Source organism: Lonchura striata, chromosome 1 (assembly GCF_046129695.1).
Source record: "Lonchura striata isolate bLonStr1 chromosome 1, bLonStr1.mat, whole genome shotgun sequence".
Lineage (NCBI taxonomy): Eukaryota > Metazoa > Chordata > Aves > Passeriformes > Estrildidae > Lonchura > Lonchura striata.
Window position 1 is genome coordinate 131,992,526 of NC_134603.1, and position 121,896 is coordinate 132,114,421.

Genomic DNA, 121,896 nt, shown 5'->3' on the forward strand with positions numbered 1-121,896 from the left:
AAGAAATGGAAATGCTGTCTTAGTACATTCAAGACTGAACTCCTTTGAGAGAAAAACAAAATATTTTTTGCCTCCATTTATTAAGAGTTTTCTCCAATGTGTGTGACAAGCTCTTTATTTTGTAGAAATATGAAAATGAAAAGGTCTGTGGTCCATAGCTCTACTGATGTGGAGTCCTCATACCTTCTGGCTGGCTCAGCGCAGAAGGAGTGAAATTTGGTAGTCTTCCCCAAGAATGGAAATTTCTGCATCTGCACTATATTTAAATCACTTTCAATGGGATGAGTGAGAATTCAGGTAAAGGATTCAGGTTCAGCTATTGGAAGTACAAGAGATGAGAGAAAATAGGGAAGAGAATTATGTCCATTGAGGGATGAGAGGGCTGGGCAGGAGAAGTTTAGGCTGACCAGGTATCAGATCAGAACTGCAAAATGTAGGGCTCAGACTGAAGCTCATTTCAAGACAAGAGTTACTAAAAATGTAAAATGTAACAGGGAATGAGTGGGAGCTTAAGAAACTCGGCATTTGTCTGTTTGAAAGGTCTCCACACTTTGGGATAGCCAAGGCCTGGCTGGCATGATAAAGCTACTTATGGACTCTTGCAGAGCTTTTGCTTCCTCATGCTGAATTTCAGCAGTAATGCCTTAGCAATATATATGTTGGAATTAAAAGAATATATTCATTAATTTGCTCAAACACTGGTAACTCTAGTTCAAAATATGATATCCTTCTTTTCTTGGGGTATAGGAGTGACAGGAAACAATAAGGGCACAGAAATATGCATCATCGTTCTACTATTTTCCTTTTGCATCTCATTTTAATATTTTTCATTTTTTCTTGCATGGATTTCCTGCACTCATTTCCTCTCTTCCTTGTTTCTGAAAAGTGACATTGGGGTACAATTCCCTTTGCTTCACAGCAAGCATTAGTGCTGTAAAAAAGGGTAGACTGGGTAGGGATGCTGCTAATACCTCAGCTGGTGTGACTGCCCTACACACAATGCACGGACCTCTGCTGCCCTTCCATATCTCTGCTGCTCTTCCATATCTCTGTTGCACCAGCTACAGATGCTTCTCTTTGTTTTGGAGATGTCCCTTTTCTCCAAGCACTGATGTCCTGTCATTTACATGGGGTGAATAGAAACACTGATTTTTTGTTGACTGAGCTCCCAGCTGCTCAGGTTTGGGAGTCAGACATGGCTGGAGGTCTTGATGAGTAAGAACTGGGCTGAGGAAAACTTGTTTGCATATTGCGATTGTAAAGGCTTACATGAAAATGTGAGTGATTGTACACCCTTGCAATTACTAATTTGTCCTAGTAGGTAAACAGAGATGTCCGTGGTCAGGGAACAAACAGGTTTACAAATCCTGTGTGGAAACCTGGGGCTGCACCCTTCTTCCATTGTTTGCTATTTACATTATGAAAATCTAATTGACAGTTAAGATGCCAGAGGTTAAAAATATTCTGCAAACTTAACTGCAAAAACTCAACAGTCAAGAGTTCAGGTAGTTTTTATTTTTTTTTTAATGTGCTGTCAGTAGTACATTCACACTTCAAGAGGCTCTCATATAAATATTTGCTTGCAAATGCCACCAGAACAGAAAACTACATAGTGAGTCCTGATGCTTTGAATGAGGCTCTCAGCCTAAATTGGCCAACTGTTTTATATAGCCTGCTTTGGTAAATCTGCTGCCTCATTTCCAGACGATCTCATTTACTCTTTATTGTCCAAATATTTGTGGAAAAATTGTTTACATCTAATTTTGAATAAGCCCCTATATTTTCAAATATCTTCTGCAATATTGTGTACTTAGAGGACTATGTCACAAGTGTTGCAAAGCAGAAGAACTATAGTGAACTTAAATGAGAGAGCTTAGTATAAATGAGCTGAAGATCTGGCCAGCCTCACCTATATGAAGAATTAACTCTTTTATTTTTAAACTGTTGGTAAATTAAGTTAAACTGAGATGTAATGGTAATAATGCAGTTGGCAATTGGCTTCTAAGTTTTGCCAGATTCTTATTTTAATAGCTGTTAGAAGGCAAATCAATGGTCTTCACTGATGACTTAAAAATATACTCGCTAATATCTTCCTCCCTTATTCATAGATGTTCTGAGGTTCAAGGTCTGAAAAGTTAACTTTATCTTCCTGGTGGACTCCTCTCTGAAACCTCAATTGTCTTGAGATCAAAGAAGATCCCTTGTCTGTGTTGTCATTTTGAGTGACAGATCAGCATTGTGTAATTCAGTAGATCAACCCCTACTATGAAAATAATAATACATCTTCCTTAGTTAGATCGGTAAAATCAAAGTGATGGTCTAACACAACTTAATTTCATCCTTCAGAAAGAAGTCATTCTTGAGCTCACAGTAACCTCAGAGATGTTTTTTTTTTTGTAACTGTTTCTGAATTAACCATTTCACTGCCCAAGCCCATGCTTCGTCTTTTGTCACTATACCATAATATTTATTTTTTGCTTCTTTTCCTCCCCTTTGGCTGCTTCCCCCCCTTTTTTGAAAGTTGGGAATTATTTTAATGAAATAGCTCAGAGGAAAATCTACATGTGGAGGCTACAAGGAAGCAGTGAATATTTGTGGTAGCAGTGTCATGAAACACAAATTTCTGTAAAATCTGCCAACCATGTCAGTCAAATTCCCTCTGAATGTCTGTGTGTGTCCTATGGAGTTCTTCTTGGGATCATAAAAATACATTTCTACCTGCTGCAATAGAAATCCGCTAAAGCTCAAAACTGATGAAGGTGAGAAGCAAAAATGAGCTTATGGGATGTAACTGGGAGGTGAGTTGACAAGGCATTTGTGGAGAACCACGTTTCTGTTTACAGGGAGAAAAAGGACACAATCTCTTTGGCAGCTGCTTTTCTTGCCAATTTGCAGTTCAGTTTCTCCTAATGTCTTAATTCCAACAGTACCAGAGATGTGACTATATGAATGTACACTTGGAACATTTCTAGCACATGGGCCCATGTTGTAGCACATGTTGTATAACATTGCAATCCCAACATAGTAGTACAGTAGCTGGTAACTGCAGAACGGCCACATGGGATCAGCCGGTTTGCTCTGCAGCAGTGATGAGTAACAGCTGCTCAAAGGAGGATGCACAAACCCTTACAATAAGCTTTTACAGCATAGTTAGTATCTAAGGTAGTTTCCCTCTCATTCTGGCTTTTTGAGGACGGCTTGTGAGATGGTACATAAACAGTCAGCAATTCTGAGCTTCTTGCAACTCTAGCACTGCCCTCTAGTACTGCCAAGGAAGTATGGGAAGGTAGGTGCAGAGCATCGCTGAATTTTGGCATGAAAAATTTGTACATTTTCTCCCCTCAAACTAAAAGGCTGGCAAAGACTGAAGCAGAGGCACCTCTGCTGCATTGCTAGTTCTTACATTGCTAGTTCTGATTATGTTCTCTGACCCCTTTCCACTGCAACCTGGCCATAAGAACCCCAGCTTTCACCATCTTTCAAGCTTTCAACTAGCCAGGCCTGCAGTGGCCGGGAGGAGGAGTGGGGGAGTGGTGGATGCAGAGCTTTTCCTGCGGCGTTTCTCAGTCCCTGGGGACAGACTCTGCACAGTGCTCAGTGACACCAGGTACATGCTGTATCGTGGCAATTTGTAATGTCAGCTGGTTAATAAAGCACCACAACCAAGCCTGAGACAGGGCAACGGGATACTCTCTGTCATTCCTACCTGCCTTGTCTGATGTTGCAGGTAGAAATGTGTGTTGTTTGCGATGTGCATTGCATGAACTATTGGGCATCTAAAACCAAGGTGGGGTGATAAAACCAAATATATCACAAAATTAATCCACTGGTTTTCTTTATTGATGATATTTCCTCATTGGATATCTATCCACAGGCATAAACTGCTCTGACATTTTCAGACTGCTAGACCTAAAATAGCAGGATATTCACTTCCATCTGATGAGAACAAGAGACTGTTTCATGTCAAAACATGGGATTTACTCAATTTGCCCCATTGAATTATTGTCAGGATTTTATGTTAAAAGTTCAGGATGCTTATTAGCTTTTGGGAGAAAACACAAAAGCTCTATTATATACCTTTACTGTATTAAAAAACCCCAACCAATCTTTGATGTGTTCAGCATGCAACTTTTTGAAGTTTCAAATAGTGTAGCAGGCGAAGCGTGGAACAAATGCCTTTGCTTTGGTCCCTGAGTCTATTGACCTGTGATCTCAAGCAATAAGCAATTAATAAAAGCAAAATTAAGATACTGGAACAGATTTTCTTATAAAATTACACTTTTGTTTTTTTGTTGTTGTTGTTTTAGCAGTGTCAGTCTCAGCAGCATCTGCATGCTAACAGAAATTAAACTGCTTTCAAAGGGAATAGCAAGCTGTACAGTCAGAGACAGAGTTTAAAACTCTTCACATTAATTAAAATGTATTTGAAGAAAGATGAGTCTTCTTTGCACGTCAGACAGACATCTTTTCTGCTTTACTTTAAAAGCTGCTTTCCAGAGGTCTGGGAGTAAACAAGCATTCAAAGACCTCTTTAACTGCACAATTTTTTACTTTTTTCCCCTCTCTAATAGAAGTGTTTATGACCCCATACACAGAAATGGAAAGAAAAGGATGTGGCTAACAAAGATTAAAGGTATAAAATCAACAGGCAACATTTAAAAGTAACTTTGAGAAGCTTTATTTAATGCTGTATATGAAAATAAATTATTTCCCCTGTCAGTTTAAACCAAACCATTGCAATCTCCATTTTTTTCTTCTATTTTTGCATTTAGATAATTTTATTACTTGCTATCAGCTTTTATCTGAACCTAATGAAGGTTTGACAAAGCCTAAATACAGTAGCAACATACCCTGCATTAACTGAACATACAGCATCATATGATAAGCTTTAGAAATTATTTCAACTAGAATATTAACCAGCTTTATGCAGAGAACATTGCAATCAACTGATTCTAATTTTCTGGTGTTAAATGGGATGGCAAACCACACTGATGGTGTGACTATTTTCATAAACACAGATTATTTAGAAAGAAAAGGGAAATCCTCAAGCATTGTAATTGTCACTTTTCATTGGTCTTACTAAGGCAAGAACAACTTACATAAGAAGAGTCACAAGTTCACCTTGCTTACCCACAAAATGTGCCATCTCTATACTCTCCACAGTGAAGGAAGGACATCATAATTGATGTATTCATAACATATATATTAAGAATGCTGCATTAGTTTAATTGAAAGGAGACACAAACCCCATTTTATATTTTTTGCTCATTATCTATGTTCAACCATGCTTCCTGGTCAGGAGCAATGATGCTCTATACTCCTTTTGCTATGTGTGCCATGGAAGTCACCACCTATTTTAATACTGCTGTCAGCTCCAGATAGCCCTCTCACCTCCCCTTTCATTCATAGTTGCCACAGTTGTGAGTATCTCATGCTGAGACATCCTAATTCCACTCCTGATGCCCCCTGACCTTCTAACCATGGTTTTCATGCAAAGCAAATACGGCCTATATGATCAGGAATTATGCATTTTCCTGGCTCAACTACAGAAGCTAAAAAGCCTTTGGATGTAAATATCTACCCCTTTTTGAAAGACATCTTTCATTTGCTGTGAAAACAGGTAGTTTCCTAATGATTTTCTGATATATTTTAGAGCAGCAAAAATCACCATTAGCTTATTAAAACATAAATCAAAATTTTGGAGAGGGTATTCTGAGAACATTACCTGAGGATATCACCTAATTTCAATTCCTTCTCTTACAGGCTTTCTACATGACCCTAGGACATTCTCTTAGGATAAAATTTCTGGGACGGATTTGTACATTAAGTCTCGATCTAGAAAAGGGCTTATGTGATTAAAATGGAATTTAGGGAGGTTTTAAGTACCTGTGACCAAGACTGAAATCCTGCCAATTCCTTCTCAACTACAGCTTAACCTCAGAGGCACTGAAGGAACAGATGGGCCTGAATTTTTCTGTTTTGTTGAAATGCTTTAGAGGAATAAGGCACTGCAAAACACATGAAGCCAATCTGAAGAACAATTGTCCTTTAGCAACATATATGGAAAATAAATGCTAATGAAAGGCCCAGTGGTTTGACTACAGGATTGGGAACCCATTTTCCTTCTCCCTCTGGGTTTGTAAGTGATAATATTAGTGACATGCAATTAACAAGGCTATGGTATTCAGGTATTCCCAGGCATAACTTCTGATTATTTTACTAGGAGCTGACAGTCCATAAAATTCTGAGGTTTGTTCTTTGGATGCATAACCTGCTTTTGAAGATATGACTTACATATTTTGGCAATGTTGCTTGTGGTATCTCTGGATCTCAGTTTTTCATTAGTGAAAGGGGCTCAGAGGTGCTTCCCTGCTAACCGAGCTGATATTCTAGGTGAGTGAATTTAAAACCATGTAGCTCCTAGGTACTATGGAAATCTATACTAGATAAGTTGAGCTTGAATTGTATTCAGTTAAATTTATGTTATATTAGAAACAATTTTAAATGCAGAACAGCCCCAGAATGTGTTAGGAATCAAAACTACACAATGCTGGAATTGCCATAAAATGCATACCTTAATATCCTGGTCTTTCTCTGAAATTCTAAAGGAATTTGGGCATTATTATTGCCTTTTTCCTTAAGCTATTAAAACAAACTTGTCAAAAAAAGTACAGGAAACATGCTATATGTCAAAAAAGGCTCCTCAAAAGTCTTCCAGCATCTGACAATATAGTGCATTTTTTGTGCTATGTGACAGTTATTTGTGCAAAGTTATGTGCTGGTCACAAGGAATGATGCATAACATAGTTTTACAGAAACGACTATATTTTGCAAAATGTCTTATTGATGCAGAATCTGCAGGAAGAATAGGAAGCTAATTATTGCACATCTTCTTATGTAAAGAGACAGTGAACTCTGACACAAAAAAGTTCTTAAAACTGGAATATTCCTTTCTACTCCTACATAAAGTTTGTTTTGTTTAGTTTTCTAGGTAGTTTTTTTACTAAGTAAGAAACGACTTTTATTATTTTATGCATAATTTCCTCCCTATTTACTTGTCCAATTTAGTTCAAAATAACTCTTAACAAGGAAATTTTGGGAACCATTTTTCTTTGGAAATTGTTTTATGGTCTCATAGATATTTCTGCTTGAATCTTACTACTGTTATTTTCAAAAATGTAATTTGTTAAAATAATCATGCTAGCTTTAAATCCTTGCAACCATTCCCTTCAAAGGCTTTTCAAGGTAACAGGCAGTGATTAAAGCAGCTCTCTCCCCTCCTCCCTCTGAAGCCACTCACATATCTCATGCTTCATTTGCTCCCAAGGATATCCAGCCCCAGGTGACCATCAGTACCAGAAAACACTGTGAGATGATCTTGGAGCTCAGCTTCAGACCAGGCAGGTGAGGACACTGGTAAACTTAATTTGTCCCTGTGAGTTGTTAATGTTGCAGCCAAGAGAAGCTCTTTGTGAGCACACTGTCATGTGCCTGGGGATGTCCCTACCTGAGACTTCTTGCTGTCCCCAACCCAACTTCTTTGCACACCTTCTGCAGAACTCCTGCTCCATGATCACAGAGGGAAAATAAAGATTGTCCTGACAATATGCAATCCTTTGGCGAACCAGTCATTCAGATTACATCACTGCTGTGCTAAACCCTGCTTCAGTTTAAATATTCTTGCCTAATTTTTGCTCACTTAAGCAACTCCTGCCTGTATGTTCTCCTGTTTAGCCATAGCCACTTTTAGCTGGCAGTCCTGGCTCTGTCTCTGGGAGACTTTTTGGCTTGCTGTGTATACCGAGTTGGATGTTTGGTTTGCAGGGTTTTCCATATCTGAGCTCAGCTGTGTGGTTTGTTTAGTTCTTGGAGACTGGGGTTGGCCATCTGAATTCCTAGGTCTTGTGTGTTGGGAGTGAACCAGTTTGGTTTTACAAAAATATTCTCTGGTATGACAGGCTCTTGAATAGCAATCAGTGTTCAGCAGCAATGACAGGCAGCAGTATCCACAGGAACTGTGTAATCTATGGAGACTCAAGTAATTGGCATGCTAATGGTAATAAAAAATTAACTCGTTGTAGGAAAATGAATGGCATGGACTCATGAATGGTACTTTTTTCAAAAAGGTTGTGATGTAAATATCAATAATTGGTCCTTAGAATATTAGCATAATGGAAATATTAGCAATGGCTGTGTTCCACAGGGAAGAAAACAATCTGTCACAAGGAAATATAATGGTAAACTAGTTACAGTATAATAAAAACAACATCTACTTAAAGCCTAAAGGCTTATTTGTATGTTACAATTGCTACTAAACCTCTTACTCTATAATTGCTAATGACTTAATCAAGTGTTTGAATTTCAAGTCCTCTCCATGACAGCAAATTAAGACCATTTGTAACTGGAAGTTCTTTGGGGCAGGCACCTATATCTGACAAAGGTCATGTATACCACACTGCACTAGTCCTCCCAAAATTCTGGTCTGAGGGTATTTCAGTGATGTAAGCAGCCATTAGGACCAGGATTAGACCTCTCAGGCACTTGAGATGAAGAAAAATGTCTCATCTTATAAGGGGCCACATGGTGTGTAACGTCTTTCTGTAACATATATGGCAAGACATGACATTTATACCACATCATCTTTCCTTCATTGGCCATAGCATAACTTTTTCTTTTTTTTTTATTTTTTTTATTTATCATAATATATTAGTATTTTCTAACTGTCTGAAATGACCTAGTTCTGAAATGACAGGATTTTCCACACCTTGCCAGCAGGAAGACATCAATATAAACAAGCAGTTGGATTAAGTTTTATGTTGTTTTCTATAAACTAACACTGATAAAAAAGGTCTCTACTAGCTCCTGTTTCCAGCTTGCTATAGGAAAGGACATGCTGGTTTATTCAGAAGCTGTACTTCCTTTAGCAGAAGAATCCTCTGTTACACATAAATTAGTCTGTATAAATACAAACCACGTTTGAGAAAGTTACTCCCAAAATGCTGGTGTCTGACAGCCACGCAGCCAGTGGGAGCAAAGATGTACAGCACTGCTGTTTTTCACAGAGGGAACAAAGGGACACGTTTCTTCTTTGTTGATATTGGACACTTATTCTGGACAAAGTGATCCAGAGGAAGATAAATAAAAGGACTTTGATTTTTCAAAATAGTGACTTTGAATGGGCTGGAAAAGAAAAATAAAGAAAGCCAGTACCATGTTACCACATGCCAGGAGACAGTGGTAAGTTTTTATTTTTATAGCACATTCTGGAAAACATCAGGGAAAGAAAAAAATATCACAGCATCACATAATTATAATTCTCTATATTAGGAATTAAAATGTACTTTCATATCACTTCTCTTATACTACCCTTTAGGAGCTTTTGCACATTTCAAGTAATTAACAATATTAACAATTAAAGAGATTAATAAAAAAGAAATATACAATATTCAATGGGAGGAAAATATCTAAGTACATCTGTCTCAGTTTCTGAGCTTACAACTTCAAAAGTGATCTTTGATGTTTCTGTTGGCTGATAGTGGGCCTCTGGATGCATGGGAAGCTCTCTCTGTGTCTTATTGCAGGACTGGGACTTCATGTGGTAGGTCTCTGAATGCTCACCACTTTACACAGAAAAGGCTCTGGTCTACTGGTTACCACAGTGTAATCAATACAAGTCTAGAAAATGGGAAAATGGAAGAACTGCATAATTTTCATCCTCATGTCCAAAATAGTACACCCCTTAAAATGACAGCTATATAATACAACTTTTGTTAGTTTCCAGTGGAAGTGGCTTCTGTGCTTTTGTGGAAACCTTCATTCTTTCTTTTGAAGTTTATAAAAAGGTCTGTCATTTCTATACAGAGCTCTGATCCTGAATGACCTCTGTGACCTCTGTGCACTACATACACGAATTCTTCTGGCCACAGTGGAGATAATTTTGTCATTGCCTTCAAGATTTGAGGTTGTAAGAAAAGAATTTTTTGGGCCTGGCTAGCTGCACCAGGCTGTAAAATCATTCCAACTGAGCTGAGCACCTTTGAAAACGGAGTGCTGCTCATAAATAGCAAAAAGCAGAATCTGAGGCTTCTTGAGGCCAAGGAGGCAATGAGCCAAACTGGGGCTGCACAGATGTATGTCTACAGGCAATCATCTGGTGTGATGATAGAAGGGCCAAAAGTATGCCTGAAAAAGGCATATCACAACAGTTCCTCATTACTGAAAACAGCTATTAGCCACGTATTTCTAATTTCATGGAATTAAACTTCTTTTCTATCGCTGTGAAGGTTATTCTTAGACAGCAGAGAGTTCCTTTCTTGTTTCAAACAAGCCAGCTCTGACATCAGAAGAAATACAACCATATTCTTCAGTGCTGAGGATGTAGCAGTACAATATTCCAGTCTTATCAGCATGGTCAAACACAACATGGATTGAATAAAAACTGTGACCAAAGGGCCAGATGCTCCACTAGAATTATATTGGAATTATTTTAAAAGAGAAAGAAAACAACAAGCAGGTATCTACTATTTTTTGCAAGGTCAAAATTTTAATTTGTAAATTAAATTTATATTTTTGCCTTCTACAGAAACAAATAAATACATGTTTTAAATCCTATTGATGGATCATAACTCATTTAACACAGCCAATCTTTGCTGGAGTCACTGATTCTATAAAATGAATAAATGGTAGCACCAATACAAAGAATGGCTGGAGTACCCAAATGCTAGAAAACCTATGGGCTTTAGGAAAATGTGGAACCAACAAGAATAGAAAGTTAAAAGCTCTTTTGAAGTAATACAAATGTTTGTAATCAAACTCAAAACTAAAGAGGTAAGTATCCGATGAACAAAGTGTTCAAAAGAAGGGGAAAATGATGAAGCAGTATAAAAAGGGAGCTTTTTATTTCAGGATGTATGCACAACAATAGAGTCTTTCCATCTCAGGCAATATAGCATTCTTATTACTCAAAAGTAGTCATTCTTTCAATGCATAATAAAAATTACCCAAGGAACACAATTCTAAGTTACAAAAACCCCAAAACTTAAAAAAAAAAAAAAAGTTATCTTTTCTTGGCTCCAGCAGCATTTTCTAAAATTCAAACACAATTTGTTGACTCAATATAGTTTTATTCTAGTAAACGTAATAGAATGGGATTCTTAGTATTCATAACAAAAAATAATAATCTGTTGGGTCTTGAGTACCTTAATGCAGCAGCATTTTGCAGTGGTGTCTTCAAAATGTAATTATGTGCAGTGAAAAAGGGAATCTCTTTTTGTAGTTTTAGATGTATTACCTTTCAATTTCTTTGAAAGTCAGTCTGCTTTTGAATTTTTGAGAGCCAAGACTACTAAGCTCATTTTTTTTTTCTGGTGCAATCCTTTTCTTCCAACACAAATACCATCCTCTTCAGGAAGTAAATAGCTTCAGTTGTTTTCAGTGTCCCCTCAGATTCCTCTGCTTTCTGCCCTTCAGCCCTTTAACTTTTGTTTGCTTTTTCTTGACCAATGTTTTGAGATTAAATTGATGGAAATCAAATAGGATATCCACTATCAGATACCTGCAACTGTGTCAGAAATGCCATCGTCGTTTACTGCTATAATCCCATTACATAATAAAGACTATTAGCTGCTTTTATTCTCAATAGCATACCATGCTGTTTGCTCCTGCTTTCTATTTTCCTCCTGGTGACCGATGTATATCATAGGATACCAAAAGCAGTTTAAAGACTGTGTGAGTGATACAGGCTAAAAGGAGCAGGTACCCTTTCACAACAATTTTGTGCTTTTCTTTTAAGTTGACAAAGTGTGAGGCTTAGTATGGAGAGAGTGGAAGTATCAGCACTTTGAAATACATTCCATCTGCTTACGCTCAGTACTTTGTCCCACAGACACTAAGAGTCAAGTACATAAACTTCTGAAGGGATTTTCTCACCATTCCCTGTATGCACAAATTAGTATCAGTTTCCAAGGCAAAATGTTGACATTTGTATCATCTGAATACATTCTAGCTGGACTAGAGAAAACAGTGAGAAACTGAGCAGGGTAGAAACAGCTTAAATACCCTTTCTTATGTTCACATTTTAGGATTTACAGAAGACAGTTTTTGGACAAGCAGACATGATCCTATGCATGAATGTGGATTTGTCTAAGCAAAGCTTACAGCAAATAATCAGAGAGATGCTAGAGTTCATGGTTATTCAGTTGAGGAGACAACTTTTGCAAATTGCTTTCTAATCAGCCATGACTATGGGAGGATCACTAAAGGCATAAATGTAAAAGAGGACCACCCCCATGACTGCATTCCATGGACAGTGGTCAACTAGTACAACTTCCAGAATATACAGTGTGGGCAAATATCAGCTTTACCTAAAGCTATAGACTATATACGGTTTGGATCAATGGATAATTTTTCCTTCTCCACTCCAGTCTTCTCCACTCCAGCAAATAATGCTGTTGATCTCAGAAGGATTTTCACCCATGTGATTCAAGGCCATTAGATCTACTCTGGAGAATGTGATTAGTTTCTTTAACTAAGTCTTGCTCTGGGTTTCCTTAGTTGAAATCTGAATTCTAAGCCATGGCTTACGCTCTCATACACCCTTGGCAGAAACTGCCTGCCTGGGCCTTAAGGAAAATACACATCACAAAACTGTCCCAGTGAGTAAACATGTTTGTGACCTGAATATACTTTTGCTTTCTAAAGGCTAGTTTGAGAGAGCTGCAAAACCTCAGACTCCCCCGGTTCATTCATTGCAATTGCTGCTCATAGTTGTGGTTGTTTTCCTTCAGACACTCATTCTCCTTTTCCTGCTTTGTGGCCTGTTTTGCACAGTTCACTTGCTCAGGCAATGGAAATAACTTCCCTTAGAAAACAACACTGAAGCTTAAAAATGTCATAGCAGTGCAGAATTGCAAAAAACATTAATAAGAAAATGACAAGTTTTCAGGAATACTCTTCATCTTGAAAAGTGGTCCTTTACAAAATGGGATACACTGAAGATAAAATTAATATCTCAGAACTACCAATATATCTCTGTAATGGAAGGTTATTTTTTGCATTTGCTTTGCTTCAATGAGAAATAGGATTTACGGTTAATGACGACTTTAGAATAAAAGCAGAGCATTGTTATGGTTTGTTTCTTGAGAAGTAGAGAACATTAAGAATTTAGAATTACTTAATCTGCAATTAAAAAAAATCAAACCTTTCCATTCACTCTTTGGTTTATTCTTAGCCTAACTTTGTTCTTCCACAGCAGTAGCCTTTAACCAGTTTTTTATTGTGCATCTATTAAAAGCCTTTTCCCTCAACTTCCAGCTAACCCAGCATGACTACTGCAGCCTGAAGTCAGAATTTCTTCCAGGCATCGGATGAAAGCAATCATATGTATGTAACTTCCACTATGAAGAAATTTAAGAATACACTTCAGCACATAAAAACTCCACTTTTCACTAGAAATGGATGTTGCACATAATCAATGCAATCTATTATTTTTACTTATTCAGCAAAAGAACTGTGCAAACCTAAAGGTGGGATCTGTGATCTTTATTACCACTGACTTCCAAATTCAGGAGTGCACCACACTCTTCCATAAAACATTATGTTTAAGGGTACTGATCATCATGAGGCATGAAATCCCTTATGATCAGATAATTATAAAGAAACAATGTATTTCTACAGAACACTGCCAAAACATGAGTGTTGAAATAATATCTGCAATTTGTAAGATTTTCTTTTTAAAGCTGGGAATCCTAACTTTAACATCAAAAGTTGTATTTAAGTGAATGTCTTTATTTTCTTCAGTAGTGTAGAACTGATATTTCTTTTGCATTTGCAAATATAAATTTGTAACCCATTTTTACCCTACATCTGCAATTAGTTCCAAATTAAAGAATAGTTACATGAATAAAATTGGGTACTAGCTGAAGCAAAAGACAACAAAGAAATCAGTGGTTTTTGTAAATCCCATTTCTAGTTGGAATTCCTTCTACTGTTACACTATTATTTCTACAACAGTGTCAAAAAGCATTTTCCTCCAGAAACTTTAGTTCTGTCTTGCCAAAGTAAATATTCTTAATCTGTTGTAATTTTCTGTCATTCTCTAAGGACCTACATACCTCTGTTTGAGGCTTTACAGTGTCTGATCAATGATTGTTTCAACAATGTCAAGACTTTCTATATATATTCTGTACAGTCATTTACCTTTCTATAAGACTGAACAAAAAATGCATTTTAATTCTGACAAAAATAGTTCATTTAATCTGAGCTATTTTTTTATAACCTGACATTTTCTTCAAAGCAAGTGGAATCTCTCATCTAGTACTTCAATACAACAAGCAATCACAGTTATTTTTCTACTGTTCTTCTAACTGTACCAACAGTTTTGAGACATGTTTTATGTCTCAAAAAAGAAAAGAATGTGATAAAGAAAAAAATGAGATTACACAAATAACTTATTCATCATACAAAAATCATTTGGAGGAAAAATATAAAGATTTTTCAGCATTTTATTTTATAAGGTTTTTCATTTGCCTACCGATAACCCATTACACTGGGCTATAATATTCCATGGAGCTGGTTAGCTCACAGTAACTTTTTTGAAAGTCTGAGCAAAACTGATGCAGTCATTCTGAAGAGCAAGATGCAAAGAATATATTTTTAATGCTGAATGTCTTTTCAGTTAGTTAGCTGTGGCATTCACTCTATTCTGGAACAGATGGATGAAAACTAATAGAGAGATAACACTTGTATTAGGAATGTACCTTTTTATTACTGCATGCCAGTAAAATTATCTAATTTGGCCAAAATAAAAACTTTGGAAAATTTGGAAAAGTCTGCAGATTTGCAGTAATGGTTTGCTAAGGGGCTGGTATTGAAATTCTTTAAATATTTGTTTTACATTGAGTCAGCAGCTGAAGGATGTTGGCTCCCCACATTTCCATAGAAGGGCTACCCTTTGATGTTGGATAACGCAAAACTTTAGATCCAAACTACAATTAAGGAATTTCTTTTCTGCTTCACTGCACAAGAGAGGATAAAATGGCTCAATTAGGCACAAGAAAAACAAGTCAGAAATTATGTGCTGGGTTACAGAAGAAGAATTTGAGGTAAGAAAACTCAGGCAGAGGAAGAGGAGCACTGGGCTAGGAAAGGAAAACTGGTGAACTGAAGAAGAATGAGGTTGCAAGTACCCAGATTAGAAAAAGGCTGCTTGGTGGCAGAAAGAATGAAAGGGGGACCATGAAGAGAAAGGCAATTAGCCAGCTAAAGAAGTTCATGAGGAGTAACTGCTGGGGAAAGCCCAGGGTATTTTCTGCACCACAGCATAATGAGTTAGGAATAAATAAAAAGCAACTGAGAGGCACCAGCAATTCTGCAGGTATTTCTGATGCTTTCACTGTCTGTCATGTACCCAAGTGCAAGCCACACTGTGTGGGAATTTGTACAAAGTTCCTGCTGGATCAAGTCATCTAAGGAATGCCAATTCCTGCCCCTGAAACTTGCATAACCACACATGGTGGCTTCTCTAGGGTTGTAGTACCTCCTGACGACTCTATTGAGGGAAAAAAACAAAAAAACAGCTTTGGAATAACATTCCAACTGTTTAACCATTTTTCATGTATCTGACAGAGAGAAGTTAGGATTTCTCTTCAGGTGTCACAGGTTACAAAAAAAAAAACCAAAAAACTGACTAGGCATTTCAGGATCACTTACAAAAGCTGAATTCAGGTTAGTTAAGCAAAGAGAACCCAAGGTACTGACCTCTGAAAAGTTGGCAGGAGGTTTTGGAATCACCTTCTGATATGCAGCAAGTAGTTGACGAGTAATGATTAACAGATTCCATATATCAACTTTAGACCATGTAGCTGTGGTCAGAATAAATGGTTCATGTTAATGATTTACACAAGCATTTCGAACTCCCTGGCACCAAAGTGAGTATCTTTGATTTTAGTAACAAGAATATAGAAGATCTGCCTGAAAGGAATCTGAAAGCTCAGCTACAGTGATACTTGACCTAAGCACCTAAAGTTCTTCCCTGAAACAGAACGTGCTCAGGCTGAGTTTGTTTCTACATAATCACTCATGGAATATTTTTTTCCTCCAGAGAAAAAGCTCTGACTGGGACTAAAAAGACTCTCGAAAGGTATGATTCGCTAGGTTTCACTCAAAAAGTGTCAGTGCAAAGTTAGGTAGATGCTTCCATGACAACTGATCAGAATCTTGTGACCTCAGCTCCTGCCTAAAAATGCATTAACAACAGGCTCTGAAACAAGCACTGCAGGTCAGCAAACTCAGGCCTTCCAGAATTAAAAGGACACGTGCTCTAGAGTTGAAAGTAATTTCTACTCATGCCCAGTTTTGCAGGATATGGATCTCCTACATGATACCAAGTACAACAAGAAAATACAGAGAAGGTTTTAGTTAATTTGCTTAGCTTTTAAGAGCAAATGAGCCAAGACCAAACTCTCCACTATATACCTAGGGACATATTTGGGAATCAATACAAGATTGGCAGAGTGGGAGATATGTATTGCATTTTGTAATCACCCAGAGTCAAGAAGTCTGACAGATGTGTCTCATCCACTATAAAAGTTGCTGCTGCAAAATGCTATTCTGTATCAATTTCCAAACAGTATAACAATACTAATGGGCTCCTTTAGGCATCTCTTAAAGACACAATTCCTCCAACAAGCTGTAATATTAAGTAGTCACCAAAACTCTTCTGATGTTCCAAATGCTTTTTAGATTGAACTTTTGTGTGGATCTCATAAAGCCCAGTTTCAAACAGGCAAGAGGAAAGTAACTGGATTTTCAATAAAAAAGGTGCCAGTCCCAAATGGAAGAACAACTAACCTGTGCATCTTCAGTGCTGGTTATCACCTTAGCATCTGATTTGTGGCTGAGGATTCAAGAAGGGTAATCAAATCTTGGGAGTAAAAGGTGCACATATTCTCTCAATAAATACACCCTACTTATTTGACTTATCTGACTGAATCTAGTAATGAATCTCACAGTGATTGCATATGCTCTGCACTGACAGGGATATACTAGAAAAAGAGGAAAATACACAGGCCTTGAGTGCATTTTATGACTATTTCTCTGATGCTCCTGCAGAAGGCTATGGTAATGGATTCCCTCACCAGGTGATGAACATTTCAATGATGTGTACTTTAAGTCACTTTATATTAATATAAACAAAAAAGCAGTTCATGAGAAAGTGTTTCTCCTCACCACAGCAGAGATGAACATTTTTTCCCCCTTTTCAAGTTTTCCTTTCCCTAGAAAAGGACACTTTGCTGACTCACATGTGATTAGCTCTGCTGCTGTAGTAGAAGCAGTGGAAAAAGAAAGATGAATCCTTTTCTGCCTCATATACCTCTATCCACCCACAAAATCTAACAGAGGATAAATCATAACCCCAGATGGGAATTTTCCGACTAATTTCAGCAAGCATAACAGGGGATTTTCTGTATCTGTTGTTTAAATCTTGCTAACTACAGAAATAGTGATCTAAACAACTAAAACATCTGTTTTCATTAAACTTTTAGGAACTTACTTGAAAGCCCTGAAAAATGTCTTGATATCTAAAGTGTCTATCTGGCTAGAAAAGCTCTGAGATACAAAACCACAAAAGCTGCACAACTCATTTTTACTGAGTCACCACTGATCATACAACTCAGTCTGAAAATACCTGGCCTACTTCATGAAACCACAGATCCAGGTGGTTTCCACCTCACCAAGGCTGGCTCCAACCAAACTGAAAACAACAGCAAACAAAATTAACAGATAAAAGAGGAGAGAAACAATCTACCAAGAAAGCAGCTATGTGAGCAGAGCAACCTAGAGAGTCTGATCTCCTGTGGATTCTTCTGGAAGAAGAATCTTAAACACCTAAGTAGCTGAGCTGATGTCTTCCCCTGCAGTTAGGCTTTCCTAGTGCGTCTTGGGGTAGGGATTCTTTGAAATTAAGAGATGAACCTACAGTGCAGTCAGTTCTTCAGTGGAAGCAATAAGAAATTTTTATTCTTTACCAGGCTGCTGTGGAGGAATATAATTCCTCTGATAGTGCTACTTTTTTCTCAGGCCTGGTTGAATCTGGATGCCAGCTGACTTTTGACCAGATGCATACAAAAGCAGTATGACCTGCATTTCTTGGTAATGAAATTAAAAACAAGCACTCCAAATAATTAGAAGTTGCCATCTTCCCTAGGTAAACACACTTGCTATCAGTGGCTCCAATCTTGTAAGAAATTAAAAACTTTTTGAACTTTTGCCTCAATCCATCTCATTTTGACAAAACAAATACCAAAAGCTGGCATACACTGATAACAGAGAGCTGTAAATACCAAGGTAGGTGATAGTCTTCAAGCAAAGCACTGAAACTAATAAAAAAGCTACACTTGGCTTTAAAGGACTTTGAGCCAGACCATCTTTCTTCAGCTTGTGGAAAAAGACTAGCTCACAGTGGATCCTTTGGAAATGTGTATTAATACTTATTAAATGTTTTATCTCCATGGAAAATAAAAAAATATGGGCTTTGGCTGGAGAATGAAAGAAAACATTGAGTTTCAAGATGACCAAACGTTTATATTTTCAAACATGTAAATTTGTTGAAGCTAAGAGAAACTCAGTGCTTCATACTAAACTCTGCAGTGGTTCTACTACTTTCTGCAAAGTCTTGGCTGATGAAAATCCAGCTGGCCTCTTGCACACAATGCAAGTTCAGCATATGCAGACATTTGTATGTACACTTGAAAGATCCACAAACGTGGATGCCTAGTCCATTCTGTGAGTAGAGTCTGATTGAAGTAGTATGTCTATTCAATAGATTTAGTAACAGATTTCCATCTATCTTGTTAGGGATAATACTTTATATTTAGGTATTTTGGTGACTAAGGTTAGCTTCATAAATAGCAAATTATTATAATGTATTAAAAATCTGATCTACTTTTGCTTTTTATTTTGCAGTGATTGACAGATTTATTATAATTTTCCCCTCTTCATAAATGCTTCAGTATTCAGATGATCTAATCCTTCTTTTGGTATTTTAACTTGGAGTTGCAATTTAGTTTAGGTAATAAATAAAGTTGTAGAAAAAAAGAAGGCAATTTACCTCTTGATAAACCTCCATCTTGTTAGCTTCCATCTGTGAATAATGGCTAGTGAGTGTGCAGTGTGCCTGGTACTGGATGGATTTGGTGTATGGTGAAACAATTCTGATGGTATTGTTAGGAACTGCCATCTGCACTTATGCAAATTTTTACTGGTCTAGAATAACAATGATGTAATGCAGCAGAACAGTTCAGCACTTGACATGCAAACACAACTGTTACTGGGCTTTATTTTTTTTATATCTCTCTTTAAAAAAACCAAGAAAATATAGATAACTGCTATATCTGTAATATAATTTACATTCAGCACTTAGCCTATAAAATGTGATAATATTAGTACACGGTATGATAAATATTCTAAGCATACACAACTTGCACTGGGTGATAAAATATTCTGAGCATGTCCTAAAATGATTCTCTCATCAGAGATGGCTTGTTACCTCCACCATCAGCAGATACTGATAATTAATCAACTGAAATGAATCTTTACAGAATAAACAAATCTGTTATACATGAAGGATGATTATGTTCTTTTGGCTGTGAAGATTTTTCATAACTTATTCATGCCAATGATGTGCCTGAGTTATGGAGTATTTTTCACTTATGAAATAAATATAGCATCTTTCATTTGTCCTGTATCCCCTCTATCTTTTGGGCTTTACCAATGTAAATCAGCACAAATCTACCACCTATGCTGATTTACACCAACAGAATTAACCCCTTACTCATCATCAGCAGCAATGTTTCTTTAGTAATTTCAGATGCATTTCTCAACCATAGCTTTGGTATAGTGTTTTCAGCCATTTCATTTTTACAGCAATGTGTGTATAAATGCCATTATCTCAGCTGTAAGACAGACTCATACCTTCTCCTTCCAACTTTGTGAATGTCACTCTCCTGGTAGATGTGAAACGCGCACTGGGAGATAGTATTTCATTTTGAGATGGGAAATCTGTGAAAATACAGTACCATTTGTATGGATTTTAAAATTAATTTTTCATACTTCAACATGCTGCTTTTCCTTGAACTATTTAAATGACCAGTTTGTTTTTTTTTGTTAGCAGAAACACTGATAGACAATGAATTTTAGACATGCAGGTAAAAGTACTTGAAAATCTTGTTTTAAGAAAGGGAATAAGATCATATTTAACTGACCTTCTCAAAAATCACAAATAAACAACAGGGTTTAAATTAAGAATATGTGTGACTTAAAAGTACAACGGCAAAAAAAGAAACATTGACAATCATTAAACAATTTTATAAAATAACCAGAAAAACAGCAAATACATTTGAGGAAATCGTGATCTGCAGTGAATATCCTTCAAACAGAAGAATTGTGAATGATTCATTCAGAGTGAGTCATATTTTATTAGAGAAATTCTCAGGGTTAGGCCTACTGTGCAAGCAAAAATTCTTGGCAAAGAGTCACTAAAACTGATGTGCTAACTTACATCAGCCAAACATCCTTTACTAAGAACAAAACAAAATAAAAAACCCATAGAAAGAACAAAAAATCCACACTAAACCTTTTACCTAAGGAAGGTAATACTGCTTTGTGCCTTTCTTAAGACTTCATTGATGAAGAGAGGTCAATAAAGAGCTTTAGAAAACAAGATGTGCTCAGGAAAACCTTGTGTTCATTTCCTTTTAACATCCAACTCTTTCCCACTAGGATTGAGGCCCCTTGTTTTTTTTTTGACTATCAGCTGTACTTGTAGGGAAGATGTATTTGGTGCAGTTTTGTGCTAAGTTAACAGACAGGAAAATATCCATGTTGCTGAACATACAATATAACACAGAAGGAGCCTTTTGGAAGACAGTTTCTCAGTTGTGAGGCAGAGAAAAGGTATACTGAAGATAATAGCTCAGTAATTTGGATAGCAGCACAGATCTTGAAGGCCTTGGGTCAGTCTTTGCTTTATCTCAGCTATTCACCAAGATAGTTAGTAATCTAGGTCTGTACAGTCTGATTTTTCCAATTCCAGTCCTCTCCAGACTTTCCCAGACCTTTCTAGATCCAAGAAGATATTTATTGTCTTTTAAGCTACGTACTGCAATGCCTACATTTTAGGGCATCTTGCCCATACAAAATCCAGAACATTGCAAGAGAAATCATAGAAACAGTTTGCTGAACTTGCAAAGTAGTAATAGAAAGAGTAATGAATAAGATCCAAAATAGCCAGCACACTGAGCTCTGCCTTACACTGTCAATAGGTAAATGCTAGTCCTTCATCAGTCGTTTAGCAAGTCTAAAAAACCATGAGCCCCAGGCTGTTGGTCTCTTCGGGGTAACTGTTAGTAAGGTCAGCAAAGATCCTATGTGTGTACAGAGATATGTTGCCCTGCTATACAATACCCTCATAGTTAAAACACCAAGTAGTGAATCAGCTCTCATTCTGTCTTCTACATGAAAACCATCAAAGCCTAATTTTTCAGCTCAAGGACAGTGTCCCGATACTTAGCTGTGACTTCTCTTAGGAACAAGCTGCAGCTCTTCCTGCAAAATCCATCCCCATGTGTACAAACAAGTTCAAGATGCCCTATTAGAAGAGAGCACAAAGAGCTAACTCCAGGCTGTTTCTCATTGTAGAAGGAAGCCTTGAAATCACTGTGCGCTCTGTTTTGTATTACATGTGAAATACAGGAAAAAAAAAACATTGGCTGGAGCCACACAATGTCCTGACTTCTCTAAATAATCCTTGTATGCTTTGCAATGAAAACTGACTCACAACTTCACCCTCATCTTATTGCATTCTACCGTATAAAAGAGTCATGTTTCTCTCCAGTCCAGCTGATCTTGGATCCTTCTCTCACAAAGACATGTCTTCACTAGAAAGAATGACAAATGTTCCTCCTCTCTTCCCCAGAGCAGTTTAAGGCTTTGTGGTTAAAACATACTGAAATGAGTATGACACATGGGCTTGAATCTAACCTCAATCAACAGCGGACTTTGAAAACAAGTTGCTTGTGTGGCTAAGGAGAGTGCTGTAGTCCACTACAGTCATATTGCTTGCCATCTAAAATGTGAACATTATTAGCCTTCACTGCCTTTTCTCTGAAGATAAGGAACTTGGGCCGTATTTGCCTTTTGGTCATCATCAGAGACCTGTGAGGCCAAACTCAGGTTTGAGGTGCCTGGAGCTCTTGAAGGATGGGAAATGAAGCATATTTAGACTAGATAAAGGGCATTTTTTGAAACACTGGAACAAGTTGCCCAGAGAGGTGGTATTTCCCCATCCCTGGAAATATTCAAACCAGTAGAAGAGTAGATGGGCAGAGCTCCTATCCAAGCTGATCTTGAATAAACTGAGTAAGCTAATCTGATTGAAGATATCCCTATTCATTGCAGAGGACTGGGACTAGAGAACCTTCAGAGATCCCTTCCAAAGCAAACAATTCCATGATTCTATGATTCTAAGTGTTAAAAGAGGTCAAGTGCTATTGCATTTAGGGAGCAGGTGAAAAAAGCTTTCCAGGATCATCCTTTTTCACTCACCTCTCTGAATTTCACCACCAGTCTACTTGAAACATAGGCACTTTTTTGGGTTGTGTTTTTACTTGGCAATTAGCTCAAGACCATGTGTCAGTATAATATCAGAATTCTAGTAATTTTCTTAGCAGTATTAAATTGAAAAAAATGCTATTGAAGCCTGTTTTCACAATAGGACTGAATTTCAAGCTCACATTTAAATATCCTGACTTATGAACATACACAGAATGTAGTATTTGTATCATAAGACAATTGTTATGCTATTTTCTCGACATAATTTTTCTCTTCTTAGTGGTATTAAAATAATCGAAGATTGTTTTCTATTGTTTATAAATGGACTGCTATTACCTATTCATTTATGACAAGGTGACAGTATTTACTTATCTAGTTTGCAGATAAGCACTACATAGTCTGTATTTATTTGAAAAAGTGGGGTTGGAGGAAGGGCTTTGAGTCTGCTTTGATCTAATTACTATTTTCTAGGTCAGAGAGATGCAGCAAGACGAGAAAAGTTGTGCTGTCTCACAGAACAGCTGAGCACATGCAATGAGCACACATACGTGGAGCAAGCGGAAAAGGAAGAGAATGCAGCAAGTGGGAGGTTTTTACAGGAAACTGAGACTGGGAGACTGCTGAGAAGGGGGTATATCTGCTGCTGGGCCTCACTGGTGATGGAAGAAACTTCCAAGGGTCACAGGGGAGATTATAATTTGCCCAAACACTGGAAGTAGTTCACTCGTTGGACTGAAAACATAAATAGAGATATTCTTCACAGATTTAGTGGGCAAGTATAGATATGTTTATGAATCCTTACAATTTCTCTAAGATGATGAGAAATCACCTTCACCTTCTCTAAGGTGAAGATGCATTTAGGAATCCTTATCATTCCTCTACTGTCTCTCTCTAGGACAACTAATAGCAATCAAAGAGTTAATTGTTTTTGGTTTATAATGCAATAGATATCTCTGAGATCCTTTGTCTTTTTAGCATCTTTACAGTTGAAGGGAAAGTGCTGAAATATCTACCTCAAAGCTATGACTAACTCGATACATCATTATTAACTTGAAAACTTGCCCTGGAGCTGTTCTTGCAACCTTTTAGCTACATGCACGTGGCAAGCTCCCTGCCTCCACTGCCATTCCCAGTCTGCCCTAAAATCCCCCAGAAGCCGCGGACGAGCCAGAGCGGGCACGGGCAGCCTGACGATTGCGCCGGCGGCAGCCACGGGCCCGCATCCCCAGCGGGGCACTGAACGTGCCCGGGCAGCCTGTCCTAGGCAGTCTGCGAGCCGCCCGTGGGGCTCAGCGTGCCACGCCTGTGGCGGTCCCGGGTACAGCCCTGGACTGCGGCGGGGCTGCTTGTGTGTCACATTCATGGTGATTTAGAAACGAGCACAGCATTGACAAAATTCGGCTTGAAGGCACACCTCCTTCCTGGGACATCCCAGAATGATGGCTGGGGATGCTGCAACTGGATGAAACATCCCTCGAACAGCAGATTGTCTTGAGGGGAAGAAAACAGCGCTGAGTTTGATGTGAAGGTGTTGGCACCCTTCCGCTGCTCGCCCCCGGGGTCAGCAGCGCGAGTCACCAGCTGCTGACATGGTCCCCGTCCCCAGCGGGCGGACAGGCTGCGGGGCCCCCAGGAGCTCGGAGCGCCCGTGCTGGGCCGCCAGCCGTAACCGTGGTGCAACCGGGAGGGCAACTGGGCCCTTTACAGGGATGAGGCGGTGCTCGCCCCGCAGCGCCCGCGTTCCGCCGGTGCCCGAGGCCGCACCTCCCGCCGCCTCGCCCGGCGCCCAGCGCGGAGCCCGCAGGGACGCTCCGGGCCGCGCCGGGCGATCACGGGGCCGCGGCGGGGCCGGGCGGGGGCGGCGCCCCATCCCTGCCTGCGAGAGCGAGCGGTGACGGCCGGCGCCGGCGGGCTGGTGCGCAGGCGGGGAAGCTGCGTGCCGCGGTCGGAAGGGAGGGGAGCGGAGGAAGGGAAGGGACGGGAAGGGGTGGCCGCGCCGGGCACAGCATGGCTGCCAAGGTAAGGCACCGCCGCCGGCGGGCGGGCGGCGGGGAAGGGGCCGCGGCGGGGCGGCTGCCGGGTTTGACCTCGGGCCTGTCCTTGACGAAAGCCGAGGTGGCGCCTCCTCTTCCTCCTCGCGGCTCGGCGGCCGCTCGCCGCCGGCCTCGGCGAGCGGGGGGTGGGCAGCGGGCGGCCCCGCGGCGAGGATCCGCGGCTGCCCGCGCCGGGAGCAGGGGCCTGAGCTCCCGTTGCAGTGCATCATCGGCATGAATGACACTGCACGGCGCCTCCCGCGGCCGGTGCCGGTGCCGGTGTCGGTGCCGGTGTCGCTCTCGTCGGCGAGGCCCCGCACTGCCCCTCCGGGCACCCGTGCCCTGGCCCGGCCGCGGCTCCGCCAGGTGCCTTTGGGCCCAGCAGTGCCTCGGCGAGAGCCCCGCCGCGCACTCGCTGCAGTGTACAGATGCACGCAGGTACACGGACACACGTGTCGTACATGCGGACACGCTCGCCGCTGTTTGGGCGAGAGGATGCAGCCCTTTCTCGGGCTGGCGGCTGGCAGGGCCCGGAGCGGGCACGGATGTTGGCCCTGCCCTGCTTGCAGGCCTTAGCGCGATAGTCCCTTTCTGCTTTTTCTCCCATTTTTCCATGTACCTTTTTACCTTCTGCTTTCGCATCTGGTTATAAGTTCCAACGATTTTTGCTTTTTGGTGCTGTCCTGTCAGGCATAAACCTGCTGTTTAGGCTTTTTTGCTGATCAGAAGAATAAACAAATTGAAATACGTTATTTGATCACCTGGTAATATACTCCCATCCCAGAGAAAAAAAATAGTCGTTTGCTGGATCAAGGCCATATCTAAAGGGAGATAAAATTAGACGAAGTGTTGGTGTTTCAAAACTTACTACTTTCAGTAGGTTTCATGTTTGGATACTGACACTTCAAAAATAAATTACTCTGTGTCCTTTAATTGAAGTCAGCGGTGAAACTTACATGGAGGAAAAATCAGGAAACAAATCTTCCCCAAACAACTCAAAGCATGGCTTAGTGTAGCCAGAGTTGTGTGCTCCTTTATTTCAGCTAGGATATGATAGAGCTGCTTTGGTCAGCACCTTTCTCAGTAAGAATGTAGGTTATCTGAACTGCAGGCTCTTTTAGTGGATTGAGCAATATTTGATTCCTCATTGCTAGTGTATATAAAGCAGTCATCCCCAAATCTTGTGTTCACTATTTGTGAATCTCAGCTGACCTGTCTAGCCTTTTTAAAAATTTTTGATTGGCCACTGTTCATACACACATGGCGGTTATACATGACCAAACTATTGGTGTTTAAAGACTTAAAAGTCTTCTATTCTCTGACGTTTTGAACCTTTTACTTATTTTCTCTTCTCCAAGCAGTGGTTTGTAATCTGCAATCCATTTTAACCTATGCTAGTCACTTATACTTAAAAATACTTTTTGTGTAATTAGTATTTGTCTAGTTGGGTAGACATGTGTGCTTCATGCTACACATTCGTGTGGTGTCCTTCTTTAGGCTGGATTTCTTACACAGTTCAGATCCCTAAAATCTACACAAGCATATGTTGGAAAGATTCAGCACTTTATGAGACACTTAATTGAATATTGTATATGTCAGGTTACATCCGGCTTGGCAGAGAGATACCAAATAAAAAGAATAATGGCTTAATTGTCATGTCATAAGCATTCTTGGTATATTGCAAGGCAGATTGTACCCCAGGGTGTACAGTCCTCACATAGCTTCCGAGGAAGGCTTCTGGTTTGTAAGCCTAAACACATTCTGAGAGACTTATGTTAAAAACAAACAAACAAACCAGAACTGTGAGCAGCTAGCATGGATTAATTGCATTACCCTGTGGAACTTCAAAGGGATTTTTGTCTTCTTCAGTTGAAACAGTTAAATACAGGTAAATTTCTATTTATACTGAGGTCAGTAGCAAAATGTAAGTAGCATTTTGTACTTTGAGGCTAACATCTGAGCTTAGGTTCTGCAAGCACACGTGAATACCTTTGCCAGGGAAAGAGCTTCTGGGCCTCAAGTTATTCACATGTGCTTGCAGGCACGGGCCTTGATTTGTGTTCTAACTTCCTCACTGATGCATCTCAGTAATGTTTGCCTTTTTCACCTCAGCCAAACAATGGACTGGTGAGTTAAATGCTTTTTCTAAAATTTCTTTTGTACTTTTTCCTTGCCAGTGTCCTGCATGACCGCTTCCTTTAATTTTTTTAATGATACCCTTTTTAGGCATATGAGTCTTTGGGATTGATTGTAATTGGTCTTTGCTTGCAAGATTTCAAATGTTGACATATTAAGCAAACTCTAGGAATTCAGTCTCTCAAAAGGAAAACCCAAATAGGGTACTGTTAAGACTGCATAGTTAAGCACTCAGGTATCAAGAAATGGGCACTACAGCCCAGTTTAATTTCCTTCATTGTATACAGCTCAATGTTTGCACCTTACACAGCATTTTACACAATGTATGTTACACATCGGTGTCTTTTCTTAAACTTTGAAAACATTTTCTGAAACTGTTCTGGGAAAACTCCACTATAAATTATATTCACACAAATTTCCAGTAAAAAACAGAGGTGAGATTTTCCAGTAGATTTTTACCCCATTGGTAATTAAATTACCATCCTAGGTACTGGCTTCTTTTTCTGCTTTGTGCTATGTAGAACATCTTTATGCAGATACAAAGCACTAATACTTTATGTAGTGTGTTTTGCTTATTTCTTCATTTTGAGTGTTTAACAATGCAATCACAATGTTGTTTTTCTGCCCTTTAGCCAGATAGTTCTAAAGAGAATTTACATAGTCTAGCTAATGCCCCTTGCTGTTCACCTGGTGTGTATTTTACAGCAAAATTAAATGTTTGTGTTGAGTGAATGTCAGTTACGTTACCCTTGATCTCTATTCTGCTACAAGTTCTGGGCATAGCTGCTGTCTCATGCATGTGCAAAGTGTGACTTGCTGTCTTTTTCAAGTTCTACTGCTTGGTAAAATATAAATATATTTTCAGCAGAAGGTTCTAAGGTATGTCTCAATGAGACTTCTTTCTGTATTTGATTTTGCCTTTGCTACTATGTTAGTTTGTCTGTTCAACTTAAAGTCAGAAATTGATATTTATAATGGGGGTTAGTATATATAATATTTTTAATCTTTATATTTCATAGTCACTAAGCTACATTCAAAACTGTTAAAAATTGCATTAATGAAAATTCCAAACTCAAATAATTTTGATAGATAAATCAAAGCCTAGAAAACTGTAAAAATAGTGGCTTAGTATGGAAGCACTTGAACACCATTACACTTTATCTCTGCTGTAGATAGCATGTGATAAACTTCTGTAATTGTATGGAATGTGTAATAACGATACAAGAGTTGATTTTTAAATACTGTGGAATATCTCTGTTTCTAATATAATTGGTTTTTTGTGTGTTGTGTGTGAACTTTTATCCATTGGTCATGTACTGGTTGCCTGTACTACCCAGAATATATAAGTTATTTTAAAATTACTGTCTTATGAACAAAGTGAACACAAACATCGCATGCTAGAAAAGCTAGTTGTAAAATGACTGTTCAAGTGAAGGCATGAACCTTACATCAGTATCTGATGGGACTTGCTTGCATGCTTAATTTTAAGTGCATGTATAAATCTTTCTAAGACTGTTCGAACCACATCAAGAATGTAACAAAAATAGATTTGTTGCTGACTTATGTGACAATATTTGGGATAGCTCTAATGCAAGGTAAAGAAAATTTGTTATGCAATTTTCATGTGTTTAACTTTTTTTTTTATTCTCTTTTCTCTTGTGTTTTCCTGGAACTGTTTATTATGGAAGCTGTATCAGTGGAGTTAAATGTTGTTTCTGGTTACCTTTAAAATCCTAAACCTTGTCACACCAAAAATAGTTAGTCCCCAGGCATAGGCTCCTTGTATTTCTTGGTGTTACTACAGTCAGACATCTCGCACTGAACACCAGTCCCGCAAGATACATCACCTCAGCTGTATTAACTGGAGTTCTGTGAGGGATCGATACCACTGGCCTTGCCTCTACAAATCTTTTTGTCTGCAGAAGCGATCCAGTGCCTGACCTGGATTATATAAATTAGTGAGGTTTGGGTAAGCAGCGATTGACTGCAGACACAATGGCAATGCAGTTCTAAATAAACATGATTGCAAACAACACCAAAACTATTAGATGCTGACACAACCATGCCACTTTATTTTGCTGCCATGCACACCCAGTGTGTCCTTTTGTGCATCATGCAGCTCTGTTTTACCTCTTTGTTCAGCTCCTTCTTCCGTGCTTGTTTTCCTGTGCTAGCAGTAGTGTGGAGTGTGCCTGGGAACAGATTAAACTTGCTCTTCTTGCCCTCAATCGTGCCATTCTTCCCTTCCTCCAGCAAAATGGAAGAGAAGAATTGCATTGTATTGGACATGGATTTGTTGGGCCCTCAGAAAAGAAGAGTGAGGGATTCTGGCATCATGATGGGCTCCTGTGTCCCTGAAAGGAGTGGAGTCCATTGTAGACAGGCTCCAGCCACTCAATGAGATCAGTTGTGGAGAGGAAAGTGGTTGGGGAGTAAGGAGAGAGCAGTCCATTCTCCTGAAACACCACAGAGATTATGTACTGTAGATTTAATAGTGTTATGGCATTTAATGATGCCATGGTAATTTTTTGGATGTGATAGCACTATGTAATATCCACATGGGAAGTCCTGTTGCTAGTCTGTACAGGTCCAGCAGTGCTTGCTCATGCTTAGTTGTATTTTGGATCTGTGCAGAAATATGTAAATTCTTTTATGTATCATAAGACTCTTCTTTCCACTTTCCCCTCAGAAAAAAACCATGTATTTATGCTGCTTATGACTTATTACTGCATCCTGATTTCTTAAGAGACCAGAATTTGCTTGATAGAGGGACGTTGAATTTGTATGAGTGCTGATAACTTCAGACCTTTTCTAAGTACAAAGTAGCATGAATGATGACTGCAGCTGAAACAGAGGAGAAGCCAAGTCATTTACTCCACTCTCCTGCCTGTCATAGTTTATGTATTTAGTTCAATTTGGTTTCTTCTATACATAAATTTTTGCTTATGATGCGTACCTTCAGGAGAACTGGTTGAGTCCCATCTCACAAGACTCATGTCATGCTACAGTGCCCACTGGCAAGAATAATCCCAGGAAAGACACTCATGGAGCAATTCTGATGTGGAAAAATTCCATACAGCTCTCTGCCGCAGTGGACACTGAGTTACCCCAAAAAGAAGCTTTATTGCAGTGGGGGTTTTGTCTCATTTGAGTTTACCTGTGTCTTGGTACTACTGTTTCCTCTCTGACCCCACCCATCCTTATCAAAGCAATGTGGGGCAAGAGGAGGTGGTGGAAGAGGTTGCTTTATGTCTTCAATATGTTAGGTACTGATGGCATCACATGTTGCAACTGCCAGTGGTTTTGGCAAGTTTTTGGAACTTGCTCCTTTCTGTTATGGTATTCCTGTAAGAGGAATTGCAGGATGACTTTGCATCATGTATAGCCTAGGAGAGAGCTACTGGATCCAGCAGTTGTATGTATACCTTGTCTTTTGTGATGCCTGCTGAAAAGTATTTAAAGTTATCTGTTTTTTATCACATTGGGAAATAATCTGGTCTTTCTGTGCAGCTTTGTGTCACAGGAGGTTAGAGGAGCTCTTCGGAGTGTGCCTCAATTCACATGTTAAAGGCACTCCTCCTGGAGCTGTAATGTAGACAAGTTTACAGCCCTGAATGATAACAATGTGTCTTCTGACCAGCGTGTTTAGGCCAATATCTATTTTATTTGTCTATGTTGTCCAAGGAGTATGACAAGGAGGTATGTGATACTGTATTTCCTGGAAGATGGAATGAATGTGCTGCTGAATTTTAGCTTCATTTTTGCTTTTTATCTATGGAATTGCCTCTGCTTTGGCTGTAGAATGGCTTTACCATACTGAATAGGGCCTGTGTGTTTGTATGGTGCCAGACCTAAAGTTGCATAAGGCCTCTAGGCACTACTTGACTCTGCTAATCATGCTGTTTTGCTTTAGCTACAACATAATCTTCAGGAACTGATGTTTTATGGTGCTAGATAACTGTGGCTAATAGAATGTAAGGTTGCATGTTTTCTGATGCATTCTGTTTCTCAGTCATTTGCAGAGAGACAAAGAAGTCCTTATAAAAATACTCTATATTCAATTGCTTTGGAATAAAGCAATTTCAGCTGAAGCTGTGTTAAAATACTTAAAGGAATACTGTAAATGCAGTTTTTAAAATAATGTCATGCTATTTACAAGATCTTAGAAACAGGCAATTTCAATTATATTCTTTACCAAAAATGTTACTTGACCTGAACAAAATCCAGTGTGTAAAGGATGAAATTGCTCACAAGCAATGGGTTGTTGGCATTTTTCTTTTCCTCTGAAGAGGAAAAAAATAAACATTTGAGAGAGAGAGTGGCAAAGTGACTGCGTGTACACCAACAATGTGCATTTAGAGAAGAAACAGAAGAAATACGGCTTGTTGCAGGACTAATCACATTCCTCTTGTTGGATACATGAGATCCCTAAACATCAGCTGCTGGATTCATATATTTATGATGTCTTGCATGCCTAGGCAGCCTGAAAGAAGTGTTTTTGTGCTGACCGATATGGTCACTCTTTGAGTCTTCTTGGAGACTTACACTTTGGCCATATGAAAACCAATTTTGGGACAAGATTATTTTTTACTGTTCTTTAGACTAACATCTCCATGCCTAACTTTTTTACCCACTTGACTTTGGAATTAAGAAATGTGACCACCGTGCTACCAGAGCTGTCTGGAATTGGTACGAAAACAGCCAGTGTGCTCACTAGGGAGCATCTAAGGCAACCAGTGGGAAATGAAAGAATTGGGATGAAGAAAAGGAAAGTCCCTGGAGGATCTTTAAACAGGCAGGGCCATTGCATTGTATTGTTACAATTCAACGCAAGGACTGGGGACATGAGGTGTGGGCCAGAACCTGATTCAGTTTCTAGCCATTAGGGTACCCAGCTGCGGGGTGGGAGGAAGATTTGGATTCTCTGTTGCCAGCACTGTTGATGCATTTTGCATGAACTATGCCTCCAGCTGCCACAGCTTTGAAGGGTTGCTGCCTGGTGCTCACTGCCAATGTGCATTAGACATGTTGCATGTGTGGTTGCTGGGTGCCTGGTCAGCATGTCTGAAATGTCTGTACATGCTCAAATCAGGGCTGCGGCAGTTCTGGATGTGCACCTTGGTGAAACTTCTGGAATCTTAAAATCTTAAATTGCATGTGACTTTCTGCTTGTACAAATGGAATGGTTTTTTGCATCATGCTGTGACTAGAGGTAGTGGAGTGTGCTAATGGATCAGACGCTCAGAGGCTGAGCAAAGTGGAGTTTGCAAATACACAAAACACGTGTTATATTTGTAGAGGGTGCACTGAGATGGGCAGACTTGTGCCCACACAGCCAGACCTTTTAAAAATACTTTTAAAATCATAGTATCATCACTACTTTCATAGCTTTAGGATCTTACTGGTTCTTCTTTGAAAGCCAAGGCAAGGCTAGACCAGATCTCTAGGATTGGATCTTTTCCTTCCTGTTGCTGGGCTGATTGTTTCTCTGCTCTGATGCCAGTGCTGAACTTGCTCTTCTGTTGATTGTGTTGGTGTGCAGAGGTACCTGTTTGTTTCCTGAATACCAGGTCACTGCAGTTTTTGAAAGCTAATGGTAGCCATGAAGTTGTGATTTCACTAAAAGACGATTCAGTGGCAATAGTAGGGTAATGTAATGGTTCAGGGGTGAATTGGAATGGATAACTGGGCAAAAAGTGACACAGTTTTTTTATTTAGCATGTTTATATTGGTTTTGTTTGCATCAGATCAGATCAGTTCTCTAGCACGATTCACAGGAAAGCAGTTTAAAGAGTTATGTGGATGGCACTGAGCACAGAAATACCTTAAGCTATAGGACTATTTACTGGTGTGCATTTATAGATACTTTTACATTTTCCACTGCTCAGCAGAGAAATGAGAAGGTAGGGTTTTTTACTTTTGGTAAGTGTTTTGTCTATTATCAGCCATGCTTCATGCTAGGATAGCCATAGAGGTTGTAGGGATTTTTCCCTAAAGGTAGGAGATGTGGTGCAAGAATGTAGCCATGCGCATGTAACTTTATTATTGCATAGGCAAACTTGTGAGATTGTCTAGAATTAATTGGTCAACTAATTACCCACTAGTTATTTACATGCCAGTGGGCTAAAATTTAAATTGAAAGAGGGAAAGTAAAAAATGGAACTGAAACACCAAGAAAGCTTTGTCATAATTTTTCTGTTAAATGTTTGTACTCTTTTAAAGTATTTTGTCCCATTTTCTCTGTATAGCCTAATACCTAGACTGATAGGAATGTTTTTAAAAGGAGTTTTCTGAGTAAGCAGGAGTTAAAAATCAGTCTTCCCTTGCAAATGGTCTCTACTGTTGTGTTGCTTTTGTTTTTTTTTTAAAAGATGTGTCTCTGATTGTCTTTTTATGTATTCAAAAGTGACCTGACTTTGCTGTAGAAGGAGTAACTGCCACATGCTTTAGGCAAGTTTGTGGTTGGTTTTGCCTTGATTAGCCTAGCTGGTCCCTACAAGTTTTTTAACAGTGCTGATCAGCCTTAGCGCAGCACCACACACAGATGACTGCAGCCTTAGTCTGTAGGAGTCACACAGCTGGTGAAATTCTGTTCTGAGAAATGAAATCTTAACTGTCCAGAAATTTGAGAAATTAAAGGAGGATGACTTTGATGACAAATACTGAAGATGAAGGAACCTTGAGAGCCATGCGATAATCTGTGTTTTATTTTCCTTTGATTGGTAGTTTTTGAATGATTGATACAGGTGTGAATTTTAAGGACTATGTCATCTTATGAATTATCCATGTTAAATTTATAAAGGTCAAAACAAAAAACAAAGCTACAGAGGGGTTTAATGCATTTGTGGTTTATGATACTGTTGCCTTTATGACTTATGACCTCGACGTGCCCTTGGTCTTGCTCCCTACCAGCCAGTCCATGTTAGCATCAATAATATTAGTTTATCCCTTCAGTGGAAGACCTGATCTCAAAGGCTCTGGACCATAGCTGGAGGCAGGGTACTCTGTGAACAGACACCTGAGACCTTTCTTGGGATTTGTACTTGTGTTGGTTTTTTTTTATTTTATGTTTTTTGTTTGTTTTAGTTTGATTTGGAATTTTTTTAACCCAGATAAGATATTTGGAAAACTTAGGCAATCTAAGTTTATTGTAATAAATAGTACTACCACAATTGGTGATTGTGTCAGTGTTTCCATTCTTAAATGACAAATTTTCTTTACTCTGCACATGTCTGTAGTCTTTTCACATTTTTGGCATTCATACTGTTAATATTTTAGGTGACTGTGATTGCAATGAATAGAACAGGTAACCTGTCTTGAGGCTGTTAATTATTGCTCCACAAACTGTCCTTATGACAGCTGAACCCTTCCCAGACCTATTAGTGCTCTTTGCATTATTATTAGTTCTCTTTGATGAAAATCAGGTGCAAATAATGGAAAAAGATGTTAACGCTGCATCTTATTGCATACAACTAATTAAATTTGATGTAATGTGGAGAAAAACACAGTCAAATATTTATTCAAACCTGTAAGATTACTTTTTTGTCAAGTGCGGTGCTTTGCAGAAAGCTAATAATGAATGTACTCCAGCACCTCTTTTGGGTATCTAGGACAGGATTGTCTGGCAGCAAAACAGACTGATCAGGGAGGCAAATAGTTAATGGTATGTTGTAATTTGAAGAAGAATCCTGTAGAAACTGAGCATTTTAAAGCTCATTAAATGCTTTTTGACCAGCATATATTATCTGATAGAAGCTGCCAGAATACAGAATTAAATTCACCTGCTAAGGTCCAAGTTTTGGGGAGCTGGCAATAGTAGTCCTAGAGTTGTAGTTATCTGTAGAACTATTGTTAGATTATATTGAGATTAGCCACAAATTATATAGCTGGAACTTGATTGTGTCTTCTTTTCAAAACAGAAATATCAAAGAATAATTTTACTTGAAGGGTATTAGTATTACACTTAAAGGGTGCCATCTTTAAATTATTTTCCAGTCTTCAGGTCCCACTGTGAATCAATCCTATGTGAAGATAATGTATACTGTAACTCTTAATGTCTAGTTTTTGGGGTTTTTTTGGTTTTTTTTTTTAATTCCATCAGTTTAAAAATTTCAAGGCTTTTAAAGGTTATTTTTGCAATTACAGGGACCTATCAGAAGAGTAATACATGTGCTTTTTACAATTATGATTGTTATGGTCTTGATGATTAGGGTAATTGAAGGATTGAAAGAGTAAACTTGATTTCAAAGCTAGAATATAGAAGATGTTGTGTATCCAGATGACCATAGTTATTAGACAGCCTTATAAATGCATAGAAGCAGAGTTTGTTTTCCCTTCTCCTACAGAAGAGGAGACTGAGGGGAGACCTCATCACAGTCTAGAACTTCCTTGTAAGGGGAAGAGGAGGGGCAGACACTGATCTCTTTACTCTGGTGACCCGTGACAGAACCCAAGGGAAGAACCCAAAGTTGTGTCAGGGGTGGTTTAGGTTGAATATTAGGAAAAGGTTCTTTCACACAGAGGGTTTGGGCACTGGAACGAGCTCCCCAGGGAAGTGTCACAGCACCAGGCCTGACAGAGTTCAAGAAGTGTTTGGACAATGCCCTCAGGCTCATGGTGGGAAGGGCATTGTCCAGTCATCCTGGGGATGGTCCTGTGCAGGGAGGGGGATTGGACTTGATGATCCTTGTGGGGCCCTTCAAACTCAGCATATTCTGTGATTCTGTGGTTCAGATGTTTTTGTGTAATTAGTAGTGTGAAATATCAAAACCATGGCTGTTGAGTTGAACAGCTGTTGAGCAAATCTAAAAGATATCATTCCTGAGCAGTTGTGGAACTGCCTAGGGAGGGAATTTTTTGGAGTCAAAGTCTTAGTATTTCCTATATAGCTGAACAAATTTATTTGACTGAAAACTTCAAGAAAAGTTTGAGAACAGAGATTTGATGTAGTTGAATTTCACTTGTTGTTTCCCCCAACAGAGTTTATTCTTTCTCTGGTTGTGACACTGTGATCTTGTTGGTACTTCCTTTGTAATTGAAATTTGATTTACTGGAATTCAGATTGTTATGTAAAATTCCATTGATCAGAGATTTTTCAAGCTCCATGCACTGTTTTTTATTTACCTTTTCACATTTTTCAGTTTCTGTAGGTGAATACTACCTGATCTTTATTCACCAAGGATTTAAAAATATTGTTTCCTGGAGCCAAGCTTCATTTCTGTCTGAGAATATAAGTTTAACTTAATGGGAAATGGAATGTTCAAAGAAGGTTCTGTGGCAGGTTGGAATCTTTTTTTAGAGCTAGCTTTGCAAGGAGATGTGAAGAGAAAAAATTAACTAGCACTCACTGTACTTTGTTTTTCATTCTGACATTGTGTACAGGGAAAAATGCCTGTAGATTTCAGAATATGGAAGGGTACAAAGGGTACACAATTTCTTTCCTGATGATGTTTGCTCACTACTTAAAAATGCACTCAGTCAACAGGGGAGGAGGCTTTCATGAGGATGATCCTAAACCAAATGCCAATCATCCAGGTAGCAGGAGGAAGAAATTCTAATTTCCTTTATATTTTAGTTGCTGTTCCTTAGACCAATTTCCCTGAACTCTCTCAGCCAGTAGAGTCATCATTTTGGAGGTTTTGGGTTTTTGCTTCAGCCAATGTATATGTAATTCTGGGAAGTTATCAAAAGTGCCCACTTCATCAAAGTAAAGCAGTAAATTAGAGTAGTTTTAAAGCAATAAATTAGAGCAAATTATTAAGTGTTGGAGTAGCTTGAGCAGCATCTGACTACATCTTTCATCAAAGGTTGATGGATGCTAATCAAAATGCAGGTAACATCTCCAAAACAGGAAAGGCCATCAGCAGGAACATGGCGAAGATTCTACATCTGTGCATGCAACTCTGGTTTAAAGGTCTATGTTCAAATGTGTAGGCATGTGGTTTCCTATACTGAGAAATAAAACCTCTTGTCTTAATGCCTCTTAGTAGTGTGTGCTTATGGTGTGGCTTTGCTTTTTTTTTTGCAGTTCTTTTATGTCAGGTGCCCTCTACATCTCCTTAGGCAAGTCTGGGATTTGGTGTGGGCTCTTAGTGCGGGAGAGAGACTGGGATGTTGCCTCGTATCAGTAGCAAGGCAGGAGTCTCCCTACTTAAAAGACTTAATTGAAAGATATGTCCTGCAATAGCAGTCATGCACTATGATCTGTCCTTCATTATGTGACTTTTCCTGTCATATCTGTCCATTGGATGACCTGATGTGTAGGTCTTATTTTAGGATATAAGAGGTCCAAAAATTAGTATTACTGAATACAAACAGCAGACTTCATTGCTGTTGTCATTTTTCTCTGCCTTGGAAATGCAACCTATTTCCAATCTTCCCTGAATCCTTGGCTGCTAAAACCTCTTGGTCACGTATTTTATTATGGTAGTTTTTATCATGTTTGACAACTACTATTTGATGAAACATCGCTGATTTAACAGATCTTTGACAGAAGAAACCTTTAAGTGAGGCACTGAGTATGAAAAGCCATTAGAAAAACAAGGTATGTAAAAATACTGTGTCTGCCTGATTCCTTCTCTCAGCCCATTGTGCAGTCTGACTCTGACTAGAGAAATCTTCATGTGTTTAGGAGAAGAAATTTTTGAATAATTTCACATTTCCATTAAAATAGTTTTTGTCACTGACATCAAGTCAGCCTTCCTCCTTCCTGTCACTTCACCTGTCTAAGACTGCTTGCCATTGTGTGTCAGTCTAACTGGAAACTACTTTTTAAAGATCATGAATTAGTCCCATGTTGATGCTGTTCAAAAGGAAGAAAAACATGGCAACAACAAACTTTATACAACTGCTTTTACTCTGTTCACAGACCTAGATCAGTCACTTGGTTTGAATCTTTGCTGTTAAGACTAACTGGTGTGAAGCAGCAGGTTCAGTCTTTTCTGCATTGTGAAGGTTATACTACAGGAGTTTTGAGCCTCTTTTGTCTCCATAAAGAAAAGAGTGGTGTAAAACTCTTAATGACTTTAAAACTCTTGGAATTTTTCCATTACATGAAACCTATAGATTCAGTATCTCAGGTATGAGAATAGCCCAGACCAGAATACTTAATTCTCAAGTGTGCAAGCATTCAAATCTTATATAGTTGAAATAGCACTTAATAGTTCCTTATTCTGTGTGCCTTTGACAAGTTGATAATAAATCAGCTTTTCCCCCTTTTCCTGTAGATGTGTGGTGAGTGAAAGAAGGGAGCACTGAACTCTTGAAAATGATGGAAATATCTTAGCAAAATATGTACAGAAACGCTGCCAGATACACTTGTTTTCTTCCAGTGTTTTTAGGAAGTTTTGTACGGAATGTGTGCCTACAATTCTTTTGTGCCTTTGAAAACCTGGGGCTTTGTGTTGTGTATGACCCACAATTTGATCAAACAAAGGTGTATATAATGCAAACTAGTGTGAGATCTCCTGACTCTTCTGTTCACTGCAGATTTTCTGGGGTAGTACAAGTTGTGAAAGCTGTGATGTGTAATCACTGATTGATCACCCAGCATTTTTTTGAGGTAAAGCATTAAATTTTTGTGTTTCGAAGTGCTGGATCAACTGGTCAGAAAGAGTTTTTTTGAATTCTGCTACAGTTTTTCAGTTGGGGCTAAAATGTAGGATACTATGGGATGGCAGACACGCTGTTCTGAATTCATTTGGTGATGTCAGGGTGCTGACATCAACCTAAGTGTCCAAGGAATGAAATGGAAGAGCTCCTGGTTACTGGGAGAATAAAAGAAAAGTGATAGGTCTTCTCTAGTGTCTTAAACACTGCTCTGTGTTTGTTAAGCTGGTATTTTTAGAGTTTAGTTTGACTGCAATTCCCTCAAAGCAAATATAAGTCCATTCCTTGGAAAAAAAAGGTTTGGTATTGTTTTCTCCTCTGCTAAAAATGCTTTCCTGAAAGCAATTTTAATGATTTTGCCTTTAAATTCCCATCTTTAAATCAAAATGTTCAGTTTGACATCATCATCATTATTTCCACTGCAACCAAGTGATCTCACAAAAACATTCAGCGGGCAATGCAGCAGAAGTAAATTTAATGTTTTAATGAAACAGTTACTGGTTTATGCAAATATCTATGATGAAACAGACTCAGAGATGAGAAGCCAAAATCATTCAAGCTAAAATCAGAATAGTTTGTAATTAAAATGCTGAAAATGTTTCCACAGTTTCCTAAGGAGATGAGAAGATTTTAATTATTGTTGTCAGGTATCTTACAACTTAGGTGAATTATGGAGAGTTATTGTGAACTCTTTAACAATTTTGACTGAGGTGTGGCAAGTCAGTGGCAGATAAACCCTTAGGATTACAGTGGCAGCATTGCATAAAAAATACAGGTCTTCACTGGTTTATTTTATATTCCCACATGAAACTGCAAATTATTTCCAAGTACCCTCTTTAATAGCTTCACTTTTCAGTTCAGATCTTTAGCAGGAATGAAGGTCACACAACCAGAATGTCCTGTGGCAGCTGTGTAATCTGCTAATATTTAAACATCAAGCAGTTGTTTGTTGTTAATATTGAAGATAAGAATTGTGAAATAAAATGTTAAACTGCCTTTACTTTGTACTCCCTGTCTTCAGGGAGATTATGTAATAAATTTAAACGAAAACCCATATGGTACTAGTTGAACGAACAGTGATACCCTTGTTTACAGGCAAAAGGGAGTGTGTTTGCAAACACATTTTTTGGCATATGTATTTTCAGATGACAGGTAAAAATCATTAAGAGAGAGAGATATTTTGTTAATGTGAAGGTCTGGGTTTTCCATAGTCAGAGGCTTATGAACATGTTTATGTGGGAAAGGTGGATAGTTACTGTGACTCAGCTTTCACAGACCATGGCCGTGCTTCCCATGATCCAGTATGCCACTGTGTTGAGTACTGTAGGGATAGAAAAAAAGAAAAATAAATGACATACTTTTTGTGTTTCAAGTAGGAAAGTGTTACCTTTTGCCCAAGTATGTTCTGGAATGCTCCTGTTATTTTTGTTAGCTATGGGGAAGAGTTCCTGACCACAGGATTTTAGTTTTTCTTTGAGTCTCACCATTTATAGCCTTTTAATAATTTTACTTGATGTGTGTAATGTTGTTTCCCTTGTGCAGATGTCATTTGTTCTTTTCTGAGACCTGTGGTGTTAAATGGCCTTTTGTCTTGTCACCTACCCATTGCTTCATTCTGGTTAAAATACATATTCTGTGCTAATAACATTGAGTGCACGTAAGATTCATGCTGCCCTAATAGTCTGCCATTTTCTCTTATAATTTTTGAATGATAACATGTAATTCAGTTTTCTTCACTGTCTGCTTTCTTCAGAAACTGCTTTCAATCCTGCAGTCGTTACACGAGAGAATTTTCCTATCCTTTGCTTCTTTGGGTGAGATGAATGTTTTTCTGCTAGATGTAAGCCTCTAGAAGACAAATTGCTGGAACTGGGATGACTGCTTTTGAAAGATGAACATGAGGCAATTGATGTCTTCAGCTTATGGTCAATGCACTGGTTGTACATTAGCATTATTGTTGTAACAAAGCATGCCCTGGGAGAATCAAAAGGGAAAGTCCGTAATCTGGGCTGAAGTAGCCACCAAGTATGTTTTATCAGGTTCATAATTCTTAGATAAGACTCTGTTTCTGAAAGGTGTAAGGAAGCAAAGTAGCAGCATTAACATCTATAATCTCATCCATGTGTGATGAGTGGGAGTGGGTATTTTTGAAAAATACCCATGATTGGATAAAAAAGTGTCACTTGACCATTCTCAGCAGCTCCTTTGAAAATAAACTTTTTTATTGAAAGACCCTGATATATCTTATGTAGAATTATTTCATTCTTCAAGTGAGTGGTGAGCTCTGGTTTGCTGAGATACACAGGAACATTTAATGTTGCGTAATGGCCATCACAACGTGGTTCACTTGTGTATCTTTGGATCACTGTCCTGAGTAAAAATGTGTTGTAGAAGAGCTATGAGATAATAGGAAATATTACTGAGGGAGAAGTTACAGTCACAATACAGTAGTACTTTATGATGGATATATAGTGATTGGACAACTGGGCTTTTTCTGATAGTAGCAAGTGAAAGAAATTTCTGTTTTTAACAAAGTTTTGGTTTTAAGGTTCAGTTTCTTACTGTGGTGTAGTGTATCAATTTTGTTGCCGGAATGATAGCATTTGTATCCTTGTCCTAGTCTGGAGACTGACTCCAAATAGTCCTGTTTGTTCCTAACTCCGTTTTCTGATAAGTGCTTAAAGTTTGGAGTGGTTTGTGTTGGCCATAGTATGGTGCTTTTTCCTTTAGTTAAATGATTTTGCTAAGCAATGGCAATGCCTAGCTATTTTTACCTTTGTATTGGAGTAGTTTTATTGTCCTTCTGTTTTCCAGGTTTTTAAGTACAAAAATTGTACAAGTACATACTATAAAGATATTTTCACATAGCATCGATTAGCTGATCTTAGAAATTGTAGCAGTTTTTCTTTAGATATGTACTACTCCCACCTTGGTTTCTGTACTTACTTGGAAGTATTGGACAAACTGGACAAGGATTTTCCTGTGTGTATGTAATCAGTAACTGTGTTGGTCCCTGATGAGTTTGTGTGCAAAAATACCATGGTTCATTGGGAGTCTCCTTGTGTGAGACCCATCTTATGAACAAGCCATCTGCATCTGCTCTGGGACTTTGAAAGTAGGATCAAAGCTAGAAGGTTAATTGCACAATAAAGTAGGTTTGTTAGCTTTGATGCACTTGGGGGAAGCGAGGCTTCCACCTCCCGTGGTGCAGAAGACTGGGAATTGCCCAGAGATTTAAAATTATGATGAAGTGAAGATGGATGTGAATAGTTTTGCTTGAGATATGCTGTCTTTGTTAGCTAATAAATTAGTTCTGCTTCACCAATGTGTGGGGTAGACTCGGCAAAACTGCCTAGTTTGAATAGTGCTTATTCTGCATCTCTTCATGCTCAACCAGTCTGTAGGATACGAAAAGATCCTACAGAAGATTGCTAATTATTGTCAATAGCATTAATTTATCTTAGCTTCACCAGGTGTTATTAGACAAATTAATACAGTAACTGCTGCTTAGTGTAGGGTTAGACTTTTGCAAAGTGTAGTTGAAGTGTTTGTGAGGATCAGAACTTTGATCAGATCTTTGGAAAAGAAAGGTTTTTGTCTCAAGGCTGATTGTGCTTAGACTGATCAGGCTGGATGTACCTACCTGCTTGGTAGTTATCAGCTTCTCTTGCAGTTCTTCTTACCCTAAGCCTTTGGGCAGATATGCCAAATGCTATCTGAACTGTATTTTCGAGGATAAATACTTGGTTTATTGTTAAGAAGGTCTCTTGAGAAGGTTTTTGATCTGTGTTCAGTGCCAGCTGTCCTTGCAGCTGTCTGATTCTCTGCTCGGTGAACTAGTCCACATCTTGCTTGAAATCTTCCTTATAATGTCAAGTTCTACGTAGTTCACTTGCACTGTAGATCACAGTCAAGTTCTTTTACTGTAGAATGAATGGCAGTTCTTTTGCTGGGGTGATAATATGCATGTTGGACTAAGAGAAAACACTTATTGAGGCAGCTGAAACAGGAGACATTGTCCTGCACAGATGCTGCACAGAACACTTGTAACTTAGGATATGGGTATGATGATGGAAAGCAACCAAGGAGAATGGCTAGATTAGAAGAATGAGTATATATTTTTATGGTAGTATTAGCCTAAATATGGAAGAAAGATGATTCTCATCTACATGAACAGGTTAGTTGTATTAAAATAAAAGCTGGAGTGTTGTCTTAGCATAATACTTAAACAGTATTAATGGGTTTCTGGTCTGAATTCAGACTTGGCCAGTAACTGTGCTCTAACTGGTTTCCGATATTCCAGTCAGTCATTTAAACAAGAATGTAAGGTCAAACCCCAGTTTGATCTCCTTTGGAGTTGCACATTTGAAGTGTATATGTATACTTTTAGCCAGAAGGAAACATTATGATGATCTAATCTGACCTCTTACATAAACTGGGCCACATGTGTTTGAGTCTTACAGGTGGACTCAATAACTTGTGATGAAACTAAAGAATACCCCTACAAGACATAAGGTTTCAATTTTAATTTGAGGTCTTTTAGTGGTATGAAGTACATTGCATTCTTTAGTTGTGTTTAAGAATGGATGAACTTCTGAAAAATAATCTTAATCTCAACACAAGTTACAAGAGCTTGTGGTCATTGTTGAGCCTTTCATCAGACATCTTTTCTTTGTATGTGTCTGTAGATGGTGTTCTCTAAAACTAAACAGAGTGAGCTCACCATTGTCAGTCCTGCCACAGCTCTGGCTCTCTGCTTGGAGAAGGACAGCTGTTCAGCATCTTACCTGCTTAGTGTCAGGAGGTTTTAAAGATACTAAGGTGTAGGAGGGCAACCTTACCTCTTTTTCCTTCACATCTGAGTTGTATTTGGACTAAACTAAAAGAAAGAAAGGGTATGAGGTGTTTATCTCTTTATCTTTGGTTAGGACTTGCTGTTGTTGCAATAAACTTTCTGGAATATTGTAGCAATTCCCAAGTATTCCTGGATCATAATCACCTTTCTTCTCTGATAGACTGTGGCTATCAAAGTGATCTTTGCCGTAAAGGTGAGATGAGGAGATATTATTTTTTTGCCATTGGTACAATTTTCCTACTGCTCTTTTCCTTTTTTGCCCATCCATGTTGTTGTTCTTTACTGGATGGAGCACGCTATGTTATTAGTCTTTCTGTGTCTTTTGATACCATGCAATCTTTCACAACCCGTTTCTTCTACCTTGTGTATGCAAATATATTAATACAGTTGGTTGGGAATGTAATATAATCTTTGAGTCTCAGTGGATTATGTTTTCTTGTGTTGTACAGTGTTGAAACTCAAAATGTCCCTCAAGACATTTTTACTCAAAATGTCCCTCAAGACATTTTTGGAGGTTCCAGGCCCTGGTCAGAGGCATTTGCGACCCTGGCAGGCAGCTGGAAACAGCTGTGATTTTGAGTTTGAGCCATGGAATGAGTTACCAACTTTGAAGGTGGAACAAGCAGTCACAAAAGTTTAGATATTATAGTAGAAGTAGTTACAAAGTAGAGGGGAGAACTTTTTAGTATTGCACAGGGGGGGTTTAACGCCTGTACAGGGGGTTTTTTACTTTGTACATGGGGGTCAGAGGTTTTGAGATGGAAGAATGTAGGCCGGTCCTGTTCCTCCTCTTTCTTCTTCCTTACCTCCATGTTCTTGATGATGTTGGCACTTATGGATTGGTTTAGAGTAGAAAAGCACCATTTAATATAGGTATAGGTATTGGGGAAAAACTGTAAACATGTATCACGTAATGTATCATATAAAAGATAGCAGCAGCCCTGGGCGGGGGAGAGAAGAAGAAGACAGCAGATAGAGAGGGTGTCAGGGGTGTGTGTGCCTCTGCCTGAGCTGCTGAGCAAACTGCAGCAGCCTGAGAAGACAATCTTTTAGATAGCTTACAATAAACTGCCTTGAGACCGAACAACAAGAGGCTGCTGAGCCTTTCTTTGGAAGCACGGGTTGGAGGAGAGACTTTACCACCACACGGAACCCCTGAACCAGGCCGGGGTTCCGACAGTACAGTAATATTTTAATGGAAAAATTCTGCATTTAATTTTGAGTATTGAAATTAGACTGAAAATGCATGTCTCTGTAAATTGAGCATAAGTCAATAAGGAGAATAAAGGTCTGCTGGAGAAAATGGGCTGAAATTAAGGTCAAGGTGCAAGGGAGTCTAAACATATGACGAGCTCCAGCATGCAAATCAGTCTGTGTTACTATCACAGAGCTTTCCCTTTCTCTGTGCACCCTTGGTTGAGTGTTACTGCTAATGGGAGGGATTCAGCATTTGCAAGTGCAGTTCTTATATTGCCTGTTCTGTCTCATTCTTCATATATATTATAATGCACGTGTACACACAGTATGTTGCTAAAGACTTTCAGTTGTATACCTTAGGAATGAAAATCCCTGCTGGTATTTTCTATACATTATCCCAGTCTTCCCTGTAGAGTGTTCTAACTTGATTATAATCCTGCACTTCGGTTGATGTACTCTGTTGTCTCCTGGGTTTTTTAATAATAAATATTGTTTGTTGGAGGGTTTTCTTCACTGAACTTTACTTAATAGAAGTTGCTGTTTTATTTTAAGTGTGTCTGTTACATAGTATTTCTTTGTAAAGAGCAGTGACAAAATTATTTCACTCAGATCTCCTTTGTCAAATGCCTTCTCATGCCACCTTAGAGGTATTAGGCCTGCCAGCTCATAGCTGGTTTTATCTTTATGGAGAAAAGATGGACAAGTCTTTCCAGTAACAAAACTTAATCACCTGAACCCAGTTATGTGAGAGTCAGCAATATCACCTGAGCTGACTGATGGAGAAACAGCTTTCATCTGTGGGTCACTTTTCATCAAGCATGCTACCTGTCAGCTTGCAGTCTTGTTGGCATCAGGTTACTTAGCCTTTCAACTGTTGACATAAGAATTTACAGAATGGTATGGAAAGTAATATTTTGCCCTTTTCTAGAGTGGGAATCTTCTAGTAACACCTGTCATCAGGATCAGTTTTTATGGCTGTGTATGCAGCTTCACCCTTGCCTGTAGCTGGGTATGGATGAAAGTATGGATGAAAGCCTGAATGAAATACTTCCCTTAGCCACTGGTATGGCTGCATTAGCATCAGTCTTCCTGAAGTTCTCATGTAATATAATAGAGGGTCTTTTCTTCCAGTTGGGATCAGATACACCTTTCAGAAAGCACATTAGTAGATGGATGCACCAATTAACATGGTGTTAACTGTGCCTTTCCTGTATGCTGGGGAATGGAAGAATGAGGAAGTAGACTGTGGAAAATGGGGAAAAGTTGTGGTATGCAGCCACTGCTTGGGCTGTTAGTCTGCAGTTCTTCTGTGCATTCATTGACCTAACCAACTTCAACCTATCTTTCAGTATTGAGAGTAAAAAACCCCACTCAAATTCTCCTGTAATCAAAAGGGGGCTGAAAACTGGTGGCTGACCTGTGAGCACATCTCCCAAGTTTCTCAGAATTGTTAATAGCAATGAAACGAAAGGAAAATAGTGTCAGTTCATGTATCTTTTCCTTTCTTTTCTCCCTTGGTTTCTTTAGGCTTAGCTTTCTCTGACAGTATAAAATTTGAATTTTAAGACAGATAAAATATGATACTGATTTATATTTGCTGGCTAAAGATGTTTGAAGTGTCTTTGCTTCTATAGTGGCAAGGTTCTGGATTGAAGCAGCATATAAATACTGCTATTTTTTTCTTTCTACAGAGTTCCTAAGTGCTCTAGACTATCAGATTTTTACAGACAGGGGTTAAATTAAATCTCTGCTCACAGTGATTACATTTAGGACAGCTTGCATTTTAGAAAACATAAATTTTTATATTCTTAGCTTCACAATTACACTTTGATTTTTTGCAATACTTTCCCATAGATTTCTGTGTAGACATAGGATTGGGACTCCAGCTGTGGACTTTGTCAGTTGACCATAGGTGTGGTTTTTCCCTTTTAAAGAACTTCTAGAATTTTATAAGAAATCTTAATCATAATTTTTTCTTAAAATACTCTGGGTTTTGGTTTGGTTTTTGGGGTTTTTTGCATGTTTTTGTGGGGTTTTTTGTTGTCTTTTTTTAGTTTTTAAATGAACCATCTAGGGTGAGGACAAACTTATTGAAATTCATCATTAAGTGTACATGTGAGGATATAATGCTGTTGTACAGACTTACACAGACTCCTTCCATTTTCTGCAGTAGGCCAGTATGCTTCTAGAAGTGCATTGTAGTCACATTTGCCTTTACAGTCTACCATTGCTATAAAGAGTTAGGAAAGGAAATAGTGTTCTATTGATAACATTTCTGATGTTTGATTCTTAAGTGAGAGTAAGATTGTGTGTCTTGTCCTTTGGCTGTTCCCTGTCACATATTTTTTGAAAATCTGTTTTGCTTGCAAAGGATTTGTTTTTTAAAATTTGGAATAGATTGATGTTCTGAATTGACTTGTCAGATGAGAGTTATTATGTTAGCAAGCAAGATTTATCAAGGTATCCGAAAGAAGGAAAGGGGAGCTATAGAGGCACAGACTGAGGGGACACATCCACTTACTGCCAAAAGCAGCAAAAGGATTGTATGGTATATCAACCAGGATAATACTGATGGACTTACTCCTTAATGGGTTGACTATTTTTTGATTCAGTATTTTGAAAAAAAATCTATTTTGGACTTGTGGCGATAAATATAACTTAGATTTTGGTTTGAACTTGCTAATTTGATCTGCAGAAAAATCTAGATACTGTAGATACTGCTTTCTGAATTAATCTCTTTAAAAAGATCTACACTGTAAGTTTATAATGGTGTAATAAACCAAATAGTTACATTGAAATTCAGTTTTTTTATGGAGCCACTTTCTTGAACAAATTTGTGAGTCATTCTTGCCATTTATCACTTATGGGCTGTGTATGGTACTCTGAAATCTTTAGGTGAAAGGTGCTGTAAGTGTAAAAATCTGTGGTAAAGAGAGTATAATGCTGAATCCCAGCAGAGAGGTATGCTATAGAGATGTGATTCTTGAATGTCTTTATGACTTGTTAATGTGTGCTTGTTTAAGAGTTGCAGGATTGCATAACAAAAGCAGAACAAAAAATGTTGAATAGCCTTATGTAAGTGTGAGATGGATAAAATGAGCATGGCCAACTAAAACAGTGCCTAATTTATCCAAGGTGAACATTTATTTTCATCACTCATTCTGTTGTTTGTGTTCTTGTTTTGAAATGACACTTTGACACCTTTTGTGTAAGCTATGCATATTAATGTAATTGTATTTACTTGTAGGTGGCTCTAACCAAAAGAGCTGATCCAGCTGAGTTGAAAACAATATTTTTGAAGGTATGTGTAAAGTAAATATTTTACTCTCTCTGCTTAATTTTTTCATATCTTTTGCTCTATTATTGCAGCATACAACTCTTGATAGTTTTTTCCAACCATTAATCATTCACCGTATTATTACCATGTTAGACTTAAATACCATTATCAGAATTGAACAATGCTCACCAAGAAGTCAGACATATTCCTGAGTGATTATTGTATTGACTCAGAAGAAGTATTGCTACCTTAGAAAAAACCCACATTGTTCAGAGAATGTGGTAGGAGTTTCATTATTGTTCTTACATGTGGTAAAATGTTCATGTAGACACCTTACTGTTAGATAATTTGGTAAACTTTCTTCTTCCATCTTTGCCATCATTTTTTCCTTAGGGTTATCACTGCTTCTGTTATTTGTAGAAATGTTGGGAAGATCACCTTGTGAAGTGCTGGCCATATTTATTATTTAATTGAAATTCCTTCTTTCTTGGCCTGCTGTGGAAAGCATGCAAGTAAAGACTCACATACTTGCTTACATACTTGAGAGAAATGTGCTTTAGTGTTTTGCTGAAAATTGGGAGGTGATTCTCCAACCCTGCTCTGTTCTTGTGAGACCCCACCTGCAGTGCTGCATCCAGCTCTGAGATTCCCAACATAAGAAGGATGTGAACCTGTTGGAGCTAGTCCAGAGGAGCATTGCAAAGATCGAGTGCTGGAGCACCTTTGCTATGAAGACAGACTGAAAACTGAGATTGTTCAGCCTGGAGAAGGGATGGCTCTAGGGAGATTTTGCTGCAGCCTACCAGTACCACAAGGGAGCCCACAAATAATCTGGGGAGGGACATTTCACAAGAACATGTAGTGATGGGACAAGGGGGAATGACTTTAAACTGAAAGAGAGTAGGTTTAGGTTAAGGAAGTAAGGAAGAGGTTGGTAAATCCCCAGAATAGCTTGCCCAGAGAAGTTGTGAATGCCCCATCCCTGGAAGTGTTCAAGGCCAGGTTGAATGAGGCTTTGAGTAACCTGGTCTAATGGGACATGTATGTGCCTATGGCAGGGAGGTTGGAACTAGATGATCTTTAAAGTCCTTTCCAACCCAAACTATGCAGTGATTTTTTGAAACTGGCTTTCTTTGGCCCATTTCCTAAATTTAAATAACTATGTCTAACCTTCCTAAGATTCATTAGTCCACTATCTGGGTAGGTTTGGTATTCTGGTATAAAAAAAAAAAAAGAGTAGAAAAATTCGTGGTTCTGAAGAATAAGTATGAGGTAAGATGCCACAGTACTATTAGGGAGCTGTTGTATCTGAATTATTTCTATAGAGGTGTTGAAGGCTTGAGACAGCTCATACCTTTCCAGTTTCTTCCCTCCATCTTTGCTCTCCAGCATCATGCCCCACTCTCCATGTAGTTCTTGGTATTTTTTCCATTGTCCCTTGTGAGCTATTATTAACAATATGTGTAGGTGTCACAATGTATATTGCCTGTATTTATAGTTTTATTGTATACTGTCAGTATTTATAGCTCTGAAATGAGATTTTCAGTTGAAAAAGTCAGGATTTAACTTCTTAAGTCCTGGAACTTGTATCTATCAAGAGAGCAAAAAGACTCTTGCAAAAGAGGGAGTTATGTGGTTTACAGAGGAACATACTTGACGAGCAGGAGCACAGCAGCAGAAAATGCAGACAGGGAGTAGACCACTGACCTGAGAAGATAGTAGCATTGGAAAGAAAATAAACACTCTAGAGAGAAGCCCAGTTCCTTCTCAGCTATGAGGTAATCCTCAACTGGAGAGTGGGGAAGTTGGTTAGTTGGTTTGCTGAGAACAGTGTGAAAATAGTTTCCTACCTGCCCATGGATATTCATCTCCCTTACATATCTGAAGGTGTTAGCTCTCTCAACCTTCTGATTTGGTGGATTGAATGGGTTGTAATTTAGCACACTAAATGCCACCCCTGACTTATTTTTCTTCCTGTTTTGCTTTTCCTTCCACTAAACAGAAGGGATCCCAGTAATGAAGTATGAGCTAAATGTTTTGTTCAGTGTAATACAGGATTGTCATGCTGCTTATTCCCAAGAAGGAAAAACGATGAGTAAATGTGCTATGTTGTTTCATGGTCTACAGATGAGTGATGCCCAGAGTGTTCATTAAGCTTCTCCAGACTATTTTAAGTGGTGAAGCCAATACAGTTACTTCTGCAGATTGTGGAATGTTCATTTACAAAATAATTTGACAACTATTCTTTCCTACTTCAATTAAGAATTAAAAAATATGATTGCCATTTAGGAATGGTACCCACAGTGTAGAAATAAATGTGAAATTATCAGTTTAAATACAGTGGATTGCCGTAAACTTTTAGCATATTTAGTATGTCAAATCCCCAATAGAATGTTTGAAAATCTTACTTAAAATGGGGTTAAACTTGTTATTGCTTGACTATATAAAATGTGTGTAAATAAGTTACCAAGAAGCCATTAAGTACTATGTATAATTGTCAAAGGGGGGGAAATAAAATTGTAAAGAGCCAATTTTTAAATTTTGCTCCTCCAAAACAAATAGAATTGATGTTTTTGCTTTTTATTATGATAATTTCCAAGAGTACTTCTTCTAAGTCTTCTAACATAACCTCTAAGAGATTAGATTTTAGTCAAAGTGATCAAGCTGACATTTTTCAAGGTCATTTTCTATATGTAGTATAGAGTACGTGATTGGATTTCAAATACACTTGAGTAAATCACAATGACAAGAAACAGGGAGACACTGAAACCTTGTGCTGTTTTCTGTTATTGAGTGCCCTAGCAGGGGGTTAGCCTGGATGAAAAAAAGAAATGTAGAAGCATAGGCTGTCTGACTTATTTGATTTGTTTCTCAATAGCAGCTGTGTTAAAAGTTTCTGAGGCTGGGATTCTGAAGGATTCTGTCTTTCTGCAAATGATTACATTGAAATCAATTGATCTGTTAGTTCTTATAAAAGTATACAATTCAAAATTCCTTGCAGTGTAGCAGCTAGACAGCATGTGTTATTGAAACAGGAATCCTTTAGCACTAACCAATATATAGATGCCAAAGCGAGTTATGTTTTATTTGGCTTGCTTCTCTGAAGCCTTGTTTCTTGAAGATATTGCTGTACCTGAAAATGGTATTTCTATAGCACTAGAAGAAAATAATCTACCTACTGTAACACTTTGGCATCCCTCTGAGAGTTATATGCCTACAGCAGGTATAACGGTACGCTGCAGGCACCAATATGAAATGAAAACTGGCAGTTTTCGTCCCTTAGCAGAGCCATAGGAACATGAAATATAATGTGTGTCTGAAGTACACTACAAAATAGCAATAGGCATCTAATTTATTTATTACTTGGGGGTGGATAATGCTCTGTGGGGAGATGCAATGATAGTTTATCATCCTACCTTGCCTTAAAAAATTAAAAAAGAGAAATTAGTGGTTTTTTTCTGTTCTCAGTGTACATTTGTTATCCCAACATAGACCTGTTTCCCTTAAAGCTAACACATGGTTCTACAGATCTTGCCTGGGATTTCTTTTCCTCTTAATGATTGTCGTTATCCTTTTTCTTTTCTTAAAATACAGTCTTCAGGGTTGATTTCAATTTTGACCTTCTTCAGAAAATGAGGACTTTAAAATTTGATGGCTGACCTAGCAATGAGGTGTTAACAAAGGGAATTTTATTTATTTATTTAGATATTATCTTCAAAAATGTTAATATTGCTTTTGTTTGTAACGTATTACTGGAGGCCTATATGCTTGGGTCTGTAAATAGCTGTAAATAGCTAGTAACTCTTGTGTAAAGCAGGGATAATGTATGGCAGGTGTTAGGTGTTAGAATTCTTTTCTTATTTCTGCAGTGTGCCGAACTGTCAAAGTTCATGTTTTGCTGTTAACATTTTTCTGCAAATTATGTTCTTTGACCTCCTTTCAGTGCTTCAGCCAAGGAGAAGTATCTAGCTTCTTTCCTTAAGGAGAAATCTCCATGGCTGGAGGGGCTGCAGTAGAGTTCTTCAAAACAGCACCCCCAGGTGGACATTCCTGCGGGATCATTTGCTCCACTGGCATTTTGCGGGTGTCACCAACCCTGCCTTCTCATCCTGAAGTAGAATGGCTAAGAGAGGAGCCATTTCACATAAACAAGAAGTGCTGCAGTATCCTACAGCTGTCAGAGTTTCAGTGGGCCTGAGATGCTACATATGTGCTTGCAAATGTACTTGTGCTTCTAATTCGGAAACATATTTGGTGCTATGGAGCATGACTAGACCACTATGGAGAAATTGTTGGCATCATAATCCAAAAACTGTATGTCTGTCATTGGTAGTCTGGGTAACTGAGCCTTCAGCTGCTTAAGTACTCGCCTCTTACTCTTTCCTGTTTGGGTGTAGTATATAGGTTCACTGGAGCAGAGCTGTCATCTGCTGTAACAGAGGCCTGCTCATGATTGGAAACTATGGGTGGTGGTAATAAATGCCTGGAGAAGGATGTGTTGAACCACTAAATATTGTATTCATTTAACAGTATGCAAGTGTGGAGAAGAATGGAGAATTCTTCATGTCTCCTAATGACTTTGTCACACGGTACTTGAAGATAATTGGAGATGGTTTGCCTAATGCAAGCACTGTACAGCTCCTTGCAGGTGTGGTGGATCAGACAAAAGATGGGTAAGTGTTTTTTTGTGGTTTTTGTTTGGGGGATGGGGGGAATTTGTAATTGATTGATTTAATTTTTTTCTTTTTCTGTTACTCATTTAAAAAATACAAAATAATTTTTTCAAACAGTCTGATCCTTGAGGGGTGGGCATTGTTTTGTATTGTTTTCCCCTGCAGATCCATAAAGGAATACAGTATATTTTAAGTGAAAAGAGTAGAAATATTGTTTTCAACTGCACTTAACATTTAGTGGTGCAAACAATTTTCTGTCTACTATGTATTTTTAATTCATGGAACCTTTAATGTTTGTCGGCTGGCTCCCCTAGGTCCTGCTTTTCTTTCCTTCCCTGAGTCTTTCTGTCTCTGTTTACTTTATGTATCTGTCACAAACACATTCAAATAGAAATCCAAAATAAGTTTAGATGGTGTAGGAAGAGATCCTAGAAAAAAGTGCCCCTGCTTCGTTTTGCCATGGCACTGTTAAAGGTTTTTGCCGCTGTGTTTTTCCTTCAAGGGGGAGGAGGAGCGCCTGAGGTATTTAGGGAGCCACTCTGCAATCTTGGGAAGACAGCAGTGAAGTTGGTTGCACATGGTTTGCATTTGAAAGGCCGACTTTGCCAATAGGCAATATTAGCTACCCTTCCATCTTCCTTCCCCCTAGTTTAATGAAATCCCAACATTTGCTTTTGGTACTTACCCAGGCAAGCTGTCTCTTCACCCATATGAATTGTTCAACCCTCCCTTTAAAGTATCTTTAGAGAAACTTGAGAATAATTAGCTATGGACTTAAAAGTGTGTAGTTGTGGCATTTTTAGAAACCAGAAAACTTCAGGCATGACTCATATCAGTGGTTGCAGAGAGTAAAATGTGAGATAAACAAAGCATGACTAGAGAATGCAGTCTCCTTAGGGAACAGATGCAGGCATAACTGAGTTTTGCAGTCCTTTCTGTGCCCTCTTTTCTGCTCAGCCAGTCTCATGTATTTGGCAGCTGAGCACCTTGAACCTTGCAGATGAGTTAATGTGATGATTGCTGCCCCAGTAAAAGAATTCTGTAAAAGGTTATGTTGGTAACATTGATGGCATCAAGAAAGCCATAGCTTCAGACAGTGTTTGACTGAAAATGTTAAACATTTCTCAGATTTCTTCCCTTGGTTTGACGCCTGCAAAAACAACATTTTCCAAATTACATGGCTTCAAATCCGTTTTGTAATAAGAAGATTGAGAACATAATCCATACCTTGTGATTTGGATCTCCCTCACAGAAGCTGGTGTCAGGAAGAACAAAATGTAAAACTGTAGCCTATGTGAACTTGTTGACAAGTTGGGATTTCGTAACTTGGCGTGATCTTGTAAGAGTTTTGCGGTGTAATATTGAGGCTTCTAATTGCTGCTTTCTGCCGTGGGTAAGGATTGTTTCTGTAATCACACTGTGCAGTGACAGTTCGTAACGTGTCTTTCGAGAATCTCTTCTGGTCTTCAGGCTGTCTTCCTGTTTAGCTAATACATGAAAGTATGGAGAAAGTTTGGAAAGTGATTTGCATCTTTCTCCCTAATGTGGCATTGTAGCATTTTTTGCCATGTTGCTCAGTGTTTGTACTTTGTTCTCCTGGTGTTTAAAGTAATTTGCCAAGTAATCGTCTGAGGCAAAGGTCAGCTGCTTTTTGGTTCCTGTCATGAAATCTCCTAAAGACAGCAACAAGACCATTGGTCTTCTCCTATTGAATGTTGCCAACTTGGCAGTCCAGAGCTCCCAGTTTTACAGTGAAGCACAAATCAGCTTTTGTTGGTGTTCATATTTAATAGGCTTGTCAGTGTTTATGGACTTACATGTGGTTAAGGTCATGAGAGTCTGTTCAGTAATTTTGCATTATTTCTATTATAAAGTAGAAGGTGTCTTGCAAGAGCAATGACAAGTTAATTTTGTTACAGTGTTAGTGACTTAAAGTAGTGCAGTGCTGAAAATACTGCTAGGCTATTTTCAGAAGCATTTATCCATTGTCTTGGATCTGTCTTTTCCACTGAAGAAGCAGCTGTTGTTCATGACTGTTGAGCATGACCACTTGTCACTAAAAGGGTCTGAGCCTCCACCAGGGCTGTTCCTGGCACTGTTTAGAATGCCTTTTAATTCTTTCTGATTTTGGTGACAAGTTAGGTATATGTACAAGTGTAATCAATGCGAAAATTACTTAACTGGTTAAATACACAGGTGAAAGGCCGGCAGCACGAGAACTTCAGACTCATGAGCAGGATGCATAGATGAGCAAAGAGTTTCTTACCCAAGAGTTGAAGAAGTTCTGAGTGTGAAATGAAAATAACTGTAGCCCTTAGGTACAATCTCACAGTGATTACTGTAGACAAAATCTATGTAAGTCTAGCTCAGTTCCTGCATTGCCAGAAATTAAGGATTTGAGGGTCTACATGAGCTACTGTTGTTGTGACAAAGGTATGAGACCTCTTAAGGCATACTCTGTTGTTCAGTGAATATCTGTTGCCATGGGAGCAAGTTTTGCCTCCATTTTAAGCCAGGGCAGGTGTTTATTTGATGGTGGGCTTTTCTCCTGTTCTTTTATGTGGGCACGTTTGTAAGGTTTCCTCTAAGAAAAAGAAATACATTCTTTGCCAGACAAACTTTTCAAAGTAGTCAACTGGTAATAACATAAATTTTAGTAAGTGTTATATTGCATGGTTGGTGTTCATATGAAACAGTCTGAGGAGCCTGGTTCCTGACCTTAAGCCTCTCACTCCTAATCTTATTAAAAAAAAAAAAAAAAAAAAAAAGGCTTCATTTAGCCTCAGCTTGATCAGAAATTTCCCCAAAATGCAGTAGCTTTCTAAAGGCCTATCAGCAATAGGCCAGGCATTTTCCATCCTGCCTACTGTAATATAATTTCTCAGATTTCTGTTGTAGTTTTAAGTATCTGCCTAACAAAATAGGTATTTACTGCACGTCTCTGTTTGGACTGTAATAACTAACACTTTACTGAGAAATACCATATGCTTTATTTTTAGAAAGGACAAAGTATTCAAAAATAACACTTGGAAATGCCAGCATTTTCCATTATTATTGGATATAAATTTATCCTCTAATGCACCAATTTACACTATACTTAGTTTACCTAGCTTGCAGTGTAAAATAATAGATGTAGCTTCAATTTGTGTCCCATTATGTTACCGTGTTTAAATTGCTGATACAGTAAAAACATCTGCATTGATTTCTGAAGAAAACCTCTTCATCATTGCATTTGTATGTATTATTACAGCAGGTAATAAAAAGCAAGTGGCTTTTTTTCTTTACATGGCTACATGCAGACTTTCTCTGGTGGGAATGTGTTTTGTCTATGGGGTGTCCAGATACCATGGGTGTGAGCATGGAAGACAGGAGAGAGTAGTAAATAGTGTTTTTTCTGCACCATACTCTGTTGTTATGTTTAGATTGGTGGTCTTGTATGTGGATGCTTTCAAATTATCAAGATTTGAGCCTTCCTCAATAAACTGTGCAGTAGTGGCACTCATAATGAGGATGTGAAGGTGAAGAAAGACTTTGACTTACCTGGGTGGATTATCTTCAAAACTGAAATAAAATTTTGTACGCATTTCAGCTTCCTTTTGTTGTGCTGTTAAAATCACTAGGTTTTTCTCTGCTTTTGTAACATAAATGACTACTTGTTTAGGTATATGAAATAACTCCTAAGTAGTATATTGAAGTCCATGTTAACATGTGCTGTTTAATGACACCTAATGATATTCACTGAAGGGTTATGCTAAACCCAAAAGGGTGATGCTAAACCAGAGAGAAAACGTGTTACCCAGGCAACTACTCTTGTGCAGTATAGAGAAGTGAGCATATGGCTATGTAGTACACATTTTTTCAGCTTCTTTAAGCATTAAGAATCACACGTGTAATTGACTGAAAAATTACTGCTCAGTTACTGTATTGTATGGTCATAATAGAAGTAAATGAATACGTCGTCGTTAGAATAGATCTGTTGGGAATCACTAGCAGGCTAGTCTACTTAGGGAGCAAAAATACAATAAGAAGAAAATAGCTGGTTTAATTAACATGTAAAAATTGGGTTAATTTGAATTCAGCTGGCGCAGCAGATATTAATGTCTCTTCTTTAACAGTCTGGCTAGAAATACACAATTTGTACACTTTTAATCTTCTGAGTTCTATGAGTAATTGTTTTTAAAAAATGGATATAGGGTTATTTTAAGCATTTATCTGTGACTTAGGGGGGTTATTGCTTCCAAGTGTTGAAAAAAAATGCTTCTACTAGTATAAAATCTTGTAACAGTATTAATACATGGAGTTTTAATCAAACCCAGGCCTAGTAACACAGCATATGTTCTTAACATGGTGCTGGGATTCTGCTGGAATAGGTGCTGTATTCTTTTCTGTGCTGTAGTCATTGTATTGTGATCTGTTGGTAAGGACATGTGCAGGTTGTTTCACACAAAAACTGGCTTTACCAAAATGGTGCTGGCAGAGATTTTACATTTATAATTCCAAACAATTCTATTCTAGAGTCTTATCACCTGCTGTACTTTTTGTTTTTTCTGTGTGCATGTATGATAATCTTTAGAACAGAACTCAGTGCTTTGGATCTGTTTACTGTTCTGTCAGGTATGTAGCCAATAATAATAAATAATAATAGCTTTTTATAGCCAGTAAATCACATTGTAACAGTAAATATGCATAAATATAAAACAGAGTAGGTTGTGATATACTGGTTTAAAATTGAAGGAAGTGTTACTCCTGAAGAAAATGTATTTTGGCTTAGAAGGGATGGAAGTTTTCTTCCTTTAAGTGACTGAATATTTGTGTAGTCTGTGTTTAACAGTGGGGTGTACCGAGAGCTCCCAAGGCATTTAAAGGACTGATGGATTGCTCGTGTACTAACATGTGCATATATAACAAGGCACAGACTTCTTTGCCAGTAAAGCTTAAGGCATTCTTATATGTTTGCTGACATCATTAATTTTGAGTTTAATCTTAAGAATACCTGAGGAGTTCTCTTTTTATTTACTTCTTGCAGTATGTTTTAATTTATGGTGGCAAGCTCCCAGGTTTAATTATTTGTTAGACCATTTCATACTCTACATTTTATTTACTTTTATTTATTGCAGGTATATTGAGAGAGGTAGTATAAGGCAGCTTTTAGGTCTTCTCTGTGCTGTGCTTGTTTAAAAAAATGTCCTCTTTTATTAATCTCATGTTTGTATTTTCCTCATGGAAGTCAGCTTGTTACCCTGTGAATCTTTGGCTGCTGATATGCAGCAAGCACACTTCAAGTGTTGATCTAGGAAAGCCAGTAGATGTAATCTTTTAAGACTTCAGCAAAGCTTATGAATATTGTCTCTCATAATGTCCAGCACACTGAATAGCCTGGTTACATGATGAGTGAGTGACTGGCCTACAGGGCAGGCACAAAGGGTTACAGTGAATGGGGTGACATCATGCTGGCAACCTGTCACTATGGGGGTTCTGCAGGCTCCATCCTCCGTTTTGTGCTCTTCAATATCTTCATAAGTCACCTTGATGCAGGACTCATAGGGATACTAAGTAAGTTTGCCAACTGCTGACATCCTCAAGGGCAGAGGGGCCCTGCAGAGACACCTCAACCAACCAGGGAGATGGGCAATCACCAACTGTATGAAGTTTAACAAGGGAAAGTGCCAGATTCTGCACCTGGGATGGGACAACCCTAGATGTACAGACAGACTGGGGAATGAGAGGCTGGCAAGCAGCACTGTGGAAAGGGACGTGGACGTGGGAGTCCTGGTTGACAGAAAGCTAAATATGCCTCAGCAGTGCCCTGGCAGCCAGGAGGGGCACCCGTGTCCTGGGGGCACCAGGCACAGCATCACCAGCCGGGCAAGGGAGGGCATTGTCCCACTCTGCTCTGAGCTGGGGCAGCCTCACCTCGAATCATGTGTGCAGCTTTGGGTGCCACAGTATAAAAAAGACACTAAGCTGTTAAAGAGTGTCCAAAGGAGGGCAGCAAAGATGGTGAAGGGCCTTGAGGGGAAGCCATATGAGCAGTGGCTGAGGTCACTTGGTCTGTTCAGTCTGGAGGAGACTGAAGGGAGACCTCATTGTGGTTTCAACTTCTTCACAAGGGAAGAGGAGGGGCAAGTACTAAACCCTTCACTCTCATGACCAGTGTCAGAATTCAAGCAAACAGCATGAAGCTGAGTTCAGGGAGGTTTAGGTTAGATATAAAGAAAAGGCTTTTCACTCAGAGTGTGGTTGAGTACTGGAACAAGCTTCCCAGGGAAGTGGTTACAGACCAAACCTGTCTGAGTTCAGGAAGGACTCGGGTACGTGGTGTGGTTCTTGGGGATGGCCCTATGCTGGGCCAGGAGTTGGACTCCATGATCCTGATGGGGCCCTTTCAACTCAGCATATTCTCTGATACCCATAAAACAGGTGACTGAAAATTGCTGTATAGTCATGGGGTCATCATAACTTGATGGAAAAAATATCTTTTCCAACTTATTAAAACTGTTAATTCTTCACTGTTACTGCATACTGAGTAAAAGTTTTCATTGAACTGACTGCAGTGTCAAAGTCCTTTGCATCAAAGTCCTAAGGATATAGTTAGTTTCCATTAAAAATCCCCTGGGTTTGTGTGTGTTTCTTGACATTGGATACACTGAATTTTGTGCTTTTCAGAAATAATCCTTGTTCCCCAGCTGCTGCCACATGAACCCATTAAAGCTATGTGCCTGCTACACTGACATAAAGCAGCCTGAGAGGCAGCAATCTTAACTATCCCAGGCTGCTAGCAGGCCCTGCCACCACATATTTGAACATGATTTTAAATTCTACAGCCTAGACATTAAAGAAGCAGGAAAACGAAGAATAGTTTGCCTTTGCCTCTCTAAGAATAGGAGTTTGATGTCCATTTGAATTCCTGGGTGTGACACAGAGAAATTAGAATGTTCAAGGTCTTTGCTGTTATCAAACCTACTGCTGGAAACAATGCCATGTTGTCTAATTATGTATTTTTGCTTATGAACTAACTTCTGGGAGGACAACCCTGCTTTTATCTATGCCCTACTACTGTGCTAGTACATTAGGAACCAGGCTGTAATGATAAATTTGAATAAACTGCTTTTGGGCTGAGAAAGAACATGCAGACTACTGATTGAAATTTGTGACTCAACATGCAGGACTGGAGGGCTATGATGGATGAGTAATAAGTTGCTAGCAAACAGATAACATATTCTGATCAGTTCCTTCTGAAGTGAGTGGCAGCATGTAGATCTTGAATGGATTTGCTTTCCAAACGTGCTAAGTACTGAGTCTTGCGGGAAGTTACTCTTGTGTTTATTGGCTCTGTCTTGCCATTGGAGGGAGGTAGGCTCCCCCAGAGGGCAGTTCAGTTAGGCATTAAAGCTGAGGTGAGTAGCCATGCTGAGTGTTTTGCTTATTTTATGTTGTGTTGTGACTTGCTGAGAGGAATAATGCCTTGTTCTACAGACATTTCTGTAGTGATATTAAGGCTTCCTGAGAGCAGTGGGGATAGGGCATTTTAGGATAAATTTCAATCCCTACTGAATATATTTTGCACATATTTTTGTTATGTCTTATTTCTTTTGTATAATCAATATTATATCATATTTCAGTTTTTTGTGAGCAAGTTGGTTTCATAGCTATTGTTTTTTCCTTCATCCCTTAGGTTGATATCCTTTCAAGAGTTTGTGGCATTTGAATCAGTCCTGTGTGCTCCAGACGCATTGTTCATAGTAGCCTTTCAGCTGTTTGACAAGACTGGTAAAGGAGAAGTTACTTTTGGTAAGACATTCTTAAATGTGCATTCTTGATGTAAAAATCCATACCTATGCCAAACTCTGCTTCACCTTCTGTTACTGTAGGAGACAGTGATTGCTAGTGGAACTACACTAATGCCAAGCAACTTTATGCCTGTACTTTTTTAACCATTTATGCACGCACAGTATGAAGCCAAGGTCATTGTCATCATCATCGTTTTCTCTGGAGGACTGGTCACTTCTCTTTTTCTCTTCCCCAACATGCTTGTGCAGGTCCAGACCAGCAGTGATAGGTGACTAGAGGAAATGATTGTAAAACTGCAAGGAAGTTGCCAGAACACCTGGGTAAATGTTGGGTCTGAAATCATTACCCTGAATTATTTTTTGTTTAAGTTGGCTATATTTTAAGCTGGCTGACTTCTAAGGCTTAAAACTGTATTCTGTGAGATTTTACGGTAATGAATTCATTATTGCATGCCCTCTGCCAGTCCCTCCCCCTGTAAAATTCAGCTGTGCATTGGAAGTGTGATGTTTGCACTGATAATGAGATACACTCAGGCCAGTTTAAAACTTGATTAAGAGGACTGTTTCTTTCTGTATATTCTAGAGCTAGATTTTGATATCTGCAGGACTATCTCCCACCTGCCTAATGATAAGGGCCATTCAGTCTGAAAGAAGGATTCAGAATTTAGCAGTTTGGACTAATTTCTGATATTGAGCTTGCACTTGAAAAAGTACGGGAATTTTTTTTTGCTGAGTACCTACACTGGCTAAACTTACTATTTCTAATCTGCTACAATTTGGCATGTTTATTCATATATATCAAGCTTTATTGTTTAGTTGTTAAACAGTTCTGAGTAAATGGGAAATTCGACTATATTGACTCTTTTGTCTTTCAGAAATATATAGTTCACACATCCATTACATTTTACTAGTATTTCCCACACATCTTATGCTCAGTTATAAAAAGCTGTTCTATTTTCATTTGAACTAACAGGATTCTGTAACCATTGCTTGAAACATCATTGTATTCTACCATCTCAAAAAATCTGTATTTATAGTTGTGGCTGGTAAGAAGAGTTGCTGTCTCTTGTTTATCTCTTTTATTTTTTATTATTTTAGTAGTGTGTTGAGGGTGTGAAAGATGTGCTTTTTTTTGCAGTATTTCAGAAGTTACTACAGATGCTAAAGGATTTTCAGAAGAAAATTCTACAGATCATAACTTTGATAAAGGAAGTATTTTGTACCTAACATTTTTGTGTATGTATATGGACAGAGAAGCAGTGAGAGGTGCCATGTTTTTAAAACAGGAGGGAATGCATATTTTACTAGGGTTTTGTTCCAGTGAAGGCAGACCAGAGTTCCTGGAATGCCTGTGATGTGCAGTTTCTTGTCTGTGTCAGAGCCCCTGTTTGCTTGGAGCACTCATTAATAATCTAGGAGGAACTGTATTCGTTTGATCTGAATGCTGAATCACTCCGACTTAACTTTTTAACTCTTGGCATTCTTGTTCCTATTTTTCCTGCTGTCAAATGCTTCCCTTGGGGTTTGACACAGTGAGTCAAAGGATTTAGTTGGCATTTGAAGTCCATTGAAGTCCTTCTAGTGATGAGAGAAAATCTCATGCCAGACTGTATTTAAAAGAGGAGACATGCCAACATTGGCAGAACCTCAGATAGTTTTTGTTTAATTCCTTCATCTCCCCTTTTGAAACCATAGATGTATTTGTAACTTCAGTGTAGTACCTTGTGGCTACCACCCCAGTAAATGCCTGGACTGGGGAGGATGGTAGAGCAGTCTCAGTGTTGTGCCTTCTCAGCAGAAATGGTTGACCTTTAGACAAGGTTAGTTCCTTATTTTATATCACAAGGAGAAAAAAGGAGCTTTATTTTCCTGCTATTATGAAAAAACCCTAATATTTTCATAAATACATTATTAAAATACTATCCTGTAACTTTGCCACTAAATACCTCCATCATGCATCTTTGAGGCTAATTATGAGGTCTTTTTCCATTCACTTGAATGAGAGTAGTATCAAGTCCTTATCAAGGTTAGGAGACTTAAATAGGGGTTTGTATACTGTGGAATTACAGTGTGAAAGGAGCAGAAGAATAGGGAAAGGATAATTTTTCAGTATACTGCTGTTAGGTATAGTATCTCAAGGCTCTCATTTTAAGTCTCTGTCTCATTTTATTGATGTTAAGAAACAGCATGGCTTATCTGTGCAGTCATTTTTTTTTTCTGTACACTAAAATAGTGATATAAATATTTTAGCTTATACCAAGCAGAATAGTTCCTAGCAGTGAATTTCACATTTTCTACCATGCAAATCTATCTCTTACTCTTTCACAGGTGCACTTGGCTTGGCATCTTTGTTAAAGGAATTAATGGAATTAAGCTTTATGCCAACGAACTTTTATACTGAATGTGAGATCCAGGCTGTAGATACTCAGAGAAATGTTCTGGGTAAAGAAGTTCCAATTTAAGACTTTGCACTTACTTTTCTTGAAAAATGTTGCACTCTTACTTTAGTTTCTGGGTTGGAAATGGATTTGCATTTTAGCTGTGTGTTGACATCTCTACAGTTTTAAATGTTTCATTTCTTTTAAGTGGCAAGTTAACTGTACCTGGTTCTTTGACAGAACTGTTACCTATTTAAAAGGGCTGATGTGCAAGCAGTGTGAGTACATAGGGGGATGGGAAGTATTTCTAGTTTATTGCTTTTTGAGGTGAATTAAATGGCCACTAGTAAATTAGTGGCTAGTGGCTGGTTGAGACTACACCTGGCCATTGCATCATGTTGTAGATTTACTTTCTGCTGAAGTGTCAAAGCTTTGACAGTTTGTAAGGAGTTAAAGCTCTCAGCAGGAAAGTTTAAATTCAAGGCAAAGAGCAAACCATTGCTTCTTACTGTTGAGTGTTGACAGGCACATAAAAGCTGATAATGTAAGTCCAGGGGTTTAAGAGACTTAGTAGAGTTGCTTTTTTGTTGTGTGACTGTATTTTAATGCCTCATTAAAGAAGCAAAGCCCTTTGAAATTCTTTACTAGATGGCATTTAAAAAAAGGTGAGATAGTTGCATAAAAAAGTGTTTAAAAACAAAATCATTGTAACTTTCATCTTTAATTTTGGATGGGTAAAATAAATGATGGTACCTAAGAGTTCTGAGCTGTGAATAACACAGCAGTAATACCCAGGAACTAGAACTTACCTTTTCTGATACCAGTTCTCACAAGACCTAGTGTAGGGCAAAATAAGTGTTGTCCATGTTGATTTTGCTAAGAGAGTAAGCAAAGGCACAATAAGAGCTGTGGTTGCCTGAGTCTGTGCTGCCAACCATTATTTAACCTGCTTTAAAGATTTTAATTCTGATTTGTATTAAAGTTACCCACCAGACAGAAATTCTTGCTCTTGTACTTAACAAAATGGAGCTGTGGTATAGTGTGTGGTTTTATGGTTTTGGTTTTCATTTCTAGATATCCTCTCGTTTAATCTGAGGCTATTTCAAAATGGATGCTGTGTTGTGCTACTTTGAGAAATAAGAGTATGCTGTAAAATGTCAGTCCTTTAATTAAAACAAAACCAACAAACAACAATCTCCCTGCAAAGCCAGCAAAAACATGAAGGAAATAGAGAATCCAATCCCCAAATTTTTGTTTGTTAAGTGTAGCAGCTGCAGATTCAAGTACTGTATTTTGCTTTTGTCTTTAAACAAAACTATTGGCATGCAGACAGCAGCGGTTGTGGGTCTCTGCTTCTGTTATTAATTATATCAGTACATTTCTTAGATAAGCACATTAATTAAGGATACATCTTACCTAAGTGCTTCTGTTAGCTGGTACCTGATACTTGGATTGGCTGAATACTTTGTAAACTTTCTAAGAAGACATAGCTCTTAAGAGAAGTTTAAATAGCTCCATAGCTATTGTGATGAGCTTCAGAGTTTTTTCCTCTATGATAATACTTTGATTTTTTTTTGATATGCATAAAATGATTACCAGTTTCATAATTGTTTTCATGTTCAAAGAATTAGCTTCTGATTGTGGGACGTAGCTCTTGCTTTTGTTACAGAGGATTACTTGTTTTATGCTTTGCACTGCAATTGCTGGTATGACTTGATTGTTTTTATGGAATCAGTAATTATTTTTATCTCTTGCACAACACCTAGCTTAGTGATGCCCAGCCTGGTACACTGAACACCATGTAAAACAATGAAAAGCTAAATCTGAACCAACAAAATAAATTGCTGTAGCTGTAAGCTTTGATCTCTTGATAAACTGCAGTATTTAGTATTTAGTATTTATCCATTGCTGGTTCAAATTCCTTGAAACCAGTTGTAGCTAATGATTTGTTAGCTTACACATCACAGCTTTACCTATACAGTGAAACATTTGTTGATGTATAAATGACAGCTGCCTAGATACGATCCAGTGGCAACATTGCAGATTTGAAATCTGTTCAGTGTCTGATGTTTTTTGTTGTTTGTACACTGTTGGATTTTGCACAAATAATTGCCAGTTTAGTTACAAAAGGATGTAAATTAGACTTGTTAGTATATTTATTTTCTTCAAAACAATTTTTGAAATCTCAGACTATTTTTTGAGAATTTAATTTCTAGACATATGTCATCTTGGCAAGTTTTTGTTTTGTTTTTCTCTTTTAACTAAAATGTTTGATAATCAGACAGACTTGGATGCAAGCATCTTAAGTAAAAGAGAGCCTGTTAAGAGGATACAAAAGGAATCTGTTGTCCTAAATATTAGGAGAAGCTTTGTCCTATTACACAGTTTGGTTTAATTTGGTCTAGAAAATGCAATTGAGTTTTCTACATCATCCAGAACTGAAATTCAGTGTTTCAGTGTGTTCTTTGTTGTTGGTTTTTTTCTGATGTTTTGTTGGGGATGGTAAGAGAACCATCAAACAATTCAGAGTGGAAGTGACTGTGGCAGCCATATGGTTCAAACCCTTGAAGTGCCACCATCAAGACCAGTTGCTCGAGGGAAAATATCTAATCAATGTTTTAAATAATCTCTGAAGCTGGAGACTCAGCAGCCTCTATGAGCAAGCATTTCCCAGTGTTTGATCGCTATTACAGTGGAAAACTAAATTCCTGATGCCTGGTCGGGATTGCCAGTGTTCCAGCTTGCATCTATTGCCTCTTGTCCTTCCACTGTGCATCTTTGTCTTCCCTTCATCTGTGGGGTAGATGCAATGAGCTACAGACAGCAGTGAGCTCTTCCTTTAGATGTCCCATCTCCAGGCTGAGAAAACCCCATTCCATTAGCCTTTCTATGCATGTCACATCATCCCCCAGCTGCCTTGTATGGAGAAAATAGAAGTGATGTTCTGTTTTTGTTAGCAGGTTGTGCTGTTTACCTTGGTGAAAGTGTTTTTTTTCTGTTTTCTTTTAAATTGTTATTATTACTCAGGGCAAGAGGAGTAGATTTATTTTTTATGCCTAGAGGGGGCCTAGCACTTTTCAAACTTGAGGTCTTAGGGTGCTGGCAGTTTGTTGCTAACTTCTAATGAGGCCAGGAAGGGTAATAAAAAAATGTAAGGCTGAAATTATGGATAGCCATAGTTCAAGTAGATGTATTTTTAAAGGATTACATTCTGGAAAATTTCTGAAGACATTTTAAGTAAGCAAATTATGTAATATTCCATGTGTAAATTCATGTTATTCCTCTTTACATACAGCGAAGATAGAAAAATCAGACAAGCTTGAATCCAGAGTCTTACTTGCTGAGGGTGATGGTACTTTAGGAAAGAGCCTGCTTTTTTGATTTTTGCTTTTTTTTTTTTTTTTTTTTTTTTTTTTTTTTTGTGGTATTTTCAGTATTTAACACAGGTAACAGAAGCGCACAAGTATCTCAGTCAAAAACTGGGGCCAAATTGAACAGGATACTGTATGAATATGTCATGAGAAAGTGAATTAGTTGTTTTCAGAAGTGACAAGGGCACAAACAGCCAGAGCAGGGGGAAGGTAAGAGGATAAAAAAGACAACAATTTCAGCAGATTTGTCAAGTTAAACTTATAATGGATTTTTTTTTGACTGGGAAAAATCATGAAGGCACAAGCATGTTCTGTGTAATAATGTTTTCATTAATGTGAAATTAATCTACAAGACTGCTCTCTCCTTGTTGAAAAGTTTGGCTAGGACAATGAATTATGTTCAGTAGCTGGTGTGTCTCTCCTGAAAGAGAGTGCATGCTGAACATTTTTTAGGATTAGTACTGGACTTCATGGTTAGCTGCTGGCATTCTGGGGGATCTGTTTGGCTGTTGTATTCTTTGAGGTCTTCTTACAAATTTGATAGACATTTATTTTCCAATACCAGTGTTCATCTCACCTCTGTGTACAACAGGTGCTGTACAGCTTTTGTTGCTTCTTCCAGCCACAAAATGTTTGTGGTTCTCATTGGAACAGAAGTGACCAGTTTTAGGGGGAGACTCCAGGCTCCTGCTTCTCCACCCTGCTGTGGCTGCCTCTGAGGATGCTGGCACTCCACTGAGGCTGTCGCAATACAGTCTTTTTTAATGCCTGAGGGTGTGCCAATGCATTTTCTAAGAGCAGCTCAACAAATGTCATAAGCTTTTGCTTCTCACCGATGGGCTCCAGATGTCAGTATGTTATCTGGAGGTGAAAAAGCATTAATTTTTTTATATATGTGGACCTTTATTATATTTCTTTAATGATCAGCTTTTATTACAAAAATAACTACTCTGATTTTTGAAACTTTTAAAGTGATATATGAGTGTTTTCTGAACAACTGAATACATGGCAATATAAGATTGGCATGTGTGTGTGTTGTATGGTATCTTGTCAGAGATCTAAAGAACTGCTTGGAAGATGTTCCAGTTCAGTGGGTTAAAAATCCTCTTTTTACGGAAGACCAACTGTAGATTTGCACAATTGACTATAATGCCTCCAAGTTTAAAAGATAGAGGTAACAGAAAGCACTTCCAATTGGTGGGTTAGTTCAATAATACTACATGCTCAGATGGTAAAATATTGTGCTTTCTGCTGCTACTTCATGATACTTAATAAGAAAAAACTATGTGTGGGAAGGGTGGGAAGGTGGGAACACACCAATTTGAGAGTCTGTTTCAACTGTATGAGGTCACTTTTTAGTTAACATAGTAACTCTTTGGTAAATTGAGGGTCAGCCATGTGTATATCCTGTTGGAAAAAAAAGCCCAACATGATTACTAGGCAGCACTTGGGCAGGAACCAAAAGCTTCTACACCAGAGCATATTTTAAACCATGTCAGGAGCTCTATATGACTTTAAGCTTGATTTTTATTGATATTTTTCCCCATCCCATTTTCAAACTGGCCTGGAATTCCAGATTAGAAAGTAGAAACTTCAACAAGTTCTAGGAGCCAGAAAAGTGTTTTGTTATTACAGATTTTAATATGAAATTTCAGATAGCAAAATACATATATTTTTGTCGTGTGTGTAATTTAGTTTTCTAAATTGGAAAATGTGCTGTTACCTAGCAGTTAATGACTATTTTTTCCTAACATTTAGAATTCAGGACCTGATTTAAGAAGCTGATAAAAGAAAACAAAGCTGAGAATATATTGGAAGTACTCAAAGTGAAAATTACAGTTTAGATAGGTTTGAGGATAGATAGTTAGACATTTTAATTGAACTGAAATAGTTTTATACTAATACAGTACTGTTGTGGGAGTACATTTTGTGGTGTATTTGAAATTGAAGTATTTAAGTGAGGGAAAATGTGTGTTAATGCTCTGCAAGAAAGTGATTTTTTTTTCAATCTTATCTATCTAAGCAAAATAGCTGTTAAAGGCATAGAGCTTTCAGGTCTATGCTGGAAAGCAAAGTGTAAAGTTCATGGTTATTTCTTTGAGCTAGGAGTTTGCTTTTATCACTTTGGTTGGCATATTAAATTGCTGTAGGAAACAAAGATGTAATTCTGAATTAAGTTTTTTATTGCTGGACAGCTACAGTGATATTAGTCCCTGTTGGTGTAAAAAAAAAAAGGTGTTGATTCAGTATACATTTGAAAAATATATTTGCAAAATAAATACTTTGAAAGAATTTTAGATTTTATATGTCAGATTCTTATGGACTATAACCAGTAAAGATTTTAGTAGCTTGTTCTGTTAAGTGACTTTCCTTAGACACAAAATACAGTGGAATAATGACTTTTAGAGTTTCCTTTTTAAAATCTAAAATTTATAAGTCCAAATTTCACTTGGAGAATATTTGTGGTTCTTTTTTTTGTCAAGTCTGTCTGTAGTTGTTCCAAAGCATGCTTTATTTTACTTCTTAATCACAGGAAGTGGAATGTCATAGGAATGAAAATGAAATGGAATCACAGGAATAAAAATGTGAATGCAGCATGCTTGTTTGCGCAATAAGCATTTAAAAATACACATCACACTGCAGAGAAGAAGGTTCCCAGGACTTAAAGGAACAAAAACCTCCCCTGTAAATCAGCAGGCAGATCACCTGGAGAGAAAATAAAACAACTCTTTCATGCGGTGATCAGAAATGAATGTGAAGGTTGCTATTTTTTAGTTAGAGACCAGGGAGGGATAAACAATGTTTCAGAACCTTGCAATTTATTTTAAAATTGAGTTTCAAAGCTGAATTTTTTAAAAGATTGATAAAAGTGACAGCATGGATTTCTGAAATTGAATGTTTAAAATCTTCAACCTGTTGGTTGTTTTTCTTTCTAACAGCTCTGGTTCAAACAATGCAAACACTCAAATGATTGTATCTTGTGCTAGCTTTAGATTGATTTTGTGCTGTTACAGCTCTTGACATTGAAGCATTAACATTTTGCTTTTTTAGAACTGAAGCAATTAAACAGTGTTCTGAACTGGATTTTAAGCTTCCATTTATCAGATATTCTGATTAAATACTTGTTTAGGATCAAAGCACAGTTGCCCAGAGAAGTTGTGGAATCTCTGTTGTTGGAGGTATTCACAGAATCACAGATTGGGTGAGGCTGGAAGGGAGCACTGCGGGCTATCTGGTCCAACCTTCCTGCTCAAGCAGGGTCATCCCAGAGCACATGGCACAGGATTGTGTCCAGATGTTTTTTTAGTATCTCCTGTGAGGGAGATTCCACAGCCTCTCTGAGCAATCTGCTTCAATGCTCAGATACCCACACAGTAAAGTTCTTCCTCATGTTCAGGTGGAACTTGCTGATTAAACAATACTGGGGCCAGTGTTGTCACACTAGTGACAGGCCTCCAACTACACCCCGTGCCACTGATTATGATCCACTGGGATTTCAACCTTCCCTTACCCTGATGTCTTGAATGAGAAATTCATGAGAGGGTATTCGAACCTCATCTGGCCATGGCCCTGAGCAACCTCTTCTTGTTGGACTTTCTTTGCCTGGTGTCTGGACTCCATGAAATCCAGATGTCCTTTCCATTACAAATTATTCTGTAGTGCTGACACAGGTTCCTTAAAAACAGAAGTCTAAACAGACATCATAACTCCTAGATACTGAAGCACACCTCAGCTTTTCTGTGTTTTCCTGGGTTTAGTTAAGTGATTTGTGGATAGCTGTGGAACTTCCAACTGCAGGTTTAATGCAAGACTACAGTTTTTTCATTATCCATTTTTATTTTAATGCTGGACTTGGATGATTAGGAGATGACACTGTTAGAACTGAACAATAACTTGGAGTGATTTCTGGTATGTAATTGGATACCTTTTGATGGTTAAATCACAAGCTAAAACACTTCAAACTTTTTGTGTAGTATGAATGGTTTTTAATGTCTGAATTGGTCAATCTGCCTACACATGAGACTTGAGTCAGTGATGTAGTAGATGAATGGGTAATGAGACCTAACGATGGAAGAGGAAGAAGACCTTTCACTGGGCATAGGAATTTGCACACCATAAATTGCAAAAAGGAAGTACGGGGTATGTGTAAAAATGCAGTGGCAAAGAGGATACCACATCTCATGTCATCAAAGAATCAGTAGAAGCACAGTAGACAATCTTCCAGTCAGCTGCCTGTATTGTGTAATCCAACATGCATTCTGTCAGAAAAGCATCTGATAGTAGTTGCCAAGTCATATTGACATCAATATACAGTATGATTGTGAAAAGGTCAAGTCGTGTGGGTTCTCTTACTGTGTCTACACTAATGTGGTAGTCTGTGTTTTCCAGGTCATAGCAAAAAAGAAGTGCACATCTTTAACTTGGAATGTTTAGAGTGATACTTGTACTTATATGAACTTCTGAGACATGCTTGTGGCCTTTAATCTCTAAAACAGACGAGGGAATGCAAATGGTCTGGATAGAGACTTATTATATTCCAAATTGGCTTGATGAGGTTTTCACTTTCATTGCTGCGCATTCCTTTACATTTTGTAATGCCAATAATTAAATATTGTATTTAATCTGAAGTTACCATTCTTTTCACTTTTTGACCTTTGAGCATGTCTTGGTCATGTGCCTTTGCAGCCCAGAAAGCCAAACATATCCAGGGCTGCATCAAAAGCAGGATGTCCACCAGGGTGAGGAGGAGCTTCTGCCCCTCTACCACACCTGGAGCACTGCATCCAGCTCTGGGGTCCCCAGCACAGGAAAAACATGGACCTGTTGGAGCAAGTCCAGAGGAGGAAACCCATGATTAAAGGGATGGAGCACCTCTCCTCTGATGAAAAGTGGAGAGAATTGGGATTGTTCAGCCTGAAGCAGAGAAGGCTTTGGGGTGGCCTAATTGCAGCATTTCAGTACCTAAAGAGAGCCTACTAGATAGGAAAAGGGAGAATGGTTTTAAACTGGAAGAGAGTAGTTTTAGGTTAGATATATGAATTAAATTCTTTACTGTGAGGATGGTGAGACACTAACAGGTTGCCCAGAGAAGTTGCGGATGCCCCATCCCTGGAATTGTTTGAGGCCAGGTTGGATGAGTCTTTGAGAAATATGGTTTAGTGCAGGGTGTCCCTGCCCATGGCAGGGCGGTTGAAGCTGGATGATCTTTAAGGTCTCTTTCAACCCAAACCATTCTATGATTGTATGTTTCATTTTCTTGAGATGGAATTTTAATTTGGGACTCCAGCCAAGGAGGGTTTACAGCACATTGAACTGGGGGAGCAGGATACATTGTTCCTTCAAGGTGTCTAATGCATGATAATAAATTAAAATAAAATTACAAGGGCATATTCAAAGGAGACTGCAACTTTCCTATGTTGAAGTAAGAGTTGTGTGGAGCCTTGCCTGTCAAAACAAATTCGAGACTCATTTTATACTAGCTAAATTTCTGCTATCTTTTACCTTGCCAGTAAGAATGCACCTTTTTTTCTCTGACAAAGGCAAGTCTGGAGTCCAGCCAAACATAGCTTTTAGTAAATGATGATTTGTTCCTAATCTCATCCACACAGTATCAGTGGCTTGCTCTGGGGAAATTCTGGAGATGGGATGAGAGGGAAGGAGGAAGCAAATGAACATCTGATTTCTCTGTGAATGTCTATTTCTCTGGAAAAGGAGTGGTTACTGCCAGAAAGAGACACCCTTTATTTCCTCTTGTATGCAGGCAAGACAAGCTGTCTTTTTCAAGCCTGTTGCCTTCTTTGAAGAAAGTCTGGCAGAAAGCAACTTTGTAAATGTCATCTCCACTCACTTGTGGGAAGGTGCCTTGAGCTGTGTCAGTAGGAAGCACCGTAAATGAAAGATATCAAGTAGAGGGATAGGACCTCACCCGGAACCCGATAGACTTTTTCTCCCACTGCCTTGAGAGCAGAATTTTGCTCCAGGAGAATGCTGGCAGACAAGATCCAAGCTGGCTGTGATGGAGCTTCAGACATGAATGAACAATGGGGCTGTCCTGGGGGCATTGACTTTGCTTGGAGAAAATTCTCATAGGACATTAGGACTTGGAGTTATGAATTTTATGAATTTGAGGTTAACTGGGGTTAGTCTTTCTATTTGTAGGTTAAATCCAACTTGCTCTTTCACCACTGATTTCCTGGGATCAGTGGGTGTTGTGTTTTTAAAGCTGAAACTGCAGACTAGGTTGTGAGATGGGAAGAGGTCTGCAGTTTCATTTCTGCTCTCTCTGTGAAGCCTTCTTGCTTTAGAACAAGCTGTTCTTGTGGGTAATACCATGTGCAGGGCTTTTGGGTCAGTGCAGCAGGACACATGCCCCTTTCATCTCTTTTTGACTGGTTTTTTTCCTGAGTCTTTATTCTTTATGTACTTGGGCTCTTCCTGACGTCTTCCTGGCTCTCAGCTGTGCCACTTCACTCTCACTTTTTCCTGCTTCTTTGCCTAAAAGAGGGTATTCCACTCTGGTTGCATTCCCCCAAGTCAACAGAGCTGTTGTGCTTTCCTGGCATGGACTGAACCAGAAGCCAGAACTCAACATGCACATGAGACACAGCCCCATTGCCCCAAGGAGTCAGCTCCTGCCTTTGCGTGTGGCACTGGAATGAAGTGGAAGGTGGCTCCCAGTCCTACCTGGCAGGCAGAGACTGGCTCCAGTGGGGTGATTCCCAGCTTGTTCTGAACACAGGCAAGCACTAAGCTGTGCTGATTTCCTCAACCCCAGGCACTAGCTGTGCTTGGGAACTGGCTTACAGCTCTGCTGCTTGCAGAGACAGACAGGAGCTCGTGGTTTGGACTCCTGGTCTTTCTTCACAAAGCGTGAAGGGAGCAGACCAGCTCCTGGCCCAGCCTGTGGGTAGGGAGTGACTCCTGGGAACCATCTCTCCATGCTCAAAGGAGCTCGCAGGAGACAAGAGCTGACTCTTGGCTTGAGTTGCTGGAAGAGTCATACAGCAATTAGGAGGCCATAGAGTAGCTGGGAACCTCTGGCCTTGAGCTTGTCTTCAGAGGATATCTTTGCCCTATTTTTTTAGCTGAGACAAAACTATCACATTGAAGTGTGCACTGTCCTTTGAGACACATACTTGCTCAGATCTCATTGCTGTTTTCATTACTTACAGTGTACGCTGTCTAGTTGCAGAAATGTAAGGTCCTTACTACTGATCATGTACCAGATAGTTGCTTTTTCACAGAAACTGCTGTGTGTTAGCAGTCTGCCAAGTGTGTAGCAAACTGTTGCCCAGTTGCAACTACTAAACATAAAGCTTGTGTTTAGGTGTGATCTTACTTGTCACGCTGTCCCCCTCCTTGTGGAAGAGATTTAGGTTTAAAATCTGTGTAGTGCTGGCAATAAGTTTTTATTCCTGCCTGCCATGTCTCACCCTATCCCCTGTCCTTCTTCTCAGTGCTCCGTAAGTAACTCCAGAAAAGTGAATCTTGGAATAAAGGTATTTTTGTAGTTGATTTGTTTGAATGTGAAGAGATTTGGGAAAAATTCAAAAGCATGAATTACAGTGATACAAAACTTTCATTGTTAGCAACTTGAAAAGATTATGCTGAAAATCAGTTAGCTTTAGTCATCCTTTTATAAATTGTCTTTTAATTTTAATCTTCCTCTGTTTGAATTTGAAACTTGAAATATCTGAGTTCCTTTTGATTAAATACTGTGCATGTAAAACTTCAGAAATAAATATATTATTCAGAAACTATTTGTGAGGGTGATGATTTGGGTAAACAAAAAACATTAGGTTTACTTTACAATATGTTACTAATTTATATGAACGGTATTGCTTTCCTGTTATAAAATACCATATTTGTTTATATGTTTGTCTCTATTGTTGTTTTATTACTAAATGAACAATTTTTTTTTTTCTTCCCAGAGGATGCTAAACAAGTTTTTGGCCAGACCACAATTCATCAGCACATTCCTTTTAACTGGAATTCAGAGTTCGTACAGCTGCATTTTGGAAAGGATAGAAAAAGACACCTAACATACGCGGAGTTCACTCAGTTTTTACTGGTGGGTCTAATACAGTATGGTTTGTCAAGAGTAATAAGGATGCAAGAATCAAAGTATTTGCAAACTTGCCAAATACCCTGCTGGTAGCAAAGTTGAAATACATACCAAGTGTAGGCTCTTACAGTCAGAGTGCTGGACTTGTATGGTGTGTTGATAAATAGGATATGCTATTGGTAAAATGTATGGTGTGTTGATAAATAGGATATGCTATTGGTAAAACTACTGATTCAGGCTACTGGGTTTTTTCCTTTTCCTTTGTTTTTGCACCTGTATGCAGAAGGTGATATTTTTCTACAGTGTTGTGTAGACATAGTCATGAAATTAAAAGCTCCAACTTTGATGTCTGAAAATCTCCTGTATTTTTAAATCTACAAGTCAAAGAATGTTAAATTACAGTATTGAACATTTTGGACTCAACTTGCCAGACTTGTATTAAGAAGTACTTCTGTCTGTGAACAGCATGTTTACCAAGCATATATTTAATTCAGAATTGATATCCAGTAATATTTGTTAAAAGCTATTTCCATACACTTTACTTTTGATCTTTTTTGAATTAAGCTTATCTTAGAGAGGGAAGATTTTTTTGAACATATAAAGAATAAAATACTACCTTTTGCAAGGAATCCTTGGCTCTTCATACTTTTGGGTACTTTGTTACAGGAAGTATAATATTATGCTAATAAAAAACCCCAGATTATCTGTATTTCAGCAGTACTGTTAAAAATAGTCTTCAGTAGGAAAAGAGGTGAAACACGTGAGTTTCTTATTTGTATTCCTCCTGAATACTTAATGCCCGTATTAGTATTTACACTAGAGAATTTTAAAATGGGAACCTGCTTCAAGACTGCCAGGTTTCCTTTTTTCTTGTTTACACAAGTATGTTAGTTCACAGTAGGAGGTGGTATCATTTTGATGAGGAATAATTAAGATAATGCTATTGAGACAAATGTTACAAATTGACTTTGTAGAACAGAGCCTAATTAACTTTGTATGAAGAGGACGTCAGGTATCACATGATTAAATCATATTCCCTTAGGCTTTGTATTGACTATTGTAACTTCTAAGTAGCTAAGACATAAACCAGTTTTGTGACAGAAATAGGAATCAGAACCTCTTTTGAATGAAAAAGCAAATGTGCTACTTGATTAGGAAAAAATGCCTCTGGCAATGTTTTCTGGTATCTCCTTCTAACTACAGAATAAGCCTTGGAAACCTATCCTGATTTTGGTGATTTAAAGTCACAGTTTTAACAAAGTACCAGTCCTGTTTGCCTCATCTATTTGCTTAGAGATCTGAAGAAAGCGTGTAGAAAAACTCAGAATAAAAATACGTCACTTTCTCACCATTAAAAAAAAAAAGAAAAAATGTGTATGTAAGGGTTGTTGAGAGAGGTTAAAGAGCTTGTAATGGCAAGGCTGGGTATTTGGAATATTTGGGTTCTTTCTTTGGGTTCTTTTGTCATTTTCACTTGAATTAGGAAAAGCAAGCACTCAGGGAGGAGTTTTCTAACTTTGGAGATTAGCCCTAACTATTAGGCTTTCTCATCTTGTAGAGAGATATTCCTCTTGTCTGAAAGGACTTTTCTTTGATAAGATGATACTGTGGGGATAATTGGTTGTAATGGAAGATGTCAGTGGTCCTAATGAACCATCCAGCCCTTTTGGTAATGATCTGTATAGGTCAGAACATAAACCAGGAGAATAAGGATGTCAATTCTGGGTGTCTCCAGAGAGGTGAGATACACTCAGGAAAAATTCTAATGCTGCTAATAAAGATGCTGTCAGCATTGGTACAGGCAGCAAGGATTTTAAAATAAATTAATTGTCCTAAGACTACTAAAGCTGCCTATTACCAGTACAAACTATTGGGATGCTCAGTCAGTCACAGTAATTGGGCACATCTGTTTACCCACTTTCTAGAACTGTAAATCCTTGAATCACATAGATTTCCCTGCTGATTCTTGCCTTGCAGCACTGTATTACAGATGCTGAAGTTTGGGCACAGAAATGGCTCTTGGCACAAAGTGGAGAGTTACTGTTCACAGGCATGGAAATCTTCCTTTAAGCTTTGTAACCTTTGGTACTCAGCTTTTCCTTCTGACATTCTGCCTGTGTATGATTCAGTCTTTTTAGTCGGATGTCTAGACCTTGGACCTTAGACAGCAGGAGACCACAGTGGATACCAAATTACCTTTCTGCATTCCTGATGTGTGAATGCACTTTACATTGTACTTAACATGGACCAGATGGTTCTGTAAGGCACTTCAGGTACTGCTTTGTAAGTACAATGCAATTTGCAACTTTTAATGGAATAATCTAGCTAGATTCATTCCTTTACATTGGGTTCTATTATGTCACATAAACTTGTTCCATGATCATTATCTGTTGCAGCATTTGGACTAAATATCACTTCTGGCAAAGCTCAAGGTAATTGGAAAATAACATTAGTATGTTTTATCCATGCACCAGATTGATCTCTTGTGGCTTTAAATATGAAGTGTTTATATGGGATTCTGAATATTTATATTCTTCCAGCACTACTTCTGTCTACAGTAAGAGAGATGCCTGAAAGTATAGGCTCCAAACTCCTTGGCTCTCATACAATTAACAATCTATTTGCATTAACTTAGAGCTCAAGGTGTGTTGTTTTACCCTGCTCATTTGCTAGCGTAAAATTATCTCATCTATCTATCTATACTATATATCCATCATATGTATCTGGATATGTAATGTTCCATCATCACTTAAATGGCAGGTCTGCCTTATGAAGAGCAATATCAGCCCCTTTCTCAGCATGTAAAATGTATTCCACACAAAGAATTTTAACATATGCTTATATGTGGGTGTAGTAAAACCATTTCTGCATTGTCTGGGAGTTTATTTGCACCCGGAATATTAGTTGATGAAGTAGTAGGCTCTATAATTGAACCTTGGGATCTACTCCAGTGGCAAAGATTGTGTTGTATCTGACGACTTGTAGATCCATTGGGATGGAATGCAAACATAAATTTCTATCTAAGTGGAAGGTAAAGAAGCTTTTAATGAGCTGTAAGTGAAAGCTGAGGTTAAATCTCTAGATAGGAAATAATTTCATTAGAATTCTGGTGCCAGCATTCCTGCCATGATGTATGAATTAATTTTTCACAAAGTCTTATGCTACCTGGGGGAATTCTGGACTTCCAGCATCAAGGAAGATGCTTGTTTTCTATATATATCTAGGTTTACAGAAAGCCTAGTTGGAGAAGGTTCTTTAGGATGTGTAATTTGTATTGCAAAGTAACAAGGATTGTGTTTATTTAAAACTGAGTCTGTCTAGGTGAAATAATATGGGACTGAAATAAAATTTATAAATATAAATAAAATTATTGCAAGTCAGATAGCATCTCTGAAGACTACAGCTTTGCTTTATTGTTTTTCAGTTTATCTTTAAGGTGATATTTTTTATATTAGCTGCATATACACAACATATGTTACAAACTTAACTTCTTTATCTGATAAAGAATTTCTTGATAAATTGCCAGTAGCTAGTGAGCTCATTTTGAAACATCGTTATGCTGTGAGTTGTCTCAGCTTTCAGGCATGGAGGCTGAGGGAATGGATAGCCTTTTGAGGTAAGCACAAGGAATTTATTGCATTGATACACACTGTGCAGTGATTAGAAAAGTGACATATGTCTGGTTTGTTTGTGACAGCAGAGATTGTTACCATGTGATTGCGTGTTCTTGTGTGCCATACTGCTGCCATCCATGGTCATGGTTTGGGAATGTTGTGGCTGAAGATCCTTGTGCTTCTTTCTTCTTGTTGTAACTGGAAAATGTGTAGCACTGCTCAAAATAACCATAGCCTAAAATGTCTGACCTTTCTGAGGTCAGTCTTCTTTATCTGTGTGCAGTATGCGTAAACCATTTTGAACTGAAACTTAGTTTCCGAACTAGGGAGGAGGTGTGAGTAGGGAGTTTCAGAAGACTGACATCATCCTGCTCTTACTTTTGTCTTGCTGTGTGTCTGCAGCTAAATGGCTCTTTTCTGGCTGACAAGAAGAAGGGTGAATGGCAACACCAAGACCTTGACAATGTGTTTAAACAATTGGGATAATTCTCTTCAGTGGGTTCCAGTTTACCAAGAGATTTGGAAATAATCACATTAGCAAGGAGAGGATGTGGTGTTTTGGCTTATTCTCAGCTGTAGTACTAGCAGCCTTTTTGCAGTTAGCTGGGTGATGACAACAAACATGTATTTGATGCACCTCTTTGGAGCACGAGCCCTGCTTTGTTCTGTGGCTAAGACATCACTGTCAGCTAAGCTCACACCAATGGTACAATACCTCCAGACTCACTGATGGGTGTCCAGAGATAGGAACAGTTTGGACCTCTGCAAGTGGTGTCCAGATATTTTTACTGCATTTCAGTGCTGGATTCTGCCAGTGAAACTTTGCCAGCAGTTTCAGTGGTTAAAACAAATTGAATGAGGGAAGGAGAAGAAAGCAACATGCACTGTTTGCCACATAATCCTTCTGCTAAATACAATTGATTTTTTCTATGGTGATGCTTCCATTTAATGACAAACATTTTTGTTCATTTGTTCATATGTTTCTACCTGCTAGGTGATAAGTATTTAGGATACAGGCTTTATTATACTTAACTCCTCTGCAGAGCTCTCTGCCTCCAAGTAGTTGCCTGCCTCAAGCTGATGAAGTCTTTTTGTGTTTTTGTGCTCATCTCACCATAAACCTTCTAAAATTGCTTCCTTCCAAATTTCTGTTGAAATTGTAGTCTCAATTGGAGCGAAGTAAGAACTTGCATGGCTGCATCCAGCCACAGTGAGTATTATTGCTGAATTGTAATACTTCATCATAGGGGTCTGAAATATAAAGAAAATGTGGCTGAACTGAAATGGTACCATTTCAAATTATAACTCCCACAAGAGTTTCCCATCAAAAGAAGAAATTTCAGGCTAATTCTGCAGTGAAACATTGATCAGTCCTTCCCACCAACCCCTTTCCTCCCTCTGCCTAATGTATTAGGAGGTTTTCACTATACAGGGTATAGTGCTGTAATTAGAAACCAGGACCAAAACTGGCAAAGTTCAGAAGGCTGAAAAAAAAAGACAAGCATGGTTTGAGTGGCAGTGTGAACTGAGTGAGTAGAAGGAGGGAGGGATGGCATCTGCAGGCCTCTGGCAGGTCTGATCCTACTCCATCTGAATTTGTCTTTCACCCTTCATTCTTTATTTCCTTGAATGCTGCTGTGAGACAAATACCAACTTACAGGAGATGATATTTACTGTGGATACTTCATGATGGTGATTCTTGACTAGCTTGAGTCTTGTATTAGTTTGTATTTTAAGGCACCTATTTGCAAATATAGTGAAAATAGTTGGAGAATGTCATGGTCTACTGCAAGACTTGCTTAGTATTTCTGACATAGTTTTGCTCTGATTCCATTTTCTTAATAACTGACTATGAATATATATTCAGAATAAGCACTGTTTTTCCAGTGAAGAAGTTTTTATAATCCTTAAAACTTGAAGGGAATACATGGCAAGAATTTTGTGTTCCTCCATTCAGCTAAAAAATACAGGTTGGGAAGTCTCATTACATCACCAAATTTTTTTTTTTTTTTTTTTTTTTAAACCTATAGAACTGAACAAAAATTAATATGTAATATCCACTTACTATCTGTGCAGGATTGTTTCTTTTAAATTACAAAAAAGAAATATTAGTCTAACAGTAATTTAAGAAGAAAGGGTGAAGGTCACAGTAGGAAAAGATACAACCTTGAGAGATTATATACCTTTTTACTTCTCTTGTCTCTCAGAGGTACATTTGAATCACAAAATGAGATTATCAGGTTGTTGTATCAGATATTGTTTACGCCTGCTACTACTACTGAAATACTGAGAACTGACCTTTAGTCAGTCATGAGACAAGGAGGTCTAAATTAAACTGCTGGTGTCTTTTGTAGACAAATAACTTTCTGTTTTAAGTGAGGATGCTCTTTGAGGGAATCTTTTCCAGATTAGTAGGTGTCTACATGGAAATCTCTGATGATTTCATTGTCCTTGTTCAGGGAATAGTGAGTACTTTTACAGAAGGTATTTTGACCTGCTGTGACACATGCAATAAACTGGGTAATGCACATCATGGAAAACTTAATGTTCATGAGTTGGAGATTACTTGCACTAGTGTGTTGGTATGTGTTCTCTGTTTCTCAGTTAAATGAATTGCATGACAGAATGTCCAGACAGCAAAGAAATCATGATGTTGTCTTAGGTACTGAGGTCAATGATAGAGACCATAGGAAAGGCTGAATAGAAAAGGCTGAAATTTACATAAAATATACATATAACAGCCAATTAACATTCGGTTACGTGTAGTCGTGTTTTCGTAGGTATGAGAGCCTTGTAGTATCGCATTACTTATATTATATGTAACTGTTAAGGTGATTATTTTGAACTTAACTGATTTTTGTTCCCATATGTTTTCAGGAGATCCAATTAGAACATGCAAAACAAGCGTTTGTACAGAGAGACAATGCTCAGTCTGGAAGAGTCACAGCTATGGACTTCAGGGACATTATGGTCACTATCCGGCCACACATGCTGACACCATTTGTAGAAGAATGTCTAGTAGCTGTGAGTAGTTTTGGTATCCCAGCTGGCAGACCTGGGATACAAATGTGGAATTCCTTTTCTTTTGTACCTTGACCACTACACGATACATAATCCAGCTTGAGGATGCACGTTTTGAAGTCTAGCAGTTATTATCTACACATATGAAAATTAGCCCTGATTGCTGAACATATATCTTCAATGGTCTTGGTTTCCAGAGACAAATGACAAAGCATGTAGATGGACCTTAGTAATGGCCTACAAATGTAGAGTTTGCCTTTTTCCAGCCATTCCATCATAGTAGGCCATGTCAAATATTTTTAAATGCCATACATTGCACTTAGGATATCAGCCTCAAAGAACTTGCTTTGTAATGTAAATTCTAAGCTCTTGAATGTAATTTCCAAGTACCTGGGTCTATGTATGAATTGGAACATCAACCAAGGACATTCACTGTATGTTGACTAACAGTTGTTACACTTGATATATCTTTTGTCTCAGTTTGGAGTGCATAAAGAAAAGAGGCACATTTCATTTTGACCACAGTTTATAATTTTGGGAACTTGTACACATTCCAAGTAATCCAGAGCTTGGCCATATTCAGGTTTGAAGATCTGCTTAAAGGTCTATTCTGCTTTGACTTGCAAGGGAGAGATTTTATCACTTCACTTGCAATTGTGATGAGTACTGCAAACTGACCAGAATATTAGAAGATGCATGCAGCAAAAAGCATAGCCAGAAGATTTAGGAGCTGACAGTGAGATTTGGTACTTTCTTCCATGGTTCTGTCACAATCTTGTTACCAGCCTTCCTGTGTCATATGCTCTGTCATAAAACATCAGGTATGATTTTTGATTATCCCTCAAGGTCAGTTAAAATTTGGCAAGCTTATGCGCAGAAATTTGCTTGATCATTGATCTTATAATTTAAATAGTGAATTGATCCAATAATTGTTCTGTGTGCAGACCCAGCACCACTTTAAAACAGAGGTTTAGTCTTCAGTTCTCATTTGAAAACAAGTAACTGCTCGAACCTTACTGTTCCCATTATGTTTGACTGCCTGATACAAGCCTGAGAGCTTACTGCTGGTTTTCCATGAGTTGAAATGCCTGTGAATTTAAAGGTTTCAATTGACCTTTTTCAGAATATGTTTTGGTTTCGTTGAAAATTTCTATATAGTAATATGCTTTACATGTAGAAGTAGATTTCCTCATTACTAGAAATAAGCCAGTTTATGAAACATTTCCAACTGAAGCAGTACTGAAACTTGAACTTTGTAAATTACTACTGGTTATGTTATAATCCTGCATATGTATTTGTTTAGGTTTGTAGGGTGGGGAGAGTTTTATATTCTGGTCATGATTAGTTTCAGTAACATAAGAATCTTTCATAGTTTAAAGTTTTTTATTTTGCAGGTTTTTTTAAAAAGCAAGCCTGTGCTGCTGTCACTCTTGTAAAAGAATATTGTTTGAAAACTTTTATTTCAAAGTTTTTTAGTCTTGTAACAATCTCTTTTCCTCTTTTACTGTCCCTAGGCTGCTGGAGGTACCACTTCCCATCAGGTCAGCTTTTCCTATTTTAATGGATTTAATTCTCTCCTTAACAACATGGAGCTCATTAGAAAGATCTACAGTACTCTGGCTGGAAATAGAAAAGATGTGGAAGTCACTAAAGGTTGGTAGAAATATTTGCAGTCTGGAAGTTTCCTTGGATATTTGAATGGAGGGAAAGATCTCATCTGTATGCTTTTAAATCAATGGGGGCAGGGGGGGAAGCCTGCCTTGTTACCATTCCTTGTTTGCCACTTGGTTTTGTACAGTCCTGTCAGAGTGCACCCTCCAGCTTTTTCATTTTGTTTCAATCAGAAAAAGGTCCTAGTAAACTGGTGGTGGGGGCAGGGTGAGGAAAGTATGTAAAGATATTTAAAAGTTTAAAAAACTTCCTAGGACTCCTGCCAAATTGGCAGCCTATTAAAGTGACCTTCAAGGGTAGTTGAAGAATTCCATAAACTTGTATTGGCGGCACAGTAAGCTGATCTACAAGCTTGGAACAAGATGTTATCTGCTATATCTAACCACTTTTATAGAGAATTCCCTGTGCAACACCAGAGTTTCATTAATGTGGCCTCCTGGGACTACGCATGAAAAGTTCCACATCTCTTGGCTCCTGTTTTGGGGGTTTTCTTTGTTTGCTTTTTATTTTATATTTTTCCCTCTGACCTGCAGCTGATTGATACCGTATGTCAAATATCCTAAATCCTGCTGGTAGTACTAAGCTTTAAGACCAGAGAGTTGTACTTACTTGCATGAAGGATAGACCATTTAAAGCACACATTTATGTAGTCACAAGAACACTTCTATGTTGGGTAACTTATTCTGCTTTCATCCTCCCCAACCAATGTCTTCAACTTTATGCTAAAATGTAGTGCAACTTTGGGGTGCTCTGGATAATTTCTTCTGGTTTGAGTTAATTTAATTTTCTGTATTTTTATTCTTTGCAGAGGAGTTTGTTCTGGCAGCCCAGAAATTTGGTCAGGTTACACCCATGGAAGTTGACATCTTGTTTCAGTTAGCAGATCTTTATGAGCCACGGGGGTAAGTGGAGAATTATCTATCCTCCTCTCTTTCCTCTTCTCTTTTCTTCTTGGAAGAAGTGGGAGGTGGTGCTGAGGAACAGGAGAATGTAGTGTAGTGGCCCATGTGCAGGTAACTTTAAGTGATCTGAAACCAAGCTCTAAGTAAATACTAATGTGAATTAATTTCATCAGGCGCATGACGTTAGCTGATATTGAAAGAATTGCTCCTCTGGAGGAAGGGACATTGCCCTACAATCTGGCTGAGGCGCAGAGGCAGGTAAGAACAGAAGCCAGCACAATGCTGTTATTTTGTTATAGTGCCAGGTAAATAGGCAGTCAGCCTCTTCCTGTTGTTGTCATCTAAGTTGCTTTTCTCTTGTGTTCTGTACTAACTGTGAGGAGTAACGTTAGAATTTATTTTTTCACTGGTGTCATGTTCTCTCCATCTCTTCTTTGTACCCCTTCCTCTTGGGCTCCATTTTAACAGGTCAAATGTAATTTACTTTGGAAAGATAATATGATAGCAGTGTCATCTAACCAGTCAGTAAATATTAGATGCATGCCTAATTAAGATGTTTATGTTTTGTGATTCTGTTGCTCTGTGGTCTTTTTTATGAGGAAAAGAGAAAAAAAAGAAAATTCAGCATCTATTCTATGAAATGGCAGCCCTTGTTCTGAATACATATGCATGTTCCTGGCTTCGCAGTGTTCTCTGCTGTGCTTTATGCTCTGCTGAATATCAAAATAGGAGAGCTTATGTATAGACTACCATCACAGTTTCAATAAAACTATGTCCAAAACCTAAAGGATATTTACTTTCAGTGGTATAACCACAAATGGACTTTTTTTTTGGTTTTGAGGCAAAAGGAAATAGGAATGTTCTTTAAATGTCAAACCCGTTGGTCTTTTAGTTTTTGTATTACCTTATCATATTTTGTATTTTCATTGATACAAGTTTCTATACAGATAGATTTAAAACTAACCCTCCTGTTGTTCTCTGTCTCTATTTTAAGACAGTCTTAACTTTGTGTCTTATGAGACTAAGGGTTTTTTGTTGGTTTTCTTTTTTCCTGCTCGGGGTTTGTGCGGAGACGCCAGTTTGACCACAATGAGTTGATCCAGGCTACATTTTTAGGACTACCAGGCCATACGCCAGGCCTCTGTGTGTGTGTACACATGCGTCTCTTTTCCTTCTCTTTTTTCCTCTCCTGCTTCCCCTACATGTGAACACCCCCACCACCTCTCCAAGACAGTATCTCAGGTGGTGGTTTTCTGTTTGTTCAAGCAGTGACTAAATGGTGATGATACTGGGATGAATTCAAGTGAGTTGGCTCCCCAAAGTTCACCATCTATTCCTAGAGGACTCCTGAAGGAGTTAAAAGCATTTGCATTGGGCTGAATATCGAGTAACATAAGTTACAATAGGTGGCAGTAAAAGGTAGAGAAAAATGCATGATGGAAGTAGCAGCTTCTTGACTTTTTGCTTTGGAGCCACTGTCTCTGGTACCATGATTTACATTGTTCTAGGAGGTGAGGACAATGAATTATGATCCTTAAATCTTTCAATTTCTTCTGTATGCAACCCACCTTTTCATTTTTTCCACCCAATTCCTTTTTAATGTCAGCTGCTTGATGCTGAGACTGAAAAGATTTTCAGCTACATTGATGTCTTTAATTTATTTCTGGACATCTCCACCTATATTGGAATTAACTAAAATGTAAACACAGGAAAATGTATCCATATTTTTATTTTGTTGCTTTACTTGTAGTATTCTAAAAAGAACATACTGCAAAAAGTGCTAGTAAGTAGGAAAGATATAATGCCCCTGCAGACCTTCTGTTTTCTTTATTGTTTTCTTTCATTAGATAGTAATTTGAAATCTGGAACACTTCTGAATTTTATTTTTCATTGGGTTGAATCTAGCACTCATAGACTGTGAGCAAAATGAAATTGTGGGGGTGCTTTATGGAACCTTATTTTCCTTCAGCTAATCTGTGTGAGTGCTCACATACTTGTTTTGGTAGCCTAGGAAGTAATAGGTGTACCTGGTTTTGGCAACAGTAGAAAGAAATTCCAAGCTGGAGTTGCTTTTAGCTGTAGAAAATGAATGACTGAAAAGGCAATATGTAAGCCCTCATTAGACCACATTTAGACCATTGATTTTAGAGTTTTGTAATTTTGCGGTAGTATCTGTTTTTTTTCCAATTCCAATTGGAAGAGGCTGCCTTATATGACACTTAGAAATCAGTGGAAAAAAAGTAATAATTGAGAACAAAATCTCTAGTGTATTGTGGAATTTTTCCAGGTATCCATATACTTTTATCTGTCTGATCATTAAATGTTCTCTTGGAAAATTAGATGTTTTGATTGTTTTTCTTGTCTTTCCTTTTGTTTTAAATCCTGCCTTGACAGAAAGCTTCAGGCGATGTGTCTCGACCTGTTCTCATCCAGATTGCAGAATCAGCGTACAGGTTTGCCCTTGGTTCAGTTGCTGGAGGTTAGTCATGGCTGAGCAAAAGAATATTCATCTTCACTGTTTGGGTTTTTTCTTCTTTTCTTTTGCCCGTCTTCTCCTTCTGTCTCTCATTTAAGTGTGGAAGGCTTCTCAGACTTTCCCTTGGAGCTGTGTCTATGGGGTGGGATGACTGTTAGATTGAAGGGGAAAGGATCATCTGGTCTCCAATAATTTTGAAATTTATGAACTGTTGGAGTTTCCAGGTGGTGTTGCTATCTGATTTGTCCCCAAACAAATTTCATGAAAATGAAATTAATAATGAGGTAGGACTGGAAAGTGTATTTGGTTAAAACTGTGTGAGGTAGTTTAATGTATCCAGAATATATCACGAAGAAAAAAGATGCAACTGATATGTTAGATATAAACGTGAAAGATGACAGTTGCAGTCAAACAGTGTAAATGCAAAGTCATGTTTTTTTATATGTTGAATTTTATTTGCAGCTGTTGGAGCCACTGCAGTCTACCCAATTGATTTAGTGAAAACTCGCATGCAAAACCAGCGTTCTACAGGCTCTTTTGTAGGAGAACTTATGTATAAAAACAGCTTTGATTGCTTCAAGAAAGTGCTACGTTATGAAGGTTTCTTTGGGCTTTATCGAGGTAAGTTTAAAATGTGTTATATACTAATGATAAGATACTATTAAGAGTTTTGTGTGACTGGATTTTTAAGTCTTTTTAGTTCAAACTTTTGCTTCTTTGTTACAGGGAAAGGATTTACAAAGTCCTCGATAATTAAAACTTCACTGTAATTAGAACATTTCTGTAGGACTTCTCTGTCCTTTCTCTCCTCATCTGCCATAGGGGAATATTAGTAATTTCCTACAGCAAAAATATATTGTTAGTAGAGTTTTCATTTCCTTACCATCATTTTAGAGGCAGATTTAGACCTGTGCTTCTACAAATTCTCTCCTTAAAGAGCACCCTGACTTAGCTCTGAGGGGCAAATAGACAAAACTGCTTAAAAATCTGGAGCTCCTTCTGTGCAGTTCTGTAAATTCAGACTATTGCTCACTTTCTAAGGAGATGTTGAAGAAAGTTAAGGAGCTGAGTGCAGAGGAACTTTCCAGTTAAGCTTGAGAGGAAGAAAGATTTGAAAGAAGCATCTTATAGATTAGTGTAATTACCCAATGTAATGCAGTACACATTCAGCAAGAGTCATCTTATTCTGGTCTTGAATCCTACACTAGGTAGGACACACTACAGAGTACATAACTTCTTGCTACTCATTGTTTGCTGCAATTCTTTCTTCAACTGATTTGTTCAGGGTTAAATCAATGTGGGTGGTTTTGTCCCCACTGAGGGAGGAAGTAATTGTTGGGAGACTTCTCCTTAGCTGAATAGATGCAAAAGTTTTTTAAAAAAAATTGTTCTAGGAACATTCAGAGCAGTGGTCTTCTGTCATGATGCACTTCAAAAAAGCAAGCAGAAATTATAAGCTTCACTCTGAACTCTGCCATTTCAGATATTTTTAATAAAAGACTCGTATTTCCATCTAACAAAGTGAACTGATTTTCTTTTTGTATCACTGTTTTTTTCCAAATTTTGAAACCATGTTTTAAACCACCATCTCAGATAAGGATAAATTACACCATCTTGTGGATATATAGAGAGCACTAAATTTGGTTTGATGTCAGTTTGGTTCTAAGTATAATCAATGTTTCCACTGAGAAGACACTTGGATTTAAAAAAACAAACAAACATGATATAAACCTCTGTAGGGTCTTTATAATATGCATTATATAAATGCTGTGTTGTTAGCATTTTTTTAAATACTTTATATCTGAGATAAATTTTTCATCTGTCTCTCAGCATGGCTGAAAAGAATGCTCATCTCATATGCCTGTAATTTACTGTTGTGTCTACGTTTATACCTGAAATGCATATTTAGAAATTCACAGGTATTTTTATACATGCAAATTTAAGAAAATTTTGAAAGCTGTGATTTGTCAAGATCTCTTTCAACTGATGAGGTCACCTACATGTCATAATAGAATTTTAGTCAGAAGTCCACCTGATCAGTCACAGAATGCTTTACAGACTGAAGCAGTGCATCCAGTAGAGATCATTTCACACATACTTAATTGAAGTTTCATGGGAAATTTAAGTACCGGAGATAAAATGTAGTTTAGGAAATTGTTTGGTAGCCATGCTGTTAATGCCACTTTGCCTGGAGGATAGAAAAGACGGGGAATGGTGTTGAAGACACTGTCATCTGTGATCATTAACTGTTCAGGAGCTTGTTTGTTAGTTTTATTTCTGCTGATGGTGCTTCTAGCCCTGCAGTGACTCCAAATGCCATCTAATTTAGATTTTAATGATTTGTTCATTATTACTGATGGACTCCCATGCTAATGATGCAGAAAGACTGTGGCAGAAGCTTTCCTTCCAAGTTATGCAATGGAATACCATAGGTATAGACTGGAACTACAAGCCTATTTGCACCTCAAGTTCTGTCAAAGCACAAAATTTTCAGAAAATACCCATTTCCAGTCTGAGGGAGCTATATTTGAATGGCAACTGGTGATTAATTGTCTAGCTTATTGTGTGAATCCTGTAATGGAAAAATGTGGCAGTATTCCATTACTGCCCTCATATGACATGCCCTAGTGGTTTCAAATATTTTATCAAGACCAAGTAACAAAACCTTCAGTCACTGTTTTTTCCTGATATGAAGGGAAAATCACATCTGTAACACAGTGTGAAACTGAAGTATCCCTGTTAGACATCTAAAAAAATACTTACTTTGGCCAAGTAAGATTTTTGTTTCTCAGTGCTATTGATACTGCTGGGCTGGATGAGCTGTTGTGTGTGTATTCACAATGTATTTATACTGATTTCAAAAAATAACTTGTAGGGTGTCACAAAATGAATGCAGCTTTTGGTGCTCTCTCTTGCACACACCTTCCCCTTCCCTGAGAGTGCCACTATGACAGTCAGACACAAAGTGGTACATTGTCAGTGATACAGTGTCAGATACAAAGTGGTACATTGTAATTGCTGCTAAAAAGCCTTGGATATAAAAAGGCATTGAATAGTGTATTTACTATGTACTGTACTAGCAGGCTGCCTATGTGCAAGATACTATGCTCTGATGTTATAAAAGGCATGCATTTTTAAGGCACTGTCAGGCATTCCTAAGCCTATTCTCCATCTGTGCATATGTCATATTGCTGATCTGCTAATGCATAGTAACACTAAGAAATTCCCACCATGTCAAGATAACCCCAACAGAAACATGATATTTTCATATGGGGCCTTTGATGTGCTTTCTTTCTTTCAAAACTTAGCATCTTTGTCATGTTAAGAAATTTTCTGACAGTGTTTCAGGGCTCCCATCAAAACAGTAAAGAAAAGAAAATTTAATTTTGATGGTCATAGCATAGAGAATGCAAAGTTAGCACTTTGAGATAGGTATGAGATCAAATGAAGGGTCCCTCTGCCTTCCTAAGGTGCTGGAGACAGTATGCCTAGCTGGTACCTGGTAAGGCTGTAAAACCTGGTCTTAAAGTTCATGCTGCCTTTTATAGAATATTGTCTGCTATCTTGCGGTAGATATATACAGCCTTATCTGTAATTAAATTTACAGAGCACTTTTATACTATAAAATCATGTGTGAAGTAGAGGCAGGAATAGAGAAAAATGTTCTAGGTTTTGGTTGTTCAGTTAGGTTTTTCTGGTTTTGTGGTTTTTTTAAACTGCTGCCTATTCGATTTAACCTTTCTCTTCTCTACCTCAAAGTTTTATGGGAAGCTTTGAGTTGTAACAGTCCCATTTGGATTTGGGTACAAAAGGAATGAACCAGATAGGAAAAAAAACCTTGTTCCAAGATAAACATCTTTTTCTTATGATTTTACAAGTGTTTTTACAAATGCAAAGTTTTGGGAGCTGAAAAATGGCTAAAAGACCATCTTCAGATCAGTTCAGTGAAAATAGATTTGATTTGTCCTGCTAATGTTGTTTCTAAGATTGGAGGTTTATGCAGATCATCAACTGGACTACTTTTACACTCTTCATATATTGATATTTTAGAATATCTTTTTCTGTGATTTATTTTATAAAATATGACTTGAAAGTCATGGTATGTACAGCTTGGGTGTAATAATATATGTATATGTGATTTTAAAATTAATGACGTATGTGTTTGGAATAATATCTGCTAAAACAGACCTACTTAATTTTGCTGGATTCAGTTTAAGATTAGGTAGTGTGCTTTTAAAGTATATGGAACTTTTTTTTTAATCTCTGAAGATAGTCATTTGCCATAATGTTTATATAAGGCCACACATGTCCTATAGCAAGTTGTAAATATTATAGCAATTACAAAGATAATTTTGTAATTAAAAAAATCTATTCATTTTGTATTATTGTGTTCCCCTTATAGTGCTACAGATAATGTAACGCTTAATTATGTAATTCTGAATGGCTTAATGGTTTTTCATTGAGATCTGGCTTCACATCACCCATACAAGTAACACTTTTAAAGAAACTCAAATTCTAAAATTTAACATAGTCTCAGAATCTCCTTCGGTTTTGATCAACTGTATATGAACTTAGTGCTACTGTATTTTTAAATTTGAATATTCAGTCATAGGATCATAATGCAGCATTGTTATCTTGGGTAAATGTTACATGTATATGTACATCAGCTGTATAAAGACATTAGTATATAAATATGGTTGGGTCTCCTGCTACCACAAACCAAATTGTGCTTTTCTTCCATGTCAATGCCTTATTAAGAGCCTCAGTAGGAACCAGCAAAGCTGATTGATGGTAGCAGGATCGAAGAATATACTAAACCAGAGCATGTGCATTTTTCTCTGTGTTATTCTGACATTTAGTTCTTTAAGAAAATGCTTTTCAGCAGGTTAACTTTTAGAGGTGAAAACTTAATTGGTTTTGGGGTTTTTTTCAACAAAATAAAACCATGGAGAGGTGAAAATGTCAGGCTTTATAGAAAGTACTCAAATGTGCTGCCTGAGCTGCTAAAACTAAAACAGGCTCTGTAGCAGGAGTTCTAGCTGGGGTGATTTTCTCACATTTTTGAACGGTGTCCTAATTTCATTATGCTGATGAATGCTTGCAACGCCATTCTAGCTTCAGACTTTGTTGGTAAGCTTTGCCTATTTTTAGGTTGTCATTCAAATGTTTACAAAATATCGACTGTTCATTTCAAACAAGTGAAGCTGATAGTCAGAAATTCACACTTCCAGTTCTGTGGCACATCACTTCTAACAAAATAAAACAGAAAATTCCATACCTGAGTAGAAAGCAACATAATTTCCTTTGTTTTAAAAGCTGATGATTTAGCTGGCCAAAGAGCTCAAGAATGCAGTCATACGTGTTTGAATGTTTTGCATTATTTTGATTCCTATCCCCTTTGGTCCTGCCATCTAATGTCATTGTTTTTACTAGGAAAAGGTACTGAGGTTTTGACTTTTGAAGTGGATTCTTTGTGTATCTCACAAAATTAATTAGAAGGTCTTGATTTTTGTGTGAAGATACAGAAAATGAAAGTCAGCTTAGGACAGTACTGAAACATATTTGGCAAATCTATATTAGTATTTAAACATAAAATAAGCTAGTATGAATTAAAAAGCAAAAGAAACAAGTACATATTGACAGTGGTAGCACTTGAAGTGGTAGCACAAAGTTTGTTCTCAAAATTGAATGTTTAAGTACTCTCATTATATATAATAACACAAAATTGCTGTAAAAATCGCCTGTTTCTAGGGGCTGGTCTCTACATACATTTGTTGATTTGTTTATTTAATACCAGGTTACTCAATGCCTTGAATTCTCTATTTCCATGTTACAGGTCTGTTACCACAGCTATTAGGAGTAGCACCAGAGAAGGCCATAAAACTTACTGTAAGTTCGTAAAAGAATTTTTTTCACATTTCTCCACAATGTAAAATGCAGCAAATTACAATAGCAACTGTTAATATCTGGCTTGTGAACAGTACAAGTGGCATACAAGTCTCATCCAGAGGTGTACACGTAAATTTTAAGAGTCTTACTGAAAACTTATAAAACAAGCTCATTCAACTTGTTCAGCTCATCTGCTTGTTTGTAAGTAGCATTGGCCTTTGGTTTCACTTCTTAGCAAATCAGAATAGTTCCTTATTGGAGGGCTTTTGTTTTTGTATCTCCACATGGTTACTGTATGTATGATTCTAGTGCAATAGGAGATAGATAATATGAGCATGTAGTGAATTGTTGGTAAGAAAGGAACTTATTTATGTGTTTTTTCTAAATGCTTTACTTCTGTAATTTTGTTGTTTCTTAAGTGTTTGTAAAACACTTAAGAATTTCTTATTATAATCCAATCATAATATATTTTTTATTCACTGATAAGGCAGTATTCATCAAAGCTAGATGTATGAATTTAGAAAAAAAAAAAGGCACATAATGCTACTAATTGAATTGCCATTGTGTTAAAGCTTAGTATTGAATATTCGGATATTGATTTGACATTTTAATTTGTTCATTTTAATTTTTTATTGATTTGATACTTCTAAAATATTAATGTATTTTATAATTTTCTGATTTTAAAAATTACATTATTAGTGATTTTTTTTAATAATAAGCATTTGAATTATGCTGCAAATTCTTGTCAGAAGGAAGAACATAGCTTTAGAATATTTAATAAAAAATCTAAGACTTTGATTTCTGTGATATCTTGTCATTTAGTAGCTTAGTGGATGTACTTGCATTTTCATTTGCACAGAATTTGCAGCTGATGAGTATTTTCTCTGACCTTTTAATTTATCAGCTTTCATAAATGTTTATCTTTTAAGGTTAATGATTTTGTGAGAGATAAGTTCAGGACTAAAGATGGATCTGTCCCACTAGCTGCAGAAATTCTTGCTGGTGGCTGTGTAAGTATCTTTAATTTCATTCATATGACATTCATGAAAGTGTGCTTTGTAAGATTAATTGTGTGGACTAAGGCTTCTGTTTAACCACAGATCCGGTTCAAGAGCAGACTCTCCTAAGAGCATCTCAGCTCTTTCCTAGATAGGCCAGCCGTTCTTGATGAAAGGGTAAATGTTTCTGTGCATCGTGCCTTTTAACTGCGCTCTGTAATTCTCACAGCTTAGAGTTTGTCTCCTTAATCACGGATGTGTCTTTATTCATGTTGGCTGTAGCTTATGGCCTTAAAGAGGATTCATGCTAACCTTTCCAGAAGTTAATAATTAGTTACTACTTTGTGGCACCCACTCTACCACGTCACTTCTTTCCTGATGTGTTATTGCACCCACTAATTTTCACTTTTTGCAGTGATACTGGCTTTTTGAAATGGCAAAGACTGCTCATGCTTCTTTGAGTTCATAGCAGACGTAGGCTGTGTAATGTTAACTCAGTGCATAATGCATTCCTGAATGTAGGCTGTATTTAAAACCCACTAAGATTTTAAGAGTGTTTTTCTTGCACAGAGTAGTATCTTAATGAACAACTGGCGCATTACTGGGTAAATGATAATGCTTCACTACTTGGTCTAGTTCTGTCTGTTGATATTACAGCTTATTGTATCTGGTGTATTGATTTGTTCAAGCAAATGTAAATACTTTAGGTAAAACTAATAGTTGTTCAAAGACCAGTGCATTTTACAGATAAAGAGCACTGTTTATTTAAAACAGCTTTGATCACTGGGGCAGAGCAATGTTGGTGTATTTTTAATCTATCTTTGTTTCTGCTGTCATAAGACAGATGAGGTCACATTTTCAAGCAGCTTCTACCTGTGCCGAAAACTACAGTGTGCAGCAACTTAAAAGAAAAAATGCTTGTGTCTTAACCTCAGTAGGTGCAGAGATTTGTGCTGCATGTGCTTGCAGAAAGCAAGAACTAAGATTATCTGAGCCTCAGGGTGCAGTGCCTCGGTTGCATTGCAGGCTGAGAAGCCCTGGTTTTCTGTAATTCTCAGGAGATGGGGCAGGATTTGGCTGCTGTCTCACTGCTCCTTCTGTTTGATCACTGACCTGTTGTAGACTGCCAGGTAGGATCCCCTTGTTCTGTAACTTTAGGAGCATTCAGGGAAGAAAAAAAGAAGGGGAGGGAGAGAAGAATGTGGGTCTCTAAAGCCCTAAATAAAAAGCATGCTGTAAATGAAGGAAAAATGCAATAAAGCGCTTGCAGAGTAAAAAGTATTTGCCCCTTACACTAATAAAAAGTCTCATGAACATAGCAGCCATAGAGAATTCTGCAGAATTTTAATTTAAAATGTCATTTGATCTAGAGTTTTTATTTTACAGACTGCTGTGAATTTTTTAATGCAGTACAAAAAACACTCTTTACAGAGACCTGTCATTCATGAGAATGCTCCAGCAAGCTTTTTGCCAGCAGTTCATTGTAAACTAAGGATCTGCTTTAAGAGATAGGTGGTTTGAGATGTATTTTAAATGTGTTGTAAATGTTGGCTTGTCCTAAATTTATATTAACAGCATGAAGTTGTAGCAGTAGACGTGCAGTGGCAGAATGCCCTGCGTTTTCTTTTAACTGTAGTGCTCCACTTAAGGGCATAATTTGGTGCCAGGTAGATAGGTTGCAACTTGTCTCTTCTGCAGGTGGTCTTTTGGTTCTTTTGTAATTTTAAACCCAATTCAGACTAGCAACAGAGACTCTCATTATCAGCAGTTCCTAGGTTTTTTGGGGTGAATTTTTCTGTAATGGTGTAAATATATGTGTTAAATATGAGATGCCAAAGACATGCTTTTTCCTCTAGCTTTCAGCATTGTATTGGTCTAACTTTTTGTCCCCGAATAAGCCATTGTGAAACCTGTGATTTCATTGTGGAAGCAGCACGGACAGTGTTGAATGCTCGAAAATTGTCAGTCTTGGATTTTTACCTCATTTCACAATGTAGTAATTGCTTATGTGGGAGGCAAGAAGACAGGAGGGCATGATGTGTTAAAGTCTAAAAAAGAGAAGACAACTAAGATGAATTTTCTAAGACTCCTGCCCTATCACCTTTCCACGTTCTACATCTAACTCTCAGCTGGGATTGTGTTACAAACACAGATTTAAATTTTTCTTCTTCAGTGCTTCTGTTTCCTTGGAGTGTATTCATTGCTTATGCAAGAGCTGAGTGCTGGGATGCATGCTAGTTTGTAATGTTTTAAATAGCTGCTCTGTGAATATGGTATAGTAATAATAGCTAGGAAGGGAGGACAAGCAGATACTTGGATAGGTTGGGTTGTTCAGGAACACAAAGGGCTTTGAAGGGGTCAGTATCACCTGAGTAGCTCCACTCTGCTGTTTGCCCAACCATTGCCAGGCGTTGACTTTTAAGTCTCCAAGGAGTTCACTTTGCATCATAATTACTGTGAATTAGTACACATGGCTGACTTTTGCACTTGTAACTAAAGCTGATTGTTTCATTGAACAAGTCTTTTTCTGTTTTGTAAACTGTTTTCTCTCCTAAAAAAAAAAAAAAAGAAAGAAGAAAAGAAGAAAATAGATCTTTTATTTCATGACCTTGTGACACTTAATTCAGTTAACAGCCTGTTTCATAGCTTTTTATTATGTGAAGATGAAAGCGATAGGTTGGTTGAGATTTTTTTTTTTGAGACCCCCAAGAATAGAATTAAAAGTATAACCTCTATACTTAAGGAAGGCTGTTATGTAAATTGCTAGCACAAGATTTCCACCTCCTTTGTTTGTAAGAAATTTTCCTAATGACTGTAGTATTTCTTACGTATAAAAATCCATGTAGCTTTCAGATTTGCACAATGCCTGACACCCACCATGAACTCTGATCTCTGCTGCACATTTTGGACTCTCATCACTCATGCAAATTCTATATAGAGGTTATCATGATGAGGCTAGTAAAAATCTTCAGTTTAAAGGCATGGTGTAATGATGCTGTAGAGCTAAGATCTGCTGAGCATCTAAACCACAAAGCTAACTTAACCATATTGAATTAAAATGGACACATATATGCTGGGTTTGATTTCTGCTAATGCTATAACTCACTTTTGGAATTCCTTAGTAAAAGGATGTGTAAGCTTTAAGTACAACTTGAAATTTTTTGGGTTTTTTTGTAATGACAATAATATTGAAATTTCTGGAAGCTTTATTTCATGGTCTTTTACTTGATTTTATACTTGAAATAAAAAATAATTTAAAGTCATATCAAATTTAGCTGCTTGCTTTTTGTAATCTTAATTCACTTAAAGGCAGCTGTTGAAAGTAACCTGATTTTTTTTTAATATAGCATTATATATTAGTTTTATTTTTATGACTTAAATTAACACATGGAAATCTCTCTTTATAAAAGTATCATAAATACTGTATTTGGGGTTTTGAGACATTACCTTTAATGCTAACTTTTTGGGTGAGATAGTAGTTTCTCTTAGTACCTTAAATTAAGCAGTTCAACATTTAATGAAAAATTTACATTCGTGTAACTGGGAACAAGATGCAAATATGCAAAATAAATAATATAAAGCATAAAAGAATACTAAGAAAAACAGAAGGAGGATTATAGCATGACTAAAGAAATCGCTATATATGTTGCCTTGTCTGCATGCATTAATCCAATGATATCGGTAAACAGGAGGCGTAATTTTCAGCAAGAAAAGAGAACTATGTTTTGCTTTATTAACCGTTCCTTCTGCACTCCCTTTTCCTTCTGAGCACACAGTCTTTTCCTTCCCAGCTGCTCAGTGTGTGCTCACTATTAGCCAACTTAAATCATGTAGCACAGTACAATTACAGATCCCATACAGATCTGCTTTTGTTTAAATTGTCAAGGCAATTTTAGGCATATTTCGAGAGACTTTATAGGAATCATAATAAAGTAAAAATGTATTAGACCTGCTTGGGCAGCCTCAACTCTGCTATGGAACATAAAAATTAGATATGGTTAAGATGGAGTGCAAAATTGTGCCGAGAATTAATTTTTATATAGAAATGTGATGTGATATTCCACATGAATTGTGCCAAATAACAGATCCAGTGCAAATAGTTATATTAAGCTACTTAAAACATTTATTTTATGTTTCGGAGAGTAATAAAGATAAGTCCACATCTAAGCTACGTTTTCTTCGTGGCATTGCAGTGGAGACAGAGGGCGTATAAACTGCAATTCGCACATTTAGATCTCTTACTTTAAAAATTCAGACATTTGGAAGTTGTGGACTAAAGGAGACTGAAGGTGCCAATCTTGCTTTCATTATTATGAAATCTAAATATGTTAACCTTCAACTATATTTGGCAAGGGAAGCTAAGCTGTGGGTAAAATTAAACTGCACAGTATATATACCAGGGAGAAAAAAAATACCTCCATGTATAACTGGGGAAAAAAAAAGAAGCAAAAAACTGCTGTCACAGAGAGAAGTTTTGGTTTAGTTTATTGAGATAGATAAATTAAGAATGTCATCTTGATGATTGCTCTTATGACCTTTGACAGCAAAAGGCATATATCTCCTGAATGCTCTAGCAGATTTGTTCTCAGAGGTCTGTTCTCCCTGTGGCTGGGGATCCATTACTTTCAAGGAGAGTTCTACCTGCTTGTGTATGTCCAACCTTCACATCTGCTTTAAGGAAAACTTCAGAATCTCCTAATACATTATTTTTTCCCTTGATTAAATGTAAAGCTATTTTTTGTGCATAAAATTGATGTTGTTCAATAAATTATTTAGATTTAAATTCTGTTTAACATAATTAACATAATGTAGCTGAATATACTATAATTAATTAGGTATTTTTAAAGTATAGTAGTGTTCTCTGAGCCACTGTAATTGTAGTTATTTTCAGCATGCTGAATATCATTTAAATTAATTGTAAAATTTTTGGTAAAAAAACCCAGCTAGATCTGGACTTAAATTTTACTTCACATTTGCAAACTCACTGTATTTCAACTCTGCTCTGTTTTAATTGTCTCTGATAAATTTTCATCTAATTTTAGATTTAAGCCTTATGATGAGGTTTGGGAAGGTAACATACATTAACATGATAGCCCTCGCCAAGAGGCTGTACCAAAGGCTGGGAAAATTAGTGGTGTAAAGTTCCTGCTTCTCTTTGGTCTCACCCCACATTTTCCTGCAGGTTTGGATATTTTTAAAACAACAGTTTACTGAAATTTTCATCCATACCTACTTAAACTGGTGTTTCCCTAAATCAGTAATGAATTTCACAGAACTTGATTTCATTTAGTTTTGAATTTTCCTTTTGCATTAGTTAATCTAATTTAAAGTTTTTTAGACAAAAAGCATTTTTCCATAACAAATAAGGGATACTTTCTTATTTTGCTTTCTCTCTCTTCTTTCTTTTAATTTTCTTTCCCCCTGAAAAAGAAAGAGATAGAAAATTTTTCAAACTTGTTTTTTGAAATGTAAAACAAGGAGGATAGGTTTAGGTTGATAGCTTTCTGATTCTAGAACCAAACAATTCTGAATACTTAAAAAGTCCATTTTGTTCTAACAGACAGACTTACTTAGTATTAATTCAACATGAATCTTATTCATTTTTTCTCCTGTTATATTAGAAATAATGACTGCAAAGTTTTACATGAATGCACACTGCAGTTTAAGACATGGATTTGTTTTGACAATTATTTTTTATTACATATCCCTTTCTCCTTTTACTTCTTCTTTTACTGGCAGTAAAATATTACAATGTTTACCAGTGAAGGTTCAAAAAAACCCCAAATCCAAAAAGAAAGGCTCGAACTCAAATCAGGAATTAAAATCTAGCTTTCTGTGAGAAAAAGGAAGATATTTATGATGTCACAGTAATTTATGATGTGACCAAGAAATAATGGGTCGCAGTTTTAATACAGCTACCATGCCTTAGGACTTGAAAGGTCTGTAAATCATTAAATGATTCTACAGCTAGTCAAAATAGACAAGTAGAGCAGACAGAGCCAAACATTAACAGATTTGACAGGTCTGTAAGTTAATTGCTTTTATAATGCCAATCAAGTAGGCTCCACTTTGATTTTTTGGCTAGGCTTCTGAGAAGTGAATTACCTATAACGTGGAAAATATCCACAATTTTAATTTTTTTCCCACTGCAGACATGGTCAGTACTTATAAACAAACTATACTCCTGTTTGTTTCTGTTTAGGCAGGTCGCTAATGTTCTATTGTAGGACACTTCTCACAACTTGTATCTGAGTCTTGGAAATGCGATGCAGTAACAGGAACGTATTTCTGTTCAGACTAATTGCAGTTCTATTTATGAGCACTTTTATGTGAGGATTTGACAGAGCTTGCTTTACAGTTTAGGTGCATTTGGACATTAACAAGACTGTGATTCTAGCAGTGTTCGCTGTTTGAGCTGCACAAAGTAAAACCTTAGCCAGACCAAGGGAAGGCTGTCCTCAGAAAACAAGAAAGATTAGCTAGAGAAAAACAGAATTCTGCCTGAGCAGCATGAAAGCTGTTTCTGTGATAGGCTGATCAGGGTAGTGAAAAGCAGATGATTGAGGGCTCAGGAAGTCTTGTGATCTGAAGAAAAGGTATTTACTATATGAACTCCCATTGCATTATCAGAATGCTGTGTAGATAGGACCACAGATGAGAGAGCAAAAAATCACATGAGATAGCTTGTCTGGATTTTTGAGGCCTGGCTTTATGGAATGAAAAGGTAGCATAGAACCAAGCTTTTGAGAGCCCAGTGTGCTTTACTCTTGACATACAGTACCATGAAATTAAGGTGGTCACCTTTGAGGATCTGTTAGAAAAACAGTAATTTTAGAGTACTGTCTGTTACTTGGGAACTTTTCTGGTAACAGGAGCGTCCATAGTGAAATCCCCTCTGCAGCAGTTTGGCATAATTAATCTAATGCTCTTGGGACCTACTGCCATACAAACACCAAGACTTTTAGAGGTAGTTCGAAACACTGCAGTGGCACTCTGTAAATCTGGCTTCTCAGCCTTGTTCTGTTGTAGAGTTGGTATGTGGTTTTGTGGTAAATCATTGAACATTTCTGTGCCTTAGTTGCCCTTTATTATACAATGAGGATGGTAATTCTTCCATTCTTGAAAGCATTGGTACATTTTTAATTTAATTTTTTTATGACAACAAGCAATCTTTATTTAGTGTCTGTACTTTAGGAACCATGACTCTAATTAGGATTAATGGATGCTAGGAAATGCATAGGAAAACAAGCTGCGTCTGGAAACTGACAAGGAGTAAGGGCTTGGGACAGAGTATGATATGCAGTAGGACTGAATATGATAAACAGCTGACTAAAAATCTTGGAATTTGCACCTGCTTGTCTTTTATAGATTAAACAAGTAACTAAGACACGGTAGACAATTTCTTTTGCAGAGGTTAATTTTTGGTAATTGTTTAATATATTGCTTATGTATTTTTATGATAGCCATTAATTGCTATAATTGCTATCCCTGGGTGATATTGTTGAAAAACATTAACACTCTAATAGCAGTAGTAATCCTGTCTTCATCCATGAAATCATAAAAGTGGATATGTGATAAGTTGGATGGGATGCAGAAGAAACATCTAGGCTGACCCTAAAAGCTGTTACGGAGAGCAGGAAAGGGGCTACAATTTGAAATTGGTAGTAAGGTTAATTAGAGGATCAAGAACAGTGAATGGTCAGTAGCACTGAAAGGAAAAGAATCTAGTACTTTCTTCTGGAATGGTAAACACAGAATTTCCGTCTTTAATTGCAGGCTGTATTCTCTTCAGAGCATACAGCAAAGCTTTCAAATGGAGATGTGAAAGCCCGAGGAGAGTTGCATCTGGTGTGCTTATTTCTTAGTTAATCTCATAAGGGCACAAAAAGCAGTTATATTAAAAAGAACAGGAATTTATTCTCTCAGTGTAATGAGGGGGGTGAAAAACTGTTTATTTTCCAGCAAATTTATTGCAGAGTGATTTGAACACGAAGAAATAGAAAACATTTTGACTTCTTAAACTGAAATACTGTTAAGTGGTTGTTACTAAACCAATTTTTTTTAATTACGGAGTGGGCTTTATTTCTCCATGGACAAAAAAAGCCCAACCAATCCTCAACTATTTCTACTTCTTCCTTCTATTCTGTAAAGTAGGAAAGTAGCAGAAGACATGATAGACAGTACTGTATTACTGTGCAAGACTATACTGCCATCGAGAGGTGTTGGATGATATCATACCAATTTCAGAGTTGAAGAACGGCAAAATTGGAAAAACCCAGCTTATTTTTAAAAATTCACATGTGTTTGGGTGCATAGCTAGCTGACTTTGTTAAAGCACATTTATACATGTATGAATTGTTCTTGGATGACAGTGATATTTCCCTTTTATTTTCTTGCTCTAAATCAAACAAGACCGTAAGTGCTTGTGATTAGGTCAAATGTTAAATTCTTTCAGAATAATATGGGCCCTTTGTGGGCCCTTTGAGATAATTATCTGTACAGTACCTCTGGTTATCTATGCCTATAAATAACTCAAAATTGTAGTTTTTACTTTAATCACATGATAATAACTGAAAAGTAATAGATTTACTTATACAATCAGATCATTTGTTTAAAAAATGATTGGAAGATGAGATAAGGAATTCAGAGTTGAGGGTATTCAAGTTTGTAACTTCAGTACAGAAAAATTTGTGTTACTGGGAACCATCTGTATTAAACAGTTGATGTATTTGATTTTTCTGAAACTTAGTGGAGAAATCATTAAGCTTGAGCAACCTAAGCATCAATGATGTTTATTCAGGACAAAAAAAAAAAAATAGATTGCAAATTCTTCCCTTTGGGAGCTTATTTAAAAATTTTATAATTAAATACATTTTTGACTGCAAAAGCTAGCAGACCAGAAGGCAGTATTCTTCAACTTTTGGCCAAACAAAATGAATGAACAGGGTGATACAATGTCCTGAGGATGTTTTGTCTGGTTGGATTTTTCCATACCAGTTCATACCAGTACCTTAAAAAGCCTGGAAAAAAACCAGATTGATAGATTTCTTTCATTGCATTCACTATGCAAAAATTGAGAAAGAAGACAAAAGCCGTGCTATTGTGATTCAAGCTACTGATTTGGAGATGAGGATATCTGGAGACTCTTGCAATTTGTGAATGTTTGGGCAGGGGGGAAATGCACACACTGGTCATACAATTAAAGTGTCTCCCTCAAAACCCCTCTTGTAAAACCAGATTCATTGTACTTTCCTCTCAGAAGCACTGGGAGGAAATAAATTAATATTTATGAGACGCTTGCATTACTGTGATGATGAATAACACAATAGGAGTTACCAGTACTAGATAAGCAAGAAATCATTTCATTAGAGAGTACAGTAGCCATCTCCGGTTTGCTTCCCCCCATTTTGAGAGCAAGGAGCTGCAGTTACCAGCACAGATGCTCAAATAACAGAATGATCAAAGCTCCCCACCGAGCACTTGTTACCCCTGGCACTGCCTCTGCACAGGCTGATAAACCAGCCTGCCTCTGCATCAGGAGACAGGCAGGTGGTAGCAACCCTCCTACCGAGACCTCTGTCAGGTATTGTCTGGCTCATCGCTTTCAGTTATTCACCCTTTGATTTTTGGAGTATGGCTTAGATCAAATTCAGAGCATTGCAGAGGTTGTTCAGGGAGTTCTGGGATAGTATCTGGACAGTTTGGCTACATTTCACTGGAAATGACCAGTGTCTCTCTTCAAACTTGCTGTGTGGGCAGAAAAATTGATATTCCGTTTAGTACTGTCTGGTGCATGCAGGTCTCTGTTTTTAAAACTTTCAATGTAGCGAGCTTGATTGTTTGAAGTGGGTAAATAATAGCATCTATGTTTTTAAATAGCAAGCTGAAGCAGAGAAAGTCCTATGTGATTTAGCAAGAACAGCAAATGTCTAATGCTGGAAGTGTCTACACAGCCAGGTTGGACATCCAAATGTAGGCATTTCATTTGTGCTAGCACCTGGAGTACTTCCCATATGTTTGTCCTGAAATTATATTGTATTTAAATAATTTGCCTTTATTCTCCTTCAAAATCAGAGATATCTTTCTACTTCCTTTCTTTATAATGACATTCACTTATAAACATTATTATAGATTTTTGAATTGTTCCATGTTTTGGTGCACTAATAGTAATAATAATACTAATTTTGTACTAATATTTAATTTTGTTGTAATCTTTTAAGGTTTAATACGATTTTCCTGTAGTGAAAATTAAAGGAACATTTGTCATGGAGTCATGGCACAATGAACTGCGGGAATATCATACTGAGGGAATGTAGTTTAATTCTGCTAATAGATCAGTTGTTACAAGTTTTTAAGTAATGTGTTTTAGAGAATGGTTGTTGTATAACAAACTTGCAAATGAACATATCATTTTTTAAGAAAAAATATATATGTTTGCATGGGAGAATGCATAATAATTGTAATAGCTACACCAAAATTTTTATTATATAGGAATATGCAATTCTTCAAAGAATCTTTCCAGGATTCTTTTCTACTTATTTTAAGACTTTACAAGATGAGTAGACAAGTAAAAGAAAGGATTTTTTTTGTTTTGTTTTGAATGCTTACTTGTTTAACATGTTCCAGTTTAGGTGCAAAACTTATATCAGCATATATGCCAAATAATTTATCAGCCTAATTTTTGATTGCAACAAGAATAGCAGTTTTATATATACCAGGATTCTGGTTCAGTAAAAGCAGTTAAATTAAATTATGCCAATTTGAAAGTCAAAACCAGTTGAGTTACACAAGAGTATGCTTTTCCTGGTCAAAATAGGAAACACTTGGGATATTTTGGGGGTTATGTAAAGACTTTAATTTGTAACCACATTGTATATGCTCACTCCAAGTGGTAGACAAGAATAGTTGTTCGTGTGATTTGCCATTTCTTCAGCACATTAGTTGAACCATATTACTGTGTGTATTTTTTATTTTGAATGATAGTTAATCTGAGCTACAATTAATTTTTTTTAACACTGTAATAATTTTAAAAACACGTGCACATGGTGTTTACATGCTAGACATCACTACGTGCAAGTGCTTCTAAATGGTTATTTTATTTTACTAATTACCTTCTAGAACAAAATAGTTTTTTTGTTGTAGGGAGGGCGAGGGTTGCCCTTTGCATAATTTGTGTGATTTCAGAACCTAGAGAAGAGCATAGCTGTCATGCCACAGAATTACTTAATAGAAGTTAGAATGACAGTCTGTTGCATTTGAGCCAGAAGGAGTTTGAATTAATATTTTTTTTTAGTACACTTAGGTAACCTTCATATTACCTGTTTTTTTGGTTACAGATTTTTAGCTCGGGATCTTTCAGTATAGCAGAAAGGTTATGCCCTAGGTTACATATGATGAATGAGATGAACTTTATGAGAACCAGAGGGAGTCCAAAATGCTTGCCACCGTTGTGTTTTAAAGCAGACTTTCAGAATTGATTGAGTGGTGTCTTCCCAACAAATGGAGACTGAAACATTGAAAATATTTAGTGGTTCTTGGTTAATAGAATCCTTCAGTCTGTAGACCTTCTTTTCTTTAATGCCTGGTACCTAAATAATGATGTAGAGCTTAGGCTCTTGAATCAAACAGCATTTAATGGTACTGAAACTGGTAGTTCGGAGGGTTTTTTTAAAAAGCACAATATACTTGCTATTCTGTTCATTGGAATCCATGTATTCTTTGTTATATGAACTCATGTCAAAATCGGAAAAAGTTTCTGCCAGATTTCTACTCTTCAACAGTATGCTTTCACTTTCTATATACTGCACATCACAGCTGCTTTACTAGATACTAATTTTTTCTTTTACTTCATTACTTGTGTTATAGTGTTCTTGGTTTGTCAATATTGCATAACTTGGTGTTGGTGAACGTGTTCTTGCAAAAATAATTGAGCTAGTGTCTGATTTACTGCAGTGTCCTGCAGTGGCTGACCTGCTTCCTCTCTGTGTTTCCTGACAACTCATCTGGTGGGGGAGTAAGTTTCTTACCTTGTGAGATGCACTAAAACTCTTGACTGCTAATTGTTTAACTGAGTGCAGGAAGATTGAAAATGTCTTACCTTGAATGTAACAGGACACACACTGTAAACAATGTAGCAGGTTAATATATTGATTTCTGCTTTTAATTTCAGGCTGGAGGTTCTCAAGTAATCTTTACCAATCCACTGGAAATTGTCAAGATTCGATTGCAGGTGGCTGGAGAAATTACTACTGGTCCACGAGTTAGTGCTCTCAGTGTATTAAGGGACTTAGGTTTCTTTGGTCTCTACAAGGTATGTTTTTTAAAAATATTAAAAATAAACCTATTATAAATTTTCAAACCAACATATAATTTCATTGTTCTCACAAACTTTTATAGGTAGACACAATTTTACTTTTTAAAAGAAAAATTATGTGATATTATATCTTCATTTTTCATTTTTTAAGGAAAGAAACTGTCTCACCTTTTTGAGCATATGGTTTTTGTAAATCTTACTGAGATTTCTCACTTCAGCAGGTTTAAGGTTCATTGAATATGAATATTTGTGATTCCTGATATTCTGCCTGCTGGAAAAATAAGCTTATTTTCATCTGCGTGGTATAGACATTACAGTTTTGGAACTTGCTTTTGCTCTTCTGTAATTGATTCAACCAGCAACTTTCCCAGATGTCATCATTCATTTGGTGATGGGAATTAATTGCAGCACAATAATAGTGAAGAAATACAGACACTGGGAGCCCAGCATAAAAATAAACTCCTAAAGCAAGCTTCCCCTTGCTTCTTGAGAAGAATATTTTCCCCAATTATACCACGAAAAGCTGCCTTTGTGAGCTACAGACTACAGTTCTGCTTGCTATATTACTGTTTTCACATAGATACATAAATACATAGAAGTCAAGTTAGGTTTAATGTTGGCAGCAGGAATTAAAACATCTTCTGAATGTTGAATCTAATAGGATATATGCTACAAATAATTTAAAGTATTAACATACTTTTAGGATGTCTTCTACTTTTAGATGAAGGAGATTAGATATGGGGGAATATGAAAAGTCTTGAAGTACTTTGAGATAGCCACTACACTCAAGTATTGGAACAAAAGTTGTAACAGATACCATATACTGCAGAGCACTGTGTGGTGTTGCTTCAGACTCTGCAGCCTACAACTCGGGAGAAAGCTTTTGTACTTCCAATTTGTCCCAGGATTTCTAGTGAAGCAGGCAGTATTCCTCCATTTCTTATTTACAGCAGTCCAGCCATAAATTGAAGATGCTTCAAAAGACACCAAATGAGCTCCATCCCCCTCCTCCCCAGTACTTAAATTCCATCTGCTTTTTAAAACATCTAGTTTTAAATTATTCTGTTCACATTACAAAGAGGGAGCCTGCCCATGAGAACGTGTCTGTATGTTTTGGCCTGGAGAGAAGTTGCAGGTCTGAATAGGATTTAATGGGGAGTTGTTTTTCCCTTTAAATTGACTTGCTAATTTTTTAGGTGTTTTACTGAAGCTGAGGCTATTGTGTAAACTCCTAGTAAATGGCATTACTGTATTGATCAGATTAACATTTACAACTGAAAACAGGGATTTTGTAAAGAGCCTACTTCCCTGAGGCTGTACAGGAATGAAGGTCAGCTACTGACTTTTACTTGGACTAGCAAAAAGAAAACACAAAATGAAACCAGTGATGAACTAGATTACTAAAGTAGCAATTTTTTGATTTTTTTTTTTCTCCCTAAATACCTGCTCCTGGTGGTTGAGCAGAATTTGCTACATTTTTCCATTTTTAATGGCATTAATATCTTGGGTTGTATCATGAGCTATTTCTATCCACTAGAGTAAATACTGGTGGATACTAGCCAGGACTACACATGAACCAGAGCTACTTACAGCACTAATTGTTGCATTGAAACAATTATTTAATCACAAGACACAGTTTCAGTGCTTCATTTATTGTTGTCCCTGCTTCTGTCTCTCTCAACCCCTCCACCCCACTTCCTGTGTTCTTGTCCTTTTGTATGTCGTTAGCATTCATTGCCTACAAAAACTTGAGTGATTTGACAGAACTGGAGAATTTAGCCTGGCAATGAGGGGCACCCACTGAGCACAGACCATGTCACAAGGCTTGTGTCCAAGGGCATCCTCAGTCACAGCTAGGTGTGTAATTGGACAGCTTTGTGCTGTTTTCTACCAAACATTTGGGACTACAGCCAAAGAAAAATGGCAGTCCTATCTGCCCCCTTTCCTGTGTGCCAGTCAGAGCATTTGTGCACCCACATAATGATCTGGAGCAAGAAAGTCATAAAACCTCCTCCACCTTAGGGCTTAGTTTGTTTTGAACCCAGACCAGCTCACTCTGTAGCTCCTCAGGATAGTTGTACCCAGTCAAAGGGAGGAATGGCTGTGGCATGGGGAGCCAGTGTGTCTCAGAAGAGTTTTAAAGTGCCTTGTGGTGCTTGTGGAGCTGCAGTGTTGGAGGCCAAAGCAGCCCTCTCCTGAATGCTTGTGCTGGAGTTGGCAGTGTTTGTGGGGCCAGGCAGATATTAACAACTCATTGCATCAGTCATCAGCCCCAGTAAATGTTACCCAGAGACATCAATGGTTTTAAATTAATTTCAGATGAGACTTGATGTGATAGGTGCTGCCTTCTTTGGTGGTGCTTCTAAATTAATGAAGTATAATGATAAAGTGGACATCAAATAATAATGAATCTTCTGATAATGAGAACCAAAACATCTTGGTATGCTTGGAATGTTCATACTCTTAACAAGTCAAATTAGCTTTAAACTATGAAGTAGGAATGAGGATTTTATGACTATCTCAATACTTCTCATGTTGCTCACTCTAACAACTCTTCCATTTGCATCTGAAGTCTTTGCTTTAGCTTTGTCTTTCGTGTCTCAAGGCACAAGACTTGTATCTCAAGCCCTTAATGTACTTACTTTAGTAGACCTAGTTATGAGTCTGCCGTGGAGGAACAAGAATAGATAGTTATTATAGAAAAATAATTTTATTTGGGAATCTTGAAGTTCCTTTGTAGGCTTAATGAGCCTTCATGTAACTATTCCAGCTGTTTAAACACTTGTCTATCTTAGCCATGTCTTAAACTTTAACTGATTGACTTTCTTCTGCAAGTGTTGAAAGCAGAATTTTAGACTTTTAATTTCAGGAATTTTGATTTTACATAAATTAATGTATTTTTTGGTTTTAAGTTTTATTTACCACATGGCAAGGATTACAGTGAAAATTCTCCTTTCCTAGTTCAGAGAAAAGTCATCCCTGAAAGCTGTCCTTACCACTACAGATCCATCTGGCATGTTCTGCTTAGTTTCCATGAGTAGTTTATGCTGAAATTCAGGTGAAAATCTGCAGGAGTCCCATGTAGTAGTCAGCAAGGAAGAGTGTATTAATTATAAGTGCAGCCTGGAGATGTGAAGGGTTAGTCTTAGCTTCATGAGGCAAATTCCTGCATGTTTTAACAAGATATACTGCTTCTTATTTGAATTCTTATATTTTGTATTATTTTCTACCTATGAAGCACTTCCTGTGGATTTTAAAATAAAAGGCCCACACTTCCTAATGTAGTTAATTTCAGTGCTCCTGTCTTGCATTAACAGATAAAACCAAGGCACAGACAGATAAATCTTATGTCTCATGTCAACAAATTAACAAAGGAAATGTAAACCCTTTTTGCATCCAGCTGAGTGAATCTTGTATTGATTATGATCATAATTATCCCTGCACTCTAGTCTAAATGCATATCCTTTGAGGATCACTGAGAAGAAGCTGGATTGCATAGTTTTAGTGTCCCTCTGTATAAGTGAGAGTAATATTCTTTTGGGTCATTCATTGGCATATTAATATGCTACTTTACCATGCTACGACAGAAACAGTTCACTGTAGTACTGTGCTGAGATCTCTGCTCTGTGCTTTCTCTACTTGCAGACTTGATGTTAGAATAATTTTTGTTGAGAGCCAATCCTGGAGGTCACCTGGGCAACCTGACCAGGTATTTGACCATCTTTATGGTTTAAAAGCAAACGCAGAAAAGAAAACATCCCACACCTCTTTTCTTATGACTAATTGAATTGGCCGTGTTCAAGCTTCTGATCCTTCCACTGTTCACCTCCTCCAGTTTTCTTTCCCTGCACTCTCCTTTAAGTGAGCAATAAGGTCTCTCCCTAGCCTGTTTGTCTCAGAGTTGAGCACACTGAGTTCCTCTTTTATGTGCCATGGACTACACTGCTGGCTTTATGGCCCCACACTGGACTCACTCAAGTGTGAAAACATCTTTCTTGTATGGGAGAGAACTGGACACATGGCTCCAGATGTGGTCTCAGCAGTGCTGAATGGGGGGCAATAATCACTTCCCTTGCAGTCTTGCTACTGTAGCCCAGGGTATGGCTGACACAGCATCATCCAGACAGTTTCTCCAAAGATGCTTTCAGCCTGTATCTCCTGTATGAAGTTATTGCTGAACAGCAGCCTCTCACTACAGCACACTATTTTCCCAGTTCTGCATCATCAGCTGAGAGTGCAGCTCATGTTCCACTGGTTTAGCTGTGGGATATGATGACAGACCGTTTCAAAAGCCAGGCTTTTAGTCAAGGTGTACAACATCCATTGCTCTCCCCTTATCCACAGGTCTGGCAAAATGGTTGTTTAGCTGTGATTTGGTAAATCTGAATTAGTTGTTCCCAATATTTCCTTTACTCTTCATATGCTTGGAAATGGCTTCCAGGGACATTTGCATCACAAACCTCCCAGGAAAGAGAGGTATGCCCAGACATCTTGTAGTTTCCCAGATCTTCCTTCTTACTCTTCAAGATGGATGTGATGTTTGTCTGTTCTAGTTACCAGCATGCCCTTGTCTGACTTGACCTTTTGAAGGTAGTAACAACCTCACAAAGTCATCAGCCAGCTGTCTCAGCACCACTGCAGGTTTCTGTTTTGGTCTCAAGATTGTGTAGGTGCTCCAAGTGCCTGTCTGCAAGTAATGCAAACTTTTCTGGTAAACTTATGGAGCCGAGGGGTCTGGGGATAGATATTTTCAGGTAAAAAGCAAGACAAAGGTAATTTCTGTGCTTTTTCCATGTACTTTGTCACTAGGTTTTCTGCCTCCATTGTGCAACAGCCTCAAAATTTATTTAGTTGCCCTTTTGCTGCTGATGTGCTTACAGAAACTTTTTTATTTCCCCTTCACATCCCTTACTCCAGCTGATCCTTGGCTTTTCTGTCTCAATTGCTGCACACCCAAGCAGTGGTTCTGTATATCCTGGGTAGCCCATATCCACCTCTGCTTCCCTTTCTCTTCCTTCCTCAACAAAGAACTAAAGAGCAGTAGGTCTGGGATCATAATGAGTACAACAATTTACAGTCAGCGCTTCCTCCTAGACTCCCTGTGCCTTCACTGGGTGGTCACATATTAGCCATTCTGTAATGATATGCAGCTTAGAAATAAAATGCATGTTAATTCCAGCAGTAAAAAGATTTGATACATACAGCTTGTTAAGCTGATGGCTGGGTTGAACCCCTGTAGTTCTTTAAAGCTAGAAAGCAATTTTCTTTCCTGTCTTTGTCTAAAAATCTGAACTACTTGTGTAAATAAGTATTTTAAAAAACTGTACTTCTCAAAATCCAGATGCTGCTTAGGGGAGGCATATAACACCACTTTTGAAGAGGGAATTTATTTCCTCTGTTTGTGTTTTTTCTCCCAGTAATCTTTACTGTGAAAGCACAAGGGCATTGAAGCTTGTGGCTAGTAAATTCTTTAGCTAATTCTTTAGATACTCTGCAGGTCACAACTATTCTTAAAAATATAGAGACAAGATATCACAGTCAGGGAAAATATCACTTAAACTAATGCAAAATGTAATTTGTGTTGGCAGAAATGGGAAAGGATACTTTTCTGTTTTTCAATATTTTTAATAGATTTAATTTAATTCCTAGTCACAGTTGAATTTGAAGTAATCATCTGAGATTAGATAATACATTTTCTGTCTTCTGCCTGTCTTACAACTTAATATGAATAAAGTCCCGTTAAAGTCAGTTGAATTTATATTGTATTTGAAAGACATCTTTCAAGTGTCCATATAAATAAACACTGTAAGTATACCTACTTATTTTGTACATCACAAAAACTCATGTCCATATAATATCTGCCATAAAATGTTTAATATATTGTTACTCCTCTTATACATAATCATTCTGAATAGTGCTTTACAGCATAACAGACAGTGCCACTTCATAATTTTGCACAACAAAGTTATTCTGTATCCCAGGAAGACAGTAAATAATAGAGTGGTAAATGAGTCTTCAAGGAAAGGGTATGCTGGTTGTGGTAATGTTTATTTTTATAATTACTACAAGGTATTTAGCTCAAGTTTGTGCTTTGCCTGATACTGCCAACACAGTTTTCATTTCCAAACCTAGTCAGAAAAGCTTCCAAAAGTCTATTCTCCCTCCTCTCCCTTACCCCCAAATGCTTCTTAAAGAAGCTTCTGGTGTGTTGACCTGGAAAGTGTAATCTAGAGTGACAGGATGTGTACCAAGCTCTCACCTGGTTCCCTTGATAACAGCTGAGCTATTTCATGTTCTGGAGCTGAGGGTTTACAGCAGGATGATAAACACATGAAAGACAGTAGTAAAAGTTTTGAGTTACATTTTGCATCCACCATGCCTATTTGTGACTGTTCTCATATGTGAGAACCTGCTTTTCAGAAATTTCCTTTTAAATTAATCAAAAAAATGCCCCTTCAGCTAAAACAACTGTATTTTTTCCTGAATTGAAATTGCTGGTAGAGCATTTGAAATCAGCATTTTATTCTTCTAATATGATGTTCTAAATGAATTTCATAATTTGGTTGGTATAAATATATGTAAATAAAAACCTATAGTAGCTTTTAAGGTAATGCCATTTTACAGTGGAAAAAAAATCTAGCCCTTGAAAGCAAATATCAGTAATCTTTGACTGACTGTTACAAAACCTGATAGATGCCGTTAGGGCTCAGATTCCAAAGGGTTAAGTCTGTAGTAAAACCCAAGAAGAATGCAAAATGATCAAGAAATGACATGCTGCCTATTGTTTGTAGCTATAGGATCAAAATAACAATTATACATGCCAAATAAATTCTAAACCTGTAAAAGAGAAAAAGAGGGGGTGGCTGTAAGTACAGGTGCCAGAAGCATTAAATAACTCTCGCAGACAAGGTGCACCACTGTTGTCTTGAATGCTGCTAGGTTCCCCCAGTCTGGCATTTTTCCCCCTGCACTAGACAATGTGCATTCACTGCAGGAGACTAGGCTAAGCCTGCGTCTCCCAGACCTGCCGGCTCCTTCTGCCCAACCCGACACAGAGGTGCCTTTGTCAGTATAATTACCCTCCCCTTGTAGTAGAAATAGTTTGTTTAGAGACTTATTTGCAGGTAGAGCTGGTATAAGCAGGAATTAGCATGCTAAAGAACCTGCCCCAGCACTGACTTGGGTTTATTTATCCAAATCTTTGACAATCAGGGTTTTTTTCCCTTGGTTGGTTTATTCAGTGAGATACTATCCGAGATTAAGAGCTTTAAAGTTATTAAAGAGATTGAAGATGGGAGCCAACTGGCTGTTGTGCGAGGAAGGCGCATGTCCCGGTGTGTAGGATCTCCCAACAATTTCATGCCTGGCAGGTCTGCACCTTGGCTGCCAGAATAAACTCGGGGTGGATGCTCCTTACTGCTTTCTGGGGATTGATTAAAACTCCCTTTGGCTTTCAGCACGTTGTCCACATCAAAAAGGTGCGAGAAGTAAAATAAATGTTTCTTTTGCTTTTCAAGATACTGTGGCCAATCTCCCTAAGCCTTCCTAATTGGCCTAGGCTGGTTGCGGATGATTAACTTGAAGTTATATGGGGCCTGCTTTAAACATGCTTTCCCAGACTTTAAACGGAACGATGGGGGGAAACTTTAGACTCTTGCGATGCTGGACCAGAGCCAAGCCTGGTTATTATTAAAGTGGATCCAAGTTTTGATCCAGGTTTTGTTTACACTGAGCCAGCTAAGTTGATGGACGTCCTTCCTTCTTTGCATACCTGAATATATATTATTGGTGATATTAACAATATAACACTTCTGCCACATGAAAAAGAGCTTTTTAATGAAGGGGGAGAAATATTAGCAGCTCATGTTGAACTGAGAGTTGCTTGCATTTGGACTTTATCGACTTGTGTAAGTTATTTTAACTATATCAGGATATTTCAGGATGTGCAAAAAATGCAAAGGAAAAAAATGTGTGCAGTGTTTAATGATATTGCAAAGAAAATAAAAGTAATGTGCCCTGAGGGCAAAGGCAGTGAGGAGATTTGCTCTCAGGAAACGTATGCTCTAAAAATAAATCTTTGAAGAAACCATGTCAGTCTGTGAATGTTTCAGTAGTGAGTCTCATAATTTTTCTCTGAAGTAAATACAGTGCAGACATTTGATCCTCAAAATGTTGGGTTTTTTCATGCAGAAGTTGGTAAAACCCTAGTCTTGTCGATGTGAAGATTAAAGGTAAATTGTTAAACAGGATTCTGTTGCATGAGAATTCAGAATCCTTGTCTCTTTTGAATACAAAATAATTCACCCTCTCTGTGTCCTCGAGGTAGGGCATAAGGGGCAGAGCAGCACCAACACCAGTGCTTTTTGAGTTCCTTTCTGGCATTTTGTTTATTGTCTCTAGAAAGGCACAAGAACCAGTGTAAATCAGACATCCAACTGAGTGAGAAGCCAGAGGTTTGAACTGCAGAAGTCATTAACCTCCAAAGGGAGAGTCAGGGGAAGTGGCTGGTACTTAGTCTGAAAACATCAAGAAATAAGCTGAGAAAGTGTGATGGAAAGCACATCAGTGCCTACTGCGCTCCCTGTGTTCAGTAGCTGAGTCTGTGACACACAGAAAGTTTGGCTACAAGATCTAATGGCTTTTTTAGATAAATCTTTATTTTCTCAGAGGCAGTCTCTGACTGCCAACTGCACCTTATTAGAGTCTTCTGAGAAGTACCATGCAGGACCTGGTTATCTTGTCACACGTCCTGCTGCTTTCCCCTGCCTTGCTTCGTGGAAAGGCAACTTCACGGTTTTTCTGGCACCTTGCAGCTCTTTTATCTTTGATAACTAGCATCTAGGAGAAGTGCCATATTTTAACTGGTATTATAATACAAGCTAAGCTTACAGATGTGTCCAGGCATATCATTAGATTTAATTAAAATATGTGAATATTAACATGTCCCCTGTGAAATGTCTGGCACTAAGCCATGTGCTAGTAGAGCAGTGAACAAGAGAAGTACAGTAGCAAGAGCACCCCCAGGGTTTGTGGATGAACCTCAAGCAGTTTCACCAGGTCTCCACCCTTGCTTCAAAGAGAAGAGGCTTAGGCTCATCCATGAACCATTTCTTTCTCAAGCTTGAAAGATTTTACCTTTTTCCCAAGCCACCTCTTGATTGTGCTTTCCTCCTGGTCTTAGTCCTGGCAGGCTCTGGTGTCCTCTGGATCTCCATTCTGAGGAAAGGCAGACTGCAAATCCCTGTTGCTGTTGGAGCATGGATGCTATTTGATATTTTATTTTGATTGACCTTCCCTAGTGGCCTTTTTTGCTTTTCCCCCTGCTTGAAAAACATTTGATTGCTTGCCACTACCCGAAACATTTCCTTTCCTGTTTGCTTCCCTCTTAGATTTGAAACCAGCTGTATTGCTGGTAGCTTTATTGGCTGATTGTGCTCCTTCCACAAATTGATAGCAAGGCAAATTTAGCAGTTAGAGATGAAAGTTATTGAAACAAACTGTATCTCAGATAACTTGTACTTTAAAATTCACAAGCAAATCATGCTGTTACTGTTCTGCAAAAAGACTTGCTGTTAATTCCCCTATTCCCTCAATATATGTTGGATTAACAGTTATAGTGCCTGTATAGAGGTATGGACTGGGCACTGCTTTCCCTGGAGTATTAATCTAAAGTGGGATGAGATGTGACAGACCTATCGTGGAGCTCTGTTTCAAACACTTTTTAAACCCTCACTACAGGTTCATGGCTACAAGGTCAACTATCTAAAGTTCTCCAAAGGTGTTTTCAGAGTTGACTCAAACATGTGGTATTGTCTCCATTACCAGCACATAACTACAGTACCTCAGAGTGAGGGAGAAGAAGTAGACAAGATACATACAATGACAGAAATCAGTGAACCAAGAAAAAAACGCAGAGACACTCCTCAGTAGGAGGAAATACATGAATCTCTCAACATTTTGAGGGAGAAATTGCTTTTTCTTTAAGCCCTTTGCATCAAACTGAAAAAATACAGTGTTACTCTGTTCTCTGATATTCATGGTTCATCATGGTAAATTTGCTCATTCTCAAAACTTGTTCTTTTTTTCAAACAGGGTGCTAAGGCATGTTTTTTGCGTGACATCCCCTTCTCTGCCATTTACTTCCCCTGTTACGCTCATCTGAAAGCTTCATTTACAAATGAAGATGGGAGGGTTAGCCCTGGAAATCTGCTCTTGGCTGGATCAATAGCTGGTAAGTGCCCAGATTTCTTTTTTTCCTGGCTCTATACTGCTGTGGCAGCACAATAGTTATGGCAGTGACAAAAATAACAAAAATTCTCAAAATTACTATATGCAATAATACTGGATTTTGCAGCGTCATTGCAGAAACAAAGTTACCTATGCTGTATAGTAAGTTGAAGATACTGTAAGTTCCTTGGTATAATCATAACATTCAGAAAGCAAAATAAAGGGAATATAAAGGTTTTTGCTGATTTTTTTAAAAATCATTTATCATAATTCTTTGTGAAGTTACTGTGCTGGTTTTAGCTGTGTCTCACTGTCAGGTAATGTTTTGTTGTAATTATTTATAAACAAAACCATGGGATTCATAAAATTCTTTATGATCAAGTGAATTTTGAATTTTGGTATATATAGTCCAGAAGCTACACTGGAAGTACAGCTCTTCAAACACAATGATATAACAGTGACAAAATGATGACAGTATTTGCTACCCTCGGTATCCCACTGAAGTTACTTGGCTTCTTGAGGATTTTACCATTTTTATTTTTTAAATATTAAACAAAGCAGAAGATCTTGCAAACATTGCTGCAATGCCACAGGTTACTAATTCCTCACATACCCAGATATGACAGAGGTGCGGAGTGTGGTCTTGAGCACTTGGTTGTTTTAGTCTGCTGCATTGCAGACAGAAGAGCCCAAACATGCTTAACTTCTCACACATTAATTTAGCTTGAGTGTGCCAGAGCCTAAGGGAGGAGACAGAGGCTTTGTACTGCTCAGCTTGCCCTTATCTGCTGCATGGCTGGTCCCCCCCGCAGCTTCTTCACCCAAGGGGACCACCACTTGGTAGCTGTCTGCTGGAGGGGGCAGCTTGAGCGTCCTTCTCCTGCATTGTCCATGGTTTCCCCTCTAGGAAACAAGCAGGCTTGCAAATTTGTGCAACAGGACCTTTAGGGGAGTGTGTAGCAAGCAGAGGGCTCAAATCAGCTGGTATTTCCATCGTGCTTATCAGGGCTGCTTGGTCTCTCCAAGCTGCACCCAGGTTCCTTCTCTGGCCCCTGGCAGACTGCTGTGACCTGCCAGGTGAGAAAAATGATGGAATGGCATGAATCCAGTACAGACAGGTGGTTTAGCAATGTTTTCTCATTTAATTTTAAGCGTTCTTCTCCCTGAGAAAACTTCTTGGTCATAATTATACACAGGGCTGTGTTTCTTTGAGAGCAAGGGCCTTTTATAGCCAGTATCTGGTCTGAGAGAGCAGCTAGATCAGTTGTTTTGTCAGGTTGAGGCATATTGATCTCTATTCAGTAGCTCATAGTCCAAAGGAATTGAGCTGGCACTAGCAAAGCCAGCTGTGTTCCAATGACTGCTGCTCAAACCCCCCTTGTCCTCTCCCCTCCCCCACCCCATTCCAAAGCCAGGCTCCAGACCTTCCACCAGGAGCTTTTACAGCCAGCTTATTTCTTACCCATTTTAATGGAACAAAACAATTTTTGAACTTTAGATCATATTTACAGACTTGAAACATAAGATGGCATTTTTAAGCCAAGTAATTTCTTAGGTCTTCCTATTTTTCTCTTTCTAGGCATTGTCAGGTGATTGCAGACTGAGATAACCATCCCTTTGAAGTTCAGGCACAGAAGCAGTCTTTATTGTTGCTGATATGGCTCACCAATCTAGTTATAATGTGAATTTTATCCAGTGCTGTCTGTGAATCACATCCTAGGTTAACTCTCATGAGCACATTACAGTGTTAGAGATACAACACTCATCATACTGTTTATAAAACCAAGAAATTTGTTTTATTGGGTACATGTGAAGTGTGATGGGGGTGCACGTGTCCACTGTTTTGCCAAAAGAACGTCAAGGGAAAGACAGAACAAAACACCCACCACTTCTGAAAAGCTGGCTTTGGTCTCTGAGCGAAGTCCCTTCTCCAGCCAGGGATCTCACCTGGTCATCAGACTTCAGATGTGTGCATGAGCTCTGGCTGCATGTGGGAAACTCTCCCTTCCCACACACAGCCCAGAGTGCTCAGATATTCAAGCTAGCCATATTCAGATGTGCATCTGTGTCCTTTGCCAGTGGGTATTGCTTGTACTGCTTACATCATCTTCCTTTCCATTGTGGTTGGGGTCACAGGCAACACATGTGTCATCTATTTTGATCTACTTCTGGTTTTCAGATGTCTCAACCTGTTGTGCCGTAGCATATTCTGAGATGATTCTAATACTATCTGCAGGATCTCTCCTTAATTTGCTCTGTTTGCTTACTGCCTCCATGAAGTTCTCCTCCCCTAGCTCCTTTTTATTCTTGTCAGCTCCTGCTGAGCTATTTGTCACATTCTGATTGTAAGCTTCTCTTGGCAGCAATCTGTAACTTCGATTTGTCTGTAAATGCTTTTGTCCTGTACACATAGTTCCTAAAGAAAGGATTTTAAGTATCTCAAGTGCAAAATATCCTCAATAATATGGAGTGAGGGATAAGGAGATGGAAGTCAACCTGTAGTATGAAGAATTGTTACTAAGTTCTTTGGTTTTCATGAAAACACTGGTTGGCTTTTGAAGGACAAAAGTCTGACTTTAAATTGAAGACTCAAGCAATATCCTGGTGTGGGTAAAGCTAAGCAAAGAGGAATTTCGGTGTTTTTGGAGTTCAGAAGCCTTGACTAGGTTTTAGTGCCTGCCAAACAGCCCATGCTTACACTGAGTGTGTGCTCAGTGTATGAGTTATTTCGGGTGATTTGATCTCTTGGAGCAGTCTGCAGGAAGGGTGCTATGGAGCTTGAGGCCAGACCATGCTGGTTTGGATAAAATTTGTTACAAAATTATTGAGCTGGGAAAAAAAAAAAGGAAAGGAGATTTATGCATCTACATCTAACCGAGCTGGTTTGGAGCAGATGCAGAATGGAAAAGTAATAAAACCCTGAGAGACAATGTCTTCTGGGTACAGTCTTTGTGCTTTACTTTGATTTTTTTTTTTTTTTTTTTTTTTTTTTTTTTTTTTTTTTTTTTTTTCCCAATTCTAAACATGCCCCAAGTTTAGATAGGAATGATTTTAGAAATAGCACTCATTGGTAATTTGGTATGTTTTACTTTCAGTTGAACATCTGCCAGGGTAAATTTAAATCTTCCTCCACATATTCTGCTGAGGATGTCAGCTGTGGCTTTGCAGCTGAGCAGTCTGCCATGCCTAATGAGAAGAATGACCCTTTTTGTAAGCCTTAGCTCTCAAGTGTTGCTGAGCATGCACGGCATTATCTGGTTCTCCGTAAGATTGCTGCGTGAGGGGCGTTTGTGTATCTGTGTTTGTGTCTGTGCACAGCCTATTCTAGCACAGTGTACACCAGGATGCCAGGAACCACACAGAGGAATGAAAAGGAAAGGGAAATATCAACCTTCCTTCTAAAAGCTTTGTGCTTATTAGCTATGCAAGTTTCTGATTAGCACTGGAAACTCCAATCTGTGCCTCCCAGCTTGGCAGGAAGCACGTGATACGGTTGTTCCTCTGGGAGAAGCTCTTCTGAGTTAAGTCATGTCCCCAACAGCAACTTCTTGTTACTTGTTCTCCTTTGCAGGTTCTGCTTAAATCAAATGTGGCTGGATTCTCCTGATGTAAAGAGGAAAGACCTGCTTCCCTCTGGATAAACTAGGTGTGTAGTATATGTGCCAAGGCAGTGGTACTCACCTGATGACTTTTGTGTTGTTCAGGTATGCCTGCAGCCTCTCTAGTCACCCCTGCAGATGTGATCAAAACAAGGCTACAGGTGGCAGCCCGAGCAGGACAGACCACCTACAGCGGCGTTGTGGACTGTTTTGCCAAGATCCTGCGGGAAGAAGGCCCGAAGGCTCTCTGGAAAGGAGCAGGAGGTGTGTAAAAGAGCTTTGATTGCCAAGTGATTTCTGGTTGTGGCATTTGTCACTGAGGAACTCTTCTCTTTTCTTTCAAGCTCGTGTATTTCGATCTTCTCCTCAGTTTGGTGTAACTCTGGTGACTTACGAGCTACTGCAGAGATGGTTTTATGTGGACTTTGGAGGAGTGTAAGTATGTGATGTCTGAACATACAGGGATCCTGAAGTACCCCCTTGGTTCTGTTGGGTCTTCGTCCTCCTCAGAACATCAGACGCAGCAGCTTCCTAGGACGTGTTGTAAAGGCTTTGTAAACTACACTTTACTGGAGGAGGTTGGGATGATATTCCAGAGAGCAGTGAACCAGTAGTTGTTTTGTAACAAGATATTACCACATTTTATATCACAGTTTCAAGCAGGCAACCTATGTTAGTGTAAACAGAGACAGTGGGAGGCTAAATAATGGTCTGGGGATGTAAATGCAGGAAAAATGTGATGCCTGCCAGGTCAGGATACACTCTGCATTAGTCCTCATTATTTAGTGGAGGAGCTGTGTCCCTGATTAGACAGGGCATTTGATGTCTAAAAAAATATACAGTTGTCACCAAGGTCAAAACCAATTTGTTGGCATTTGAGCTGTGCCTCCTGCCTTTGTTGACAATACAGGTGGATGTGCATGTAGCTGTTTGACTTGATCCCAGAGCAGCTGCAGATTCTATGGATCTTTGGGGACAGCAGTTTGAAAGCCACCACAAAAGTTACTTAAACTCTGCTATGTTGCTGGATTGGTTGCGTCCTGTAGCAAAGACTTATGAGCCCCTGCTACCTCACACTAGTTTTGATTAATGCACTGCAAATTTTTATCTGGATTTGACCATTCTCAATCAATATGAAGGCTCCTAACTGTTCTGGGAGGTTTTAAAACAGGGTATGTCTCCTTACATTGCAGCATTTAATTTAGTTACTTACAGGGAAGTACACTCAGCTGTCTCAATAAATTTACTTTATGGAGGAGATTTTGTGAATACTGATTTTACTCTATGAAAGTTAATTTATTATTTTTATTATTTTGCAGAAAACCAGCTGGATCAGAGACAGTTCCTAAATCTAGGATCACGCTCCCTGCTCCTAACCCTGACCATGTTGGTGGTTATAAATTGGCAGTTGCCACTTTTGCAGGGATTGAAAACAAGTTTGGACTTTACCTACCTCGGTTTAAGCCATCGCCACCTACCTCAAAGGCTGCTGCAGCAGTAGGACCCTAAGTTTATTGCTGTAGGGTTTTTGTTATTAGTTGGGAAAGAGCCACTTTTCTAATTGGTTAATACTTTGTTCCTTTAGCTTCTCATCATATAAAAGATTAGCTTCATTTGAGTTTTAAGGTAATTTTCATCTTAAATGGAATCATTTGTCTTTGTGCTTCCGTAACCAGATCACTGTGAAATTCTTACCAGTTGTTTTAAGTTTGGGACCATGAATGTATTTGTCTACATCTGACATGTGCTTGTGTTGGGAAGACACTAATTTTAGGTTCTGTTTATTGGGGAGGGCTGGGTGAGAGCTGTGAACCAGATCATTTTACAGGCAATGCTCAGTTGCAGATTACCAGGGCAGATGTCACACATCGTCACTCAGATGGAAAACTCAGTGGATATCACGGTGCTCAAAGCAGAATGATTTGGACTGTGCGTGTAAAATGGTTTTAAACTTGGTGCGTGTTTGTAGAGGTCAGCAAATATATACCCGGTACCTAAGTGTGCCAGTACAGCTTCAACTTTCTAAATCACGCACAAGTTCTGTTTCTGGATTGTATTATGGAGCTTTTATGTGGAACATGTTTTTGTAATGGAAACCACATTTATAAATGTTTAGCCGTTGTATTATGTTACTGGTATCAAAATGCTCAAAAGAAAGTGTTATTGTCCATAGTCTTTGCACTTTATGGCAGAACTTTTGGCATTCTACTACACATACAAGGAAGTTTAATAACTAGGTGCCTATCTTGGGTTGCTGGTGTTTGGAATTCAGTTTGTATATGCACTTCTATAGTAAAACGCTGCTTGTTTAAATAACTGCAATAGAAAATTCATGCACTGTATCAATGGTACCTGCCTTAACTGCTGGCTTGTAATTGGCAAATAGGTGGTTTCAGATTCTTATTTACTTCATTGAGTCAAAAGAGATTAAAATAGTCTAAAATAAAAGATTTTACTTAATTTTTGGTGCCTTGCACAGTGTTTAGAAAATTATGTATTTATGAAGATAGAAATAAACCTTTCAAACAGATACACATGGTATTCTGTTACGGAAATAGCATATTACATTGAATGTCTTGTTCAGCTTCAGTGATAAAGTCAGATTAAGGTGAAGCTAATGTTTGCACTTGTAGGCTATGAAAACACCTGCAGCTTGAGAACAAATTACTACAATTCCCCAGCCGAGAAAAGACATCTGTTGGTGGAGATGTCACTCAGGAAAAGAGACTTTCTCCTCAGTCAGAAGCGGGGATTGAAGTTTTGATATTTTGATCTTCACTTTTGCGGGGAGGTTAGTGATTATGAACAGCCTGGTCACCTAATCACTTGAAGGTCCTGTTGTGTGTCTCCTGTGATACCTCTAAGATGAGGAATTTGGCTTTGCTTGTCTCTTTGGAGTGGGGGGAGTGAGGGGTGGGTGCCTTCAACCTTGGCTGTAAACTGAGGGAATGCACAGATGCAGTGTCTCTGCAGAAGAACGAGTTTGCTGTGCAGTATCACACTGTGCTATAATTTGTGGAAATACTGAAATGGAAATCATTCTGATGATTTTGTATTTGGGTCATCATTTGGATTATTCTCTTTGACTAATTTGTATTTTGAAGTTACTAGTGAAATGCAGACTGGGGGTATGAGTAGCAGCACTTGTGCATGTGAAGGTGAGGGGAGCAGATGACATTTACCTGCAGCTAAATCT

General features: G+C 38.1%; 1 protein-coding gene across 3 annotated transcripts; it reads left to right on the forward strand.

The window, feature by feature from the left end:
• The first annotated feature begins 24,477 nt into the window (after positions 1-24,477).
• SLC25A13 (solute carrier family 25 member 13) lies at positions 24,478-121,230 on the forward strand. Of its 3 annotated transcripts, XM_021538373.3 has the most exons (20): positions 24,478-24,627; positions 26,754-26,768; positions 30,462-30,476; positions 47,684-47,737; positions 52,244-52,386; positions 60,062-60,177; positions 73,857-73,996; positions 80,482-80,628; positions 82,140-82,278; positions 83,105-83,198; positions 83,372-83,456; positions 85,593-85,677; positions 86,137-86,295; positions 91,511-91,563; positions 92,493-92,573; positions 104,731-104,871; positions 114,967-115,105; positions 118,806-118,964; positions 119,045-119,135; positions 120,020-121,230. In XM_021538373.3, exons 1-20 carry the CDS (start codon positions 24,616-24,618, stop codon positions 120,207-120,209), a joined length of 2,058 nt encoding a protein of 685 aa, XP_021394048.1. In that variant the 5' UTR covers positions 24,478-24,615; the 3' UTR covers positions 120,210-121,230. The 3 variants fall into 3 exon arrangements, with proteins under 3 accessions (XP_021394048.1, XP_021394049.1, XP_021394050.1); XM_021538374.3 differs by lacking the exon at positions 30,462-30,476 and having other exon boundaries at positions 24,479-24,627; XM_021538375.3 differs by lacking the exons at positions 26,754-26,768; positions 30,462-30,476 and having other exon boundaries at positions 24,479-24,627.
• Positions 121,231-121,896: the final 666 nt, after the last annotated feature.

What these genes read in the sequence shown, in the direction of transcription:
- SLC25A13 (XM_021538373.3), top strand. An exon ending in TGGCTGAGGCGCAGAGGCAG is followed by an intron (nt 83,457 to 85,592) that starts GTAAGAACAGAA and finishes CTGCCTTGACAG; the next exon opens with AAAGCTTCAGGCGATGTGTC. An exon ending in TTTCTTTGGGCTTTATCGAG is followed by an intron (nt 86,296 to 91,510) that starts GTAAGTTTAAAA and finishes TCCATGTTACAG; the next exon opens with GTCTGTTACCACAGCTATTA.